Raw genomic sequence first — 144,179 nt, 5'->3', positions numbered from 1 at the left:
ATACTAAGATGAGATTTTGTGTGATGTTTTACCCATGAAGGTGGGCAGCATTATCCTCGGCCGCCCTTGGCTGTATGATAATGACGTGCATCTTTATGGGAGGAGCAATACCTGCTCATTCATTCATCAGGGCAAGAAGATTACGTGGCATCCTTACTCTCACACCCCGCAGAGGTCGATGCCAAGATCCACGTCCTTAGGCCTATGCATTCTCGATGGGTGCCGACCTCCAAAAGAAATAGATAGTGAGATGTCTGTTTGTTTGAAAATGATTTCTAATCATTCTTCAGAAGATCTTACGTCCCCGCCACTAGACGTATCCCACCTAATAGCTGAATTTGACGACACCTTTCTTGAATATTTACACATTGAACTACCGCCTACGCGTCGAGTTCAGCAAGCAGTCGATTGTATTCTTGGGTTGTTCCTACCACATCTATTTCGATTTTTAGTTGGGTCGCGCTTCGCGCGCGGGGGTATTTGCCTACGCCTGACTGTGCGGCAACAACATCTAGTCTCAACCAGGGCCATTCAACGCCCGGAGCGCCCAGATCCCATTGTTCAGTGGGCCTCTCAACGCCCGTATTCGTCGAGCTTTGTCACGATCTGAATTTCCCGCAACCTCTTCACCCACTATAGTGCCGAGGTACGCCTGAACTCTTTGGTGTCGAAGTGTTCTCCGCTCAGTGTTTTCTCGAGAAGTTTCCACCGCCGTTAGAATTAGATTTGGTTTAGATTTTCTACTTCTTCTCCCTCCTTCTCGAGTGTTTCCTCGCGACGCGAATTCGGGTATTGATTTCGGTGCTTAGGCATCGTCGCAGTGGGGGGAGACAGTACTCCCACCCTCGATAAGAGTTGGAGCTGCACCACCAGATTTTCATCAGTTTTAAAGTCCAAGTCCGACCGTGTGAATTTCAGTGGACTGTTTTATCCCCCCCTACAAACCTGTCTATCACCCTTTACCCGTCATCAACCAATCCATCTCCTCAGTCGCCCTTTTTCTTAGTCGTCCATTCCTTATTCGTCCATTTCGTAGCCGTCCTATGTCATAAAGACTCACGGATTTTATCCACAAATGGAATATTAGGTGCCATGTTTGGACAAGGTCTAAGTATTCCATTAAATTGGATAGAATTAGATGCGAACGAAAAAAATGTTTTCTTCAAACACCACATGACGTGAAATATAAATTTTACATGTTAGAGGCGACATACACCTGTGATGGCGCGGCACCGTCCAAGACTGCAGGACCACCGCTCGAGGAGTCCGCATTGCCTTCGATCTCGCCACCAACTCGCATCCAGCCCGCACGACAAGCCAAAGCGACGACGCGTGCACCCGGATTCAGATATCCCGGATAACGACGTGCCCCCTTCGATCCCATCTATCTTTTTATTTTTATTCTTCTTGCGCTTCTTCTCTTTCATAGTTTTGTCATCTCATCTACGTTGTAGTGCGGGGAAGTTCCCATATAAGGATACCTTCCCCTCCTACCTAACTAGTGGGCCTAATAAGCCCCTTTTATTTTCTTTTCCCTTTGTAGTTTAAGGGGCCCATTAATCCTTCCTATAGAAGGGAGGGGTGGGCGCCCCCCCAGACGACTCTTGAATTTTCATTGAAAAAGTATAACGTTTAGAAGTCAAAGAGTCACTACGTGGAGGAGGAAGAAAGAAGGAAGAAGAAAGAAGGAAGAAGGAAGAAGAAGGAGGAAGAAGAAGAGGAGGAAGGGGAGGAGAAAGAGTAACCAACGCCGCCGCCGTCCCCCGCGCCGCCGCTGTCCCCGGCGCTCCGCCGTCCTGTGACCAGCCGCCGCCCTGCGTGCCATCGTCGTTTTGCGCATCAATGCCACCTCGCACGTTGCCGCCATCCCATGCGCCGCCGCCGAGCCTGAGCTGCTGCCAACCTACGCGCATCGCCTGCGCACTGTGCTGCCTGTGTACGACCGCTGCTACTCTCGCTCTCCAACCACGCCCCGTCTGGGCGTCGCCTGCTACTGCTGACACCCTGACCGCGCGCCGCTGTGCACCGTCCACGCTCCACGACCGCTCGCTGATCACGCTCGGCCCGCGTGCCGCACGCTTGCTGCCGCAGTCACACACGGCCGCGCACCGCCGTGCGCCGTCTATGTGTCGTCCCTCTCAGCGCGCTTAACGCCGCCCACGCCCCCCTCCGCGCGCTGTCCGTGCCTGGCCGTGCGCCACCGGTGCATCGTCTGGGTGCCGTCCGCGCGCGCTGCCGCCACCTCGCCCACTCGTGTGCCGACTATGCCCTGTCGCCACCCTGCATCCGTCCGCGTGACCCCACTCGCTACCTCGCCTCTAGTCGCGTGACGTCATCCCGTGCTGTCTTTCTGTTCACTGATGCCAGCCCTGATCACCGCGCCATCACCGCCCTCCAACAGCCCTTGGGTATTACTGAGATAGCTGTCGCCGGTTGCAACGAAGGTACCCCTCTTCACTGCCCTTTGTCTCTTACCTTTTTCAGTATACTTTTGAATTGCCTCCACCGCGCTCGGGTTAGACGTAGGAGAGTGAGACAGGTTGAGAAAATGACGATGAATTCTTTGAGAGTATTACCTGGCTGGTACAAGTCGGGCGAGCCCGACGAGTGTGAGCATCTAGGCGGGATATTCCCATTTGACGACATGGTCGTCCTCGACCCTCTCGGGCGAGGTTCGGGTGGTCTGGTTGGCCACACCCTAGGCGACCCGGTCGGATCTCTGGAACGGCACAACCACACATCGGCACTTGCACGTACTACAGTAGGACTTTTCGCATTAGCGTCATTATTCATATCTGTCCATCCGCACTATCGGACGATACTTACTATCGTCGTGCGATAGAGATCCTTATTCGATACCAAGCCGCTACCCTCGGTGTCAACCAGACAACGTATTGACGACGTCCGCCATCAAATTGCTATCAGAGCCCGGCTGTGGTCGCCCACAGCACGCCTCCAACTTTGCATTCGCATCTAGTCGCATCTGCATCGTATCTTCTTTTTGGAAATTTATATAGGAACCCTAGGAATGGCCGTAGAGATGCGATCGACACGGATGGCACAACGCGGAGGTTCTACCTTCCCGTGACGTTCAGAACCGTTGCAAGACGAGAGGGGAATGATACTACCCTCTTGGGACCCAACCCGCGACACAGTTAGCCAGTCCCGTACTACAACATGTCGAGAACATGCGGACCACACCCTACAGCACGGGTGCTCCCGAGACATCGGGCCCACCGGAACTCCCCGGCACGTCCTGCGAACCACAACACTCTCCACGCGGCTCACCGCGACTCCTCGATGACGCCTCACCTAGTGATTACGAGTATAGGGCAACCGTAGGTCGACGACCCCACGGGAAATCTCCCGTTATTGAGTACACCCCCGAGCGACCCCCACACGGGGTCGAGGATGAGGTCAGGGAGGAATACCCCGCCAGTACCCGCTTCGAGACGAGCTACCGGATGATCAGGGAGCCTACTTCCGTGCCATGACCGCTAGGTCGGAACGCATGGAGCGTATGTTCGCCAACCAACGGACGTCCAAGCATGGAGCTGAAGTGGGTCTGGTCGCCACAGGGCAACCACGCAACCCGTTATGGGTTGCTCGACAAGGACCCCAAGGGAGACGCCACCACAACCTCGACGATGATTATGAGGGATTTGAATATCGACCAGACGACGGCCCACCGCAGGGGCGCTTGATCAGAGACCCCGCACAAGATCCCTAGGATGTTCGTGCTTGGGATATGCAGCACTCACGAGATGACCCTGCCCGCATGTACGATGCGGACAGACCGGTCCGCCCGGACCCTTATGTCCGACGATATGATCGCAAAATGGACGCCGAATATCCAGTCCGTCGATACGACCCAGTCCAGCCCCGTGATCCTAGGCAGATGGCTGATCTACCATCACGCCGTGATGACTACTTCCGGCCGCCCCCGCCACGACACTACGGGGTTGACGATGTCCCCTTACACCCACACCATGCGATGCCCATCGATCGCACACCTCGTGAGGGTCCTCCCCACCTTTGGGATGACCGTGGCCACGAGCCGATCCCACCCCATCGCCACATGGAGCCGCGACGCAGAGACTACCCCGTGCCCAAGCGGCACTTGGACGACGATGAACATCAGCATGAGAAACACTGCGCACGCATCCAGAGAAGTGTGCGCGCCGACGTTGCCATCTTTGAGGGCTCTCGGTAGCCAAAAGAGTTCATCAACTAGGATTCGAACATGAACTCTTATTTATGGTGGTACCGTATGGATGACGACCTATGTGCCGAATACGCAGAGACGAGACTTGGCGGACAGGCCAAGATCTTTTGGGAGAACATGCGTGTCGCCGCCGAGTGATAATTCAGATTTTGGGGTAATTAGTGATGAGTTAACTTCATTAATTAGTGTCGTTGGTTTATCCGAATTAAAACAACAAAAAATTATAATAACCTTACTAGCGTAGGGAGAGTAAGGGTCGATCCATAGGGAGCAAGGGTTTTTTTCTTAGGAATTTGTGCTTTAGTTATGTATTTTTTAATAATTTTAGAGGTAGGTTTACTACATATGAAGATAAATAACTAATGAAATAAAAATATATAACAAAGAAAAATAAAATATTATTATAATATTATAATAATATTAATAGGCAGAAAATAATTTTTTGGTATTTTTTAGGAGTATTTTAAAGCTAAAACAAAATAGGAAATGAAACAGTTTGGCGCTCTGGACTTAGTCAAAATTTGGCCAAGTCCGGATGCCAAATGGGGAAGGTGCCTTGGTGGAGGAGAGAGAAACAAATTGGACTGTACTAAAATCACTCTAGAATGAGTTCTAGAACGAATTTTAGAGCGTGGTTGGATGCACTGGAACCGCCTGGATATTGGCTAGCTGATCCAAGACTAACAAAAAGACAAAAGACGAACAGAAGAGAATGAAAAGGTAGAAATAAGAAGGTAACCTCTTTGTCACACCCGCTAAGGTCCAAGGGACTTCTTCTTCTCCTTTCCACCAGCTTCTTCAGCCCTGGATGCTTCCTGCTCAGCCTGGAACTCATTGAGGTGAATGGATCTATGACTCAATTGCACTTAGGCCACCAAACATTACTTTGGATTGAATCACAAGATGAATTTTACAATAGGGTGAAGGGGTTTATATAGGGAGAGAGAGCAAAGGAGAGCCATTGGATTTTTAATACAATGGATGGCCAGATCTTCTTTTCAGGGTCATGATCCACGTCCATTATGGTCCTCCAATCTGCATTGAGACCTTTGAAATACCCCCTGGACGTTCAAGGCTTCTTTCCTTAATTAGCATTAAAGGTGCTATCTTTAAGTCTCCACCCTTGGATGTTTTGTGGATTGAATGGCTGGATCTTCTTCTCTGGCTTGGATCCACGTCCAAGGTTGTCCTCCAATCATCATTTAAGCCCCTGAAATATTCATAAATAATCATGAGTGGACCTTCCCCTTGCCCTCCTTTCTTTGGCCCAACATGCCTCTCATAGTGGGCTTAGTGGAGCTTCCTTAGTGGGCCTTTAGACTAGAGCCAATTGTCTTGCTTTGGGCCTTCTTTCTTGGCCCAGGGTTGTGGCTGAGCCTGCTCCTCTGGTCCAAATAGCTTCCTCTTCATTTAATTATCCCCTTTATTCATGAAAGTTTCACCTAATTCCTGCATCTTCCACATAAACTAAGAAGAGAGTGAGATTCATTCCACTTAACTCATTGAGTTAAGTGGGGTTAGTCCCACAAATGATAATAATTAATTCCAAATTAGAAAAAGGTAATTTTGTTTCATGATGTTTCACAACTTAACATAAATGTTGATAATATATCCAGATAAAGATAAAGAAGTACATAAATTAGCTGAAATTGCACATATATATTACTATCATTTTGGATTTATCAAATACCCCCCAACTTAGATCATTGCTAGTCCCTTAGCAATGCCCTTCGATTTTCTTTGGACTTCCCTTCTCGCCTTTACACTAAGAAGGTATCTGCATGAAGCGTTAAGTTTATCAATCACATATCTAGATGAGCATTTTCCTTCGACAATCTAGGTCAAAACCTTTGCAGGAATACATGAACTTTTTTCTCATGGTCTGAGCAGAACTGGTGGTCATAATAGGGCAGCTTACTTCTCTCTAGGCTCAACACCATAAAAAAAAGATTTCCTCACTTCACACATTGAACTGGGCCTCACCCCTCTTGGTTCACTCGTTCACAAGAGAAAGGGCTACCTAAGTGGTGATGTCCCTAAAAGCTTCATCAGACCTGAAATAGAGAGTATGCACTCTTCGCCTCTTATTATGAGCACAAGGTAAGAAGGCGTGTTAAGAAATGGCTTCCTATCTACTCTAAGCTTCAAGAGAGATGAGAAGAAAGGTTTAAGGAGAATGGGCAAAGTCTGAGTTAAGAAAGTCGGAGTAAGATTTCTTATATAGCCTACTCCCAAGATTCAAGAAGAAATGTGGAAGGTAGAAGAAGGTAAAGATGATCCTCATAAGTTATTCTTCTAGGTAGAGAATGCATTCATTATGGAATGATAGGCAGTTCATAGGAAACAAATAAGAAGAAGAAGAAGAAACAAGCCCCATAGTAATTTTTCCTTTCTTTTTTCATAATATTGTAAAATGTATTCTTCATAGTAATTTTTCTGTATTTCCTGTTTTTTTTTTTTTTTTTTTGGGGGCGGCAAATAGAAGAAGAGAATAAGAAAGGATGTATGAACTACCGTAATCAAATAAATTTTCTTGAATGAATGTCAATCACAGATTTCATGCAATCACTCTACCCTCGAAGAGGATTTTTTTTTTTTTTTTTTTTTAACTTTGAGGATCAGAAAGAGGAAATAGATTGAGAAGATGTAGAGTGAATATCAATGGAAAAGATTTAAAATCAGATGAAAAATATCAATATGATATTGTTTTTAAAGATAAGAGAGATAGAACGACTTGGGAGTAAGGCATTTCATAAGCAAGGAGGTGGGGTCGTATATAGGTACGGTGAGGTAAAGGTGGTAAAGGGTCAGTAAGCATAGATGGATGAAGATGGCAAATGAAGAATTGTGGGATGAAGATTTTATAAGAGGTATGAAATGGAGGGGTAATGTGATCAAGACTTGAAGAAGTGCATCTCACTATCCAGCATATGATTAGGCTGATAGGTAGTCATTCACATAGATAGGTTCGGTTAAATCAAAATATGGGTGTAGTGGGGATGTCACACTTTCACTCAACACTCAAATCCTTATCTATGGGGTATACACCTTTTGATTTTCAGATCTGTCCTTCACCCTACCATGTACTCTCGCCATTTGGGGATAAGATCATGTACTACCTAGAAATCAACATTGATGCCCCTATAATATGATCATGATGCGCTCAGTGAGCCTAGCTTCCCCACATTTTCTTCTAGGGTAAAAAGATAAAAGGGGCTGTCCAAAGTTTGGTTATGGCATGATGTTGAATTCAAGAATCTTTTATACCCCCCATCTTATTTAAAAAAAACATTGAGACATCATAGAAAATATAAAACTTTTAAGGCGGATTGAATCTCCCCCCACATAGTAGTTGCATAGTCCTCAATGCATAGGAAAATATAAAAAGGAGTTTAGAGGACGCAAACAGTGGGTTGAGCGCTTTCATGTAGGTTCCTTCACGTCCATTTCTTGTATTGGTGGTAGGCATTTTCTGAAACCAAAGAAAAGAAAAGAAAATAAAAACAAAGAAACAAAAGAAAATAATAAAGGTAAAAAATAGAAATAAAAGCTTTAATGCAGCTCTATGGATGTTACTAACCTGCAGATTTTTCCAATATCATACTAAGGGGTTGATGAGGAGCATCATCATGTAAGTAAGGCTTCAGCCTTTGCCCATTCACTGTGAATTGTTTATGGGTTCTAGGATCCGAAATTAAAATGGCCCCATTTTCATATGATTCTACTACCAAATAAGGTCCATTCCATCTACTTTTTAGCTTACCAGGAAAGAGTTTTAATCTTGAATTGTAAAGCCATACCTTTTGATCTTTGACAAAGGTCCTTCTTCTGATGTTTTTGTCATGGAAGGCCTTCATCTTGGCTTTGTATATCTTGGAATTTTCATAAGCCTCATTCCTAATTTCTTCAAGTTCTTGGAGCTAGAGCAACCTGCATTTTCCTGCTTCATCTAAAGAAAGATTTAGCTTTTTAATTGCCCATGAAGCTTTATGTTCCAACTCCAATGGTAGATGACATGGTTTTCCAAATATCAACCTGAATGGGGACATTCCTAAGGGTGTTTTATAGGCTGTTCTATAGGCCCATAATGCTTCATTTAGTTTGTATGGCCAATCTTTCCCATTGGGCTTCACAATTTTTTGAAGGATTTTCTTAATTTCTCTGTTACATAATTCAACCTGCCCATTAGCTTAGGGTGATATTGGGTAGTTACTCTATGTTGTACACCATATTTTTTCAAAAGCTGTCTAAAATTAAAGTTTACAAAATGTGACCCCCCATCACTAATTATAGCCCTAGGACATCCATATCTGCAAAAGATGTAAGTCTCCACAAAATCAGTGACAACTTTACTGGTATTGGTCCTAGTGGCTATGGCTTCTACCCACTTTGAGACATAGTCTACAGCCATTAAAATATACTCATATCCACTCGAATTAGGAAATGGTCCCATGAAATCAATGCCCCATAAATCGAAGATTTCTACTTCTAAAATGGGTTTTAGAGGCATATGATTTTTTCTATCAATATTTATAGATGCTTGACATGCTAAACATTTTAAATAAAAATCATGTGCATCTTTAAATAAAGTTGGCCAATAAAACCCACTTTCCATTACCTTATGGGCTGTTACCTTAGCTGAATAGTGACCTCCTCCTGGGTTGGAATGGCAGAATTTAAGGATGTTGTTCTGTTCTTCTTCGGGTACGCATCTTCTAAGAATTTGATCAGCTCCTTGATGGAATAGCTCTGGTTCTTCCCAAAAATAATCTCGCATGTCCTTGAAGAACTTCTTTCTCTCATTGTAGCTCCATCCTGAAGGGACTCTTCCTGTCACCAAAAAATTGACAATGTTTGCAAACCATGGAACATTTCCTGTCTGGATGGCCAGAATTTGCTCATCCGAAAATGCTTCATGGATAAGTGAGGACTCATTTACTTTCATCCTAGAAAGATGATCAGCAACATTATTTTCACAGCACTTTTTATCTTTAATTTCTATGTCAAATTCCTGTAATAATAAAATCCATCTGATAAGCCTAGATTTAGCTTCCTTTATAGATAAAAGATATTTTAATGCCGCATGATCAGTGTAAACTATTATTTTACTACAAAACAAGTAAGGTCGAAGTTATTCTAATGCAAAAATTACAGCTAGTAGTTCTTTTTCTGTGGTAGAGTAATTGAGTTGTGCATGAATTAAAGTCCTGCTAGCATAATATATGGCCATAGGTTTCTTCTCTTTCCTCTGACCTAAGACTGCCCCTACAGCAAAATCCAAGGCATCACACATGATTTCAAATGGCAAGCTCCAATCTGGAGCTTGCAAAATAGGTGCATGTGTGAGAGCCTTCTTCAGCTCTTCAAAAGCAGAAATAGCACTTTTATCCAAAGTGATTTCATTAGTTTTACTAGAAAAGAAATTAGTAAGAGGTTTGGAAATTTTAGCAAAGTTTTGAATGAACCTCCTATAGAAACCTGCATGGCCGAGGAACCCTCTAAGGGCTTTTAGATTTGTGGGGAGTGGAAGGCCCTGGATGACTTCTATTTTGGCCTTGTCCACTTCCAGTCCACGATTGCTGACCTTGTGCCCCAATACCACTCCCTCCTGTACCATAAAATGAGATTTTTCCCAACTTAGCACAAGGTTACTTTCAATGCATCTTTGATGAACTTTAGTAAGATTTAGAAGGCAATTTTCAAAAGAATCTCCAAATACAGAAAAATCATCCATAAAAATTTCTAAACAATCACCTACTAAATCAGAGAATAAAGAGTTCATGCATCTTTGGAAGGTGGCTGGAGCATTACATAGGCCAAAAGGCATGCGCCTGAAGGCATATGTACCTACAGGGCTAGTAAAAGTTGTTTTCTCTTGATCATCATGATGAATGTTAACTTGATTATATCCTGAATAACCATCAAGAAAACAAAAGAAATTCTGTCCTGATAGTTTTTCTAAAATTTGATCAATGAAAGGAAGGGGATAATGGTCTTTCTTTGTAGCCTTATTTAATTTTCTATAGTCAATACATACCCTCCATCCAGTTATCAGCCTCTTTTGGATTTCTTCTCCCTTTTCATTGATCTCTACTGTTACTCCAGATTTCTTTGGCACCATTTGAACAGGGCTGACCCATTCACTATCAGAAATGGCATAAATAATACCTGCATCTAGCCATTTTAATATTTCATTATCTAATACTTCCCTCATATGTGGGTTCAGCCTACGTTGGTGCTCCCTAGAAGGTTTAGAATCTTCTTCTAAAAATATTCTGTGTTCACAAATTGATGAAGGGATTCCTCTAATATCTTCAAATGTCCATCCTAATGCTCCTTTATGCTCTCTCAATACCTTAAGCAAATCATTTTCTTGTGAAGGAGTAAGGGACGAGGAAATAATCACAGGTAAGGAATTTCTAGAATCTAAAAATGCATATTTTAAAGATGATGGGAGAGGTTTAAGCTCTAAGTTCAAATCTAGGGAGAGTGTAGGAGGCTCAGGTTCTACTCTTTCCTCGTTGACATCATCTACTCTCAATAAAAACCCTCGAATAGCATCGACATCATCCTCCTCTTCATCACAAAATTTTAACTCTTCGTTACTCCCTTTAGGACATTTTATCATCTTGGATATGTCTAATATAACTCTTTCCTCTCCAACCTTAAATTCAACAGTCCCTTTTTCCCAATCCATGATTGTTCTAGCTGTCACCAAGAAGGGTCTTCCTAGAATGATAGGCGCTAAACTTAGATCTCCCTTTACCTTTACCTCAGTTACAATAAAATCGACGGGGATCTCACAATTTTCAACGTTTATCATCACATCAGATAACCTACCCTCTGGTTGTCTAATTGTTCCATCAGCTAGCAATAGATCCATGCAGATTTCCTCTAATTCCCCAAAACCGTATTCCTCATATAAAACTTTTGGAATAATACTAATACTAGCTCCTGTATCTAATAATACTCTAGTAAAAATCTTTCCTCCAATTTCACATGTAATAAAAGGAGCTCCTGGATCTTTCTTTTTAATGGGAACAGAGTTTAAGATACTAGAGGCATTTTCAGAAAGCTTAACTATCTCCTTGGTTTTCCTCGATGTGCATGAATCCTTTAAATATTTCTTTAAAGAAGGTGCACATTTAATCATATCCTCTACGGCTATTGACATAGTGGCTTTCTTGAAATTCTCTAGGAGTCTATACTCATAATCAGGAGAAGACTTAAGGGGTTTTAAGGCCGAAGGATAAGGAATGGGAGGGGTGTAGGTTGAAGGTAGGGGTTCCACACTAGGTGATGGAGCCTTTCCTTCTCTTAGGTTATTTTCCTCCAATTTTGTTTTTTCCTTGCCTCGGTGAGGATCTTGAAGTTCCTTGCCATTTCTCAATTTTGAAATGGCTTGAATTTCTTCAAGATCTTCCTCATTGTCATGATATAGGGTTTCCTCTTGTAAATGACATAAATTTTTGGGATTAATGGAAGGTTGAATTGGAAATCGACCTGAGTGGGAGTTGGATTCAACTCCCTTACCTCCATGGTCAGCTGTTCTTTGCTTCAAGCTCTCCAATAGCTGTCTGGTCTGCTCTTGCGCATCCATCATCATTTTTGTCTGTGTTTCCATCATGGCTTGCATGCAAATCTCCATTTCTTCCCGTAGCCTTCGATTCTGCTGCTCTATCATGTGAGAGATTACAGGTGTTAGAGTGGACAAATCTTGTACCTGGTTTTGTGGAGCTGCTTGATAAGACTGCTGTGGTGGGGTCTGAATTGGACTCGTTGCTGGAAAGGGCCTTGGTTCCTTGGGAGTAGATTCCTTGGTTGTTGTAGATGGTCCTCTTTGGTCCTCCCCAAGGCTGTTGGTTGTGGTTCAACAAATGGACCTCCTCCTCTCCAAGTTGGCATGCTCCATCCTCATGATCTCTGCTTGAACATATAGAACAAATCTGTGCTTTCACAAGGGGTGAGTTAGGGAGAAAAGCATTCTTTAGAGTGGAAGTCAATTCTTCAAGTTTCTTGTTGGTTTCTCTTATCCGTGCATGAAGATCAGCTTCCTTTGAAGTTACTTGCAGCACTCCTCGTTTTGGGTTGGCATTTCTTCCATTTTGACTTGCTCCTATTTCCTGTAGGTCAGTTTCAGCCACCCTTTCCAAAAGATCAAAGACTTCATCCTCATAAGCCATATAGAACGAGCCACCAGCTATTTGATTCACTTTACTTTTAAAAATATCAGGAAGTGATTCATAAAAAATTTCAGCTAGCTGACATTTTTCTATTCCATGGTGAGGGCATTTTTGGATTAATTCATTGAACCTTTCCCATGATTCACTAAATGCTTCATGATCATGGGGATAAAATTTCTGAATTTCTTTTCTATAAAAATTAGTTTTGGAAAGGGGATAAAATTTATGTAGAAATTTGTTCTGCATTTCTTCCCATGAGTTAAATGTTATGCCTAAATTTCTATACCATGCGAAAGCCTTATCTTTCAAAGTAAGCGGAAAATATTTCATTTTTAAAGCTTCAGTAGTTAAACCAGGAATATTTTGAGAGGAACATCGAATATGAAAATCATCAAGAAATTCTAAGGGGTTTTGAGAAGAATGACCAGTAAATTCAGGGAGAGAGTTCAGTAGGGCATTGTCATACCTAAACATAACCCCCTCACCTACATTGATGTTGATGCCGGTTTGCCTTAGACTTCCTGACGGAGTAGATCTATCTAGCATCGTCCTTCTCCTCCCTTGTTGTGGCTGACCATCTTCTGCCATATCGATTTCTTCTTTGTCTTGAGCTGTAAGTGTTGCTGGAAGAGCAGGATATTGAGTATCTAGATATTCCTCAGCGCTAGTCCCAGCCTTAGACCTTGTTAAGACCATCAATCTCCAAAAAATAAGTTAGAAATACCGTTTGTTGAGGGTTAGCTGCCCTCAACTTTGGCAAAAGAGAAAAAAATATAAATTCACTAAAAACAATCACCGTGCTCCCCGGTAGCGGCGCCAGTTGATAATTCAGATTTTGGGGTAATTAGTGATGAGTTAACTTCATTAATTAGTGTCGTTGGTTTATCCGAATTAAAACAACAAAAAATTATAATAACCTTACTAGCGTAGGGAGAGTAAGGGTCGATCCATAGGGAGCAAGGGTTTTTTTCTTAGGAATTTGTGCTTTAGTTATGTATTTTTTAATAATTTTAGAGGTAGGTTTACTACATATGAAGATAAATAACTAATGAAATAAAAATATATAACAAAGAAAAATAAAATATTATTATAATATTATAATAATATTAATAGGCAGAAAATAATTTTTTGGTATTTTTTAGGAGTATTTTAAAGCTAAAACAAAATAGGAAATGAAACAGTTTGGCGCTCTGGACTTAGTCAAAATTTGGCCAAGTCCGGATGCCAAATGGGGAAGGTGCCTTGGTGGAGGAGAGAGAAACAAATTGGACTGTACTAAAATCACTCTAGAATGAGTTCTAGAACGAATTTTAGAGCGTGGTTGGATGCACTGGAACCGCCTGGATATTGGCTAGCTGATCCAAGACTAACAAAAAGACAAAAGACGAACAGAAGAGAATGAAAAAGGAGAAATAAGAAGGTAACCTCTTTGTCACACCCGCTAAGGTCCAAGGGACTTCTTCTTCTCCTTTCCACCAGCTTCTTCAGCCCTGGATGCTTCCTGCTCAGCCTGGAACTCATTGAGGTGAATGGATCTATGACTCAATTGCACTTAGGCCACCAAACATTACTTTGGATTGAATCACAAGATGAATTTTACAATAGGGTGAAGGGGTTTATATAGGGAGAGAGAGCAAAGGAGAGCCATTGGATTTTTAATACAATGGATGGCCAGATCTTCTTTTCAGGGTCATGATCCACGTCCATTATGGTCCTCCAATCTGCATTGAGACCTTTGAAATACCCCCTGGACGTTCAAGGCTTCTTTCCTTAATTAGCATTAAAGGTGCTATCTTTAAGTCTCCACCCTTGGATGTTTTGTGGATTGAATGGCTGGATCTTCTTCTCTGGCTTGGATCCACGTCCAAGGTTGTCCTCCAATCATCATTTAAGCCCCTGAAATATTCATAAATAATCATGAGTGGACCTTCCCCTTGCCCTCCTTTCTTTGGCCCAACATGCCTCTCATAGTGGGCTTAGTGGAGCTTCCTTAGTGGGCCTTTAGACTAGAGCCAATTGTCTTGCTTTGGGCCTTCTTTCTTGGCCCAGGGTTGTGGCTGAGCCTGCTCCTCTGGTCCAAATAGCTTCCTCTTCATTTAATTATCCCCTTTATTCATGAAAGTTTCACCTAATTCCTGCATCTTCCACATAAACTAAGAAGAGAGTGAGATTCATTCCACTTAACTCATTGAGTTAAGTGGGGTTAGTCCCACAAATGATAATAATTAATTCCAAATTAGAAAAAGGTAATTTTGTTTCATGATGTTTCACAACTTAACATAAATGTTGATAATATATCCAGATAAAGATAAAGAAGTACATAAATTAGCTGAAATTGCACATATATATTACTATCATTTTGGATTTATCAATGGTCCTCCATCATATATACTCTATACTCTTCTTCGTCAATAGGCTGCTCATCTAGAGTAGGGCTCGGGAAGGGCATTGAGAGGCTCTATGACCACCTCCCTAACACTTAAAGCAAGTCATGCCAGACTAAGCAATTTGTGCTGGATTGGATTGAGGCGAAGGTCTTGTGTTGGAGTCAAGGGAAGAAGAGGTAAGGGCGTTAGGATTGGTCGGAGTGGTGGGTTGTGGTGTCGGAACTGGTGGACGGTGTTCGGTTGAAGTGCGAGTGGGAGTAGGAACTGGTGCCGGGAGAGCTAGAGGTGGGTTACGCAGAGCTAAATGATTCGAACATGAGGAATGAACACGATCGGTAAGGGGGGGATGGCCATTAATGACGTGAGTGTTATATAAGGTTTGGCAGAGTTCAAGATCTTCTACTATCTGAGAGGCCTACTCAAGTGTAGCAGCCTTGCGAATGAGTAATTCTGTCTCTAAGTATGGGTTAAGTCCAGTTCTAAATCGAGATATGACAACCTGGGGATTCTCCTCAACTCGACATCTCATATAAAATTCCACAAATTGAGTGATGTAATCGGAGAGGGTAGGGACATCTTGACACATCCGGGATGTGACGCCTTGGACGTGACGGGACAGATGACGAGTCATGACGGATGGTGACGTGATGAACTGTTCGTCATGTCACCGACACGTCACTCGTTCTAGGATTTTCAAAAAAATCATCACCGACCCATCACTCATCCGCAACCCCTCATCACCGTAATGTCAGCGTCACGGTGATGGCATCACCGTCACCGTGACGGAAAAAATTTCCATTTTTATAGGTTATGTATTTTTATTCTTATGGACCATATGTTATTGTTATGTCACCCGATCCCCTTACGATTCTCCCTCTCTCTCTCAACTCCGCTGATTCTCCCTCTCCTTGTCCCCTTACGATTCTCCCTCTCTCTCTCAACTCCTCCGATTCTCCCTCTCCTTGTCCCCTTACGATCTCTTTCCCTCTATCTATCTCTCGCTGGGTCGCTCCCTTAGTCCCTCTTCCTCTTCTCTCTAGTTCGCTCCGTCTCTTTCGCCCTCTTCTTCTCCCTCTCCCTTTGTGGATCTCTCCGTCGGTCCCTCTCCCCGTCTCTAGTTGGAGCATTGCCACTCCTTCGGTTCTCCCTCTCTATCTGTGGAAGAATTTTTTCTTCTCTCGTGCAGACGGGGTATAATCAGGTAATTTTTTTCTTCTCTTCGCCGTTTGTGTGTTTTTGCTTGAAAATGAGATTGAAAGTAGAATAAATTATTGCTCGGTTCTTGTCATGCAGGTTGGAAAGCTAGTAAACAAGACCACATACTTTCGTAGTTCGCACATAGGTTATTCAGAGCAATTCTAAATAGGTATATAAATAGGTTGAGAAGTTTAAACTGTAGTTTTTGGAAATATTTTATTAATACATTTTAATCCATACATCTCATTAAAATTAATAATAAATTAAATTAATATTAAATTACAACTACATGAAAAATTCCATCACGGACGTCATTGATAAGCTCAAATTATGGGTATTTTTACTGGTTATTGACTGGTCAATCGTGTGAGGATTTGAGCTTATGCAACAATATTTTTTAACCTCACAGCCTTAGGGCGAGTAAGGTGTCAATCCACAGGGAGGAGATAAAACAACAGTAGTTCCTTTTCAATGCAGTTTAATTTATCAGATTTCTGTATCAATCCTAACAATCAGAGAAATTATCTTCAGTAGAATTCAGGGAATTTCTTCAGGAGAGATATGTAAAGTAATTTCTCAGTAGACTAATGAACTCTGTTTCAGCATTGGCTTAAGGGAGCTAACACCTAAAGGGTGTTTCTTCCTTCACAGGCTTAAGCCTGTGGTTTTGGCAAACTACCAAACACCCTGCGCGCGTGCACACGGGGTCAACCTGCGCGCGGCGTTGGCGGCGCGCGGGCGTGGCCTGCGCGCGGCAAATGCTGCGCGCGGTGTTGGCCTGTGCGCAGAAATTGCTGCGCGCGGTGTTGGCCTGCGCGCGGCAATTGCTGCGCTCTTGTGCTGCGCGCTGCGCGCTGCGCGCTGCTGTGCTGCGCCCGGCCTGGTTGCGCGCGCCTTTGGCTGCGCGCGCCTTTGGCAACGTGCGGCCTTGTTGCGCGGCTTGGCTGGGCGCGGCGTTGCTGCACACGGCTGTGCGGTGTGCACCTAGGCTGCACGAAGCTTCGGTTGAAGGGGCGAAACTTGAACTGGGTGTGATGAATGGATAGTCGATTTGAAGAGAAACGAAGAGAGAATGGAATTGAACAAACTATAAACTTGAAATCAAACCAAAACGAGGAACAATTTCAGTTGGAATTGTTGGAAGATCACTGGTGAGAATCTTCCAACCCAACCTAGATTGTCTAATAGAGAGAGAATTACACAGTTTGTGAAACTTGGGAAATCGCTCCAACCTTGTGTCACGATCCTTGCGGCGAGGTGGAGGTCGTCTAGCCCAAGCTACTCCTCAGCTTGCTCCTTCTCTCCAGCTCCAATGCTCATCAGCTCTTGGAGGGTGCAGAACTCTTCTTCTCCAAGCCCTAGCCTGTTCAGGTGGAAATTCTGGACAACCTCAAAATGAACTCTCAAGAGAGTATTTATAGGTTTCTCTTAACACATGCCCCGGGAGCATTTTTGGAATTTTCTTCTTCTTGAATTTTCGTCAACTCTTGATTCTTGTCGTCCTCCTTTGGTTGTCTTAACCTGTTTCTGAACTTACTAACCAAAAAATGTCAAATATAATCCACTTGATTTGAAGAATCAAGTGGGGTTAGTAATTTTATAAAATAATGCATATGTATGACAACTCACATGAATTAACTAAATATTCGTGATGCTTTGATACTTAAAAGTCTAAATATTTGATGACTTATTGAGAGTCATCAGTCATCCGTGATGCCCGTCACTCATCCGGATCACCTCGTCACCGTCACCGTCACCGTCACGGGAAATCCGTCACCGTCACCGTCACCATCACGAACCCTGTGAAACGTCACCGTCACCGTCACGTCATCCGTCACGTGACTGTCACCATGACGCGTGACGTGACGGATGACGAATGCCGATCCCTTGGATAGGGGGCGCCTACCCTGTTGTAACTTATGCCATTGATATAGGAGATTATCTAAATAAGCAAGAGGGACATATTTCTCACGTAATTTTTCTTTCATTTCGGGCCAAGTGTCTATGGGTGTCTCTCGTCGATTATTGATCGAAAATTCAAGATTCTCCCAAAAGATTTTGGCTTGACCCCCTAGTTTCATCTCAGCATACTGAACTTTCTGCCACTCGAGCATGTTGTACCATTTAAAATAACTGTTAAGCTTAGACTCCCAATCCAGATATTCCTTAGGGTCCCTAGATCCCTCATAATGCGGTACATTAACTTTGACACTTCTTTGAATCTGCTGCTAATGATTGTCGTAATCCAAATGTTGGTGATCGCGAGGTGGTGTCCGATCCTCGGGTGGACAGGGATTGTCAAGTTCAGGATGATTCCCATTCCAACCTGAGCACCTATCGCCAGGCAGATAGAAATCATTTCACGAGGGATGGTTCCTATCACAATCTGGGATCCTCTCCTCCAGGAGATAGTAATCATCACGGGGTTGACAATTTCCATTCTGTATCGGGTTTCTATCCGCAGGTGGATAGGGATCGTTCCACGGGGGACGATTCCTATCATGGAACAGGGTTCTAGGCTATGGCGGATAGCAATCGTCTCGATGATTCCTATCGTGGACTGGCATTCTATTCTCGGGAGGAATAGGATCATCTCGTTCAGGACGATTCTGATTGCGTCCTCCGGATCTAACATCAGGTTGATAGAGATCATCCAGGACGTGATGACTCCTATCGTGTTCCCGATATCTAGGTTCAGACGGGTCTGAGTCGTCGCGATCAAGGCGATGCCTATCACAAGCTCGATTCTCGAATTGAAAGGTTTGCTCGCTAACCGCATCGATAGAACTGGATAGACGGTTGTCCGTGTTTGTTAATCGTGTATTAACATCATGAAAACCATTCTGGACAGCGTCTAACACGCGGTCGACATCCCCACGAGAGGAGGATGGTGGAGGGGGTGTAGACGAATCTTGGATAGGGACAAACACCTCACTATTATCTAGGGATGGTTCATTCATTGGCACAGAGAAGCATTTGCCTGAACTCAGATGCATGCAAATATAAGGATGAACGGATGAAATCTATGATTGCAGAATAGGTAGGCTAACACACGTTAGGCTTTGATACCAATTTGATGCAGGACAACTAATGCAGGAGATGATGGATTAGGATGACTGTGATGACGGAAAAGGGGTGATGGAAAGGCCAAATATTGGGCTGGTTTAGAGAGAGGGATGGATAAAACATACTGCAATTCACACGATCGGTTTTGAAAGACTTAAATCCGATGAAATAGTAGTGGTGCAGCCCCTTTCCTCGTTGAGGGCGCGAGTACTGTCTTCAACCACCGGGATGATGCCAAGCACCAAAATCAATACAATCGAATTCAGGCTCACGGGAAAACTAAAGAAAAACCTAATTTACCAGTCGTTGAAAATTCCAGAAAATTCAAACAAATCCGATGGCGGTGGAAGAACTTCTCGCGGAACACCGGACGAAGAACACGGACACCAAAGAGTTTGAGGGGTACCACTGCACCAGGGGTGTGTTACGAGGATGCGGGGATTTCGGATCATATCGTTGATGAGCGAGGAGCATGATCGTTGATAAGCTCGAAAATGTGTGTATATATGTCGTTATTTAGGGGTTTCTTGAACTTAATTACTAAAAGTTTTATATCCCTTAATGCTTGAGTAAGCGATCGAACCCTAGGGAGGCGATTGGTAAATTCAGTTTTCTCAAATTAGGGATGAGCACTATAAGTTTTAATAGCTATGATGTTTTAACTTTTAATAGATTTTATCATTACTTAGCAATCCTTCATAAGAATTACTAACTAATATTCTACTAAATTGTTTAAGTATCCATGGCTTAGCAAAAATCTAGATCAACAATTCTCTTGATGAGTGTTTTACTTGTTAATTTTACCTGAATACCTAATTCAGCTTGAATAGTTTTTATTCCTCTTATTTTTTATTTTGTATTCACTGAGAAATTCTTTAGAGAACAAAGTTTATCCAAATCATTATCACTAATATTTTTATAAGGGTTGATCTAATTTTCCTATGACTAGAGACCCTAAGGTAATGCTTTCAAACGTTTTAGGATTTCTTTTATTATTTTACGGATTTAAGAGTGTCAAAAGTTTTTTTATCATATTTTTATTTTATCCAAATTTGTTTGAAATTCTAAAAATAATCCAAATTAGCAAATCATGAATACAACTCCTGATTTGCTAATTCAAGATTTTAGAGATGAACCTGGATGATTTACTGAATGAATATAGTTTGAAATCACTAGCCCGCACTCTAGGAAGACTAAATGAATTAGAAACTAGATAAGATTTATGAATGACGCTGATTAAAATCGAAAATGAAAGAACAACGGCAAGCATAAACGGAATGCAAATTTGAGAAACTTCAGTACAGAATAAGGTGTGGAATCAATCCACATTGTGCCTAGAAGTACCCGAATCGATTTGTGACATGATTTAGGCAAATTCCGCACAATGAACACCATGATTCCAGTGAATTTTAGCTTGAATTTTCAGGAAGAATGCGACGACGGATCTACGAGATTGTGGTCCAACCTAAAGCTCCAAATTGTTCCAGGCGGTTCTTGAGACTTCGAGCAGGCTCGGCGACCACTCCTCGAGCTTAAAAATCAAGAAAAGCTTCTTATGCTTTGATCTTTCCTTCTTATTGCCACGGAATCGGAAGAACAACTTCTTCTGATTCCGGTACCAATTTTATCCATAGCGCTCTGTACGCCAATTGTGCGTTGCAAGCTGTTTGGTCCGCGTTGGGCGCTTGGGCATCGTGTGCACGGAGGTGCGTGTGTGCGGAACGCACGGAAGAAATGTCGCCAACTCATCTCGATCTGCATTTTTATTGGTCCACATCGTGTCGCACCGGTGCGAGTTGAGTTAGACGTGATTGGTCCACGTCATGCGGCATATGTTGCGCTCCGTGCTGCGTATGATGCGCAACACGCACGGTGCATGTCCATGCATGCCACACATTGAAGACGCCATGGCGCCAGCCAATCTGGTCTGAAATAAGAACACAGCCGTTCTCATATGACTCTATGACAACATATGGCCCATTCCATCGGGAACGGAGTTTTCCCGGGAAGAGCTTAAGGCGTGAATTATAGAGCCAGACCCTGTCATCAGCTAAAAATGATTTCTTTTGAATATGTCTATCATGAAAAATTTTAGTTTTAGACTTATATATTTGAGAGTTATCATATGCCTTGTTTCTTAACTCTTGGAGTTCATGGAGTTGGAGGATTCTTTGTCTTCCGGCATCGTCTAAAGAGAGATTGAACTGTCGTATTGCCCAATAGGCATGATGCTCTAACTCGACTGGAAGATGGCGTGTTTTTCCATAAATCAATCGGTAAGGGCTCATCCCGATTGGCGTCTTGAATGCTGTTCGATAAGCCCATAGTGCATCTGAATGTTTTGCAGCCCAATCTTTTCCGTCAGGTCGAATAATCTTCTTTAGAATATTTTTGATCTCCCTATTGCTAACTTTTACTTGACCATTCGCTTGAGGATGATAGGGGTGGTTACACGATGGTGAACACCATATTTCTTCAAGATGGCGCGGAATTGGGCATTGGTGAAATGAGAGCCGCCATCACTAATGATAGCTCTTGGACAACCAAATCTTGCAAGGATATTTCCAGTTATGAATTTAACGACAACTCTATGGTCATTAGTTTGCGTTGGGATTGCCTCTACCCATTTGGATACATAATCTACTGCCATGAGTATATACTCATTCCCCTCGGATGGAGGAAACGGTCCCATGAAGTCTATCCCCCATACATCAAAAATCTCTACTTCAAGTATATTTTGCAAGGGCATTTCATCATGTTTTGAAATGTTCAATGCCGCTTGGCATGTTAGGCAACCCTTGCAAAACTGATGAGCATCTTTAAAAAGAGTTGGTCAAAAGAATCCACTTTGAAGGACTTTATCTCCTGTTTTTCTTGCTGAAAAATGCCCTCCACATGTGGATACGTGACACATTTTCAAAATATCATAGTGTTCTTCCTCTGGTACACATCGTCGAAGGATTTGATCAACTCCTAAATTAAAAAGAAATGGCTCATCCCAAAAATAGTGTTTCACATCATGGAGAAATTTATTTTTTTGGTGGGAAGACCAGAAACTTGGGGTGGATCCAGTCACTAAATAGTTCACAATGTGTGCAAACCATGGTTCCTTCCTTCCTACCATAAGAAGATGTTCAGCCGGAAATGTTTCACAAATCTCACCCTTATTGCCATGTTGAAGGCAAGAAAGGTGATCAGCCACTAAATTTTCACTTCCTCTTTTATCCTTAATTTCAAGATCGTACTCTTGAAGGAGTAACACCCATCGTATGAGTCGAGGCTTTGCCTCTTTCTCGGAGAATAAGTATTTAAGTGCTGCATGGTCAGTATAGACAGTGATTTTGCTCCCTAATATATATGGTCTAAACTTTTCTAAGGCAAAGACAACAGCCAATAATTCCTTTTCCGTGCTGGTGTAGTTAACCTGGGCGTCGATCAATGTCTTACTAGCATAGCAGATAACGGTGGGTTTCTTCTCATATCGCTGTCCTAACACTGCACCTACTGCATAATCTGAGGCATCACACATTATCTCAAAAGGTATCTCCCAATTGGGGCTTTGGAGAATTGGTGCCTCGGTTAGTGCACGCATAAGAGTCTCAAATGCTTACTGTCCTTGTTTGTCAACAATAAACTCTTTCTCCTTGCTTAACAAGGAAGTCAATGGCTTTGAGATCTTTGCAAAATTCTCTATAAATCTCCGATAGAAACCTACATGACCTAAAAATCCTCTCAAATCCTTAAGGGAACCAGGTAGAGGTAATTTTAGAGTTATCTCTATCTTTGCCTTATCTACTTCGAGTCCCTTGCTGGAGACAATGTGCCCCAATACAACTCCCTCTTGCGCCATGAAATGGGATTTCTCCCTACTCAAGACTAGTTGTTTGTCCACATGTTAAGGATGTTAGTCAGGTGAGATATACAATTGTCAAAACCTTGACCAAAAACAGAAAAATCGTTCATAAAAATCTTGAGGCTCTCTCCTAAAAACTTGGAGAAAATTGCTTTCATACATCTTTGGAAGGTGGCTGGTGCATTACACAAGCCAAATGGCATTCGGCGGAGTGCAAATGTGCCAAAAGGGCATGTAAAGGTGGTCTTGTCTTGGTCCTCGAGATGAATAGCAACCTGATTATATCCCGAGTACCCGTCTAAAAAGCAGAAAAAATCTCAACCTGCCAATCTATCTAGGATCTCGTCAATGAATGGCAAAGGGAAGTGATGTTTTTTTGTTACAGAATTTAACTTTCTATAATCTATACAGACCCGCCACTTTGTGGGTAGACGCGTTTGGATCTCTTCTCCTTTGTCATTTGTGGTCAATGTAATCCCGAATTTCTTCAGAACCACATGTATGGGACTTACCCACTGGCTATCCGAAATAGGATAAATGATGCCCGCGTTCAGCCACCTGAGGATTTCTTCTTTCACTGCATCCCACACCTTCAGATTTAATCTCCTATGGGCCTCTCTAACAGGCCTTGAATCCTCTTCTAAGAATATTCGGTGTGTGCACAGCAAAGGAGACAATCCTTTAATATCAGCCAAGGTCCAGCCAATGGCTTCCTTGTTATCCCGCAGAACATCAAGTAATTTTTACTCTTGCGCCTCATCAAGATCAGATATGATAACTGGTTTAGAGTGATATTGAGTGAGGTAAGCATACTTTAATGATGTTGGTAGCGGCTTGAGCTCAACTGGGGGTTTGACTTCCGAATATGGATTAATTTGTTGTTCGTCAACATATATTTCTTCCGTGAAGGCCATAACTTCTTCTTCTTCTACACACTCCTCAATTTCAATGTCATCATAGATATCCAATGCACCTAAATTCTCGGACGATTGTGCAGGATATTTCATCTCACTTGTGGATGTTTATGTTCACACTATGTGTGCCCACCTTCAGCTCAATCTCACCCTTGCCCCAATCGGTGACAGCCCGTGCCGTGGCTAAAAATGGCCTCCCTAATATGATTGGGGCGTTGCTAAGGTTCTTTGTTGCCTTCATATCCACGACAAGGAAATCTACTGGGAAGTGGCAATGTTCTACCTTGACGATTACATTCATTACTATACCATGCGGTCTCCTCACTGAGCCATCAGCGAGACATAACTCAACTAGGTGAGGCTGCAACTCTCCTACTTTGTACTGGTCAAATACGGCTTTAGGGAGAATGTTTATGCTAGCCCCGGTATCGAGTAAGCATCGAGTGAATGTCATCAGTCCTATCTCACATGCAATCATTGGTGCTCTAGGATCTTCCTTCTTCAACGGAAGCTCGTCAAGCATGATTGAGCTAGCAGTCTCACTCAAGAAGATTCTCTTCGACTTCCGTTGAGGAGTGCACATTCCTTTGAGGAATTTGGCATATGCCGGAATGTGCTGGATGGCCTCAAGCAACGGAATCTGAATTGTGACCTTTTTGAGGGTGTCTAAAATGTGGTCCTCGGGTTCATTCACTCTCACTTTCTCTCTATTCAACGCTTGGGGGAAGGGCACAGGCGGTTTGTAGTGAGCTGGATTTGGATCTAAGTTAGTGAGTCTCTCTTGATGTAGATCTTCCTCACCAAAACTCTCTTCAGAACTCTCCTCACCATTGACTGCAGCCTTAGTTGGGTCTGCTGCCCCCATAACCTGATCATCGTGGCACACCAGATCTCCATACAGATCCGGTAATACCTTGCCACTTCTTAAACCCGATATAGCAAGAGCTTCGCCCTCTAGATCTGCTTCGACATCAATATGATTCACATTGTGGGATTTATTAGATGAAGATGGTCCTAAATTTCTTGGATTTGGAGTAGGTTGTAAGGGTAATTGATCGGAGAACTCTACCTTTTTACCCTTCATTTGCTCAATAAGTATTTGATCTTGACGTTCGGTCATCATTTCCATATTTGCGGAAACGGTGTTTAATTTATCCATCATTTATGCTAAAATGTTTGTTATTTGATCAGATGGTGTGCGGTGAGCGATTCAGGTGCAGGGAGTGCAGGTCATAAAGGAGCAGGAAGCACTGGAACGGAGGATGGTACGGGCAGACCCGACATGTATGCAGGCTGCCTAGTGACACTAGACGATGGAGTGTGATAGGGTTGCTCGTGGTTCCTCCTATATCCCCCCGGCTGTGGATACGGATTATTATAATAACCTTGGGAATTGTTATTATAATTTGTATTTGGGGGATTAGTTCTCCCTTGTTGGCCTTGTCTGCTATAGGTTGACGCACCTTGCTGATAACCACCCTGACCTTGGACTGTCATTACCGGGCAATCCATGTCGATATGCTCAAGACTAGAACAATGGGCACATGATGCTGCTGGTGCTAAACCCTCATTCCCCTTACGTATGCGTAATTGGTCTAAGATGAGATTTTGCACCTCAGTGATCTTTTCTACACTTTCCCATAATTTCTTGGTGTCATCCGTTTTAGCCTCTCCAGTACTATGGGGTTGTGCCCTAGTGATCCTTCCTCCCATTGATTTTGCCGCATTGCGTTGACTTCCCTGGACCACTTTCTCGATGAGTTCTAGGGCATCTCGCTCGTAATGGTTGAAAAAGGAACCAGCACTGGCTGCATCTTAAAGTCCTCTCTCAGCAGTGCCTAATCCATCATAAAAAATCTGAATGATCTCACGGTTAGGTACGCCGTGATCTGGACACTGTCGCTCAATGTCCTTTAACCTCTCCCATGCCTCATGAAATAGTTCCCTTGGAGCTTGCTTGAACTCCGGAATAGAATTCCGTACTGGAGTGATTTTTCGAGGTGAGAAATATTTCATCATGAAGGTATTCTCTATATCTGCCCATGATTCATAGGTTTGGGCAGATGCATTCCACCAGTCCTTAGCCCTATCCTTCAAGGTGAAGGGAAAAAATCTCATCTTAAATATCTCTATAGGGACATTCTGGAATTGGAAAAATTCGCAAGTCTGGGAGAATTCCTCGATATAACGATATGGATTCTCTGGAGGTAATCCGTTGAAGGAAGGGAGTAAGCTAAGTGTGCGGGGGTCAATGTCAAGTCTCGTCCATGGTCCTAAGGGCGCATTGACCCGTGTCATTGCCCTATTGTTTTGAGGTCGCTCGTCGTCACAGAGTCTCCTTTCACCCATACGATTTGGTTGGGCCATAATTGTTGCTTCTTCGGTACTCGAGGATGCTGCCCTGGCAGATACATGGAGAGCCTGGTCTTACGGATTCTCTATCGAAAAGATTTTCGTAGAGTGGATTTGCCCGCGTACTCCTTGTACGTCGACGGGGCATGTATGGAGACCTATTATCCCCACAAAGACTCGCTGGTCAACGAGCCCACTCGAGTGACTTCTATACCACTCACCTCCCTATTTAGAGTTCAAACAGTCCACTACAAGGAGGGTGGCTATGATCTAAATGTGCTTCCCTTTAAGTATTTATAAGAAGGGACACTGCTTATGTTGGTCAGTGTCTCTAACAGTCGCAAGATGTAGCTCGGCCTACGAGGGTTAAATCCACGAGCACACGAGGATCGCGCCCAACTAGAAACACTAAGCAACCATCATATTTGGTAAAATCAGAAAACATATCAGATCATTCGACCAAGGTCTCACCAAGGTACTTCGGATGAGCACGATCAACTTGCCACCGAGTGAGAACTCAAGGTGAAGGACAATGCTTGTGGAGAATCTTCGCTTGGCGGATCAAACTTGGGAGATCAATGACATGTTTCTGCAATGTTAACTCAACAAAAGAAAAGAATTCCCATCATATAAAAATCTGGAGAGACGAAATCTCAAATCAAATTCCAAAACAAACCAAAATCAAAAAAGATGGCTAAATCCCCGGCAACGGCGCCACTTGACAAACCATGAACGCATGGTCGTGTTGGTTGCTAATTAAGGTTAGTGCACGCGCTCATGTGTCAAAAAAAATTGTAATTCTGACTCACGAAAACTAAGATTTCAGTATAACGGTGAGTACGGGTCGAATCCTCAGGGAATTAGTGTCGAAATCAGAAAATCTCAGATATCGCTATCGAACTTCTATGAGATTAGAGAGAGCGAATAGGTGAGATGATTTTGAGGAATGTATATATATATATATATATATATATATAGAAAATAGAGGAAACGAACGTTCCAACGGGCCCAAGATTGCGTGAATCGGACTAGAATCGACGGAGAAATCGTGGAATGAAGAGAAGACGCGCGATCGATAATATTGATGAAGACTATGGTCCTAATCCTATCTAAAACAAGACATCAAATCTATCTAACGTGCTCCTGTCGGGTTTCTCGTCGATAACCCTCTGTCCAACAGATTCTTGACCCTATTCAACGCCGGATCAAGGCTGTAATCAAAGAAATCGCAAGGAGATAAGGCAAAGACAATTTGTCCAATGAAATACATGTACACGGGGTTTGTGTGACTCGTAGGAGGAGTTTTTCTTCTTCGATCATGTCACGAAGGCCCCAAGGATCACCGCCAAGAGATGGAATCACAGATCTCTCAAGAAGTCTCAAGATTCTCCAAGAACAAGCTCAAAAAACTGGATTGTCTCAACCAAAACGAGGAACATAGTGTTAAGGGAGGTCCCGAGGGTTATCTGCTGTCGGATCTCCCTTCTGAGGAGTGCGACGGCTTAGATATCGCCACATCAACCCTATTTTTTAAGGTTTAGGGGAGAAGATAAAAAACAAAGTAGAAAAGAGCGAGAGAGTCGCTGGATGAGCACGCCGTCGGATCTGCGATTAGCGCAGATCGGGAGAAGAGCTTGCCGTTGGATGGGCCATATCGGACAGTCACGCGCGAGTGCCGTCCATTATGGTGACTGGCGACTGCTATCAGCGCATCTCCTTGCGCCACATCACCCTATGCGGCACCACGCGTGCGCCACCTGCGCACCACTTCAGACGGGCTGCTTGTTGGCTCCTTTTTACGGTTATGCCCCCCTGGAATTTTGAATGTATCAGAAAAAGCCTTCAACCTTTAAAATATCATATCCCCTCAAATAGAAATGCGTTTTGAGTCAGATTTTTTTCGTTGGTTTCGAAACTTAATTTTCTCTATTTCTATGGCATTTAAAATTAATTTTAACAAAATAAAAAAAAAAAATTTACTTAAGATGCTTCCTAAGTCCTTAGATGCATGAACTCATTAAAAATTAAGAAAAACAGCCCTTTTAATGAAGTATTAGGAACTCAGGCCTAAATGCCATGATTTTCTTAAAATGACCACAAAACATTATAACGTGCATCGATTTCATGATAAGAATGCCTTAAAATGGTCAACTTAGGCCTGCATTTCGAAGTAAGAATGCAAGTTATTAGCGGGCCAAAGGGCGGCCCAGACGGGATGGCCTGGCGCTTGGATGGCTGGGTGCTGGGTGGCCGTGGCGTGGGCGGCCTGGTGCTTGGTCGATCTAGACAAAGGGTGGCAGGACATGAACGGGCATGGAGTGTGAGTGGCGGTCGACGGCACGGGGCGACGGCGTAGGGCAACGGCAACGGTCTGACGGGGAGAGGGCTAGGGCAAGTCCTCGAAGAAGAAAAATTCAATCCTTGAAATAAAATTTTCCAAATGTTTCTTGCAATATTGGCCTTCATATATGCCTTGGAGGAAAGAGAAAATATGACAAAATGACATAAAATAAAAGTTGAGTACATGTAATCGTGTCATGTCAAAGGGCAGTTCTGTGTTTGTCGTTGAATACGTGTCATGATGCGGGACGTCTCAAGAGGCAGTGGTGGCACGTTTGAAGATGGCGCGTTTGTCATCGGTGCACTGATTTGCTCGTCATCTTGGCGGTTCTTTAGTTGATGTCGATGGCAAGACTGCATGTGAGGTGTATCAGATGACGTTGGTGGCGCATCTGAGGTTGGTGCGGTGACGTCGTCACCACCATCTTGTACTCCGAAGTCTGGATCGTGCATGTGAGCCCTCACTCGACGAACTGGTTCGATGGTGTCTTTGAAGCTGATCGGTCCCCCATCATGGGCTTTATATGCCACTTCTTGTGCTAGCGCACCATTGAGACAATGTGAGCATCGAATTCATTGTAGGTTTATCTAGGACTCATTGCCCGCATGATCTAGGTTGTCATAGTCAGGTTCTCCAAGATGGCACACTTCATGCCTTGTTTGAAGACAGCAGATGGGTCCAAGGTAGCACGACTCTTCTTCGAAGAGATTGTCTGTCTACACGGGGTGCCCTAGTCTATTGTGCCTGATCGCGATGTGCGATTTACAAGTTACTTCAAGAAGACCCGATGGGTCTAGATGGGCACAAAGCTCGAATTCTCCATGGCCTACCATCCAATGATGGATGGGCAAACAGAACTGGTGAATCACATAGTGGGGAATTTTCTCCATACCATCGTGAGTTGTAACCTCAGTTCCTGAGATCACATGATCCTGTGAGCCGAGTTTGCTTTTAATTCATTAGAGAGTTGTACCACCGATCGTACTCCATTTGAGATTTAGATCATGACATTCATCTACGCATTGCATTGCAAAATGAAAAGTACAAAGTTTTTGCCAATATAGGTCATACGCCAGTTAGGTACATTGAGGGAGTTCTGGTTATGGTCAGGTTAAGAGGTACTCTTCGGGGGTTACTACGAAGCTTCATGGTCGTAGTGCCCGGGCCTTTCGCGATAGCCTGTTTGATTGGGAAGAATGGGAGATCTGTTCCACCTGAGTGGGAGATCTGTTCCACCTTCAATGTTAGCGATCTAGTCCGATACTTACCTATGCCAACCATCATCGAGCCTCACAGCCCTTCAAGCCTTGGTGCTAATGAGAGTGAGGGATACAACCCATCTCCCCCTATCCTAACCCCTTAGAGGCATGAGTGTATAGAGTCAGTATTGGAGAGGTAATTAATGATGCAAAGGAGCGGTGGGTTGACAAGCTGATGCAGGACAACTAGAGGGATGGATGCTGACGACTAAAGGAGACGGGATGGATGACAATGGATACGGGTGCAGGAATTGGTTGAGGGTAGGGGTGCATAAAACAGACCACAAACCCACATGATCGATTTCAAAAACTTAAATCCAATGAAATAATGGTGGTACAGCCCCATTCCTCATCGAGGGCGGGAGTACTGTCTTCAACCACCGCGACGATGCCGAAGCACCAAATCCAATACCTTTGAATTCGCGTTTGCGGGAAAACTCGTGAGAAGACCTAACCCACTAATTTGTTGAAATTCCAAGAAATCAAAAACAGATCTGACGGTGGTGGAGGAGTTCTAATGGAATATTGGACGAAGAACACATGACACCGAAGAGTTCAGGTGTACCTCAGCACCGGAGTGCGTGATGAGGCTGTGGGAAATTCTGGTCATAATTTGACTCGGCATTTCGGGCATTGTGCGGCCCACTGGATGAGATAGCTGGGCGTTTTAGGCGTTGAGCGGCCCTAGCAATGACTTGATCAGGCTAAGCCAGGCTGCTTGGTGACTAGGATGCTTGGGCGTGGCAGACAAACAGTGATGTCGTTGTCAGAGATTCAGGCGTAGGCAATTTCCTACGTGCGCGGATGATGCGTAGGGTGCGCGGAACGCATGGAGCGCGTGGGGGCGCTGAGCACGCGTAGCGCGTGGAGAGCATGGAGGGCTTGCAGCACACACGGAGCGCACAGAGCGCACACGAAGGGCTCAATGCTTTGGACGACAGTGTTGATGATAACCGGTGTTGGCGACATGGGCGTGCGCGGGCTCTAGCGAGCGTTGGCGTGCGCTGGCACCAGCGCGCACTGGCGTGCACGGTCGTTGGTGGGCGTTGGCGTGTGCGGCGCCTAGGGCGCTGGCGTCTGCGAGGGCCGGTGGGTGCTAACGTGCGCTAGCGCTGACCGATGCTGGCGGGCATCGGCTGCTTGCGCGGGCGTAGCCCTGGCTTGGGCAGCCGACTGGCTGTTTGCGTGGGCATAGCCCTAGCGTGGGCGGCCGGCTGGCTGCCTGCGCGAGCAGCCTAAGTGCGGATGGCCAGGGATGGCAGATTTCACTCGCAGTCTTACCAGGGTGGCCTGGTGATAAACTCAATTTTAGGTGATACTTTTTACTGGTTATTTAACAGTCAAGTGTGTGAGGATTGAGCTTAAGCAACAAAATTTAGAACCTCACAACCTTAGGGTAAGTGGGGTGTCGATCCACAGAGAGCAGGTAAAATGCAGTAATTTCTTTTCAATTCAATCAGTACTTTTAAATCTCAATATTCAAGCATAAAGCTCTGCTAAATGATCTTCAGTAAAAACACACTACAGAGCTCTCTTTGGAAGTTTTGATTCAACCAATCTCCAATAAAGATTTCCTTTACTGAAGATCTGCACCTGCCTTTGGAGGCAATTTCACAAACACCCAACAGGTGTTTGTGTATGCGCGTGTGCTTGCGTAGGAACACGGCTGTGCACTACTGCTGGCGCACGCAGGTTGCAGCCTGCGCGCGGCAACCTTCACGTGCGAGCAGCACGACGCCTGCGCAAGGTGGCTGCTAGCGCGCGGGTTGTCTGCGCATTACGATGCTGCCAGCAGCGTTTGCGCACGGCAGCAGCTGCGCGCGGGCACCCCTGTGTGCTACGTAGCCGCGGGCAATCGATTGCCGCCTGCTGCGCACTACGTGAGCACGCACAGCGGAGCTCTGCGCGCTCTGTGCGTGCGCACAGAGGAATCCCGCGCTCTGTTTGCTGCGCGGGGCTTCTGCGCGTGGTTGTTGCGCGCGAGATCCCTGCGCGCGCAGCTCGGCAGTGCGCAGGCTATGCCTGCGTGCTGCTTGGCAATGCGCAAGGAACCTCTGCACACGATTTGCCCTGCTGAGCTTGCTTCTTGGTGGTCGATTTGGATTCTGAAGATTTGAATAAAGAGACAGGAAAGGAACACACACAATCCTGAACGACTGGAAATTTTAAACTACTTAAAATGATGAACGATTCCGATTGGAACTGTGGAGAAGTTTGGCAATACTTCCCCACCCAACTTCAATCATCTTTGGAGGAGGATTACACAAGACTGAAACTGCACAATCTCACATACCCCGTGTCACGATCCTTCCGGCGAGAATGCGATCTTCTTGCTCAGCTAGTCCTCAGCTTGCTTCTCCTCCCCAACTCCAATGCTCATCAGCTCTTGGAGGGTGCAGAAATCCTACTTCTCCCAAGCCCTTGTCTCTTCGGAGAGAAATTCTGGACAACCTAGAATGAGCCCTTGTGAGGCTATTTATAGGTTTCTCTTAATATGGCTTCTTTGAGATTTTAGGGCTTTTTCTTCTTCCTGATTTTCACCAGCTCCTCTTGATCAATTTCATCTTTCTTTGGATGCTTAATCCACATCTGAACTCATTAATCAAATACATGAGATCTAATACACCTGATTCAAAGAATCAATTGGGGTTAGTATGTTGGAAAAATAATGCATATGAATGATAACAAATATAGATTAAATGAATGCAATGGATACTTAATGCTCAAGAAACTCATTAATAATTGATGACATATTGAGAGTCATCACCTGGGCGGCGGTCTGCAGGGCTATGAGGGTGGTCTTTGCGCGCGGCCGGAAGGGCGACTTGCACATGAAAGGAGGGCGACGAAGGGGATGAAGGAGAGGATCGGCGGCACCGGCGATGACAATCCGGCAAGAAGGGGCGAGGGCAAGTCCTTCAAGAATAGAAAATTCAATTCTTGAATATAACTTTGCCTAAACATTTCTTGGAACATTGGCCTATAATTATAGGCCTTGGAGGAAAGAGGAAAATAGAGTTATTAAAATAAAAACAAAGACGGGCGACGTGGTTTCGTGTCACGTCAAGGGGCAGTTCTTGATCTGTCATTGGAGACATGTCAACACGCGTGGCGAGGCGTGCTTAGGTGGAGACGTGCTTGATGTTGGCGCGTTGACTTGGTCACGTAATGGTGGCAGCGTGTCCTCAGTAGCAATGTTGACATCGGATGATGGTGGTGGCGCATCCGATGTCGATGCGTTGATGTCATCGCCACCACAATCTCCTTGTATTAATGAGAGTGAGGAACTCATCGCAGTCGAGTTCCTCTCGCCCCGAGAGGATGATGGACAACCATTGGAAGACATAAGTCAGATTTGCTAACAGCCGCATCGTAGAGCCCGAGCCGACTCAAAGCACCTGATCGTCAAGTACACGGCGGGTTTAGGGTTTAGGGTTTAGTTAACCAGGTCTGACCATTCTTTTACTTTAGCCTTCTGTCATTATGAACTGTTATGGTGCCTTATTCTTTGGGCTCCGTTATCTTCTTGTTTTTATATGTTTATGCTGTGTTTGTTATATTTGGGCCATCAAGGGAATGGTCATATTTGGAAAATTCCCCTAATGGGCCCATTAGAGCAACCACCCCTATCTAATAGGGTGGCCTACCCTAATGGAATTTGGATTTTTTGGTTTTTGAAATGGAAAGTTTCCTTTCACATTGAGGTCCCCTTTCCCTAACCATGGAGAACCATGATTTGTGTTCTTAGATCCATTTCCAGGATTTGATCAAGGGACAGGTTGCCGCCACTGTTGTCGGTTCTCTGTTGCAAACAATATCACAACTAGAAGGATCTCTATCACTGCCAAAAGTTGACATCATGACTCATTTTGAGTTGACCATCCCTCGTCGATATATTGTGCCACAACCAACGATCTGCGTACTCCTTTACACCTGGTCGGGATGTATTATGTCATTATATTGTGTCACTACATTGTTCTACGATCTCTTCATTCACGTACTATTCTGCAGCCTGTGGATGAATCATCCCAGCATCATACCCAATCACTCTTCCCACGTGTGAATAGTGAATCGGACTAAGATTCACAACTGTTGGTTTCCTTCCACTGGTGTTCAACCGCCTCTATCATGACGTGAGTTCACGCGACCGCTGTTGAGATTGCTGTCAACCACCGTGTCCACCCTGACCAAAGCCATCTAGGTTGAACCTGATCAGTATTCCCTGATTGATCCATTAGCCATTTACCCTTGGGATCCCATCGGTTAGGTTGTGTTTGAGCAAACATGGCCACATATGGTCACACTGAATCTCCGCTCTCTCGACGGTGGGAAATTCTAGTTATTCAACAACAAATGGTGTTGAGCGCATATGGAGGCACCAAGAGATATGAACCCGGCTATCTTCCAGAGCCCACATCAATGACCCTTGTCTGTGAAACGTCGACGACATCCAGCCCTTGAGGACATCCATCAGCTACACTAGATTGGGAACACATTAGTGATCACATGGAGGGTATAAACATTGCCAACAACATCAAACTTCCACGTGTTGCTCCATATAACCGGGCCAACGAGTTGCCGGTCTCATCCTATTAATCACCCTTTATTTTCAGCTTAATTACCTTTATCGGTGTGGACTCATCACCCTTGCCAGTCAGTTATTTCATAGACGTAGCCATTTTCATCTCTGAAGTAAGAACCTTCATTCTTGGTGTCAGATTAGATTGGTTGTTGGTGAAGGATGGAACATTTTTAGGCAGTGATTTCCTTTCCCTCCTTGTTGGTGTTCGTGCAGATCTATCGAGTCATTTGGACTCTGCTTGGACCCTAGAACTCTCGTGTCATTTCTCTGTCCATCGATCTAGACAGCAACAATTCAACTACCTTTTGTTGCTTTAAAAAAATTGTATCATTCATTCACGACATCACATCTGTCTACTGTCTTTGGTGTAATCCAATCCAAAGATTCCGGAAAAATTTATTGCATCATAAATAAAAATAGATATGATTGTGCACAAAATAATAAGAGGGACTTGTTGAACACCACAAGAGTAGGGACAACTAATCAGAAGAGTACGGAAGCTGCATGGGCAATAATTGGGGGGGTACGCTTTGGCTATGGCTTGCTAAAGGAAACAAAGATAGGCGTTGGAGGCATAGAGCAACAGCTGTTCTGCCTGCGGTGGCATGTATTATGCGGCAGTGAACTGGGTGCGCCATGCCGTCCGACAAACGTCTCCCTTGAAGATACTCTAGGAGTTCGTAGCGGTGGGCAAAGGACAGCAAAATAGCGCATATGCACGTGGCATTTGAAAGGGGTATGCATTGGACTTCAGTGATGACAATGTCAATCATCGCTATGATGACAGCTGTAAAGCTAGGTATCAATGAACGGAGGTAGGCAATCGGTGGCGATAGCGGTGGCTGTTCTTCCTACAGCGACATGTACTTTACAGTGGTGAACAGGTGACGGTGGGTAGTCTAGCGATCTCTCCCTCGTAACTAATCTAGAGAACACTAGGTGCGGCTATGTGCGTATGTGGCGTGGGTAAGCACGGCAACAGCAGCGTAGGTGATAACTTGCAAATTATAATGTTAAATTGATTAATATTACATTACATATATATGATTTATTGGCCATATTTGCATGTTATCATACATAAATAAACATAAATAACTTGCACTTTGATTTAAATTTTATTTTAATATTTTTTATTTCGTATATGATATTTAACCTCTGTTCATCGAAGAATCATTTTTTGCAGGGTATAAATACTTGACTAGAGATTGGTAAGGGTTTTACAAAACTTTCTGGAATTTTTTCGTATTTGTTTATAATTTTCTGACCACTATTCAACCAAGAAATAATTTTTAGAAATTAAAAAATATATTTTTTATTGATTTGGCATTTTTAAAAGTAATATATATATAAATCATGTGGGATCCACGTCATTCACCCAAAATTCGGGCGAATTTTGGCTCATTCTATATTGGCTCATTCTGGCATCACAGTCCGCGATCCCATGTGAATAAATCATTAGCCTAGAAATAATATGGCATGGACGGCGAGGAGAAAGGTAAGCTGAATTTTTTATTTTGATCTGGCTTTTCCGTGCAATAAATGCATGCCGAGAATCGATATCCGCATGCATTTATGAAACCAGAAGAATACACAGGGAATCAATTAGCCATGCGCATTGATTGCACGCAACAATCGATTTTGTATGCATTTATTTTAAAGAAAAGAAAAAATGTGGCATTTTGTATTGATTTTTTTTATAGCAAAGCGGAAGAGCGACGTGGCACTTTCTCAACTAATTAAAATCTATTCTATTATTATTTTTATTGCACAAATCTTGGTGCAATGTTTTCAGCCCAAGACTGCAGCACGCGATCTAAAGGTTGAGAAAATAAAGATATTGTTCTAGAGGGTCAAAATAAGATATTTTTGCTTAGCTGGCAACCATGTGGAGGAGAGATAAAACGATCAAATGGTTGAGAATAATCGCCAATAAAAGGTGATATCTCGGGATCTAGCTGTCCAATTGGGCAAAAAATATTGCGGGTAGGTTTGCCTTTTTGCCGTTTACAATCTAGACAGTTGGATTTTTATATGGAGATTGGGAGAAGGTAAATTTTACTTTTAAAAGCACTCCCCAATTATGGCAAGGAAGTACACATGTGATGCCTTGGAAGTGGACACATCTTGGTTCATCATTCAAAGTTGTAAGTTTGTACATTGCTTTTTACATGATTCTAAAATGCCATGCATTGGGCAAAATGTACATGCCCTTGAAGTTGATTTCAATGGCGTTAGCTTTGCATTTTGTTTTTGATTCAATATCTGACTCTTAATCCTTAGTTCTTCATTGATTTTCATCTGATTCAACATCTTAGATCTCTAGATTAAGGTAAAATTTCAACTTTAATACATTTTCCTCCAAATTCTTCCACTTTCTGTCTCGAGGTTATTTAATGTACCTGCCCTTAAAAAATTCAACTAAATATATAAAAACCTAAATCCAAAACTTCATCCATCTTTAAGTCCAACTTTAAAAGCCTTTTCTTGATTATTAATTCCCTAATTTAATACATAAAAATTGTCTTCAAACGTTATCTTGATTGGAATATTGGTTATCTGAATTCATATTATATAAGAATAAAAAATATCCTATCTAGAGTGCATTGATTGAAATTATTAAGATCAAAGTTAAGGCTTCGCTTAATTTTGATTAATTGAAAACACAATTAAACACAATTATGGCCTATTAAATGCATAATTCATTTATTCTGGAATTAATTAATTTGAGATCGGATAAAAATTCTTGGACAGTGCCTCCCAGTGGTTAGACCCCTTGCTTGCTCTATACATAGTATTTAGTGATTAAAGGTTATGATAAATTTTATTGCACATCTAAAAGAGAAAATAACGACATATTTTATACACCAAATTTAGGCTTATTACTATGTATGCTTGGCGATGCGGGTAAGCATGATGTGGCAGGTAGGTGTGGCACAGGTAGGCGTGGTAGCACGGTTGGGCTTAGTGAGGAGTGTAGGTGCAATACAAGTAGGTGCATCGACGGGTTTGGTGGCAAGCGCGATGGCAAGGATGGAGGCAAGCGCAGGTAGGCGGCGGTGCAGGTAGGCGGCTAAGCGGGGACAGAGATGGGAAATGGCAATTGCTGTGGCTGCGGCTGCGGCTTCAGCTGCACCTGCATCTGTGGCCTCTACAACTACGATTGTGGCGGTGGTTGTTGCGACTACTGCTCCTGCTACTGCTGTGGCTACAACAGTGGCTGCGAGTGTAGCTGCAGATGTGTCTATAGTTGTTCTTAATGTGGTGGCGATTGCGGCGACGCCAGCATCTGTAGTGGTGGCTATGGTTGTGGCTGCAATTGCGGTGATGGCAGTAGCTGTAACATCGGCTATGGTAATGACTGTAGTCGTGGTGGCAGTTGCACTACGACTACAGAGGCAGGTGCAACTATGGCTGTAGTGGTGGCTTTCGCCTGGTATTGGAGGCGGTTGGTGGTGGACAATGACCGCGGCTATTGTTGGCGCGGTGATAGCTTCCAGCGGCGGACGTTGGCCTAGCAGCTTTGGCGATCGTTGCCGACAGTCGACCGTGGATGGGGATTGCAGTCGTAGCTTTTGTTGGCGAGGACATATCTTTTGGTGCTCGGCCATGAATGGTGGCAGCTACAACCACGATCGGGTGTGGCATCAATTGTCATTTGTGTGGCTTGCTGTTGGGGCGCGACTGGCTACGACACTTATTGTCGTGGTTGAGGCCACGACAGGCCGTGGCTTGTGGCTGGGGTTACGAGTGGCTGCGGCTACCACAGTCTTAGCTGGCTGCAGATGCGAGTGTCGTAGCCGTAGCTTGTGGCTGCGGTCGCGGGTTATGGCTACGCCCGCGAGTCTTGGCTGCGGTAGTGATCGGTTGTGGCTACGGCTTGCAACAGCTGCAACCATAGTACACCCCCAACACCACCACAATATTACCATGGGGCGCTTTCCGCACCCTCCACACAACCACAAGCGACTCACACGCTACTACCAACATAGATGTTGGCGGCAACCTACACGCCCGCGCCGACCTATGCGCCGCGAGACCCATACACCATCCCAGCGCCAGTCGCTGCCCCGCCAACTGCATTTACAGCTATGGCGCCATACATACCCCGACATAGTACGACCTATATACTTAGCCAACGTGGCCAGTGCCAAGACCGGTAGACATGCCGCTTAGACTACCGGCCCATAGGATTACTACTCTGCCCCTTCCACCCTAGCTCTAGCACCGACACCAAAACCGAGAGACCTCAATGATCCCTAGGACGTCTGGCGACATCAGCCAGCCCATCATCACTATGATGAGGATGATAGAGATTGTATACAAGAGGCACACTGTGCCATGGTTTGGAAGAGCATCCGAATTGAGGTTCCCGTCTTTGAGGACATGCAGAATCCAAAGGATTATATGGACTAGGAGTATGACTTTGAGAGTTACAATGGTATGGTATGTACGATGATCTGTGCGTCTCATGCACTAAGCCTAGACTTGGAGGTCAGTCCAAGATGTTCTGGAAGAACGAGAAGGATTCCGCAAGGCGACGAGGGAATCCACCGATCACTTGGGAAGATATGTCTACAAAGCTTAAAGATACATATATCCCTAAGCTCCATATGACACCACTCCTCCTAAAGTGGATGGATTTCAAGCAGGGCAAGCGCAGTGTAGGTGATTACACTTGGGATTTTGACAAACACCGCACGCACTGCCGCTTCCAAATGGGGGACCATCGCGATAGCACGACGGCCACCACCAGCAGCCACACCGAGCCGCTCGAGCCGATGCCCGCGACGCCGCGTTCAAGTATTCTAAATAGAGTCCGACGCTGCACGCGTATTTTCTTCTTTATTTTATTGTTTCCATGTGTAATTTCATCCGTGGATTATGGACCAGGCCGTTCATGTTTTGGCCTCGTCCATCTCGCTTATTTTCTTTTCTTTCTTTTGAAACGGAGAAAACTGCTCGTGTTGAGACGGTTTTCTCAAGTTATGCCGAATGGGGATGCCCGTACCCCTATATAAGGATGCATGCCCAAGAGGATGTTTAGACTCTTGGTTGAGAAGAAATCCCGTATTGTTGTTTCTTTCTTTTATTAGCCTTCGATTCAGGAATTAGTTTCATTAGAGCTTGATTTGTCGAGATCGTGGGAGCAAAGTTCTCTCCACATACCATCATCGTGGGAAACCCACATTTTTTCCAAGAAGACTGGTTTCGTTCTTGCAAGAATTCCTTTCACCGGCAGTTACGACTCAAGAACTCTCAGAAATTAGCTATTGTGTTATCTTTGTAGCACCGACACTCTTCTTCACCGATGGAATCGTCGCCGTCAGAAAATCTTCGCCACTGCACCATGCGTTACCCCTGCGTGATGACGCGCAAGCCGCGCCTGCGCGCATTCCGGCCTTGGCTCCTTGGCGATATCGCATCACCCTTCCCCTTGTGCACCTTGCCTCGAACACGTTCACCGCACGACTGCGCCAGACAACCGCACCGCGCGCAGCATCCCCGCCAGGCACGCTTCTGTGGTGCGTTGTTTACGTCCGTGCTCCATCCTCTACGCTCCCGTCTGCGGACTTCCTGTGCGCCAAGTCTCTGTGAACGCGTCTCCTGTTCTCCATATGACACGGACCACTCCGGCACCCTTGGTAGTTTTGGTACCCCGACGCGCCTAGACTGCAACCACAGAATCTTCAAGCATTGTGTCCTCAGGCGCGCCTACGCTCGAAGCTCACGCCTACCATACACCTGAAGGACACGCCTGCGGCCTGTTCGTGGATCCCCACTCTGGGGTCAACCAGTCAACGCCGTCGGCCATCGCACCTCTTGGGTCAACTTGCCAGGTTCATAGGCTTACATACCCTCCGTTAGCAGATCATTATTCTCTTTCAGTATTGTCTCGTGTTGTTCTATGCCTCGAGAGATAGAACCCCAAAATCCCCGTCTAAAACCTTAGCGAGAGTAAATAGGTTATACCATTCTAGTGGTAGTTCATTAGTTCCTTTGGGGAACGTTGGACACTCACGGATAGTTTGATCTATCCCTCATTTCACGCGTTCGTACTTGGTCCAAAGGGATGTTGGGAAGTCGATTGTGCCGCATCAAACTTCGCCAACTTAACTAGTTATTGTACTTGTTCTGCACGTTAATTTTACTTGTCGTTGATTTCTCAGATTTTCATCTCCATAGTTCATTTCATCTAGCATTTTCTTAGTTCTCATTTGTGGTGTAACACTGGCCGGCGATCCTCGGCGAACCGTGTTACATCACTTCCTCCATAGCCCAAGATTCAGATTGCACTTTTCGTGCATCACCTTTGTCCCAAATGAGGCGCTTAAGTATTAGAGCAGAACCCAACGACACTAGACCAGGCCTATAGCATAGTGGAATGTATACAGATTACTCTCGATGTTCCGACACCCGTCTCACTCATAGAGAACTTTTGTTTTCAGCGTGGCGCTGCCTACCTTGACATCCCTAGAGTTCAGCATCCTGCCCCATTCACGGCACCCATCAGGACCTTGACTGTCTCCATCCCATCAGCCCATGGCAGCACCGGGGGTTGCGTCATCACGAACTCCTACCCTTGCTGTCAGACTACCACCCCCCAGAGCACCATTAGCACCCACACCACCCCACCTTGTGCACTACACCGTGATCTTCTACTTGTATGTCAAGATCGAGGGGCGCACATCCATGCTCCTCATAGACAGCGGGAGTTGCATCAATGCAGTCCCTAAAGACATCACAGCCAAACTCGACCTTACTCACGCCACATCCGGCCGCACACAACGTATAGTGGATTGATGCTTCTACTATTTTGGACGATCATAGTGCCACATACCACTGATGATGAGCACCTATGATGAGCACTTGCTATGTGACGTCCTACCCATGTAGAGTGGCATCATCATAGTGGGACGACCATGGCTGTATGATTATGACGTCCCAATTTCAGGACTGTGGAACCCGCGCTCATTCATGTATAGAGAGTGCCGATTGATTTGGTATCCAGTTGTACGAGTGCTTACTCTGCCTGTGCTAACCTTCCTGACCCTGGGCCCCCCCCCCCTGAAAGCCCCATTGGTCACCAACGACTGTATATCCTAACAAGAGCTTAACCTGGAGTGTGACGACCTACGCGTATGCTTCGCTCTCACTTGAGATGTTCCTTCGAAGGAACTGCCATGGGCACCCGACGTGCCCGATGTGCCTGAGTTGGATGAACTCATGGCCAGCTTCAAGAGTGTCACCTAACAAGCTTCCCGACGAGCTCCCACTCATGCGTAGTATTTAGCACGCAACTAACCTCGTACCTAGAGCTTTGCTCTTGAACTTGGCGCATTACTAGATAGATCGAGTAAAATACAAGGAGATGTATTGCCAGGTGAAGGAACTCTTGGACAAGGGCATTATACGAGAAAGTCACAGCCTGTCACCATTCTCGCATTATCCGCGACGAAGAAAGATGGGACATGGCCTATGTGTTGCGACTCATGTGCCATCAACAAGATTATAGCGAAGTACCATTTTCCCGTACTTTGTGTGCAGTACTTATTCCATCAGACAGCCTGTGCAAACATGTTCTCAAAGATAGACTTACGTAGCCAACACCACCAAGTCCACATCCGGCCAAGAGATGGGTAGAAGATGGCCTGTTTGAATGGAACGTTGTGCTATTTGGGCTCTCTAGCGCCCCGAGTACGTTTCAGAGATTGAGGCAAAATGTCCTACACTCGTTCATTGGCAGATTTGTCATCGTCTACTTTGAAGGTATCCTCATCTTTATTAGTTCCCGCATACATCGTCTACGGCACCTACGAGAGGTGTGTACAGCATTACAATGGGAGAAGCTCTATGCTTATCTAAAGAAGTGAAGTTTCTTCATAGCCGAGGTCTCCTTACTCAGCTTCATCATATCCGCTCATAGAGTCTCTATCCACCTGGCCAAGATCAAAGCCATCACGTCATGGCCACAGCCCAAGGACGTTCGAGTGGAAGAACGCAGCCGCTAAGGCCTTTGAGGAGATAAAGCATTGCATGATCGAGGCTCTCGTGCTACAACTGCCTGACTTCAACAAAGTGCTTGAAGTTGCCTGTGATGCCTCAAGCATAGAAATTGGTGGCATCCTCAGCCAGGACAAGCACCCAGTAGAATATCTTAGTGAGAAGCTAAATCACATGAGGTGACGATACAACAATTATGATCGTCAATTCTATGCCCTGATGTAGTCCCTCTACCATTGAGGCCACTGTCTCTTGCCCAAGGAGTTCGTCCTCTTTTCCCATCATAGTGCACTACGACACTTGCATGACCAAAAGAAGGTCAACGACCGGCACACTCGTTAAATGACGTATCGATAGGACTTCATATTCATCATCTGGGGCAAGAAAAGAAAGGATAACACCATCGTAGATGCTCTTAGTCGGAGACCAATTGTCCTCAACCTGATGAGGACTTGAGTTTGGGGATCGAACAACTCCTTTAGCATTACACTGACTGTCCCGACTTTGAGAAGATTACATTGTTATTCGTGATGGCCCGAAGGCCGAGTATTGAGAATATTACCTCTCTAATGGCTACCTCTTTTACGGAAAGAGGTTACGCATACCTCGAAACTTGTTGCACGACTTTCTTATCTGGGAGACGCATGCACACGGTCTGAGTGGACACTTTGTTGTCAAAAAGGATCATCGTATCTTTCGAACACCAATTTTACTGGCAATCATTGAAGAGAGACGTCAGCAAGATCATCTCCTAGTGCTTGACCTGCTTTAAGGCCAAGATAATGAAGCAGAATGCAGGGCTCTATACACCCCTACCCATACCGACATGCCCGTGGGATGACATTAGCCTTGATTTCATGCTTGGTCTTCTAAAGATTGCCAACAGCATGCCTCCGTCATGGTAGTAGTTGACAGCTTTTCCAATATGGCTCATTTTACACCCTATTCAAAGACGTCTAATGCCTCACAAGTGGCACTCCTCTTTTTCCGATGAGATTTTTTGCATGCTTAGAGTATCGGAGTCAATTGTGTCAGATCAAGACATACGTTTCACTAGGTATTTATGGAAAACCTTATGCGTACTCATGGGAACGAAATTTAAATTCTCTACAGCATATCACTCGCAGACGGACACGCAGATAGAGGTATTGAACCAAAGTTTTGGAAATCTGCTCTACTCTATTGTGAGTGAAAACTAGAGTTTAAGATCATGTCCTTTCTCGCGCAGAGTTCGCCTTCCACTCCTACATGAACTGCACCACCGGCCGCACACCGTTCGAGATCATATATGGCCAGGTACCTTGTAAGCCCTTAGACCTCATTCCGGTAGAATTGCATTCTAGAATGTCCTAAGATAGCATTGCATTTGCACGACATATAAGGGGAATGTATCATGACATTTATACCGTCATCGCCATATAAAACAAGAGAGTACAAGGTCACCGCTGATGTGGGTTGTAGCTCAGTTAGCTACATTGAGAGTGATCTAGTCATGGTCAGGTTGAGGCCTAGGAGATATTCTCCTGGGGTCACTACGAAGCTTTAGGCTTGTAATGTTGAGCCTTTCCAAATAGTCCGTGTGGTCCGCAAGAATGCCTACGTTGTGGATATCTCGATAGATAGGGGATTTGTCCCACCTTCAATATTAGCGATCTGGTCCGATACCATCCTATGCCACCCATTGTCGAGCCTCACAGCGCCTTGAGCCTTTGTAGCGACCTAAAGAACCCGATCTTTCACTGCCAGGGTTCAACGCCGCATCCGCGTCATGTTGTTTTATCTCGTGTTCGTCTTGTTTTTATGCTTTTACAAAGGTCCTTCATGGTTCGTCTTGTCTTCGTCACATTGTTTGTTTTATTATATCATCCTTGACTATGTGAGGAAGCCCCACCTGGATGTGTACGGCCCTATCCCACATGTGAGTTTGTGTTTTTATGCTTTGTTTTTTGTTACACCTTTGAGGGAGGGGAGGCCATGTGTGGCTTCCTCCCCCTTGGAAACTCTTTATGGAGGGCACTAGGCTTCTACCCCTAAAGAAGGCCCATTAGGCCACCCCCCTTCCATCAACTATAAAAGAAAGGGGGGAGGCACCACCCTAGACAGACTTGTTGTTTTTTGAATGAAGAAGACTTGTTTTTTAATTTGAAAAAAATGAGAGCCTCCTACCTTGACTCCTACCTCTTGGGGGAGAGCGTTCTGGCTTTGTGTAGTGCTCCTCCAACCCAAGGCATTGGCAAATCCCCTAGTGACAGCCAACACATTCCCACCCAGCACTAGAAGCATCTTGCCTGATACCTCACTCTTTTTAAGTTGCACCGGCAGGTGCCACTTTTGCTGACTTCTGTGTACACGTTGCTGACTTCCACTATCACTCCAGGATTTTGTTGGTCCTCTTTCCCTCTAGTTTTCACTCACCAGACTGCAGTACTTGAGATCCTTTCTCCCTGGTCATCGCAGTTGGCAGGATTACTCTCCACCATCGAAGATTCAGAGAAGTCCCCCGCCATGGCCAACCTCCTTTCGACCCTCATTTCCATGACTGCTCTAGTCAACTGAGAAACCACATCAACCGAACACGGCCTGCACATTCAGAATGCCTCTCTTCTCACCCCCCCACCCAAAGTCAGGAGGCTGTAGCAGCTCTGACTACATAACTGCCATAGGTGATGCAACACGCTCAGCCGGAATTGACGGCTCGCGTTGCAACACACGGTGAAGGAACAAACGACACGGGTTAATTCGATTCAACAATGATGATAGATAATGCAGTTAAGAAATAACGAGAAGCACAACCCACGACTGAGTAAGACGAGGGCCTGGCCAGCGATCCGTACGTGCCACGTACAATTCAACTCCCAATGACTCGATAGATCACGAAGAACACCGTTGGTGCGGATATCCCTGATCGGACCGGCTATCCCAGTGGAATGATTGTAGGGAATAGGGTGAAGGTAGTCGCTCATCAATCCCGCGGGTAAGGTAAGTAAGGGCGATTAATCTTCGGCGATGAAGCACACGAGAATATATGGAAAGAAATAATAATACTCAAGGGGCAGCGAATTAACCTGCGGACCGAGGTCCGGTAGATCGTAGTGAACTGAAGTTGGAAGTGTTCAGGAGTTGCACCGAGACGAGAGGTTGCAGGAAGCGTCGGCCGGCAGCACTCGGGAAGGCGTCGGGGCAATTCGATAGATGGCAGACGGTGCGGGCTAAGTGTGGCAACGCGCAGACCCAGCGGCGACAGTGCACCGTGGAGGACGCTCGAGTGGGGTGGGTGCCCAGGCGCGAGCAGCAGTGACTGAGGGGCGCGCGTCAGCGTGCCGTCGCGCGGACTAGGCGGCAGCGGCAACTTGCGGCGGCATTGAGGGGCGAGCACCCTGGTGCGTGCGGCCGTAGCTGAGGGGCGCGGGATTGGCGTGGCTACGCAAAACTCCATCCGCAGCAGCAACCGAAGGTCGGCACTCGAGGCGAGGTAGCATTCACGCGACAGCGACGGCGGCTAAGGGGCACGTGTCAGCGTGACGTCGCACGGACCAGGCAGTAGTGGCGGCTTGTATCGGCGTCGAGGGGCGAGCACCTTGGCGCGTGCGGCAGCGGCTGGGGGGGGGGCGCAGAAGGGGTGTGGCTACGCGCAACTCCGTCGGCAGCGGCGCCCGAAGACAGGCACTCGTGGCATGCGGGCGTTCAGGTGAGGGTGGCAGCAGCTGAGGGTCACTGTTCAGCACACCGTCGCGTGGACTAGGCGGCAACGGCGACTTGTGGTGGGCGACTGGGCTGCCGGCAGTCTATGTGTGCAGTCCCGGTTGAGGGCTGCGGGGTCAGTGCGACGGGGCGCTGGATTCCCGTAGCTGTAGTCGGAACCTGCCTTTAGAGCGGAGGCGACCGGGGCGGGGCACCCGCCCATGGCAGTGCGTGGGATCAGACGGCGGCGGGCGAACTATGGAAGGGAGCAGGTCTGCCGGACGGGCCTGATCAGGCAGCGACGGGCGTCTCGGGACGAGCGTCCTGGGCAGCGCAGCTGAGGAATTGGGCAGCGAGCAGTTCCGGTGTCGTCGGAGGTGGTAGGGCAGTGAACCCGACGATGACGGGAGTGGTGGGTGACTCTTAGACGGTCTTTGGCGGCTCCTTCTTCTCCCCTTTCGCTGGAGTAGTTTCCCTTAGGCGGAGACTTCTCCTTCACGATCTGCAAGGGGCTCACGTCATTTTGTACCAAGAACACGATTAACAAGAAAATTCCTTCTTCTCTTCCTCTAGGGCACCCCTTTTCCCTGTATAGGAGGGGAGTGGAAAACCCTAGGGGTTGGCTCGTAATTAGGGGAGAAATCCCCTAAATGAGGCGTAAAACTAACACGGTTTGAAATGGGACGGAGGGGCGAAAACACAGAGGCCCTCCCAAAATATGATAATGAAAATCCAAAAGACTAAAGGAAATGATCTGGGAAACTCCCTCCTCACGCGCTGTATTGGAACTCCGCGTCCTTCGCGTCGGCTCGGGCTCCACGATGTGGTTGCTCGCGGGTCGCGACGGGTTGGTCTTGTGCTTCGGATGGCGGACGGTCCCCTATCATCCTCCCCGGGTGGAAGGAACTCGGCTTCGACGAGTGTGACCCTACGATATCGTCCAAGGGTCGGATGAGCTCTGGGCGCAGCTGCCGTAAGTCTGCATCTGAAATCCACGCATCCTCACTCGCCGGTTGGCCCTACCAATGAACAAGGAACTTGCGATCCACCTCATCCCCTGCAGCGTTAATTACTTCTTGCAATACAGACTCGACATGCTCATGCCTCGGTGGAGGTGGGACGGAAGGGGGTAAAATTGGGGGTGGAGGATGGGGTCCCTCACTCGCATCACTTGACAAGGCAGTGGAGGTGTAAGGCTCTAGGTCTCTCAGACTCTCTGGCATAGGGCGGCACAGGGCTAGGTTGCTTACATTAAAGGTGGAACTGATCCCCCAGTCAGAGGGAATACCCACAACGTAAGCATTCTCATTAATCGTATGGGTTATCGGGAAAGGTCCGACACTACGAGTGTGAAGCTTCGTAGGGACCCCACGAGAATATCTCTTGGACCTCAATCGGACCATGACGAGGTCACCCTCAGAAAAACTCACATGACGTCGACCTACATCAGCGGCGGTTTTGTACTTCTCATTTTGCGAAATGATGCGAGAATGAATGTCATGATGCATGTCCCTCATGTAACGAGCAGATGAGATGCTATGCTCTGAGGCCCTAGTATGAAGATCTACGGGGGCGAGGTCTAGCGGTCGCCGTGGTATCTGGCCATAGACAATCTCAAACGGTGCGCGACCCGTAGTACGGCTCACTGAAGAATTGTAGGCAAACTTGGCGTGTGGGAGTATGCAGTCCCACGATGTAAGGTTGTCCCCAACGAGGGAGTGCAATAAATTTCCTAGGCTACGGTTGACAACCTTCGTCTGTCCGTCTATCTGAGGGTGATACGCGGAGGAGAACTACAGCTTCGTGCCCATAAGTATCCATAGTGTCTTCCAGAAATAGCTCGTAAACCTCACATCTCGATCGTACACAAGCGACCGGGGCAGGCCGTGGAGCCTCATGATCTCGTCAAAGAACAAGGTCGCTACACGCGAAGCGTCGATGATTTTCGAACACGGCACAAAGTGTGCCATCTTCGAGAACCAATCGATGACGACTAAGATGGAGTCGTGTTGGCGGGCGGTCTGAGGGAGACCGAGAACAAAGTCTAAGCTAACATCGTCCCAAGGGTGCATCGGCACCGGCAGAGGCTTGTAGAGGCCAGCATTCTGCTTGGTCATCTTGGCTCGGGAGCACGTCAAGCATCGGGAGACAATATTGCCGACATCCCTCTTTAAGGAGGGCCAATAGAACTGATATTCCAGCGCAAGTATGGTCTTGTTGACTCCCGGGTGCCCGCTGAGGCCACCTGCGTGTGCTTCCCAGATAAGGAAATCTCGTACGAAGGTGCGGGGAATGCACGACCTCTTCCCCCGGAAGAGGTACCCTTCCGAGAGGCAGTATTCACTATGCTCAGTCGTCGGACCATCACTAACGGCGTGAAAGATCCTCCCAAAGTCAGGGCAGTCTGCATAGGCCTCCATCATCCGCTCGAACCCCGTGACGTGTACCCGCATAGTGTTGAGGACATATGGACAATGGCTCAAGGTATCGGTGACCACATTGTCCTTCCCTTTCTTGTGTCGGATGACAAACGTGTAGTCTTGCAGATATTCTATCCAACGTGAGTGCCGATCGCTGACCTTTTTCTGATTGTGTAGGTGCCTCAACGCACTGTGATTAGAGTAAAGGACGAACTCTTTTGGGAGGAGGTAGTGGCACCTGTGTCTCAAGGATTGGACGATGGCGTAGAATTCATGGTCATAATTTGCATACCAGCGCTTTGTGTTGTCCAACTTCTCACTGAAAAATTCAACAGGATGCCCTTCTTGGCTAAGGACTCCTCCCACGCCCATGGCCGAGGCCTCACACGCAACTTTGAAAACCCTTTCAAAGTTGGGCAGTCGTAATACGGGGGCCATGGTCATAAGTTGTTTAAGCTCCTCGAAGCCCTTCTCGGCAGCCTTCGTCCACTCGAACCTCTCAAGACGGATCAAATCTATGATGGGCGCAGCAACTCCACTGAAATTTGGCACGAAGCGGTGATAGAAGGTGGCTAGCCCGATGAAACTCTGGACATCGTGGACGTCCTTCGGCTGCGGCCACATAGAGATGACTTCGACCTTGGCGAGGTCGGCAGACACACCATGCTCCGACACGATGAAGCCTAAGAATGCAACCTCTGTGGCGAAGAAACTACACTTTTTTGGGTGAGCATAGAGCTTCTCCAGGTGTAGTGCGGAACACACCTCGCATAGGTGTTGGAGATGGTCAGATCGGGACCGGCTATAGACTAGGATGTCGTGAAATAAACGACGACGGATCTTCCGATGAACGGGTGCAGGACCTTGTTCATCAAGCGCTGGAACGTGCTGGGGGCCTTCGAGAGCCCGAAGGGCATCACATTCCACTCGAAGAGTCCATCCTTAATCTTGAAAGCTGTCTTCCACTCATCCCCTGGTCGAATGCAAACCTAGTGGTATCTGCTACGGAGATCAATCTTCAAGAAGATAGTCGCTCCGGCCATCTGGTCGAACAGGTCTTGTACGCGGGGAATCGGGAATCGGTATTTCACAGTGATTCTGTTGATGGCCCTCGAGTCGCAGCACATGCGCCAAGTCCCGTCCTTCTTTGGCGCCAATAGTGCTGGGACTGCACACGGACTGAGACTCTCACGGATGAGGCCCTTCGATAGGAGCTCCTTCACCTGTCGATACAGCTCCTCATACTTCACCGGGTCCATCCGGTAGTGGGGTAAGTTTGGGAGCAACGCGCCCGGTACGAGGTCAATGGCGTGCTGGATACTGCGTACGGGCGGGAGCGTGTCGGGGAGCTCATCTGGGAACACCTCGTCGTACTCCGACATGAGCTCTGCTAACTTTGAGGCATCTGAAGTGGCCGATGGGTCATCCGAAGGGACATCGAAGGCGAGCGCGTAGCAGACAGGTAGGTCATCAGGTTGCTATTCAAGTCCTCGTCAAAATATGCACTGATTCATGACAATCGGGTACTTCGACTCTCGTGGGAGCTTCTTCTTACGGTCGGTTGCGACCTCGAGGGCGTCAGTCCTCGTGGTGGGAGGCGCAACCGACGTCGGTGCCCGTACTGACGGATACCATAATAGCTGGCGTCCCCAGAACATGAACGACACTTTATTTGCCCGGCCGTCTAGCCGGACATTGTGGTCAAACAGCCATGATTGTCCAAGAATGATACCACCAATCCTCATGGGTAAGACATCATAGATAACAGTGTCAACGTACGTGCTCATCTTAAGTGGGATGGCACATTGATACTTCACCGGGAGGGTGGAAGCATCTATCCATGATACGTGATATGGAGCCGGGTGGGGTACTAGGGCCAGGCTGAGCTTGGCCACGACATTTTCGGAGACTGCATTAATGCAGCTCCCGCTATCCACTATCAACTTGCACGATCGATCTCCGATCTTGAGATAGACATAAAAGATCGAAGAACGTTCCGCGAGATCGCCAACGGCCACGGTCGGCGCGGCCGATGGCGACGGATGTGTAGTCGTAGTATCTGGATTGTACGTAGGGGATTGGGTACCCTAGGGCACTTGGACTGGCAGTGTAGTCAGGGTTGAGGCTCTAGTGGGCGCGAGGAACAGCTTAACCGTCGTAGCGCCGGAAGCCCGGGAGGGTCGGTCGGCGGCTATAGGCCGGCGTTGACCAGGGGTCGATGGGGAGCGTGGGTGCTCATGGGAATGGAGGCGGGCGTGATCATAATGACCCCAACGGGCACCTCACACTCATCCTCATCGTCAGGGCATTCGCCTTGGTAGACGTCAATCTCGGGATCCTCCTCCAGAGGTGGGTCAATTGTGTTCCCCTTGAAATCCACAAAGTTCGAGGAAGGCCATCCTCCTCCGATGGCCGAACCCCTTGCACTTGAAACACTGCACGCTGTTGGTAGTTGGAACGGGAGCCCTAGCGGTAGAGTCCACTGAGGAGGAAGGCAGGGCGGAGCTGGCTGATGTCGTCGTCGTCGGGCCGGGGACCTTCGCAGCTGAGGGGGTAGCCCTCCTCCATCCCGTGCTCGTGGCCGCTCTAGTGGTCTGAGCGGTGGAGGTCGTAGCCTTGGCGGTGGTGGTCATCGCTGACATGGTGTTCTCCGAGATGTACTCACTGTCTTCTACTATTTTTTAGGCTAAGTTGACGATTGCTGGATTCTGCTCTAGAACCTTCGCTCCAAGCTCGGGCCTTAGGCCACGAACGAAATAGGCGATCTGCTGCTCGGGCCAATCGACCGTCGTGCACCGCATGCGACACTACTCAAAGTCGGTGATGTACTCACGTGCCTTCCGTCGACCCTATTTAAGGTCGAGCCACCTCAAGAGGATGTGGGTCATGTGGTGGGTTGGGACATACTTGTCCCTCAACCATCGCATCATGTCGGCCCACGTCATGGGGGGTTCACGGCGTCTTGCCGCGGCTTCCACTTCGTTCAACCAAAAGATCTTGGCCTCCTTTCCCAGCCGTGTTTCGGCGAAAGCGACGCAGAGGTCATCATCCATATCGTACCACTTGAAGTAGCTCTTCAGCTCGTGCTCCCAGTCCTCGTAATCCTTCGGGTCTCGGCTGCCCTCAAAAGGGGGAACATCCATACGTACGCTCTGCTGGATCTGATGGCGATGTTCTTCGCGTTGTCATGCTCGATCGTCGTCGCGGTCGTCATCGTACGGTCGTGGAGGGGCTCGGGGTCGAGGCCGGTCCCTGGGGTCGTATCGGTCCCCATATCGATCATCCCGATAGTGATCGTTGGGATAGCGGTCCTCTAAATACCGTCGGGGGTGGACGGGATAGTGATCGTCATATAAAAGATCACTCTACCGGAGGGGACGGTCATCGAGGTAACGGTCGTCTGGGTGGGGATTACCACGGTACCGATCACATGGTCGGCGAAGACGGTCTTCTGGCTAGCGATCGCCCAGGTGCCGGCCGCCGGGATAGAGATCACCCAGGCGACGGGGGCAATCCTCTAGATAAGGGCTTTCCGGGTAACGATCATCGTGGTGGTGGTCTTCCCGTCGCCCGACGCGATCATCTTCATGATGAACGTCCAGGTAATAATCTATTGGCTCCCGGAAGTGGTCGTCCCTGTGGTGTCAGCCTGGGAGTCGATCTCCCCGCCTCAGGTAAGGTACGTTTGGGTGAAAGTTGTTCCCGGGGTAATAGTCATCCTGTGGCTCGGGGTAATCACGGGGATGAGAATATGGATCTTTGTGGGGCCTAGGGCGATCAGTCTGCCACGTGTAGTGCTCACCGGAGGGGCGGTCGTCAGGTCGACGAGGACCATCATCCTGCTGGCGTTCGTTGGGAGGTCGGTACCGGTCAATCGGTGGCCCCGAGTAGGGCCGTCGGTCGTACGGGGGAGGTGGGGACGTCATGCGACCCTACGGGACTCTAGGCGCCAGTCGCGGTGGGGAATGTTGTCTCTGGAGCTGCTATTGGCGGAGGCATTCCTGCGGAGTGTCCTGGCGTGGCGGGCGCGTAGCCGACTGCACTGGCTCCGGTCGGTCGTCTCGCTTTGGGTGGGGTGGGGTTTCATCCACTCGTTCCTTGCCAGACCGTCGAGTGTTCATTCCGGGTGCATCCTGCGGCTCAGGAGCGACGGATCTCCACTCGAGGACGGGAGGGCAGGTGGCGACTGGAGGCAACCTGCGGGGCATGGTAGAGACACTAGACCGTAGGTCTCCTCCGGAAATCGGAGGAGACCGGTGTTCATCACACACGGGTTCGGCGAGCTCCAAGTCACGTTGGTGATCTCGTTCGCTGTGTTCATCCTCTAGGGTGGCCTGAACTTGGCCGCGTGTTTGGACCATGTCTCTAGCTAGATACTATGTTTTCAAAGTTTCTACGGATATGATATCTTAATGCGTGCAAATGCAATATGCTATGAATTTCGAGATATGTTATGTCATGAAAATGCGAGAAAGAGGAACGGGGCCGATGGTGCTAAACTCGGAGGTTTAGCACGGCCGGGATCTGATACCAATATGATGCAACACGCTCAGCCGGGATCGGCGGCTCGCGTTGCAACACGGCGAAGGAACGAACGACATGGGTTAATTCGATTTAACGATGATGATAGATAATGCAGTTAAGAAATAACGAGAAGCACAACCCACAACTGAGTAAGACGAGGGCCTGGCCAACGATCCGTACGTGCCATGTACGATTTGACTCCGGATGACCCGATAGATCACAAAGAACACCGCTAGTACGGATATCATTGATCAGACCGTCTATCCCGGTGGAAGGATTGTAGGGAATAGGGTGAAGGTAGTCGCTCACCAATCCCGCGGGTAAGGTAAGTAAGGGCGATTAATCTTCGGCGATGAAGCACACAAGAATATATTGAAAGAAAAAATAATACTCAAGGGGAAGCAAATTAACCTGCGGACCGAGGTCTGATAGATCGCAGTGAACCAAAGCCGGAAGTGTTCAGGAGTGGCACCAAGATGGGAGGTTGCAGGAAGCGTCGGCCGGCGGCGCTCGAGACGGCGTCGAGGCAATTCGACAGGTGGCGGAGGGTAAGGGCTGAGTGCGGCAACGTGCAGACCCAATGGCGATAGTGCACCGTGGAGGGCGCTCGAGGTGGGCGGGTGCCCAGGTGCGAGCGGCGGTGACTGAGGGGCACGCATCACTGTGGCGTCGCGCGGACTAGGCGGCAGCGGCAACTCGCGGTGGCGTCGACGGGCGAGCACCCTGGTGCGTGCGGCCGCAGCTGAGGGGCGCGGGATTGGAGTGACTACGCACAACTCTGTCGGCAGCGGTGGCCGAAGGCAGGCACTCGAGGCGAGCGGGCGTTCACGCGATGGCGGCGGCGGCTAAGGGGCACGTGTCAGCGCGACGTCACACGGACCAGGCAGCAGCGGCGGCTTGTAACGACGTCGAGGGGCGAGCACCCTGGCGCGTGCGGCATCGACTGGGGGGGGCGCGAAAGGGGCGTGGCTACGCGCAACTCCGTCGGCAGCGGCGCCCGAAGGCAGGCACTCGTAGCGTGCGGGCATTCAGGTGAGGGTGGCGGCGGCTGAGGGCACTGTTCAGCACACCGTCGCGTGGACCAGGTGGCAGCGGTGACTTGTGGTGGGCGACTAGGCTGGTGGCAGCCTACGTGTGCGATCGCGGTTGAGGGCCGCGGGGTCAGCGCAACACGGAGTTGGATTCCCGCTGCTGCAGTCGGAACCTGCCTTTAGAGCGGAGGCGACTGGGGCGGGGCACCTGCCTGGGGCAGTGCGTGGGATCGGACGGCGGCGGGCAAACTATGGAAGGGAGCAGGTCTGCCGGACAGGCCCTGATCAGGCGGCGACGGGCGTCCCGAGACAAGCAGTTCTGGTGTCGTCGGAGGTGGGAGGGCGGTGGACCCGACGATGACGGGAGTGGTGGGCGACTCTTAGACGTTCTCTGGCGGCTCCTTCTTCTCCCCTTTTGCTGGACCAGCTTCCCCTAGGCGGAGACTTCTCCTTCACGATCTGCAAAGGGCTCACGTCATTTCGTACCAAGAACACGATTAACAAGAAAATTCCTTCTTCTCTTCCTCTAGGGCACCCCTTCTCCCTTTATAGGAGGGAGTGGAAAACCCTAGGGGTTGGCTCATAATTAGGGGAGAAATCCCCTAAATGAGGCGTAAAACTAACACGGGTCGGTCTTGTGCTTTGGATGGCGGATGGTCCCCCATCAATAGGCCAAGTCTTCATGGCTGTTCGACCCGCAGCTCCCCTATAAAGGTATCAAGCATTGACGCTGGATACTTCTGGAGAAATCTGGAAATATCCAGAAAGGACACAGACTTACAGAAGCAACATGAAGTTTCTGGAAATATCTCTCTCTCATAGAATCTTTCTAGAGAATCTCAATGATTTCGAGAAGCATCCTGATGTAGACGGATCGCAGATGTGGCCCAGAGAGAGATAGAGAGGCTTAAAAAGGAGAGAAAGAGAGGGAGAGTCATAGCAAGAGAAATAGCGCTAGCGAGAGGGGAAGAAAGAAGGCGTTAATGAGAGATAAGTAATGTGAAAGAGTGAGGGAGAGGAAAGATGTTTGAGAAAGAGAGTAAGAACAAACACCTGATCAAGAAACAGACGGAGAGAATTCGATGGATCTGGAGAGCGATCGAGTTTGTTGGAACAAGCCTCGATGAGGGAGATAATGTTGGCTGTGGGAAGCTGAGTGTTTCTCAAGAACCTACTAATTCAGGCAAAGAATGTAGAGGAAAAAAGAAGAAGAAGACTCGTGATAAAAAAAAATCACCGTATCATTTCATCAAACACATACTGTCCTTTAAAGGAGGTTTTACACGTGGAGAGAGAAAGAAAAGCGTTAACTAACTCCACGGCTTAGTTGGCATCTGTCTGACGTGGCCAAATCCTGGCCGTAATAACTCGTTCAAGTGGGTGGTCGAGATTAGTCTGTAACAAGCTCCGTAACAACCTGGAACAGAAAGAGTTACCAGAAGAGGAAAACCCCGACATTCTAGAAACGGGATTCGACGGTCCTCCGGGCGAGCTTGAGCAATACCCATCAGATAATGGGAGAAAATAGAGAAGATATAAAGAGAGAAAAAGAAAAGAGAGTGTGAATGGTAGGCGCGTGGTCGAGGGAAGAATTAGGTGACAGAAGGAGAGGGAGCAGGCGGGGACAGAGAGAAAAAGGGGTGCGTGAGAGAGAGATAGCGTCAAGGAGGAGCTCGCGGAGAGAGAGAGAGAGCTACAGAGAACTAGAAAGAGAGTTGACCGAGAGGAATAACTGGGGAGAGAGCTACGATGAAGAGAGAGAGTCCGATAGAGAGAAAGAACGATGGAGAGAGGGACAGAGATTGTCGATAGAGAAAGAAGAGATAAGTAGCACAGCCGAGAGGGAGTGAGAGCGTTGATGAGAAAGAAAATAGAAGGAAACAGATATAGGGGGAGTAAATAGGGCAATAGAGAAAGGAAAGACGAGCGCGGTAGAGATATTGAAATAAAGAAGGGAGAAATCTAACGAGAGAGTATTGTAAGGAAGAAGGGGGACAACGGTAAGGAGAGAGAGAATGCTGTTCAATAACTGAACGTATAGGAGAAGTGGCAAGTGACAGAGAAAGAGGGAGAAGGCCGAACAGAATGTGATGGAGAGAGGGGTAGCGAGAGAGTGAGAGAGATAAACGAGTTAATGACAGAGAGAGGGCGCACGCAAGAATCAGCGAAAGACGGGATCTAGAACGGGATGCGACTGAGAGAGATATCGGGAAAGGGAGAGCGATTGGGAAATAACCAGAAAAAGAGATGATTGAGAGAGAGAGACGGGAAAAGAGAGAGTGATTGAGAGAGAGAACGGGAAAAGAGAGAGAGCGGTCTATGGAAAAAAGAAAGAACGGTCCGATAGAGAGAACGATCGATGGGGACGGCAGCAGGAGAGCCTCCCCTCAGCGGCAGCGGTGGCGGCCCTTCTGGCGGCGACGACGACAGTGTTTGAGGAGAAACCGATGGGCGAGATGTATCAAAGAGATATTTTCTTCAAATTAAAATCGCCCCTGAAAACAATGAAGTTTTGGGATATTATAGATCCATGGAGTGGAAGAAGAAGGTGGGAAAGGTGGGGAAAGAAGGTGGCGGCGGTTGCTACTCCAACGGCCACAAACGTGGGTTGGCTCGTTGTGCAATCTCCACCACATCCATTGGTACCAATATAAGTGATGTAATACGATTCCACCGGGATTGACGATTCATATTACAATATAGTAAAAAAAAGAAAGTAATGGATAGATTTCGATAATTTTGTTAAATGAAATGAATGTCGATAAGAAAACCCCAATCAGCAATAAGAGACATCTACGTGCTAGGGTGAACGGTGGATGGATTTCACTAAGAGAGATATTGATCAAGTTAGACTCCCAATGACCCTTAAGACCAAATTAGATGATTACGGCGTAAGGGGCGTCTGACGGCCCTGAGTTGTTTCAAGTATAAAGATCAACGAGTAGTCCTTCCACCACAATGAAACTTTAACTCTCGACAAGTGGCTATCTGATGGCGCGTCACCACCGGTCGTCATCGAGCCAGCAGCAGAGGAGCAGCAGGACGTCCCCGACTCAGCACCCGAGGAGCCGGCACTACCCAGCTCGCCACCGAGACGAGTCCAGCCACCACGACGAGCCGCCGCAACAACACGGGATCCCACATTCCGTTACTCGGCATGACGCGGACGCCGACCACCGGAGCACACCGTTACAGTCAGTTACTTTATCTTATAGTTTTTTCCCTTTATTCGTATTGTCGTGTAGCGGGGGAAGGGCCCATATGAGGAACCCTTTCCCCCCCTTTTTTTATGTTGGGCCTGACAAGCCCGTTTCCTATTTTTCTTGCTTATTTTCCTTCCTTTTCTTTTGTGTTATTGGACTTAAGGAAGGGCCCATCTTCACCCATATATAAGGGGAAGAGGTGGGCGCTTCCCTCACCTTTGACCTCATTTTGAAGAATTGCACTTTGAGAAAGAAGGGTCAGGTCGTGGAGAAGAAGAGAAGAAAGAAGAAGAAGAGAAGAAAGAAGAAGAAGAAGAAGGAAGAAGAGAAGGAGAAGAGAAGGGGAAGGGAAGGAGACCACCGCTGCACCGCCCTCGCTCGAGTCTCGTCGCCGCCGAGTCCGCGCGACCGCCGCCCGCGTCCGCGCCGAGAAGGCCACCGCGGCGCCGCTCCTCTGCCCGACGCCGCGAAGCTCGCGCGCCGCCCACCGCGTCGCGCCGCTACCGAGCCGCGCCGCTTTGAGCCTGCGCGTTCGCTGCCGCGCGCCGACCGCCCTGCTGTCGAGTCCGCGCGGCCGCCTCGCGCCCGCGCCGCCAGGGCCGCTGCCGCACCGCCCGCTGCTCGAGCAGCGCCGCCGCCGCGCAACCGCCTTCGGCGCCGCGCCGCTAGGCCGCCGCCGCTGCTCGGCCGCTGCGCTGACGCCGTGCCGCGCAGCCGCCAGTCGCGCCCGCGCCGCAGCCGATCAGCCGCGCCGCCTCCGCCGCATCGCGCCGACGCTGGCGCTGCCAGACCAGAGCCACCAGCTGCGCGACCTGGTCGTGCCGCCGCCGTGTGCCCGCCCGATCGCCGCCGCCGAGCCGCGCCGCGTGTGCTGCCGCCATTCCTGCTGTCGCGCGAGCGCCGTGCGTGCTGCCACACTGCCGCGCCGAGCCGACCGTGAGTGCGACCTGCTCGACCGGCGCGCCGCAAGCACAACTGCCGGGTCCGCCGTGAGCTTGCACCGTGAGTCCGCATCGATCGTCATCGCCGAGCTGCGCCGCGCGCGCCACCCCCGCTCTTGCTGCTGCACTGCTGCTGCTGCGCCCGGTCGCCTCCCCTTGTCACGTGCTCCTGATTGGCATACTCCCTCACCAGTGGCTCTTCTCGTGGAAGCTCCTACTCGAGTCAACCGTCGCCCCGCGACGTAGGTACTTTGCTATCCTCGCTTCTTCGGTCCTTATTTCTTACAGTACTCTTTCGTATTGCCTCCACCGCGCTCGGGGTAGATAGGTGAGTGAGACAGATTGAGAGAACGATGAAACAAAGACAAGCATCTTACCTGTCCGGTACGAGTCAGGACGCCCCGACGCATGTGAGCATTCCAGTGGGAGTTATCCCATTCGACGGCGTGCGCGCCCTCGACCCGCCTCGGACGACTTGGAGGGCTGGTTCGACCCAGCTTGGCGACCCCGTCCCCGCTCTGGGTTGGCTCTCATAGCTTGTTGGCGCATTGCACGTACCAAAGTAGGACCATGATCCTCGTTATCGTCATACATTCATTCCTGTCCTCCGCATATCCATCGGTTGACGTCACGGACGTGAACCGATTAGTTAGTGATACGACACCGAGTTCCTACCCTCGGTGACGGTCGGACGCCGTTGAGACGACGTCCGGCATCACTATCCTATAGCAATGGGCGTCTTCGCCAAGGTAGCGGAATCGATAGCAGAAGACTGCACTGCACTAAGTAATAATACTGAAATATAATGGGGGGAAAGACAAGAAGATACCTGATTGGTGAAGTCCACGGCGAAATATCCACGTATGGTGAAATCGAGGAGGACGATGAAGCACCAAAGATGGCGAGTCGCCAATGGAGAGGATCGGGAGTGCGAGATGGATGACTAGGGGCATTAGGGCAGCGGAGGGCTGGATGCATGTGCGGCGGACAGGCGCGAATGCGGCGGTAGCCAGGGGCACGTGGGAGTATGGAGGAGTAGGTGCACAGGGTGCGCACAGGAGCGCAGGGCCGCGAGTGCGCAGGTGCCAGCGTGTAGATGCGTGGGCTTGGGCGTGCTGTGTGCGGCACGCGGCCACGGTGCTGGGGCACACTGACGTGGAATGCAGGGTGGTGCATGTGGGCACGCGCGCGGGTGGGGCGTGCAGCGGAGGGCCGGCACGAGGGCAGAGTGCGGCTGCGAGATGGTGGCCTGGGGCGTGTGGCGGAGGGCCGAGAGGCAGGCGTAGGGCGACCGCGAGATGGCGGGCCGGTCGTGGAGGTGGGGCGGAGGGCCTGCAAGTGACAGGGGTGCGCATCGCGGAGGGCGCCACACGGTTTTCATCTTGATCTTTAGCGCAAGAACTCAAATAACGTGGTGGAGCATTCTTGCTCCTTAGATATTCTTGTTTGCAAGAACGAAGAAATCTTGATGGTGGAGTTATTGATGGCGGGATGTGACGACGACACATTCCCAGAATTATCTCGACGAGGAAGCATAGTCAGCAACAACACCCAAAAGCTGCAAATCTTGGATCTTCAAGAAGCGTCCTCGGAGTGATCTTGACGAGGGGGGGGGCGACAACACCCAAGAATTCCAAAGCTTGAATCTTTAAGAAATGGCCTCGGAGTGATCTCGACGAGATCGTGTGGCGGCGGTCCACGGAGTGGTCTCGACATGAGAAAGGGAGCAAGCACGTTCCCCACTACTCTCTCTAAATTCTATCTAAATCTCTCTAACACTAAGGTAGAAAGAAAACACAGATTTCAATACATCAAAAGCCGATCTCACTTTGGGCATGATATCCCCTTATATAGGGAGGATAGGTGCCAAGTGACGTCATTAGAGGAGGAACCGTCGTGAGATGTGATTTGTCCTGTATTCAATGGTTACAAAAGAAATAAAAAATAACATGGACAAGGCCCAAACATCGGCCCAGTCCATAATGTCTATAAATGAAAATACACCCAAACAAAATAAAGCGTGAAATGAGATGGTACTTATGCGGAGTACTTGAACCCCTAGTGGCGAGCGTCGACGCGAGCAGCCCAGTGTGGTTGGACTCGTCCCCTCCCGGCAACGTCCGGATGGTCCCCCATCAATAAGCACCATAGAAGCCCCTCATTTGTGAGAAGTGAAAGCACAATCCAGTGTGTGTGCACGATAAGGAGCAAGAGCAAGGAGTGAGTGAAGGTCTCAAGTGAGTTGTGAACAGCTTTGTACTTCATCTTCTGTATTTTACTTTGCGCCGTGAAAGCTCTTCTTCAACAAGTTCCAAGCCTCCATTGCGTACATTTTGTATCAGAGCGAGTCTGATCCAAGGGAGTTGCTACCATGCCAAAGAAGGGAGAGATGGCATCGTAAGCTAGTGGAGCTTCCTTGAGTGATAGGGAGTTTGTTGTTGCCATTTCCAGATCAAGAAAGGGTCTGGGTGATCTAGGTACTTCGAGTCCTCTCTAGGTATTCTCTAAAACAAACTTCCCGATATGGGCCATGGAGATGCAAGTGCATCTTGAAGGGCATGGTTTATGGGAGGCGATTGAGTCAGATACTGTGTCGAGGAAGAAGGATCGTCAGGCCTTGTCCATAATCTTTGGAGCTTTGTCTGAAGACATCCTGGCATAGCTGGATATTTTGAAGACTGCCAAGCAAACATGGGAGTTCTTAAAGAAAAGGCATGTGGGAGCCTCTCGCGTGATCAAGGCAAGAGTTCAAGCTCTTAGACGTGAGTTTGAGACCATGGTCATGGGAGAAGAAGAGCTAGTAGTGGATTTTGCTAGAAATCTTTCAAAAGTCACTACACAACTAAGAAGTCTTGGGGAGACTGTTGAAGAGAGTTATTTGGTAGCCAAGTTTCTTCGCTCAGCACCTGCCAAGTTTGATGCCATTACTTCAGCCATTGAACAATATAGAGACATGGACTCAATCACACTTGAAGAGATGGTTGGCTCATTGAAGATCCATGAGGATAAATTTCGTGATCGACAAGCTCGAAAGGAGGAGCAACTTCTGCCATCAAAATCTCTCGAGAAGAGTAAGAAAAATGATGGCAAAGGATACAATGGACAAGGTCATGAGTGTGGCGAAAGAGGAGGAAGAGGAAGAAGAGGAAGAGGAAGATCAAGTGAAAATGCCTTTGAAGAACAACCTTGAGACAAGCTGAAGGTAAAACGTTATAATTGTGGGAAACTTGGACACTTTGCCTATGAGTGCTACAAAGGAAAGAAGGATGAGAATGTCCAAGTTGCAGAAGTTGAGGAGAAGCAACAACCTACCCTGTTTATCGCGACTACGGAGGTTCCCGGAGAGCTTCTACTCCAAGGGGTCACTGAGAAAAGACAAAATGAAGGTATGTGGTACCTACATAATGGTGCTAGCAATTATATGACAGGTGATCAAAATTTATTTAAAGGGCTGAATGAAATATCGCACAGAACCGTAAGATTTGGGGATGGATCAACTACAAAGAGTGGCGGTCGAGGGTGGATCCTACTATGCTGTCAAGATGGAGGCCTATTGAGAATAGACAACGTCTTCTATGTTCCCATGTTAGAATCTAATATTCTGAGTTTGGGTCAATTCGACGAGCAAGGGCGTCAAATACTGATGGAAGGTGGGTTCTTAACCATATATGATAAACAAGGGAAACTCTTGGTAAAGGTGAAGCAAAGTGCTAGCAGGTTATATCTATTGAAGTTGAACCCAGTGTTGAATAGCCTCACTGCAGAAGATACTCCAGTTTCAAGTTGGTGATGGCACAGGAGGTATGGACACTTAAACTTTCAATCTTTAAAAATGTTATCCTCGAAGCAAATGGTAAAGGGACTTCCTCAAATAGAGGACCCTAAGGAACTCTGTCGGGACTCTGTTCCAAGTAAGCAACATAGAAGTCCATTACACTCTGTTGCCTCATATAGAGCAAGTAGGACTCTGGAGATGATCCATGGAGACATATATGGACCTATTTCCTCAGCCAAATTCAGAGAGAGTAAGTATTTCTTGCAACTAGTGGACGATTTCTCTAGACTCATGTGGGTGGCAATGTTGAAACAAAAGAGTGAAGCCCTCCAGGCTTTTGTCAAGTTCAAGAATTTGGCTGAAACAGAGAAGGGAGTAAAAGTAGGATGCTTGAGAACTGACCAAGGAGGAGAGTTCACGACATCAGAGTTTTCAAAATTCTGTACTGAGCATGGAATCAAGCGACAGTTCTCTGCACCTTACTCTGCTCAACAAAATGGAGTAGTTGAGAGGAGGAATAGGAGTACCATGTATATGGTAAGGAGTATGTTAGAATATAAGAATCTTCCACAGGAGCTTTGGGGAGAAGCTGTTAGTACGAGTGTGTATAATTTGAACAGAGCTCCTACTCGAAGCTTGGATGGAGCCACACCATATGAGGCATGCACAGGAGTAAAGCTGAATGTGGAGCACTTAAGAGTCTTTGGATCTTTGGTGCACGTGAAGGCCTTGGAGGGAAGATTACAGAAGCTACAAGACAGAAGCAAGACAACGGTGTTTATTGGGTATGAAGTTGGCACGAAGGGCTATAAGTGTTATTGATGGCGTAGCCCTCAAGTTAGCTAGTTATTTTTTTTTTTTTGTTTTTCTAAGTCTAGGTTAAAATTTCCTGTTTTCGCTTAGGGTTTTTCCTTTGTAACCCAAGGGGCCTATATATAGGACCCCTAAGGTAAGAGTAAGAACAAGTCTAATTTTGAATTATTGGAAAGAAAGATCCTGCTCCTCGCTTTGAGAGAAGAGAGTAACAGAGTGAAGGGCGGACGGACGGGCCGACTTTGGCCACCCGCCCCGCTCCGCCTCTCCCGCCTGTCAGACAGGCCGACGGAACCCCAGGCGGCGCCGCCGGTCCCAGGTCGGTGGAGCGCCGCCGATCGCGGAGCCGCCGCCCGAGTAGGGCCGCCGCGAGTAGCGGCCGCAGCTGCCGAGCGCCGCCGCAGCATCGCAGCCGCCGCAACGCCGCAGCCGCCGGCGCGCCGCCGACGCGGCCGCAGCGGCCGCAGCCGCGCGCCGCGCGCGCAGCGGCCGCAGCTGCCGCAGCCGCAGCGCCGCAGCCGCGGCTGCGCGCAGCCGCCGCAGCTGCCGCCGCGGCGCCGCAGCTGCCGCAGCGCCGCAGCTGCCGCAGCGCCGCAGCCGCCGCAGCGCCGCGCAGCGCCGCAGCCGCCGCAGCCGCCAGAAGCGCCGCAGCGCCGCGGCCGCGCAGCGCCGCAGCGCCGCAGGCCGCAGCCGCCGCGCAGCCGCCGCGCAGCTGCCGCAGCCGCAGCGCCGCCGCCGCCAGCCGCCGCCGCCGCCGCCGCAGCCGGACACCGCCGCCGCGAGTACCGCCGCGCCGCCGAGCGCCGCGCTCGCAGCGCGGCCCGCACCGCCGGCCGCTGGCGGCCGCAGAGCCCGCAGCTGCCGCAGCCGCCGCAGCCGCCGCAGCCGCCGCAGTAGCAGCCGCAGCCACCGAGCGTTACCGCTGACAGCGCGGCCGTGCAGCGCCGCAGCGCCGCAGCTGCCGCAGCGACCGCCATCGCCGCTTCGCCGCGCCGCCGCTCAGGGCCGCAGCCGCCGACACCGCCGCCGCCATGCGAGTACGCCGCAGCCGCGGCCGCCGCCGCAGCAGCGCGGGCGGCCGCAATCGCCCGCAGCCGCCGGGTCGGCCGCAGCAGCGCCGCAGCCGCCAGAAGCGCCAGCCGCAGCCGCGCGGTAGCGCCGCAGCCACCGAGCGCACCGCTGACAGGCGCCGCAGCGCCGCAGCGCCGCAGCCGCCTTGCGCCGCAGCCGCCGACGCGCCGCAGCCGCCGCCGCAGCCGCCGACGCGCCGCAGCCGCGCAGCGACCGCCATCGCTCAGCGGCCGCCGCCGCGCTTAGCCGCGGCGCCGACACCGCCGCCGCCGCCGCAGCCGCCGAGCGGCCGGCGCCCGCAGCAGCCCGCGGCGCCGCAACCGCCGCCAGGTCGGCCGCAGGCCGCCGCGCCCGCCGTGCCGGAGCGCCGCAGCAGGCCGCACCGCTGGAGCGCCCGCAGCGCCGAGCGCCGCAGCAGCCGCCAGCGCGCCGCGGCGCCGCGCCAGCGCGCGCCGCCGCCGGATCGCCGCGTAGCACAGCGCCGCAGCGCCGCAGCCGCCGCCCACACCCGCAACCGCCGGAACCACGACGCTGCCGCTGCACCGAGTCGCAGGCGCCGCGACGGCCGCGCCGCGCCGCGCCCCACACCGTCAGTCTCGCCGCGCCGACTCCACCCATTCGGCCGAGCATTATGGGTCGGTGCCTCTATTCCGGTCCAAGGCCCACTTGATGAACCGGCTCTCGCGGCCGCATCTCGCGCCTCAAAGCGCTGCCGCCGCCTCCGAATCCCCGCGAAGTCCAGCCGCCAGCCTTCGCGCCAAACCACTCTCGGAAGCCCAATCGCCATGCACGATCTCGAGGATGCCACGACAGCTCTATGCCCGCTACGGCCTAACCTAATGGACCGCCACCATCTCGGTGGTCTGTTACCCGGCGAGGCCCACTACCGCGGCTCAATATCCCGGCAATCTCGCCGCCGCCGCCGCATCCGCTGCCGCCGCCGCCATCTTGGCCGCTGCCCACCTTCGTCATCGACATCTCCGCGGTCGCCGCCACCATCTTCGGCTGCCGCCGCCACTGTTGCTGACCATCGCCGCTCGCCACACGACGTCGCCTATGGCCGTCTTATGTAGCGGCTAGTTCGCCGCCGTCCTCACCATCCGGCCGGCTGAACACCCCCCCTTCCACCGGTAGTCGGGCCCACCAACGCCCTAACGACTACCTGTGGAGCGCAGACCACGTGGAGATAGAGTCTACTTCGGCCCTCCAACGAATTGAGGACCCCAGGACAAGATCTTTCAGGGACACCCACCAACAAGGCGGGCGTGCCGCCCAAGATGAACGTCCCCGAGAGGGACGAACGGACTGCACGCTCCCGCCGCACGACGTCGACAATGTCCGTCCTGCATCAGTTATGACCCACAGTTAGGTCGGGTGCATGTTAGTCGAGATGTGATCTTTGAATAAAATGGGTGATGGAATTGAAGCAGTCAAAATACACAACATGAAGGTACATTTTACTCTCCGAGTTCCTTAACCTTCACAAGTGATGATAGGAATCAAGTAGATCAAGTCCCTCTACCTCACGATCATTCAGATTATGGAGATGCTCGAGAGGAAGAAGCAGAAGGCGGGGACGAAGATAATTCAACTACTGAAGAGAGAGCCCCTAGAAGATTTTTAAGTCTTGATCAAGTTTACCAGGGGATAGAAGAAATAAGTCTAGCAATAAACACTTCATATCGAGAGGCATCAACGGAACCTTTTTGGGTAAATGCAATGGAAGAGGAGCTAGATGCAATAAACAAGAATGGGACTTGGGAAATGGTAACTCCTCCACCTGGATGGAAGCCCATAGGCCTCTCAGTTTTCGCAGGATGGAAGAGGAGCTAGATGCAATAAACAAGTATTTGAGATCTCTCAGTTTTTGCAGAAGTACTCAAAAGCATGCACTCTAATTTAAAGGATCAGGTACCTCACACTTGATAATTGGAATATACGTTGATGACCTAATCATGATAGGGTCAGAGTATCCGCTTATCAAAGAGTTCAAGACCCAGATGAAAGTCACGTTTGAGATGAGTGACCTTGGTCTACTCACCTCATACCTCGGAATCAAAGTCGTACAAGAGCACAAACAAATCATGTTGAGTCAAAAGAACTATGCATTGAAGATATTAGAATAAAATGGGATGTCAGAGTGCAATACAACACAAACGCCTCTAGAGGTTCGATGCAAGTTTGGTAAGGGAAAAGGGTCATCAGTGAATCCTGCAAGTTATCGGAGATTAATGGGGAGCTTGATGTACTTAACTCTCACTAGACCAGATCTTATGTTCGCAGTCGGCTTTCTCAGCAGATATATGGATAATCCAACTATTAAACATATAGCCGCTGCCAAGAGAATTTTGAGATATGTAAAGGGCACATTGGACCTTGGTCTAGTCTACAAGGGATGAACACAAGGAATCAAACTTATCGGTTATAGTGAGCGACTATGCAAGAGATCTAGATGATAGGAAGAGCACAAGTGGGATGGTTTTTTTCTTGGGATCCAACATCATATGCTGGTCTACTCAAAAGCAGAAGATAGTTCTACTTTCATCATGCAAGGGTGAATACATAGCAGCGAGCATGGCAATTTGTCAAGGATTATGGTTGGCCAGACTGATTGGTGAGATAATGCAAGTGGAGCGATATCGATGACAATTTTTGATGGGGGACCATCCAGCTGACGCCGGGATGGGACGAGTCCAACCACACCGGGCTGCTCGCGCTTATGCTCACCATCAGGGGTTTAAGTACTTTCATCATGCATCTTCTATTTTTGTATTTTATTTTGTTGTAATTTTCGTTCTCGGATCTTACAGACTGGGCCGGTGTTTTGGGCCTCGTCCATGTTATGTTTTCCTTTTGCTTGTAACCGTTGAATAGAGGTCAAACCACGTCTCGTGACGGTTCTTCCTATACACGACATCACTTTGCACCTATCCTCATTATATAAGGGGATAGCATGCCCAAGTGAAGGCAGGCTTTGTTGAAATCGAAATTTGTGTGTTCTTTCCTACCTTAGTTCTTAGAGAGATAGAGATAGATAGGAATTAGAGTGCAGAGAGAGAAAGTGGCTGCTCTCGCCCCACGTCCAGAATCTCAATGCCCCTTATGCTGGCGTCCTTCTTTATTTATAGGGTGGTTATCCCCTAATGTAGTTGGGCTGACGTGGCATGACAAGAGTGATTGCTCCTTCTCCTCTTATAAGTTCTTGGAAAGAACTTATCAATGGGCAGCCCTTCCATGAGACCAGACGACAACAATCTCCTCACGCTGGAAACAGAGCTATTAGGATGCGCACTTTTCAAAACTCTTCGATTCATAACAACCTTTGGCATAAAACAGTTTCCTTTCTTTGAATTTCCAGGTGTGCTGTCTTACAAATGGGTCCTCAGCTTTACTTTCGCATTCTTTGATACGTTTTTTGTCATCGAAAATCATCTAATAGGGATCAATAGGTAAAATCTCCTTTGAAAGAGAGCCGTTCATTTAATCGTGTGGCCTGAGTAGATAGAAATAACAAATCATGAATTCAACAGTCGTTTCCAATACTTGCAAGACGTAAATAGGAAGTTTCACAGCACAGAATCACCGATCGAAAAGTAAGCAGCCCATACAAAGTTGTCACTAAAAAGTAGAAGAGAATCATCCTTCAGATGTGAAAAGAGGGACCCAGTTGTCTAAGAAAGTAGTAAAGAAAGTAAAACGGAAACAAAAATAATCGACATTCATGAGCCAAAAACAAGAATCGCGAGTTCTAGGAATCCGCTGGTGACTTTGGTAAGTTTCGAGTTTTATCCCCGATCAAATCGTCCCAGGAGTCTGAGCAAGATCTGGCTAATGCGATTGCTCAAACTATTTGATTTGACCGCCATCTAGATCGTTCGATCGCTCGAATCTGCGAATTCGATTTGATCTGATCGTCGAACCGCTGAGGGTCCAACACCTGATTAAATAGGAGTGGAACGAATGAACAATTATGAAAGTAAAACCACAACTGATTTTTCCTGTGCTTTATGAAAGTGAAATCCTCTTATGAAAGTAAGGAAGAAACTAGGATTACAAACAAGACAATGAAACGAATAAACAATCTTCGGCGACCTTAAACAAGGATCCATCGGAAGATCGAACAAGCTTCGTTTCAAGGCAGGCTTCATTCTAGACTACAGGGGCTGCTCCAAGGACGAGAAATTTCTCTGCAAGTGGAAGAGTTTGAGAGTTCTGGGAGGGTTTTGTTCTTCTAGAAGTGATGCCTGGAATTGGTAGGAAAACTCAGTTTCAAGGACAGTAGTATGGAGTAACAAACCTCGGAATCTACGAGAGTCATCTTTTATATCAGCATATATTTCGGATAATTAGTGAGAAAATTATTAAAACTAGGGTAGATGTAAAATTATAGAATGTCGGCTTTCGGATAATGTTTTACCAAAACCTGCAAAAACAACATAAACTGAGACACCAGGCGGATTTGATATAATAGTGCTGGATTTTCATTATTATTTATTAGCTCAGCATTCCTAAACCCTACACGTGTCTTGTGCAGGTTCACTTACTGAACGTGCATGCAGAAAAGAAATAGCTTCAATGACATACGTGCAGAGAGATTAATAGCGGGTTCATTTCTTTCTCCGTTGGGATTATAATCCATTTTCTTCTCGGTATTCTTCCCTTCAACGATGTCTCTTCGGCTATTGGAGGGGAGTTTCTGTTAAGGAGTTCAACTCGCCATAGTCAGAGGCCAGCTCGCGAGGGACTTAACCAAGATTAGTTAGTAATAAATCAATTAAATACTATATACTCGATAGAGATTTCGGGAATAAGATTCAATGTAAGTTCAAAGATAGAATAGGATTAAATATAGAAGGTTAAGGTTACATCGCTGATAGAAGGTCCATCATACCGATTCAACGGTTGAGATCAGTGCACTTACATTCGTTATAACATCAAAAGATCAAATGTATCTGTTATAACAGATGAGACCACGATATCAATCAACGGCTGAGATCAGTGCACACACACTTATTATGGGAGAGGCTAAGCATCTTGGAACCCATGTTATCAAGCATGTAACTAGTAGCTCGCTTCTTGGACATTCATGTTAGTCCTATCTTCAAATGTTAACCTCTGCTGATAAATCAAAAACGTATGAGATAAACCAGCATCAGGAAAATATATATGCAGCAGAAAAAATTATAGAGTATTTAAAAAAACAAGCTCTGGTATAATCTCAAATAAGACACCATCTTACACTAAGATAGAAACTTTAAGTGAACATAATCAAAGACATGACATTCTAAATGCTGAAAGGTACCAAAAAGAAACCACACTCAGTAGATATTGAAAAAGGAAAAACTTTGTAACTAATAAAAAACAATAAATAAAATCCACAATAATTTATGGATTGAAGGAAGATAGACAAATATCTATCTAACCATACAAAAATGCGTGCACCCAAGGCAGGTGTGCCTAACAGATGACAAGCCTCTTATCAGAGTACTATCTCCACAAACGAACCTGCCCAAATAAATAAAACAAGATTCTTGAGAACAATATGCAACACCTAGCATAAAGAAGTTTCTTTAAACGAAAAATTTTAGCATGTGACGGAAGCAAAACACGAGATAGTGACAAGATACCAACGTGATAAAACACACCTCGTAAATTACATCACAAGTTCATATATATGACCCTGTCTTGCTAGTAAGCACAATGTCCAAAAACCTTTCTTATGCTCAATAGGCGAAAAGGAACAACATCGCCATTCATAAATCGTAAGATAATGTTAACAAGGTATACCTACATATATAAAGAGTACCTATGTCTCTCTGGTTGGTCCTTCGTCTAAGTCTTATCTTCAAATGTAAACCTATGCCAAAAAATAAAAAATGTATGAGATAAAGCAGCATCGGGAAAATAAGATACAACGGTTCAAATAATAGATGAATTAAAAAAGGTCACATATAAAATCAAATTAAACAACATCTTTCACGAAGATAAAAACATAAATGCACATAATCAAAAAGAAATATCGCAAGTGCTAGAAGATACAAAAAACACTAACACTAGAGACACATGGAAAAGGAAAAAAAATAGTAATAATAACAAAGAGGAAATTATACACACAAGAACTCTAAGGTTAGAACCAATATAGACAAATGTATATCTAACCATATAAAGATGCATGAAACTGAACACAGCTGTGTGGTAAAGTTTACTCTATCTCCTATTGACATACGACCTCCATAAAAAACATGAGAAAATGAATAAAATAAGTTTCACAGAAACCACATACAACACGTGGTATAAAAAAGTTAATTTGGAAAACAAATTATGCATATGAAGAAAACAAAACACAAGATTACAACAAGATAGCAACTTGATAAGACATACCTCATAGATCACATTTCAAGTTCATATGCAAGACTCCGTCTTGCTAACAATCATAATGTTTATACAACTTTCTACACTCAAGAGAGGAAACAGAAAAAAAAAGCCTAACAAAAGGGAGCATAGAAAGAGCACCATGAATAAATAATAATAAAAAAGTAACAAACTATACCAGCATATTTTGATGATCTTTTGTTTTATTCTTGTGTCTATATGTGAACCTACAAAAATAAATAAATGATGTATTGTATAAATTAGATCATATAAAGAGCATACACCAACAATAAATACAAAAAGTTCTTTAATAAAAAATAAATTAAAGAGCATCTTAAACAAAGATAGAAACTCGAAGTAATATATACAGACTTTGCCTTTTGTGTTCTCTGTCTCAACGTATGGGGCTAAATATATCTATGCCAATAAACAAAAAGGTATAAGATAAATCACATTTAGAGAAACAAATTAAACAAATAAACATACCTACCCAACCTCCACACAAAAAAATTCAACAAAATAGGTAGCAATATAAATAAAAATTAGAAAGCACTAAATGTCATGGGGGAAAGCGAGATGAACAAATCTATCTCAACGGATATCACGGTGCATCCAACAGAAGACAGTTTCCATAAAACACCATATGTTACCCTTCTTGGTCCTCTATTTTTAGTATCAGGGTAAAGGTACCTTTGAAAGTAAAGAAAGAATGCATCAGATCAATTATTATCTTCAAAAGAAGATAAAACAACTAAACAAGAGAAAAAACTCTAAACTAAGCATGGTATACAAATTAAAATTATCAACCAATTGGAAAAAAGGTAAAAACACAAAACCACAAAAGAAAAAACATAAAATCGTAAGCGCGGAGACATAACTAAAAATACCAACCTAGCCTGCACACAAACAGAGCAAAAAAATAATTAGACATAGCAAGGAAAAAGCATAAAGAACTATATATCAAGGTGGAAAGATAGATGATCAAATCCATATCCGATATATGAAGATGCATCCAGGATAAGACAGTGACCTTGAAACACATTGTATTACCCTTCTTGGTCCTATCATGGTTAAGGTACCTATAAAAGTAAAGAAAGAATGTATCATATGAAACATATTCATGATGAGAAGATGAAACAACTAAACGAAATAAAATTTTCTAGACCCAAAGTGGAGAACAAAAAAAAAATCATAAAGTTGGAATAAGGATAAAATTATAAAACCACATAATAGAAATATAATATCTTAAGTGCAAAGAGATCTAAAAATACCCACCCAATCTGCACCGAAGAAAGAGCACTAAATAATTAGTGGAAGGAAATTAAAAAAGCACTATATGTAAAAAGGGGAAAATAGATGAACAAATCTACACCAAACAAGTCAAAATGTATCCAACAGAAGACTGTTGGTGTGAAACCCATGTTTTGTCCTTAATGGTACATCAATTTACTGTTGGGTTCTATAGGCCTTGACTTGGATGAACAAATCAAAACGATGCGCAGCGGACGACTTTTTGCGAATCAAACGGCATCGACAAAAACATTGAAACGAAGTACCTTTGCACGAATCTCATTCGTGATTTCTTCGATCCCGGAGCGGGACGAGTCGAGCTGCTCAAGTGTGCAGCCTCTAGATGTATCCATGATAAGCCGAAAATAGGGGTAAAAACTATGCAATTTTTAGACCTTGTCGTTGTGGATTTTGGCTTATGCAATAAAATTTATAAGAACTCCACTTAAGACGTATAGTGATAAGTATGAGTGTCATCCAAGGGAAGCTAGTAAGGAATTTGATTTGGTGATTATATGGGTCGTTTCACTTTGATTAAACTGAATTTGATCCTCAATGAGGATTAAGTCACCCTAATTAGACGAGAATTTTGAAAGGGGGGTAGAAGAGTTGAGATGAATAGAAGAAATATGGAGCTCTAAATTGGCTTCTTTGATCCTAATAAAAGGATCCAAGAGGTCAATTAGAGAGGTTAAATGGGAATTTTTAATTTGAGTTTGGTTTGTTTTTTACAAATTTGATAATTCCGAACTGAAATGGAGGTAATTTAATCTCCTCAGAATTAAAACTAAATTTTTTTAGAGTTTTTCTTTGGAATGCAGTTGAATCCCTCAAATTCTCCTCTCAATCCTAATCAGGGCTTGTACATGCTGCTCAAGCCAAGCGATTTAGAATTTCAGATCAAAACCAAGAAGAAGAAACAAGAAATTGAACTAATCTCATTCAAAATGCACAAATCCAAATACAATCAAGGAAAAAGTACCAGATAACTTGATCCAGGGTGGGACTCCTCTCTGTCTTGCAGCTGTGATAGAGAACCATCAAGAATGACCCCCTCCTTCTCGAAATTCAGCTTTTATACTTAGATTATACGGTAAAAATCACCATTTTACCCCCATTTAGTACTTAATGTTTATCTATAAATATAGGCTGGATCTGAATAATCCAACTTTACAGATAGAAAGAGGGGATCAAGACGAACAAATCCATAAAAAATCATCTCAATCGGACTTCAGGATCAAAAGTTATTAATAAATCAATTTTAAACCAATTTAATCCATTGGATTTAAAATTGATTTATTTATTAATTTCATTTTTAAACACGCAATGACGTGTCGCTCTCTCATTGGCTGCCGCATTTTGAATCCTCCTTTTTGCATAAAAGTCCTTAAAAAGCCTGGAATTACTTTTGGACGCCGCCCAAAAGTAACTGCGTATATGCCCCTGGCGTACTCTTTCTCCTCCGATTTCTCCTAAAAATATTAAAAATATATATTAAAAATTGTAATAAAACCCTGTAAAATTTTAAATTGGATCTTTACGCCTGCAGTGGCGACCGAGAGCTGTTTTCAGGGTCTTTTGCAACGAAAGTTTGCAAAAAGGGCCTTGAAAGTTTGAAAATAATAAAAATACTTCTTTTTCTTTTATAAATATACTTTTTTTCCTTGAAATAAATACATTTCCTCTTCAAATAAATCTCAGAAAATTCCTAAAAATTCGTAAAAAATTCTAGAAAATTCACTGATTCATTCCCATGCTGATAAATGTCGAAATAAAATATTAAATATACCATTTTCATTCAAAAATAATTATTTCAAGCTTCAATAAATCCTTTAAAATTCATAGAATTAACAGAAAATTAGGGAAAAATCAGAAATCACTAGAAAACACTATTTTCATGTAAATATATGATAACATCCCCATTTTAAGCTCTTTAAATGCATAAAATCTTGCTAGTAACATGAAATAAAGACATAAATTAGGGTGTTATCAATCCACGCGGTCCTCGGCACGTCGGATCTCCTCCTTCTCGTAGACGAGCCCCGTTCTATCTCCATCGGCATCGTTACGTCATCTCGATCACATCAGGGATGGAGAGGGGGTGTAGGGAGAGTCGAAATGAAGGGGAAAGGCCCCTGAACAATTCTGGCCTCCGTGAATTTCGTTTAGCGCCTTCCCCTATTTAAACTAAGTGAGTATTTTTCATAAAAAGCCTCGAAACTTAAGTATATCTTCCAACGTCCAAAAGACCATTTGCGTGTGACCCTCTAGGCCCATGTATCAGTCTAGTTAACGACTCCAACGGCCCAATAACCTTTATTGGCCTTACAAATTAATTAACTATATCATCATATAGATTTATTAACGTCGGATCAATTTAACCCAATCGATAGGTCGAGACTCTGACACGTGGGGTGCCAAGCTACACCTCATGTCCTAGAAGATACAAAGGAGTGTGTATCGACTCACTCATGGAACCTATTCATCATCGGTTACCGTGTATGCATAATCCCTCATCCACTTGACGGTCCTTGGACGACTTAGGGTATGGTCAAGTGTCAAACCCCAATCGATCATCTGAGTTAGTACTAATGCATTCGGAAATCATCGGAGAACTCTTCTTTGATATTTCACTGCCTTGGCCAAGGACTTCGTGGCATCATCTTCCTTGAGCTGTCACCTCTTATACTGGGGGTGGACGATCTCATCTTGACCACTCAATCGCCTTCGTGTACTTCTTGATGCACCCAAACTAAGACCGTTTAGAATCCCATGATTAGAGACCTGTTGGCCATAGCCAAAGTACTACTGTCCATCCACAAGACGTCTTTGGTGTCTCAGGTCTAAGGACCACTTACACAACCGTGACGTGAATCAACCTGATTAACAGTTCGGTATAATACCACTCAGGGATTTGTACGGATCAATTCAGTGAACTCTTTCCACTAAAGAGCACTCACTATCTATCCTTAGTGTCGCCACACTAATGGCTACGGGACCGGCCATACTCATCATATGAGTGAGGCTAGATAGTGCTATTCTATCTGGATACTTCGATGTCCTTCTCGCATATCCTTTGAATAAGAATGTTTAGAACACATGCTTAAAGATTAGTGATCTCCGTATTATGATCTCATCATAATTCACTAAGTCCGATCATGTATTCATGGACTTCATTATACACATCACACGTGCACTATAATGAATATGCTCTATTAATGAACATGGAACGAGATGTGGAATGTGTGATTGGCATGCCGGCCACATATATTTCCATTATTTACAGTATCAAGGTACAGGTACCCACGAAAGTCAATGAAGAATGCATGAAAATAATTATATTCATCAAAGCAAGATGAAAGAGCAAAAACAGGAGAAACATTTCCAAACAAGCGAGGTATACAAAGCAAATCTATTTTCCAATTTAAATAATGATAAAACCACATAATGAAAAATATTACATTGTGATTGCAAGTACATATCTAAAAATACCATCCCAACTTGCATAGAAGAAGAGCAACTAAATAATTAGCGACATCAAAAAGAAAAACTATGAACCACTATATGTTAAGGGTGAAGAGATATTAATAAATCAATGTCCCACGATATCAAGATGCATCCGGCAGAAGACCATTGCCTAAAATGCATTGCATCGCCTATTACAGTAAAGGTGAATATGAAACTAAATAAAAATGTATGAGATTAATTGTATTCATAATAAGCAGACGAAATGACTCAAAAAAATCGTGGTATACAAAATATAACCATAAAGCAATTGGAACTAAGACAGAAGGATAAAGTCATATAATAGGAAACATAACATCATATGTGCAAAGCGATATCTAAAAATACCAACCCAAACTATACACGAAAAGTGAAATGAACAAAAATGAATTGTAAAAAGAATGTATTGACGTTGTTGGTTCTGTTTTCTACAATATCCGCAAAATGAACCTATGCAATTTAAAAATAATGTATAAGATAAACTACATATGAAGAAAGAAGAAATATGAGAAAATTTTTAAAAATATTTTAAATTGGAGGGTGATATATAAAATCAAATTATATAGGATCTTGCATGAAAAGAAAAACATAAAACAACTTAATCGAACTCAAAACATCATTTGGGCTGAACGATATTTCCAAATACCCACACAACCTGCTCATGGAAACAACAAAGACATTTACCAACAGCAAAGGAAACATAGATAGCACTATTATCCAACGATGGAAGAGAGGTGAAGAAATCTATATCCAAGCATATCAAGATGCGAGCAGCAGAAGAGATCTAAAATAGAAGAAGGTTAGATATAAGTTTCTAGAATTTACAATTTATAATGTTGAAAAGAATGTTCATATCCTCAATAGGAAAAAGTATCTCCCCTCTTGGTCTGTACTTTTTAAGCAGCTGCATAAATGAATCTTAGAAAGTAAATAAGAATGTATCTCATGAATTAGATTTCTAAAAACATTAACGGCAAGTAGATAAAGTTTCATTCAGAAAGTAATCAAATTTGAAGGTAGATACAATACCACATTATAGGAAGATAGAAAACTGATAACACATGATTAACGTACCAAATGAATAACATTATAAGTTTGGGTCTAAGCTTATAGTTTTCTATGGACAATTAATGTTTGAGGCAAGCATTATAAGCATTATCATCAAAAGGGGTGGGAAAGCTAAAGAAATTCTTTCGAAAAGTCCGGTTCTCTTTGTCTTCGAGCTTTCATTCCTCAATCCACTTATTCGATCTTTCATATACCTCCCCACCAAAAGATAGAGACAAATAGGAATAACCAAACTACGTCTACAAAATGCCAGTACCATGCTGCTGCTTCAAAGCCAACGTGATGCTCCTTGGTTAGATGACCAAGATATTGGCAAATACCACATATGATCAAGAAAAGAGTACCTATAATCACATGAAAACTGTGAAAGCTAGTTGCTTGGCAATAAATACTATTCGAAATAATGGAGGGTGCTTGGCAATATTCCATTCCTTGAAAGCCAGTGGATACTAGAGCCAGTGAAACGGTAGCTACTAAAGCGTAAACAGCTCGTTTTTCCTTCCCCGCAAGTATAGCATGATGAGCACAAGTTACGGCAGATCCGGATGAAGGGAGAATAGGGTATTAAGAAAAGGGATTTCCCGACGATCTAAAACCCCAATCCCTCTTGGAGCCAAATACCTCCGATCTCTACCGTAGGTGCCAAAGAAGAATGAGAGGAAGCCCGAAAAAGAGCAAAAAGGAACATAACCTCCGATACTATAAAAAGAATAAAACCATAACAAAGTCCTAATTGTACAGCTTTTGTATGATGTCCTTCCAACGTGGATTCACGTAGAACATCACGCCACCATACGAACATGGTATAAAGTATAAATATTAGACCCAAACTAAGAAGTGTTGCACCCCCTTGAAATGGGTGCATGTACATCACACCTCCTACGGTGGCTGCAAAAGCTCCAAGTGAACTCAAAATAGGCTGTGGAAAAGTGGGTCAGGTGTTCTCAATCGGCGAAGCCTCCTTGGACTGAGCTAAGGAGTTCTCAATCGGCGAAGCCTCCAAGTACTGAGCTTAGGATTTCTCAATCGGCGAAGCCTCACAGCCAATCCTTGCTCTCTCATTTATAATTTAAACTTTTATGATATAATATATTTAAACTTATTGCCTGTAACTCTAACTCCTATACTCGATTATTGCTAATTTCATCGTAAAATTGCTGATTTTATACAGCCGTTATCACTATGTCCAAAATCCTGGTTGTAAGGGCTTTTTTGTTCTTAGAGAACCTGTCCTGTCTATATATGATACGTGGGGGTACCTGGGCATATAACACACTTAATCTCTGTTCTCACAATTTTTCTATATCTATTAGAACTCTATTAAGTGTATTTTCTATCCCATTAACATCTGATTATATTGAAGATTTATTTAATACCATTTCACCACCTAAAGATAAAAATAAATGGAGCATAGTAGTATCACACTTTATTAAGTGTTACAAGAACTATGTTGATTCTGTGTGCAGTAACTAAGTGATTGATTCTGATGAACACTATAATGCTGTGAAGTGGAATCAATTTAAGAAACTTTTAGAGAATAGAAGTAACAATTACAGCGTGCATTACTAAAAGGAAGAGAGGCTACAGAGTTATAGATGTATTTCTTGGCTCTCGTTTTCTTCGATTCATAAAAGAAAAGGTAGGAGGAGGACCTTGTGGTCATGCCACCCTGGATGTACTCTACTCTCATTAGTCTTTAGTTGAAGATTTAGGCGAAGCGGGTTAACAAAAGTCATGATTGGTAGGTTGAAAATCCAGATGCTGGTGCACGCTGGTTCCAGGTTGAAATATGATACGAAATATGTAGATTGAAAACACCTCAACCAAAAAGGCAATGGAGGCGTCACCGATTGAGAACACATAGATGCATCGCCGATTAAGATCACCTCAGGCTTTAGAGGCTTCACCGATAGACGACACCGTGTTTACCGTGGTTAAGCAAAACTTTTACAAGGGCAAGTTTTCTAAATAACAGACATCATACAAAGCGTATAATACCATAATAAAAGGTCGAAACTTAGCCTTGGAAAAAAAAGAAATTAGAAAAAGGGAAAAAGTACACAGCGCTACAAATGCATCATAGAATGTAACATGGGATAAGAAAAGTGGAGAAATGTAAGGAAGACTAAAAATAAACCAATTGGAATTTGAGTTAATTGAGAAGCCGTATTTCAATTAAAATATTCGAAGCACTAAAATTGAAAAGGTACATGGTTCTGTCTCTATCTCTCTTCACCGATGTTTTACCCGATTCTCTCGATCACCCTCTCTCTCTCCCTCTTTCTCTCTATCTGTTTCCCTTCTCTTCTCTCGATCACTTTCTCTTTCTCCTATCTCTCTCCCTCTCTTTCTATTCTCTCAATCACACTCTTTCTTTCCTTTCTCGTTCTCTCCATCTACCTCTTTCTCTTCTCTTGATCACCCTTTCTCTCCTTTCTCACTCTCTCTGGCGCCTTTTTTTCTCTCACAATCAGTTGTCTGTAGATGCTCGTTCATTTCTCCCGTGAAAAAGTCATCGCTTCTACAGACATTCCATCGAAGCTTGAATTTCAAGTGCATGAGAGACAAGAAGGTTCCAGCTTTGGAGGGAGAAAAGAAAGATTCCCAAAAGTGGAGCTTAGTAAGACTGGATGGATTAGAATAGCTGGGTGGTGCAAGCACCTTTGTAGGAAGCTAGATTGGGTGCAACAAAGACAAGGATTTAGTGGGGAATGAGAGGGGAGGGAGTAGAGAGAAGGAAGAAGAGAGTAGAGAGGGAGTAGAGATTGCGAGGATTTGAACAAAGAGAGGTGTTTGAATGAAATGGAGAGAGAGCGAGATCAAAGAAACAGATTGGAATGTGATTTTATTAAGAAGCCCCATTTTATGAACATATTTCATTAAAAAATGTACGTTTATTTCCATCTATCTCTTCTCTCAATAACCCTCTTTCTCCTCCCCAGCATCAGCGTCCCTCTTGTAAGGCCACCGCATCAGAGTGCACTCTCTCGGCGCATTTGACTGGTCCTACTCCACACTATGCAATGATTTTTCAAATTTTTGTTAACTGACATCTTATTAGGTTGGCCACACAAAAGGCACAATGCAACATTCATGATCAAACTTGTAAATTGTCATCCTTCAATGTAATTCACCATCATGTATGTGGTGGACAATGTGGAGGGTCATGTGAGCATAATCGCTGGTACCCGACGAGGGAACGAGACATAAAAGAAGGCATGAAGGCTTTTGTTTTGTTTTCCATTTCGAGTCATGACTTGTGCCAAATGACTGCACGGGATGAAACCTCTTCGAGCCTCACCTACGTCGGGGTAAAGGCACGAAGGCTTTCATTCTGTTGTAGTACTGATTTTCGATGACGGATGATTGATGACGCTAAGGGATATTATAGATGAGCCTTAATTGATGTTTCAGAGGTGGTCTATGCTGGTAGATGTGGTGTTGACCGAAGTTTGGAGACGGTTGATGTTGTTGTCGTCATCGTCGAACGTCAGTCAACGTTGCCATCAGGCTGAAGATTGAAGGAATTACCTTGGCGATGTGATCAAGGGTCAAAGCATCGGGAAATATAGCCGTTGTGAGCCTGATGTCAACAAACCCAAAGCTTCCCTGCAAGGCGAAGCACTGGATGAGCTTGCCGAAGCTTGGCTGCAGCATCTTCTGCGCGTTTCTGTTGACTGCCGCCCGTCCTCTTATCAACCACCATATGCTATCCCCCCCATAGGCCTCCGAGGAGTGGTGAAGGACCACGGCGCCGCCCCCTCCAGCGCGTAGTCAACCCTTCCCAGCCCATCAACCTCATGCTTCACCAATTCCTTCAGCACCACCTCCCTAATGTATCCCCTCATCTCCTCCAGCTCGACGACGTCCCTCTCCTCATAATTCTCGAAACCCAAAAGGAGCTCCCTAATCTCCTCCTTTGAAGTCAATCCGTCTTGGTTAATACTAGTGAGAGAGTTCTCCCGGGTTTGAGTGCGCCATTCCAGCTTCTTCAATTCAACCTGAACGAAAAAAATGGAAGAAGCTCGGTCATGGTCCTTTTTCAAACCCTTGTAGTGTACCGAATGAAACTATGCAGTGGGATGAAAGGGGAAGTCTCACCGCACTCCATCAAGGGCAGAATCTCCCCTTGACACAAAATATGCCTCTCAAGACACGACAAGTCTGCTATTGATGGGCTTGTTTGTCTTTGGCCGATTAATGTATCGATGGGTCGATCACTCCAACGGGACAGCACATATGCTATTCGACACTCAAAATTTTGAAGAACGACTCGACAAGCTCAAATCCTCTCTCATGAAGACGACGAAGATGATTCAAATTCAGGTTCTCTCTATTAGCCCCTTGCATGTGTTTTTACGGAGGCTTTCAGAATCGCGGCTGACTCTCTGATCAAGAACTTCAATCAGACTTTGAATCATCTTTGTCATCTTCACGAGAGAGGATTTGAGCTCGGCAAGTCATTCTTCGAGATCTGGAGGGGGGAACGGCATCTGTGTTGCCCCAATGGAGTGATCGGCCCATTGATAGATCAATCGGCCAAAGATGGACAAGCCAAGCAATAACATAAAGTTTGTCGTGAGAGCCATCACCACGCTCAACCAAGCAGGCTTGTCGCGTCTCAAGAGGGATTTTCTGTGTCGAGGGGAGATTCTGCCCTTGATGGAGTGCGGTGAAACTTCCCCTTTCAACCCACTGTGCAGTTTCCTTCGATACATGACCAGGGTGTGAGGAACTGCCGTAATGGAGCTTTTCCCATTTTGAACGGCATCAAGAACAGCTCCCTCAGTCGCTTCCACGACTTGCCTCCACCGCGGTTCCAATCGCGAGTTGGAATCCACCGGTGATCATGTTTCATTCGAGGCCATGAAGACACACCTCACCTGTTTTCATACCAGCAAAGACAAAATTCAGCATTTCTTCAAGATTTCTGGAAGAAGGAGAAGAACACAATCCCAAAAAATAAAAATCCGAAAGAACTATCCACATTCTGCAGTTCGGACAATGAACAAACACAAATCGATGTAACAAACCAATTTAGAAACTAAACCAGATGGGGATGGACATTAAACACGCCGCGATAACCAGAAAAACCAGCAAAAACCTTAAAAACGCGCCGACAATAGTTTGATTTGAAGAAGAACAAAACTAAGAACTATACCGCGACTACACGAACACAGGATCAGAAACAACAAGGACAAAATTGAGATTCAAACCAGACGACGCAACAACAACAACATAAAATTCAAACCTGCCACGATTGAAACTCACCTCACCTGTTTTCACAATGGCATAGACAAAATTTAGTACTTCATTCAAGATTTCTAGGAGGAGAACAAAATCCAGAGCAATAAAAATCCCAAAGAACTATCCACATTCTGCAGTTTGGACGATGAGCAGAGACAAATCGATGCTACGAACCAACTCAGAAACTAAACCAGATGGGGAAGAACAATAAACACGCCCTGATAACCAGAAAAACCGGCCAAAACCCTAAAAACGCGACAACAAGAGTTCATTTTGAAGAATAAAAAACCAAGAACTCGACTGCAAGTGCACGAAAACAGGATCAAAAATGACAAATCAAAATCTAGGTTTGAACCAGACGACAACGACTACGAAAATGACATAAAATTTGAACTTTCTGCAATCGAAACTCACCAAGATGATTCTAATTCAAACCACACGCGAAGACAAGCAACTCACCCTGCTCCAACTCGGCTGTAAAGTCGCAAAGAGAGGATATAAAATTACTTCCCACCATAATATTTAATAAAAATAATCCAAATATTTAACTTGTTTATCTATCTGAGTCGAGGCCCATTAAAGCCCATAAAGGCCCGGTCCAGGAAGTTGACAAGGTCTGCTAAAACACTCCCATCACCTGGCCCACCAATTACCTCGCTGTAGGTGAGAACCCCAAAGTCAACACCATACACATCCCAGACAAAATTTCAACTACTTGACCTAGCTGTCTACTTCTTAGCCAGCCCTTTGACAGCCCCATGATAAACTCCACAATGGTCAAATATAAATCGCTCCAACCAGGCTCAAAGTCAACCCCTCTGGTCTTTGGTTAGGCTATTTTGTAGTATACGAGGGCTGAGCAATGGGACCTAGTCAAATTACGGCTTGAAAGCCTCTTCTCTTGATCTCTATTCTCTTGATCAAAGGGGTGGAATAGACTATCAAATGACTATCATGATTTCTCATCCCGCCAAACAAACTCTGCTTAGCTGATTTTTCAGAGATTCTTGCCACTCAATGATATCTCAAACAAACTCGATCTAAGTGAAACATATGTACTATCATTGACTTATATGTACTTCTCAAACAGTTTAACGACAGCACACTTTTCTTTTTTCATTCCTGCATCCCATAACCTGATTAACTCATTTTTACAACATAAGTTAAGGGACTTGCTCACAACTCACCCCTTGAACAAAATCAATAGTTAATTTGGACAGTATATTTTCCTCTTTACACGCGAAGGCCTCCATTGGAATAATATTTATGTACTACAGTTGACTTTCCTACACCCTTGGATCATTGTTTACTGGGTATCATGCTTTTCTTTTTTATTCCTCCAACCCCAAAGGTGTTTAAATGATTGTAATACACATCCCCGGGTGTATTACAATGTGGGGGGGGGTAAGGGACGGCTCCTGTTGCTAGTGTGCACACCATTGATGGGTCCAACCAAAGACATAACAGTAGAAATTTTATCCCTCAAAACATTAATCATATCTACACCTCTAGGCCATGGAGACGTGCTGGGGAGGTACTGAAAGGAATAATGAACGCGTAAATGGGGAGAGGTGTGATCATACCGGATTAGTTGCGACCTTTGTTGTCCATGTCAGTGATAACATGCATGGCATGCACCGACAACATGTGTGTCATGAGCTGAGTTGGCAGCGATGGTGCGGATGATGGAACCAGTATCAAAGCACAGTTAGTACAGTGGAAATGACCAGCCATGACGGTGGCATGGCAAGGTGGTGGTTTGCGTGGCGGTGATGCAGGCGCAGCCGTGGCATGCACGGCACGATATTGGCTCCCATGCGGTCAATAAGGGAGTGGCGCTGACAGGGCGACAATGGTGCGATTGACAGTAGAGTAGGCAAGCAACGCAAGGATGGTGCAGCAGTGCAGAGGTAGCACATCCAAGTTGGGCAGCACGGCAGCCCAGAGAAGATGCGGCAACGTGGGGCACTTAGGCCGTGGGTCGATGAGGTGTGGGACGAAGTAGTGTAGTGACATGAGAGGGTGGTGCGTCAGCGGCATCAATGATGATGAATAAGACTGTTCCAAAGGATGCCCAAATTCAAAGTGACAATACTGTAAATAGGTTGAAAATTGAAAGTAAGAACGAAATTCAAAGTAAAAATACTTTTTCTTACTTTTTCTCTCTTACTTGTTGGGAGGTACCCCCATATATAGGGGTACTAATGGCTCCCTAGAAGGCCTACACTTCTGGTCCAACTTCAAAGTGATGACACAGAGCATGCGCCTGAACACGTAGGACTGCAAGACGGGAAAACACTCTAAAAATGCAAAACAGAAAAATGTCAACCTCCGGGCCCGTGGACTAGGGTGAATACTTGAATGCCAAGTTTCACCTTTTCATTGGCTCCTCCCACAGGTTGAGACTGGGTCTTCGGAGCTAGGTTGTCTTCATCAGAACCTCCCTCACATGAAGAAGAACTAGATTTTGAAGACAACATAAATCATGCAGAAAATAGTAGGCTTGGTGATGGGCCATAGCTAAGGAGCTAACAATGTTTCGCTAGGGGGTACTTGATGAACCAAAAATAAGACATGAATTCATACCTATTTTAAAATCCTTTTTAGCATTAGTTTGTTGATATTATCATCGTTCTTATATGGCTCATCCTTTCCTGCATTACAAGGAACATTGGGTAAGAATAATGCTTTTCAATATAATGTGTAGCACAATTAACCAACCCACTACTTGCCATTTAAAATATGCTACTTCTCTCATTGAAAATACACTACTTCTCTCAGCTCTTTAAAAGGTGATTTTAAAGGCCCTATGAAGGCCTATGTTCTCCCATCGTGTCAATCTGGCACGATGATCTTTCAATGACCCATAAGCACAGTCAAAACTGGAAACACGCAACTAAGCATCCCCATATTTGATTTTTATCCTTGGTACTGGTTTAACACGACGGTCGGGATCTAGCGGCTTGTGCTATACCATGGGGGAGTGAACACAAAATACAATGCAATGAGGTAAAATGATAGGTACGTTTGAAAATGAGCAAGAAAGTACGTTGGGATCCCGGGTGATCTGAGACGTAATCAGATGGCAACACATGGCATTGTCATGGTGCGACCAAGCTGCCAATGATCCGCGAGATCAACTAATGAACCGATAGAGTGGGAGACATCTTTTGTCCAAGAGCGTGTGCACCATCAACGTGATCGAGCAGGTTCAATACTACCAAAGAAATTATACTAACCTAAGAAGGTAGCTAGTTCTATCACGCGTTTAATTTTTACTCGGGGAAAAGAAGCAGCCAATGGCCGGTACTGAGGGGAGATAATATTGATAAAAGAAGATGAGGGAAGAAACCCTGACATGCAACTTCATTCCGTGCATGCAATAGTAGGCTGGTGCGACGCCGGAATAAGCAGACTTCTACGGCTTGGAGTCCGGGCACTCGTGTTCAACTAGAGAGATGCCTAAGGGCCGAAGGCAGTTGAAGGGGCCCTGGCACTGGCCCTCACGACCTAGGGAAGGGACTGTCAGTGATTCAAAGTTGGGCCCTCCATGCGTTCGATAGGGTGACACCTTGGGTGTTGTTGACCATTGATAGATCAGAGAGATGAACAGCGATGCAAGACGGTTCGCTGGAAGATCAGGGGACGTGGCGAGGGGGCTCATCAAATTGTTTTACAGAAGTCATGACAGTTTTGTGGGCGACTCCAGAAGTAGGAAGGTGCTGCCACTGTTCGGGTGCAACCTCCAACTGCCGGATTGTGACCAAGTAATCAACAATGACTACTTGCTCAGTGATGGCACAAGAACGTAGTTGTCGTCCAATATTCTTGGTGATGTAAAACAATTCGACGAGGTCCATCAGATGGGTTTGCGTAAAAGGAAATGTTCGTGTGCAATGCCAGAGAAGGATGATGCAATGTTTTAAAATAACGAATAGTATTCAATTGCCGTTGAAAAAGAAAATAGGACTGGAAAGATACACAAGAAAATCCTTGTAATTGAAACGCTCCCAATGACCCTCAGAATGTCTGAAACACTACAAGAGTGAGAAAAGCAATCACTGCCCATATATGTTCCAACCCCCCGGAAGCAATACTAAACTGAAACCAAGAATGGAGAAAGCTCTACTTCCAGATACAGATGACTACTTATGATACTCTTTGTGGTAAAGGAACAATGTCATCGACACTAAATGAAATAATTAAGCCGTAAATTTTAAGGGGCGACAGAGGGGAATGAGATGACCAATTGGCAACGGCTCGAACCGTATACAGATGTTCACTGATTTTAGGAGAATGCTTCATTTTGATTGAAAACCATCCGTTGAGGGAATATATCCTCCAGAAGATGCACGACCAAGGTCGGGAGCTCTGGAGACATTTCCAGCAGTATAGCATCCAAGAATTGAAGAAACAAACAGTTCAATGAAGGCGATGACGCGATGAATAGAAGGCACAGAAAACGATCCTGGACAGAGTACCAGGAAGAAGGAGAATCGGGACAATGTCGATCGTTCCTGACCAACTAGCGTATCCACAATCTGTTATGGATGAAACTAAAATCAAAATCAAAGTCTTCACATGACTTGATGATAGCTCGACGATACAGATAGAGATGACTGATTAATCGGCCACACCAAACTGTAGGGATAGCTTGGGTCATCGATCCATCATTGTGAGGGTGTCGAGCCCCGAATCCACAACCTAGATCTTGTTTCGAAAGCGGCTATCAACGGTTATCATTCAATCCGTGCAAGGGAAGTATCCAGAAGGAAAGAGGGGTTGTCATAGTGACGAATAACCCTTCGTTTATAGTTCCGGATCGTCCTGCACATGGACGAAGGATGAGATGGGACAGATTTTCGTCCCATCCTACATCTGATGTTAGCTCATGGACGAAGGAAGGGACGGTTTTTCGTCCACCGGCAAGAAAACCGTCCCGTCCAATAATCTTGGGACAATTTTTCGTCCCATCCAGTCCTCTCAGAATGATTTTTTGTCCCCACATTTGTCTCGGATGAAAAAACACATTTTATATTTTTAATATATTATTGTAGATTATAATATATAATAAATTTCCTAATGAGGCCAAGTGGCAACATCTCAACCGTCGGATGTGAGTCCGACAGTTTTTCGTCCACATTCATCCGGCCATCATTAGGAGACCTCCGAATGGATAATTTTTTCATCCCATGGGACAAAAACCGTCACATCTGCTAGTCCCAAGCACAAATTTTCATCCCAAACTTCGTCCTTACCCATGGACAAGACGATTTTTTTGTCCGCGTCCCTACACTATAATTACACGAGAAAGTCTGCCATGCATTAGGGCCTACCAATACTTTTTTAGGTAAGATGGTTGCCCTAATTGGCCAAAAAAAAGAAGAAAAAGCGAAAAAAAAAAAGCAAGATACAGACCCAAAAGGTGGTCCATGAACTGTTCATAAACATAAAGAAATGTGTAATTAAAATAAGACTCAATTGATCATCAAGCTGTGTACTTGAAGGTCGGGTCCTTTGCATCTGCTCGGGCGTCACGTTGTAGTTGCTGGTAAGCCTCAGTAGGAGCTTTGTGATGGTCCTCCATCATCCTCCAAGGGTGGGCGGAACTCAACTCTGATGAGTTAGAGCCGAAGATATCGTCTAGAGGTTGGATGAGCTCTGGTCGTAGTCGAGGAAGATCCGCTTCTGACAAAGCAAGGGGTGGTCAGAACTAGACTCGATACGCTCATTCCTCAAAGGGGTTAGGATTAGGGAAAGACACGGTCTGACCAAAATTTGGTCAGACCGAACCGTACCATAGTGTTCACCCATCCTGATATCGGTACCAGATGCTGATATTGAGACGGAGGCTGTATTGGATACCGGAAATGAATTTTCTGGTATTCAGTTTTTTCGATATCCTGTTATCGGATATCGGTATCAGATATCAGTTGCTACGGTGCCGATATCCGATACCAATATCCATCCCAATGTCGGTATCCGTCTCCGTCTCTGTCTCAAGGGGATAGATGACAGTACCGGATATTGGATGTGGATATCGAAAACCGATATCCAAACTTTTGAATAAAAAATACACCGTTAGACCTCAGAGGCTCAGACGAAGCACTACTTTTGGGGGCGGTGGACTACAGAGGCGGACGGCGGCGGTAGAGGGTGGCGGCGGAGCGCGCACGTTGGACGGTGGTGGCTACAGTGGTATATCTTCTGCATATCTCTATTATTCTTCAATCTCCCTCTTAAGTCTCAAATTTTCAAAATCGTACTCTCTTCTAATCTCTTATTCAATCTCTTTTCTCTCTAACCCTCTTCTCTGATTCTCAATTTCTCTTCTCCCATTCTCTTAAATTCTCCATCTATCACTCTCTTAAATTCTCCAATTCTCTTTAATTATCCACAATTCATTCTCTCCTCTCCCATTCTGCCAAAATCTCTAATTCTCACTCTCTCAGTCTCTCTTCTCCCAAGTTTTTTTAATTCTTGACATTTCATTCTCCCCTCTCCCATTCTCCCAAAATCTATAATTCTCACTAACTCTCTTCTCATCTCTTAATTCAGTCTCTTTTTTTCTCTAACTCTCTTCTCCAATTCTGACTCTCTCTTCTCCTAATATGTTAAATTCTCCATCTCTGACTCTCTTAAATTCTCCATATCTTAAATTCTCTCACTCGCTTGATTCCCAATTTCGTAAATTCTCCATCTCCATTCTCTTAAATTCTCCAATTCTTTTAAATTGTCCAGAAGTCATTCTCTCCTCTCCCATTCTCCCGAAATCTCTAATTCTCACTAACTCTCTTCTCATCTCTGAATTCAATCTCCTTTTCTCTCTAACTCTCTTCTCCAATTCTAACTCTCTCTTCTCCCAATCTGTTAAATTCTCCATCTCTGACTCTCTTAAGTTATCCATCTCTTAAATTCTCTCACTCTCTTAATTCCCAATCTCTTAAATTCTCCATCTCTCACTCTCTTAAATTCTTCAATTCTCTTTAATTCTCCACAATTCATTCTCTCCTCTCCCATTCTCCCGAAATCTCTAATTCTCACTAACTCTCTTCTCATCTCTGAATTCAAGCTCTTTTTCTCTCTAACTCTCTTCTCCAATTCTGACTCTCTCTTCTCCTAATATGTTAAATTCTCCATCTGTGACTCTCTTAAGTTATCCATCTCTTAAATTCTCTCACTCTCTTAATTCCCAATCTCTTAAATTCTCCATCTCTCACTCTCTTAAATTCTTCAATTCTCTTTAATTCTCCACAATTCATTCTCTCCTCTCCCATTCTCCCAAAATCTCTAATTCTCACTAACTCTCTTCTCATCTCTGAATTCAAGCTCTTTTTCTCTCTAACTCTCTTCTCCAATTCTGACTCTCTCTTCTCCTAATATGTTAAATTCTCCATCTGTGACTCTCTTAAGTTATCCATCTCTTAAATTCTCTCACTCTCTTAATTCCCAATCTCTTAAATTCTCCATCTCTCACTCTCTTAAATTCTTCAATTCTCTTTAATTCTCCACAATTCATTCTCTCCTCTCCCATTCTCCCAAAATCTCTAATTCTCACTAACTCTCTTCTCATCTCTGAATTCAAGCTCTTTTTCTCTCTAACTCTCTTCTCCAATTCTGACTCTCTCTTCTCCCAATATGTTAAATTCTCCATCTATGACTCTCTTAAGTTCTCCCAATTCACTTTAATTCTCCGCATTTCATTCTCTCCTCTCCCATCCTCCCAAAATCTCTAATTCTCACTAACTCTCTTCTCATCTCTGAATTCAAGCTCTTTTTCTCTCTTACTCTCTTCTCCAATTCTAACTCTCTCTTCTCCCAATATGTTAAATTCTCCATCTCTGATTCTCTTAAGTTCTCCCAATTCTCTTTAAATCTCTACATCTCATTCTCTCCTCTCCCATCCTCCCAAAATCTCTTATTCTCACTAACTCTCTTCGCATCTCTGAATTCAAACTCTTTTGCTCTCTTACTCTCTTCTCCAATTCTAACTCTCTCTTCTCCCAATATGTTAAATTCTCCATCTCTGATTCTCTTAAGTTCTCCCAATTCTCTTTAATTCTCTACATCTCATTCTCTCCTCTCCCATCCTCCCAAAATCTCTAATTCTCACTAACTCTCTTCTCATCTCTGAATTCAATCTCTTTTGCTCTCTAACTCTCTTCTCCAATTCTTAGTCTCTCAACTCCCAATCACTCACTCTCTTTAATTCTCCATCTCTTAAAATCTCCAAATTTCATTCTCTCCTCTCCCATCCCCCCAAAATCTCTAATTCTCACTATGTCTCTTTTCTCATCTCTCAATTCAATCGCATTTTCTCTCCAACGCTCTTCTCCTATTCTCATTCTCTCCTCTCCCATTCTCCAAAATTTTCCAACGCTCACTATCTCTTCGTCTCTCATCTCTCTACCTCTTTTATGACATTATCTTGAATTGCTTGGTTGGTTTGTCACGTTATCTTTATTATGACCATTACTTTATTTCAACTTCTATGTGTAGATCATTATCATGCGTTGACGTTATCTTCATTGTGTCCATTACTTTATCATGCGTAGATCATCATGCGTTGAGATTATCTTAATTGTGGCCATTACTTTATCATGCATAGATCATTATCATTACTTTATTTAGACTTCAATGTGTCCATTGCTTAACAAATTATGAACCATCCCAAGACATGCGTAGATCATTATCATGCGTTGATGTTATCTTCATTGTGTACATATCTTTATCACGTGTAGAACCATGAACCCTCCCGGAGGCAGTACCCCATCCAAAGACAGACCTGGATCAAGAGGTATCGGTTCAGAATGTACGGAGACTGGAACTTCCCATGCCAGACAAAGTCACCCTCATTTGAACCGATCAGTCATGATTGACTACTTCGAACATATTGGTGGCGGATATTACGCATGCTTATTGTGCGAGGACATTAGCCCACACAATAAGAGAAAAGCGATAAAGCGGCAGGCAGACAAAAGCACCAACTTCTTCTGGAGACATTTCAAGGCATGCCATCCTTCGCGTCACACGGAGCTTAAGGGAAAGGTGTTGTCGGACTCTGATCCTCATATCTCTGAGAAATTGCAAAGCAAAAAACACGGAGAGCCAAGCCGACGAGGGCCGGTGAGAGGGCATACAATAGAGGAGACAAAGAATGTCATTGCACAATTTATATGCATGTATGGTTCACCATGGAGCATAGTCCAGAATGTCACCTTCAAGGAGATGTGGTGCTACGTGACACTTCTCGACTTAGATCCCCCCAATGTGAAGGTCATTAAGCAATGGACCATCCAAATGCATGGCCGCATGCAACAAGGAGTGAAGAAGCTATGGGAGAATGTGGACCGAGTGTCCCTCGTCGTACACGTGTGGACTGTCGAGAACGGTACTGGACTGTTAGGCATCACCATCCATTGGGTGGATAATAAATGGGTGTACTGAGAGCGGGTACTCGCCATTCGAGAAATCATCGACAAACTGATGGGGATACATGGCGTCCATCGTTCCCCAAGCTCTTGAAGAATTCTGTCTACGGCCGAAGGTCAGCATTCAGCGTCAAGCTTATCATATTAGTTAACCATGTGACTTTACACATGGCCGGTTTTTATGCAGGTGTACGCCGTGACTATTGACGACGCATCGACGAATAAATAGGTGCTAGCGTTGATGGCGAGGAAGATGAAAAGCGTGAACCCAACATTTAGTGCCCGATGGCACGTCCCATGCGTTGCCCACATCCTGAACATTAGCGTGCAAGCTGCGATAAAAAGCTTCGGCATTCCTTCGGCCCAAGCTGTGGAGCCTAAAGAAGGCGACGTAACGAGAACAGCATACCAGTATGACAGTGACGAGGAGAACGAACTTGGAGATGTATTCTCACTGTCCAATGAGAATGACGGAGCACGCCAGCTGTTATGTTTGGGAGATGTAGTTGCAAAGATGCGGACACTAGTTCGCAGTATCCGAAGCTCTACACAGTGGAGAGAACATTACGCAAAGGCGTGTGAAGATGACCCCAAAGTCGAGGACTCTAACATGGTCGTCTTAGACTGTCCGACGCGATGGAGCAGCACTTACAATATGTTGGCCACCGCAGTGAAGAAGGGTGATGTTATTGATGAAGTGTCGAAGGCTTTTGGCCGAAAGGGGAAGGCGACAAAGATGTCAAAGGATGAGTGGGAGTTGGTAAAAGAATTCTGTCGCATCCTCGGACTGTTTGCTATTTCCACATATCATGTTTGCAAGACGCCGGCGATATGTGATGTACTATATCTCATAGACGACCTGAAAGAACACATGGAGGAAGTGGTTCAGCAAATCGAAGATGGCACTTTCTTCACATGCGTACGCCGATTGCACGAAGGAGATCATTCGAACATGGCGCAAGCGTGTAAGGCGATGCATAAAAAGCTTGTACAATATGCAGAGATATTGTGGGCAAATGAGGCAATCACAACCACGACATTTATGAATCCATTTCACAAAGGATCAATGCTCCGTCCGGGCATCCGGGCTGCAACCATCGCATACGTTTGCTCCTTGTTACCTTGTGACCCGCTGAGCCATGGACCGACGGGGCACGCAGAAGAGGGGCACTCAAGAGGTAAAGAGTTGGACTCTTGGCTATAGAACATTTTGCAGAAAGTCCAACTCGCACCTTCGTCAACAAGAACGGCGTGGGACGAGTTCAACCAGTACCTTACCGAGGTCATGCCTAATGAGGGAGTGTTCACTCCACTATCTTGGTGGGCCACCACAAGGGCGAAGCGCTTCCCCTTGCTTTCAGCCATTACAAGGGAGTTGTTGTCTGTATGCACGACAAACGCTCCTGCTGAGCGCATGTTCTCAGTGGGCAACGCTATTGTCACGTACAGGAGATCACGCCTTTCACCAATAAACACCAAAACACTTATCACTGTGAAGTGTTGGCTCCGTGCGGACAACAAACGATGGTATGCCGATGTTGAGCTGGAATCGGACGACAAGGATGGACAAGATGGGGTACTCTCATATGCTCGAGGTACAGATCATTTACATTGATTATATTTTTTGCACTTTTATGTAAACATGGATATATATTCCTCATCTATCGCTATGCAGGTGATGACCAAGTAAGCACTAACCTCTGACGTGCTCGAGGTACACATCAGAAGAGATGAAGGATCACAATTGCTGCCCTCTTTCGTCTCCTCCGCTCCCCTCTCAAAGAGATGTAATATTTGGCTCCTTTAGGACTATCCTAAACATACTCTATATATTTGCAAAAAAATTAATGATGGGTAAATCCAAACCAGCAAACTATTTAATAATATAAATAATAATTGATAAAACTGTTTAAACACCAAAACATTGGGGTCAATTATTTAACAATATTGAAATGTTTAATCAAGATATAAATATTAGTTATATTAAGTTGTTAAAATCCAATAGTGGGGCATAAATCATTTAAATATTTATCAACAAACTTAGACTGAACCAGACAAAAAATTAATTTTTATATTTTTATTTTATTTAAAAATTATTAGTTGATTAAATAAACTGGTTAAAGCACCTAGTAGTGGGGTAGAAGTTATATAATTTATTTTCAACCGAAATAAGAAAATTTGTTCACTATCTGAAAATAGGTGAATTAGGCAAGAAAACAAACTTAGACTGAACCAGACAAAAAATTAATTTTATATTTTTTAAAAAAATTAGTGATTGGTTAAATAAACTGGTTAAAGCACCAAGAAGTGGGGGAGAAGTTATATAATTTATTTTCAACTAAAATAAAAAAAATGTTCACTTTCTAAAATATTTATTTGCATTCATACAAACGTATACGGACCTCTGAGTTACCACAAATAATTTTGTATCAATTGTTCCCTTATAAATCCTTCAAACATGGTTCAACTTTTCAAGAGAGAGACATTGTGGATGCGCGACTTAAGTTATATATATATATTTATATATATATTATATATATATATATTGCGTCAGCCAACTTTATACCCAATAAGGTTTTAGAAATCTCTGGTATGAGATTGTGTTAGAATCAAAAGAAAATCTGGATATCGGTTTTCGATATCCGGATATCGAAAACCAATATCCGGATATCAAAAACCGATATCCAGCATCCGGTATGCGTCTCGCCCATACACATTTGGTATCCGATACCGACATCTGTCTAACCCCTTATAGACAGATATCAACGGATATCCGATATCCGGCACCATCCCATTTTGTCCCTGATATCGGATATTGGTTGTCAGATACCGGATGTCGGACGGATACCAGTTGAGTGAACACTACCGCACTGGACCATCGGTCAGCCTTTTTAGGTCTGACCAAACCTTCCAGTCCAGGTCCAGTTCCCACGTCGAAGCGGACCGAAGACCCCGCCCCCCCCTCTCACCCTCTATCCCTCTCTCGATCTTTTTTTCTCACCCTCACTCACCTTCTTCCTCATTCCTTCTCATTTTCTCTCTCTTGTTATCGCTCCCTCTCTCCCTCTCGTTCTCTCTCTCTCTCATCCTCTCTCCCCTCTCCTGCTTGTTCTCTCTCTCTCCCCCGGTCGATCTCTCCCCCTCTCTCTTTCTCATTCTCTCTGTCTCTCACCCCCTCTCTCTTTCTCGTTCTCTCTCTCCCCCCTCTATCTTTCTCATTCTCTCTCTGTCTCTCCCCCTCTCTCTTTCTTGTTCTATTTATCTCTCGTCCCCTGTCTGCCCCTCTCTCTTTCTCATTCTCTCTCTTCCCCCTCTCTCTCTTCCTTAGTTCTAGTCTCGTTCCCCCTCTTCTTCCATCCACCTCCCTCCCTCTTGCCCTCTCCCCCCCTCTCTCTCTCTCTTTCTCCCTCTCTCTCTCTCTCCCCCTCTCTCTCTCTCTCCCTCTTGCCCTCTCTTTCACCCTCTCTCCCCCTTTCACTCTCCTATCTTCCTCTTGTTCTGTGCTCGCTCGCCCTCCTTCTCTCTCACTCTCTCCCTCTCTCACTCTCTTGCTCTCCCTCACTTCCCCTCTCTTGCTCTCTCTCTCTCACACTCTCTCCCTCTCTCCCTCTCTCAATCTCTTGCCCTCCCTCTCTCCCTCTCTCACTCTTTTCTTCTATCCCTCTCTCACTCTCTTGCTCTCTCCCTCTTGTACTCTCCTTAACTACTCCCTCTCTCCCTCCATAACTCTCTTATTCTCTCACACTCTCTCTCAGTCTCGGCCTCTCACTCTCTCGCTGACTTACTCTCTCCCTTTGGTATTCTCTCTGTCTTGCACTGTCTCATTCTCACTCGCACTCTCTCACTCTAACTCTCTAATTATGGTCCTCTCCCTCTCTGTCTCATTATCCAATATTGCTTCGGCTCCAGAGGCGACATTAGACGCAGCGGCAAAGTTAACTTAACATGGACCTGCACATTGACTAGTCAACTTGACCGACCGAAGACCGGACCAAGACCGAGACTGGACTGAACTTCGGGTCTGGGTTTAGGTTTTTGGTAAAACCGGCCTGAAACCGGACCGGGTCCTTCCCTAGTTAGGATAGGGGAATATGGGCAGTTTCCTTCACTCTCATCACAACCAAGGCTCGAGGGGTTGTGAGGCTCGGTGGTGGGTGGCATAGGTCGGTATGAGACTAGATCGGTAACATTAAAGGTGGAAAAGATCCCCCATTCAAAGGGAATCTCCGTGATGTAGGCGTTCTCGCCGCTCACACGGGCTATTGGGAAAGGCCCAACACTATGAGCATGGAGCTTCATAGCGACCCCTAGAAAGTACCTCTCAGGCCTCAATCTGAACATAACTAGATCTCCCTCGATGTACCTGACTGGCCTACGACCTATATCGGCGATAACTTTCTACTTTTCATTTTGCGATGCAAAGTGTGAATGAATGTCACGATGCAAATCTCTAACATGTCAGGCGAATGCAAGGCCATCCTCGGAGGTTCAAGTATGGGGTTCTACTAGATTGAGGACTAAAGGCCTACAAGGTATCTGGCCATAAATGATTTTGAACAGAGTATGTCCAGTGGAATAGAGCAAACTCGGCTTTGTTCAGTGCCAAGTTAAAAGCAAAATCGGCTGGCAGGATCACATGATCCCACGATCTGAGGTTTTCCCCCACGATGGAATAGAGCAAATTCCCCAAGTTGTGGTTCACCACATCCATTTGCCTATCTATTTGTGGATGATAGGCCATGGAGAAGTTTAGCTTCGTGCCCATCAAGACCCATAAGGTCTTCCATAAGTAGCTCGTAAATTGAACATTATGATCGGACATGATAGATTAGGGCGACCCATATAGGCGGAGAATTTCATTGAAGAAGAGGCATGCTATCTTCGATGCATCTGCTGGCTTCGAACAAGGCACAAAGTGTGCCATCTTGGAGAACTGATCTTTGACGACCATAATAGACTCATGCTGACGATGAGTCCTAGGAAAACCTAGGATGAAGTCAATGCTGACACCATCCCAAGGGCGCATCGACACTAGAAGGGGCGTATAAAGTTCAACATTCTGCTTGGTCATCTTTGCCTTGGAGCATGTCAAACACCGGGAAATGATCATGCCTACATTTAGCTTTATTGAAGGCCAATAAAACTGATTTTCTAATGCCAAGATGGTCTTGTTGGCACCAAAATGTTGACTAAGACCACCTGCATGAGTCTCCCATATGAGAAAATAGTGCAACAATGTGCGAGGTATACATAACCTCTTCCCATGGAAGAGGTAGTCGTCTAAAAGGTAATAATCCCAAAGTTTGAACTTTGGTCCATCTTGGGGAGCATTAACAATCTTTCCAAAATCAGGGCAATCCACATAGTTGCGCAGAAGCTGATCAAACCCTAGAACTTGCGTCCTCATCACATTGAAGACAAGTGGTCTTCGACTATGGGCATCCGCTGATAACATGCAAATAAGAGCTGATAATGTTAGTTTTATCATATTTTTGGGCTTTTAAAGCCTCAAAACATTTATTTTCAATGTATGTTATCATAATTTTAGGTTAAAACAATTATTTCCTTAAATTTAAAGTTAAATAATACATTTGATAAATAATTACTCAATATATACATTTTATAAATGAATTTTAAAATACATTAAATGTTTAACTGACATATTTCTATAAATAAAAATAAAGTAAACAATAAAACGTATTTTAGAAATGAATAAATTAGTTTTTTTATTGAAATTGTCCCTTATTAGGCCAGTTTAAGCGCTAATGGTTGTAAAGTGCGCAGGGAAACGCACCGAGCGGTGCGCTGGCAAATCAGAAGCCAGAACAAAGCTTCAGTTCATGACACACACGCACGCAAAGCCGTGCATGCCACATCCAGCATGACGTGCAGCACACGTTGCGCTATGTGGACCAATCATGCTTGGCATAACTCCATCACGTACAATTTGCGACGTGGACCAATAGAAAGACAGATCGAGATGATGCTTTTGAAGTGTCTCCATGAATTTCACATGCAAGCACCACTGTGCACAAGATGCTTGACGCTCCACCGCACGACATGACATGGACCAATTGGCTTGCTCCGTGCAACCTGGGTGAAAAGCGAAAAAGACAAAGTTAATAACATATTCGGAAGAACTTGTTCTTCTGATTTTGCGGCGATATAACAGGAACACCGAAAATTGATCCTCTCATTCTTAATTTTAATCCTCTCATATCATGAATTTATGAGCAGAAGCGACAGAGCGGTTATCCAATTTTCTTCAGAATTTTAGGTTTTTATTGGATAATGGGAAGTTTCAAATTTCTTGATTTATTTGAAATATTTAATAAGCTGAATCATCAGGAAAATTATTTATTTCCTTGAAGACTCAGGATTCAACCAAGAACAATTTGGAGCTCGACCGGGGCAAGAATTTTGCAGATCCGTCGCCACATTTTTCAGCAAATTCAAGCAAAATTCATGGAAAATTTTGGGGGTTCATTGCTCGAGATTTGATCAGATGGACTCTCTAAAAATTCCTGGTACTTCTAGGTTTATTTGAATGCATTTTCTATTGAATTGGTGTTCAATATTCCCAATGTCATAGTTACGTTTATGTTCATCATTTTTTCCTGAATTTTGATTTAATTCTCTTAATTCTAAAAGTTAGCTTGTTTTTGAATTGATTAAGGTTTAGTAGAATTAGTTAGATAGCTTTGAATTGAATTTGACTGTTAATTCACCCCCATTTGAGTTCGAATACTGTAATTGGAAACTCGTGTTCACGCTTTGCCAATTATACGTTGGCTTCTAATTTCAAAAAGAAAAAAGTAAGAGTCGAATCTGTTAAAATTAGCATTTACCTGGTGCACTACAATTGAGTTAAGCTCAATTGGTGCACCCTTGCGCCAGCCTTAACCATGATTTGTGAGCTCTGGATATGTATCAAATTTCAAACTAACTAGGTAAAATAAAGAATTGGCAATTAAGCATTACATTTTGATTTTATATCCATGACAACAGTGACTGATTTTGGCAAAATAGTTTCAATAAGTAAATTGGAAAGTTACTAAAATTGCCTCAATCACCCCCAATTCATTAGCAAACCCAAAAACTTAATTCATCTGAATTAAGTTTTGGGTAAAAATTCTGAGAATTTAAGATCAATTCAACACATAGTCAATCAACTCAGGAGATTATTTAGCAATTCTTAGCAAGAAGTGCCAACTAATCATACATTTCATTCTCATTGATAAACATTTTAGAAATTAATATATGTGATTGGGATGAACTGAATTTGAAAGATAATTTACAAACGTTATGTTCACTTGGATAAAAAGATGTCATCAGTCCAAGTAAGAGTTCTTAAACCTACATTAATAGAAATTGAATTTTCATGTCTCCTCCCTAGGATTCGACCTCTTGAGCATCAAGGGACAAACAAATTTTAGTGATCAAGTTCAGAAAACCCTTCAAATAATGAAATATAAACACATATTTGTGAACTTATCATCTGCTATGGCATTATCTTTGCCCTTCTTGTGCCGAATGACAAAAGTGTAATCCTCTAAGTGATCAAGCGAGTGTGGCAATCAACGCCCTTCTTTTGGTCATGTTAGTGCCGAAGGGAAACTCCATCTAGAGGAGGTAATGTCACTAGTGTCGAATCGAATAGACCAGGGCATAGAATTTGCGATCATAGTTATCATATCGACATCTCGTATTGTTCATCTTTTCACTGAAATACTTGACGGGGTGTCTATCCTAGTTAAGGAAACCGCTGATACCAACGTTGGATGCATCACACGCGACTTGAAAGACATTCTTAAAGTCGAGCAATCCTAGTACTGGAGACTCGGTCAGGAGTTAACCACTTCAAATGCCTAATCGGCTGCCTTTGTCCATTCGAATTTCTCAAGCCCAATTAGGTTTGTCAGAAGTGTGATGGGCACCACTAAATCCTAGGACGATGATAAGCTCAATTTTACTGTGTTTTTTACTGGTTATTTATCAGTAACATGTGTGAGGATTAAGCTTATTCAACGAATTTATAAACCTCACAAGTTAGGGCGAGTGAGGGTCGATCCACAGGGAGCAAAAGAAAACAGCAGGAAATTCCTTTTCAGTACGTTAAAGTGCAACTTAATCAAGCCGTCTACAGAGAATTTCTTCAGACAGATCCTTGCCCTTTGGGGCAAAGGATCGAACACTTTGCGTGCAGGGACAACCTGCGCGCGCAAGGTGTTGCGTGCTTGGCGGCCTCCTGCGCGCTGACTATGCAGCGCGCGGCGGCTGCCTATGCACGGAATGCCTGCACGCAACAGCGTGCTGCGCGCGGCTGCGTGCTGCGCGCGGCTGCGTGCTGCGCGCGGCTGCGTGCTGCGCGCGGCTGCGTGCTGCACGCGGTTGCGTGCGCGTCGGCTGGCGCGCAGGCGCGCTGCGTGCTGCGCGCGCTGCGCGCGTGCTGCACGCGCGCGCTGCTGCGCGCGGCTGTGCGCGCTGTGCTGCGCGCTGCTGCACGCGCCGCGCGCTGGCTGCGGCTGCACGCGCACGCTGCCGCGCTGCGCGCGTGCGCGCGCGGCTTTGCTGCACACGGCGTGGAGATGCGGAGGAGTTCTGTTCTTTTGGAAGATTTGGGAAGACGATTTGAACAACAAAGGAACAAAGTTTAAACTGAAATCAAATCTAAACGAAACAATCCTCAGTTGGGAAACATTGGAAGATCTTGTGACTCTTCCAACCCAACCAAAATTGTCTGAGAAGAGAGGGATTACAGGGCTGAAGCTTGCGATTTCCCCACGTCGGGTGTCACGTCCTTGCGGCGAGGCGTGGTTCTTCAATCCAAGCTATCTTCAGTCTGTTCTTCCTCTCCAACTCCAAAACCTCATCAGCTCCTGGAGGGTGCAGAAATCCTCTTCTCCAAGCCCTAGTTTCCTTAGAGAAAATTCTGAACACCTAAACTCCTCTCTCAAGAGAGTATTTATAGGTTTTCTCTTAAGTCATGCCCAGGGGCATTTTCGTAATTTTTGCCACTTCGAATTTTTGCCACTTCGAATTTTTGCCCACTTCTGTTGATCCTCCTCTCTTCCTTGATCTTCTTAACCTGTTTCTGAATGTTCACTAGCCATAAAACGTTAAATATATTCCACTTGATTCAAAGAATCAAGTGGGGTTAGTGATTTCATAAAACAATACATATGCATGAACTTAGCATGAATTCACAAGATAATTGTAATGAATTTAAACTTGAGAACTTGATTATTTGATGACATATTTTAGAGTCATCAAACACCCCCCAACTTAGATCATTACTAGTCCCTTAGTAATGACATGCAGGTGAGAATAAAAGATGATCTCAAGGTGAGTTTTGACTTCCGATAACTTTGATTCATGCTCTTCTCAAGGAGTATTTTCAGCAATTAAAATTGACCAGCGTAGAAGAAATTTAGGATCTATCTCAGCCTTAAACCTGAACTAAGTGCACATGATCTATGGAGTACATTTAGTAAGTACATAGTATATGGAATAAGATCGAGTTAACACCCCAAGCGCACTACTGAACGAGGCGTAGAGAGTGGCATTAATGCTAGCTCAATACTATGGCTATAGTAGCATCGGCTCAAACACACGGGAGACAGCTTTTCCACCTTTATTTTATTTGGCATTTGCTGCTTGTTGGTCATTTTTGATGACAATCAACTTTAGTACTATGATGCAAGCTTTTGCTTGTTTATGCGCAGTGCAGCTTTCACTTGATAGTTTGGTGGCGCTTATCCACTACCCATGTGCCGTCCTTAGTAGACCGGTAGCTTATTCCCCCGACGAAGTTATGTATCCTTCATGGGTCAGGGAGCTTCACTCACGTCATAATAATACTGCCAATGAGCTAACACTAACCCTACTCTCCACTAAAGCTAAAAATTTTCGTGCATGTAAGTGCTAACTCAACCCGAGGTGGATGGTGAGGTGAGAGAAGTATAATGGTAATAGATACGACTGTCGTGGTATGGATCGTAGTGCACCTAGCTAGGCTTACTTCACCTAGGATTCCCTAGCTGGCCACTCTTGCATTTCTACCCTTTTGAAAATAATCGAATTATCATGCATATCATTGGACAATCATCTCCTAAGATCATCAAATATCCATGGTTTGTGAATGCAAAAACGAAAAATTTCATGGATAATGCATGTAAATGTACTCTCCCCTCAATAAAAGGCATGTTCCTACATGACAAATCATAAATGAGAGAAAGGAGAAAGGAATACCAAACCATGGAAGGAAGGGCAGCGATCAGCATGCGTGTTGTCCAGTGACGTGTTAGGTGGGCGTGGATCGGAGTGGCTGCACACGAGAACAGAAACAAAAACGCAGAAACAAAAACAAAACAAGGAAAGTAATCAAGCAGAGAGAATATGAAATGTAGTAAAACAAAACTAATCGGATCATGAGCTATCATGCGATGTCTTTTCTAACGTAATATGCATTGTTCTGTGAAGATCGTCTTCTTCTAAGTAGGGTTTGAGCCGTTGCCCGTTCACAGTGAATCGCCTTTGAGACGTAGGATCTAAAATTGTAACGGCTCCATTCTCAAAACCTGTTGAACAAGGAAGGGACCATCCCATCGCGTTTTCAATCTACGTGGAAAGAGTTTTAGTCTAGAGTTGTAAAGCCATACTTGTTGATTCTCCACGAAAATTCTACTCCGCAAGCACTTCTCATGAAACATCTTCATCTTGGCTTTATAAATCTTTGAATTCTCATAAGCCTCATTTCTTAACTCTTCCACCTCATTCAATTGAAGAAGTCTATGCTTGCCGGCTCTTTGCAAATCTAGGTTGAGTTTTCTAATAGCCCAAGGGGCCTTGTGTTCTAAGTCAAGTGGTAGGTGACAAGCTTTGCCAAAGATAAGGCGGAAGGAGACATGCCGAGAGGGGTTTTGTAAGCTGTCCTATAAGCCCATAACGCCTCGCCTAGCTTCCTGGACCAATCTTTCCCATCTGGACGCACTATTTTCCTCAAAATTTTCTTCACCTCTCTATTGCACAATTCAACTTGTCCATTGGCTTGAGGATGATATGGGGTAGTGACTGATGATGAACACCAAACTTTTGAGGAGATTCCTAAAGTTGTAATTTGTGAAGTGTGAACCTCCATCACTAATGATCGTCGTGGGCATCCATATCCATACAAAATGTGTTTTTCAATAAAATTGGTCACTACCTTACTGTCATTGGTTTTGGAGGGAATGGCTTCTACCCATTTGGAGACGTAGTCAACAGCCATCAAGATGTATTCATAACCGTTAGAACTAGGAAATGGACCCATAAAATCAATTCCCCATAAATCAAATATTTCCACTTCTAAGATGGGTTGTAGGGGCATTATATCTTTCCTATTGATATTGATGGATGCTTGGCATGCTAAACAACTGTTATAAAATTTCTGCGCGTCATGAAATAATGTAGGCCAAAAGAAACCCGATTCAACAATCTTATGAGCTGTTACCTTGGCCGAGTAGTGTCCCGCCCATGGTATTGCGTGGCAGAATTCTAGGATGCTTCGTTGCTCGCTCTCGGGGACGCATCGTCGGAGAATTTGATCTTGTCCTTGGTGAAACAGCTCCGGATCTTCCCAAAAATAAAATCGCGCATCCTTGAGTAGCTTTTTTCTCTCGTGGGAAGTCCAACCTGTAGGAATTTGTCCTGAAACTAAAAAGTTGACAATATGTGCATACCAAGGAACGAATGTTCCTTGTGCAGTTAGGACAAATTCATCAGGAAATGCATCATTAATTTGTTCAGGTGGCGCCTATGATTCGTGAGAGATGGTCGGCTACTACATTTTCACACCCTTTCTTGTCTTTAATTTCCAAATCAAATTCCTGTAATAAAAGCACCCATCTAATCAATCTCGGTTTAGCCTCTTTCTTCGTTAACAAGTATCTAATAGCTGCATGATCAGAATAAACAGTTATTTTACTACCTAGTAAATAAGACCTAAACTTTTCTAAAGCGAAAATAATGGCCAGCAGCTCCTTTTCGGTGGTGGTGTAATTCAGTTGTGCACCCACTAAGGTCCTGCTGGCGAGTAGATCACCACGGGTTTCTTATCAATTCTTTGGCCTAACACTGCACCTACTGCAAAATCAGAAGCGTCGCACATTAGTTCAAAAGGAAGGGTCCAATCGGGCCCTTGCAGGATAGGCGCATTAACCAAAGCTTCTTTCAATTTATAAAATGCATCTTTAGCCTCTAGTGTTAGTTCAAAATCATTATTTTTAGACGATAAAAGGTTTGTAAGAGGTTTAGAAATTTTAGCAAAATCAAGGATAAAACGTCTATAGAAACTCCATGGCCGAGGAAACCCTAAGGGTTTTTAGGTTGGTTGGAGGTGGAAGGCCCTGGATGATTTCGATTTTGGCCTTGTCCACTTCCAATCCACGGTTGCTGACCGTGTGTCCCAGCACTACTCCCTCCTGCACCATGAAATGAGATTTTTCCCAACTTAGGACAAGGTTGGACTCAATGCACCTCTTCAATACTTTGGTGAGGCTTAGGAGGCAGTTCTCAAAGGTAGATCCAAATACTGAAAAATCATCCATAAATATTTCTAAACATTCGCCTACTAAATCAGAAAATAGGGCATTCATACATCGCTGAAATGTGGCGGGGGCATTGCATAACCCGAAGGGCATACGCCTGAAGGCATATGTCCCTACGGGACTCGTAAATGTTGTCTTCTCTTGATCATCAGGATGGATGTTTACTTGGTTGTATCCTGAATAACCATCAAGAAAACAAAAATATTGCTGCCCTGACAGTTTTTCTAGTATTTGATCTATGAAGGGTAGTGGGTAGTGATCCTTCTTTGTCGCCTTATTTAATTTCCTGTAATCAATGCACACCCTCCACCCTGTGGTCAATCTTTTCTACACCTCTTCCCCTTTTTCGTTCACTTCTACGGTAATTCCAGATTTCTTTGGTACCATGTGTACAGGACTCACCCATCTACTGTCGGATATAGCATAAATTATTCCTGCATTCAACCACTTAATCACTTCTTTCTCAAGAACTTCTCTCATGTAAGGGTTGAGTCTCCTTTGATGCTCTCTACAAGGTTTTGCTTCCTCTTCTAAAAATATCCGATGTTCACAGATCAAAGATGGAATTCCTCTAATATCATCAAAGGTCCAACCTATGGCATTTCTATGCTCCCTAAGTACCTCTAGCAAGTCCTTTTCCTGTTCAGAGGATAGTGATGAAGATATGATTACAGTAGGATTTTCTGCTCATCTAGATATGCATATTTGAGGGATGAGGGCAAAGGTTTCAATTCTGGCCCTACCTCTACCGAAGGGGGTCTATGATCTCTCCTCTAGCTCTCTACCCTCTACTTGTGACAAGTATTCTTTAACCACATCCTCTCCTTCATCTTCTGCACACAATTTTAACTCCTCATTGCTTCCTACAGGACACTTCATCATTTTCGATATATCCAGTTGAACTCTCTCCTTTCCAATTTTAAACTCAACCGTCCCTTCTCCCAATCCATAATCGTTTTGCCGTAACCAAGAATGGTCTACCTAAGATGATAGGAGCTAAACTAATGTCTCCGATATCTTTACATCTGTCACTATAAAGTCTACAGGGATTTCACAATTCTCTACAGTGATCATGACATCGGTTAACCTTCCCTCGGGTTGCCTAACAGTGCCGTCAGCTAAGAGTAGGTCCATATGAATTTCCTCCAACTCTCCAAACCCACTCTCCTCATATAATGCGGTCGGAATGATACTTATGCTTGCTCCGTATCTAATAAAACTTTAGAGAAGGTGTTTCCTCCTATTTCGCATGTAATGAAAGGGCTCGGGTCTCTCATTTTGATAGGGATGGCATTAAGAATGCTAGAGGCATTTTCAGATAATTTAACCACTTCCTAGGCTTCTTAATGGTGCAAGAGTCCTTAAGGTACTTCTTTAGGAAGGTGCACACCTAAGCATATCTTCGACAGTAACAGTCATGGTGGCTTTTCTAAAATTCTCTAGCAGTCGGTTTTCATAATCAAATATCGGTTTTTCTATTTAAAGCGGAAGGGTAGGGAACATGCTGCCCACTCGTAGAAGGTAGAGGCTCCTACACGTAGGGGGGGTCCTCTCCTTCTCAATCTTGTGGTTCGGTTCACTTCTTAGAATTCTCTATAGAAGTCCGATAGGGATCCTGAAGTTCTTTCCCATTTCTCAATTTTGAGATGGCTAGAACCTCAGGATCATCTCTATTCGTCTCATCATGAATGGAATGCTGCACATGATGCAAGTTGCATGGATTGATGGACGGTTTCGTGGGAAGTTTATAAGATGTGCAAGGAGAATCTAACGGTATACCTTGGTGTTCAGATTGGACAGGTCTGAGGCTTTCTAGCATCTTCCTCATCTGCTCTTGAGCATCCAGCATTTGCTTCGTTTGAAACTCCATCATCACTTGCATCCGCATCTCCATTTCCGCCCGCAACTTTTGATTTTCCTTTTCGATCATATCTGAAATGACGGGAGTTAATGTGGAGAAATCAGGTTGAGTTTGCGATGAAACCTGATACTGTTGTGGAGGCCTGTGCTGGAATTGTTGTCTCTGCTGGAACGGGGGTTGAGCTGCCGGCTTGTTTCCTTGGTGGAAGGCCTCTCCGTTTTGGAAATTTGACCGCTTTTGACCCGCCCACGGTTGTTGCGGCTGGTTGAAAGCCTTCACCTCTTCTTCCATGGCTTGGCAAGCTCCATCTTCATGTTCCTGCTAAAACAGAGAGAGCAGATCTTAGCTTTAATGATGGGAGAGTTACCTAGGAAGACATTCTTCAAGGTAGAGGTGAGCTCCTCCAATTTCTGGTTGGTCTCCCTTAGGCCCGCTTGTAGCTCTCCCTCCTTGGCGTTGACCTGCAGAACTCCTGCTCTCTTGGGCTGCACATTCCTCCCATTCTGATTGGCTCCAATCTCCTGCAAATCAGTTTCTGCAACTCTCTCCAAAATATCAAAGACTTCATCCTCATATGCAGTATAAAACGTTCCACCCGTGGCGAGGTTTACCTTGTTTTTCATAAAATCAGAGAGAGACTCATAAAATATCTGAGCTAGTTGACATTGTTCAATTCCATGGTGAGGGCACTTCCTCAACAGATCATTGAACCTCTCCCATGATTCACTAAACGCCTCACCATCATGAGGATGGAAGTTGTGAATTTCCTTCTATAAAAGTTAGTTTTGGAGAGAGGTAAAATTTCTGCACAAACTTTCGCTGCATCTCACCCCATGAATTAAAAGTGATTCCTAAATTGCGGTACCAGGAAAATGCTTTATCTTTTAAGGTTAGAGGAAAATATTTCATTTTTAAAATTTCTGTAGATATCCCTGGAACGTTTTGAGATGAACACCTAATGTGGAAATCATCAAGGAATTCTAATGGGTTTTGATCAGGCAGTCCATTAAATTCAGGTAAAGAATGAATTAATGCATTGTCATATCGAAAGGAAATACCGTCACTGATGTTCAGATTTACATCGGTTTGACGCAAGCTTCCCGACGGTGTGGACCTATCCAGCATAGTCCTCCTCCTCTCATTCTGCTGGTGCATCTCTTCAGCCATATTTCTCTCCTGAATTTCTGGTTCTGTCACTATAGAATCCGGAGTGGCGTCTCTAATGTCTTTCTCTGCAGACTTTTCACCAGCTCCTGAGCGTGTTACTACCATAAATCTACAGCAAACGGTTAGAATAACAATGAGCTGAGGATTGTCAAGTCCTGCAGCTCTAGAAAAATCAACAAAAATGACTGTAGATTTAGAGAAATGACAGTAGATTCACAAAAATGACTGTAGATTCACCAAAATGACTGTAGGTTTAGAGAGATAACTATAGATTCAGAGAAAATAAAATTTTCTACTGTAATACCGTGCTCCCCGGCAACGGGGCCAGTTGATAAACTCAATTTTAGGGTGTTTTTTACTGGTTATTTAGCAGTTCAGACGTGTGAGGTTCAGAGCTTATGCAACAAATTTATAAACCTCACGGCGTAAGGCGAGTGAGGGTCGATCCACAGGGAGCAAAAGAAAACAGCAGGAAATTCCTTTTCAGTACGTTAAAGTGCAACTTAATCAAGCCGTCTACAGAGAATTTCTCTGTAGACAGATCCTTTGCCCTTTGGGGCAAAGGATCGAACACTTTGCGTGCAGGGACAACTGCGCGCAAGGTGTTGCGTGCTTGGCGGCCTCCTGCGCGCTGACTATGCAGCGCGCGGCGGCTGCCTATGCACGGAATGCCTGCACGCAACAGCGTGCTGCGCGCGGCTGCGTGCTGCGCGCGGCTGCGTGTTGCGCGCTGCTGCCGCGCGGCTGCACGCGTGCTGCGCGTGCTGCGCAGCGGCGCGTGCGCGCAGCTGCGCGCTGCACGCGCCGCGCGTGCTGCGTGCGGCTGTGCGCAGCTGTGCTGTGCGCGGCTGCACGCGATCGCGCGGCTGGGCGGGTTACACGCGCTGCGCGCGGCTGCGCCGCGCTGTCTTGCGGCGCGTTGTGTGCTGTGCAGCCGCGCGCGGTGCTGCGCGTGCGGCTGCGTGCTGCGTATGCGCGGTGTGCACGGCTGAGCGGCTTTGCTACACACGGCGTGGTGCAGATGCGGAGTTCTGTTCTTTTGGAAGATTTGGGAAGACGATTTGAACAACAAAGGAACAAAGTTTAAACTGAAATCAAATCTAAACGAAACAATCCTCAGGTGGGAAACATTGGAAGATCTTGTGACTCTTCCAACCCAACCAAAATTGTCTGAGAAGAGAGGGATTACAAGGCTGAAGCTTGCGATTTCCCCACGTCGGGTGTCACGTCCTTGCGGCGAGGCGTGGTTCTTCAATCCAAGCTATCTTCAGTCTGTTCTTCCTCTCCAACTCCAAAACCTCATCAGCTCCTGGAGGGTGCAGAAATCCTCTTCTCCAAGCCCTAGTTTCCTTAGAGAAAATTATGAACACCTAAACTCCTCTCTCAAGAGAGTATTTATAGGTTTTCTCTTAAGTCATGCCCAGGGGCATTTTCGTAATTTTTGCCACTTCGAATTTTTGCCACTTCGAATTTTTGCCCACTTCTGTTGATCCTCCTCTCTTCCTTGATCTTCTTAACCTGTTTCTGAATGTTCACTAGCCATAAAACGTTAAATATATTCCACTTGATTCAAAGAATCAAGTGGGGTTAGTGATTTCATAAAACAATACATATGCATGAACTTAGCATGAATTCACAAGATAATTGTAATGAATTTAAACTTGAGAACTTGATTATTTGATGACATATTTTAGAGTCATCAGACGATGAGTCGATAGAAGGTTGCTAATCCATGAAGCTTTGAACATCATGGACGTCCTTGGGCTTTGGGCAAGATGTAATGGCCTTGATTTTGGACGGTTTGGCTGAGACTCCGTGAGCCGATAAAATTAATCTCAGGAAAGAGACCTCGACGATAAAAAAGCTGCACTGCATCAGGTGCAGATAAAGCTTCTCTCGCTGAAATGCCATGCACACTTCTCACAAATGCTATAAGTGATCCGTACGTGAACGGCGAAAGATCAAGATATAAATTCAAGTAGACAATGAAAAGTCTATCAATGAGTGGGCTTAAGACCTCGTTCATCAATGGCTGGAATGTACTGGGGGCATTAGAAAGCCAAAAAAGGCATCACAATCCACTCAAACAAGCCATCCTTGATCTTGAAAGTCATCTTTCATTCATCACCAGATCAGATGCGATCGTGATGGTACCTACTGCGTAGATTAAACTTGGAGAAGATCCTCACACCTGACGTTTGAACAAACAGATCTTATGCGCAAGGAATCAGGAAATGGTACTTTATTGTTATTTTATTTGTGGTGCGGGAATCACAACATATATGCCAAGTTCTGTCCCTCTTTATGGCTAGGAGCGCCGAGATGGCGCAAGGACTAAGGCTCTGTGATGGGGGACCATCCAGCTTCAAAGACACCATCAACTAGGTCGTCAAGTGAGGGCTCACGTGCGAGACCGGGCCTTTGGAGTACGTGGCCTTGTCAATAGGCCACAAAGGTTTGATATTATATTTCCTTATATTTTCTTTGTTTAGTAGGCATTGTATGTCGGCTGCGTATGTGTTTATTTTTTTTTATTCGCATGTGTTTTGACCTTTTCTATGGACCTACACGTTTGCGTGTGTGTTCAGGCATGTGTAGGCGTGTTCATGTGCCTCTCTCTCCTATAAGGGGGCCCTAATTACTATTAATTAGGCCTTCTCCCCATTTATTTCTAAGGGAGAAGCCCATATTTGCCCCTATAAAAGGTGGGGCCCGCCCATATGAATATAGGAGAAGAAAGATTGGAAAAATATGATTTTTGAATGTTTTTTCCTGATTTTTTAGTGTTTTTTAGTTTTCAACGTATTCTAGGGAAATGCCATTGCGAACTTAGGAGAGAGAAAAAACCCTAGAGTTTGGCAAAAATTGCAATCGACATTGCAGGCAACTGGCCCCACCACCGCTTTTGTTGGAACTCTGCCTGACGCTCCTAGCTGCCTAGCGCCACCCACAATCATTCAGTGCCGCTAGCAACCACCCAACGCTGCTAGAGCCACCAGTAGCTGCCCAAGCCACTCGTGGCCGCCCCAAGCCACTCCTGGTCGCTCGAGGCCACCCCAAGCCACCTAGGTTCACTCGGGCCACCCACGGCTGCCTGGGACTACCCCCGGCTGCCCTTGCTATCGCAGGCACACGCGGCTGCCGTTTCAGCCACGAACAACCGCCGCAACATTTGCCTATGGCCGCTAGCCACCAACGGCAATCACCCAGCAAGCGGCTGCTTAAACCGGCCGCGATCGCCAACTGCCTGCCATCTTCGCCATTGTGTTGTCCCATCGCCGACATGACCACCAGTCATTTGCTACCACCGTCGTGCTCTGCCATCGCCACTACAACCGCTAGCTGCCTGTCGTAGTCATGTAGTGCCATCTCCGATGAGGCGGCCAGCCGTCTACCATGGCACCCTATCGCCGCTGTCATGTCCTGCCATCATCGATGTGTGTAGCTGTTGCCACGCCCATCACTGCACCCAAACCACACTTCGCCACCGTGCTCGTGGCTTCAGCCATCGCTGCGCCTCACGGCCGCGCTTATCACCGTAGTGCCTTGCCATCGCCCCCATCGCCGTGCCTAGTTGTCTACTTGCACCATCGCGCCTACTTGTGCTGTCGTGCGTACTTGCACCGCCATGCTTCCTTGTGCCATCACGCCTCCTTGCATTGTCGTACCTACTTAAGGCACCGCGTTTACATGCGCTGCCTCGCCTACTTACGCTGTCGTGCCAACTTGCGTCGCCCTGCCTACATGCATTGTCGCACCTACCTACGTCATCATCATGCCTATGGGTTGTGCGCCTTCCCCCGGTTGCCAAATCCGATACCTCCTGAGCCTACCACCCCTGGTACGCTCATCAACACCCTCTCGGCGTTAATATTATTATTTTCAGTGCCTCCGAACGATTTCTCCGCTGCTGGGTTAGGTTAATGATAGATAGGAATACATCATAGGGCTTAGGTTTCTATTGATATGATCTTGGTTGGCACTTTTCATGGTGCACAGACAAGCAGTAATAGTCGTACTAGCACAATCAGCCCTCAACCCGTCGTCCGGATCATCGGAACCAAGTGACATTCTTAAGTCACACTTACCATAGTGATGGCAAGGACGCCCAGGCGTCACCATCAGACGCCAACACATCACCACCGAAGCTTTGTCACGGTCAACCGAAGTCAACACGCCTGCTATGGACCCAACGGCAAAGTCAATCAAAATCAACACGCCATGGTCAACTGAAGTCAACACCAAAGTCAACACGCCGCAACTACCGTCAAGCACGTCTCCTCCCGCGCACGTCCCTATGCGCATCATGACAGGTCGCCAGAGGCAGATCTACAACTATCCTTTGGCGTGACATGACGCACGTCTTTAATTTCTCGTCTCTAATTTCTCGTCATTTTCTCTTTCCTCCAAGGCCTATATATAGGCCATTGTTTTCAAGAAATATTAGGCAGTCATAATTTAAAGAATTGAGTTTTGTTTAACTCTTCTTGGAGGACTGCCCAGCCTCCCCTATCCCTCCTAACCCTAGCCGTCGTCGCCGCCGCTGTGGCCTCCGCCGCCACCACCGTAGTGTCGCCGGCCACCACCTCTCCCCCTCCATCTTCTTCTCTTCCCTCTCTCTCTCCCACCCTCTCTCTTTCTCTCCCTCGACTGCCTAAGGCCCCCTTCCAAGGCCGCCCAAGGCAGCCTCCCAGGATGCCCAAGGCTGCCACCCAAGGCCGCCCGCCCGGGACATCCTTGGTTCGCCCACTCCACTTCCCCCGAGGCTACTTCTCGGCCTCTTGATCCCCCCCACGCCGTGCTGACACTCATTCGTTTCATTATCCACCAGGTCCATTCAACGCCCAGAACGTCCAGATCCCATCGTCCAATGGGCCTCACAATGCCCGGATTCATCTAGCCGCGTCACGATCAGAATTTCCCGCATCCTCTTCATGCACTACGGTGCAGAGGTATGCCTGAACTCTCTGGTGTCGAAGCGTTCTCCGTTCAGTATTTTCTTGAGAAGTTTCCACCGCCGTCAGACTTAGATTTGGTTTGGATTTTCTACCTCTTTTCTCTCCTTCTTGAGTGTTTCTTCGTGACGCGAATTTGTCATATTGATTTCGGTGCTTGGCATCGTCATAGTGGGGGAAGACAGTACTCCCGCCCTCGATAAGGGTCGTAGCTGCACCACCAGATTTTCATCGGTTTTAAAGTGCGAATCCGACCATCTAATTTCTATGGCTGTTTTATCCCTCAAATATCCGCTCCATCCTTAGCCGTCCACCTTCTCGTAGTCAGCCCATCTATCCCGTCGTCCTGTCCTTCGTCATCTATCCCATAGTCGATCACTCCGTAGTCATCCTACGTCACATAGCCTATTGGTCTTTCATGTTCATCGTTGCATCATTGCATCATTGCATCATCACTTGCATTACATTCACACTAGTCGTCTCCACTACATGACATGACTGTCATCGCCCTCCCTATGGTGTAACACGGGCCGTTCAATCCCGATGTCCGTAGTGTTACATCACTTTCTTGTATGAGGCCTTTTGATAATATCTCCTTCACTTGTCGATATAGCTCATCATATTTTACCCAATCCATATGGTAATGAGGCAAGTTCGTGAGCAATGCACCCCGAATTAGATTGATGGCATGGTGTATGCCTTGCATGGGTGGGAGCTCATTAGGGAGTTATTTTGGAAATACATGGCCAAAGTCAGCCATGAGCTCAGTCAACTCAGGCGCAACATGATCACGAAGGGAATCCTTGATTGCATAGGTGCTTTACTTTTATATAAGCCATATAATAATATGATAAAGCAAGGAGCAAGGAGGTAATACAAAGTTTCATAGAATCAGCCCATAGCATTCTTTAGTGAAAAGTTGAACGACGCCAAGCTCAAATATTCCACCTATGACGAAGAATTTTATGCTATCGTCCAATCTTTATGTCACTGGCGTCACTATTTACTCTCCAAAGAATTCGTCCTCTCCTCTGATCATGAAGTGTTGAAATACCTCCACTCCCTACAGAAATTAAATTCTAGACATGTTAAATGGGTCGAATTCATCTAGTCGTATACCTTCGTCCTTAAACATAAGAGGCGAGTCGAAAACCAAATCGCCGATGCCCCTAGTAGACATGTCCACCTCTTGAACGTAATGAAGGTAGAAGTTATCGGATTTGAACAGATGAAGGATCTATATGCCAAGTGCCCGGACTTTGCTCCCATTCTCCAGACCATAGGCAATTACCCGAACCCTAAAACCCACGATTATATCATAGAAAATGGATTCTTATTTCATGACCTCCCCCTATACATTCCACAGTCTTTCCTTAGGGATTTTCTTGTATGGGAAACACATGCCGGAGGCCTCAGTGGTCATTTTGGGAGAGATAAAACCACCGCCATGGTAGAGCATAGGTTCATTTGGCCATCCCTCAAGCAAGACGTAGCTAATATTATTTCCCAATGTTGTGTATGTACTCTTGCCAAGCAGGTTAAACAGAACACTGGCCTATATACCCCCCTACCGGTCCCTCAGAAACCTTGGGATGATGCGAGCATTGACTGTGTTAGGGCTTCCGAGAACGATCAAGCATTATGATTCTATCATGGTGGTTGTAGATCATTTTTTAAAGATGGCCCATTTCATTCCTTATTTTCAAACTTCCGATGCTTCTCATGTCGCTTAACTTTATTTTAATGAAGTTGTTCGTCTCCATGGGCTTCCCAAAAGTATAGTATCGGACAGAGATGTCAGATTTATTAGCTACTTTTGGAAAACCCTATGGCTTTTGGGAACAAAGCTTAAATTCTCCACGGCTTTTCATCCCTAGACGGATGGACAGACTGTGTTTGTTAATAGAAGCCTCGGCAATCTATTACGATCATTGGTTGGGGATAACCTTATATCATGGGATTTCATCATTCCGTGTGCCAAGTTTGCCTATAATGCGTCGATCAATCATACCACTAGAATGAGTCCTTTTGAAAAATGAGGATATTCATAAATGGATCATGAGTAGCAACACTGCATATAAAGAGACTGCAGATTTACGCCGTCGTTTTTGCAAATTTAAAGAAGGTGACATGGTGATGGTGAGGGTTAGGCCGGAGAGATTCTCTTCCAAGCGGGCTACTAAGCTTCATGCTCGTAGTGTCGGGCCGTTTCCAATCCTCAAATGAGTAGGGGAAGACGCCAATGCCGTCGACATACCCTACACGTGGGGGATAAGCACCACTTTCAATATTTTGGATTTAGTCGCGTTTAAAGCCCCACCTCTTAGATCTAATCACCCTTTTCTGCCCTCGAACTTTCCGGTGAGCGAGTTTGACTTGTCCACCCCTCCCTCGCTACCCTCTGATTGGCAAGAGAACGTCAAGGCTATACTGGACGAAGTAATCACCTTCACCAAAGGTGGGATGGTGTGGAAGTTTCTTGTTCGTTGGCAGGGCAAATCGTCAATGGAGGACACGTGGATCACGAAAGAGGACCTCGCTCGCCTGCGCCCTGACTCGATGACCCCGTTGGAGTCTTCTGATGCTTACTCGACGGAGTCGAGTTCTTTGCACCCCGGGGGAATTGGTGGCAACAACGTCAACGCATCGACACTGGACGCGTCACCACCATCATATGAAGTCAACATGACCATTGAAGACATTCCACCATCGTCACCGGATCAAGTCAACATGCCAGCATCAGCCATGTCTCGCCCCACACACGCCCCTTCACGCGTCCTAACACGTCGCCAAAGGCGGATCCAGAACTGTCCCTTGACGTGACACGAGACTACGGTGCTCGTCACGTCGCTCGTCTTTATTTTTATTTCTTTTAACTGTAATTTCTCTTTCCTCCAAGGCCTATATGTATAGGTCAATGTTTCAAGAAACAGTTAGCCAGTCATTATTCAAGAATTGAGTTTGTTTTAACTCTTCTTGGAGGATTGCCCAGCCTCCCTAATAGACCTATTATATGTCATGTATTTATACATATTTTAAGGGCATTTTGGGATAAATTCTTGTATATTTCATGAAATATTGCATGTCATGCACTAAATAGAACAAATGATGAAAATTATGCATTTTAATATCAATTTTATGCACGTTATACAACTTAAATATTTTTTAGTTGAAATATACATTTAGGACCTATTTAATTTTCTAATGTTCAGTTTAGCATCTTGTCTATGAAATCGCAGGGAGAAAAATCTGTCTTTAATTTGCAGAAAGAGAAGGAACTCTTATTGAAAAACAAAAAAATATATATGCATGAAAGATAATAAGAAGGGGGGCTTTAATGGGCTGGCTAAGATGCTCGATCCGGTCAAGCCGCCGGCAAGGCCCATCACGAGGAGAGCAGGCCCATAGTGATGGGCTGCTCAAGTCCAAGCCAGTTACACGGGGAGGTAAAGGTTTCATTTCAATAATCAAATACCAAAAGCAAATATATACCAATAAAAAAATTAGAAACTGTCAATATGGGATTGAAAAGAGCCTATTTTGATACCGCATCGGCCCGGGCCGTCGGGGAGAAATGATCGCAGCCCAACGGGCCGTGATCTTAAGGAACACAGAGAAGAAATAGATATTGGGCTTCGAGCCAACCCAGCCCGAAGCCCGTATCATTTCGGGCTTTCTTAAGTAAACGGACGAGATCTTAGTCGTCCGATCTTTTTTAAGAAGATCGAACGGCGGGATCTGTCCCGTTTATATATAACACATGTTTTCTATGTTTTTTTCAGGCTGACGGGGATGCGGGGCTTGGCGCAGACAATTAAGAAGAAGGAGTGATGATGGAGCAGCTGACGTGGCTCGGTGACAAGGCAACGATCGGGGTACACCATAAGAGTGGGTCTACGGCTGCGATTTAATCACAGCCGTTGGAAATCTCTAAGGAAGATGGGACGACCAGGGGCATTTACGTCCTCTTGCCCTTGGCTGTCGACTCCGCCGGCCGGAGGCTGTTCTCGGCCGGCGAGGGGGGACCAGCAGCGATCCTACGGCCCGGGAGGATTCTCAGGGCCATCCTCCTCCATCAGACGGCCCTTGGGACCCCTCCCAGGCGTGTAAAAGGAGCCAAGAGCCCTCCAATTTCGCATCTCTCGTCGCATTAACGGAACAGAAGGCGGAGGTCCCTTTTGAGCTTGGAAGCAAGACGACGGCGTCGTGACAGCGATAGTAGCGGTGGAAGGCTCTGGAAGGCTTCGGAGAAGGTCAAAGATTGCTTGATTCTATGCCAGCAAGGGAGAGAAGAAAAAGGGAAAATGCATACCAAAGCTAGGCGGTTGCGATCGGCGCCGCCATCCCTGTTCTTTGATCCAAGGCAGGATCTGGTAAGTCTGATTCCTTCTCAGTTGACAATTGGATATTCTGATACTTTAAATTGATTTAAGTTTGGTTCAGATTGAAATTTAGGCACGTTGCTGTGAAGATTTATACCGCATTTTTTGTCTGGCATTTCATCGAACACTTCACGTGTTCGATGAATATGTCTTGATTACCTAAGTTTTATCCCTCAAAACTTTATAAAAATATAAAAAACTAAATAATATATATATATATCGTCTTATTTTGGGCACTCTGTCGAACACCTTCCAGGCGTTCGACAGAATCCACCCTCTCATCATCGTTTTATCAATATTCGAAGTCTTTCGGGAATTCTGTCAAACACTTTTATGGCGTTCGATAGAATCACCCTGCTAACCTTCGATTTCCTCTACAAAGGCTATGTAAAATACTTAAGAAAAATCATATTATAAGTAATTACTATATATATCTCTCTTTCTTTGATCTCTTAACATGCATTTGGTCGAACACCTGTCAGGTGTTCGACTGAATCGTCCCTTTTCTTTCTTGACTCTTATAGTCTATAAGTCTATTAGTACTCTATAAGTCTCGCCTATTATATCGTTATATGAACCTTTCTTAACTTCTAGTAGTATCCTCCATATCTTCCTAATATCTCTTTACACTGCTTATGTTCTTACTTAGCATATTAAAGTTAGATACTATTAGATACCTACTTCTTCATCAATCTCAGTAATATATATATCTTGCTCTCTTCCCTCTAACCTCTCTCAGTTTATATACATATATATATTGATCTACATAACTCCTCTTCATTCTTCTATCCTCTTACTACTAATTAATCTTATTAAGTACTCTATATCTCTTCACTAAATACCTAGTATCTTAATTCCTTATTACTCATAGTAACTATAAAAGATATAACCATATACTTTCTCTTCTCCCATATTCTTATTAAACTAATATTCTCTATACTCTCTAATTACTTATCTCGTCTTATTCTTATTATCTTTAGTATTATTACTACATTTTAGTAAAGATAACTCAATTATTGGACTTAATCCTCAAGGCCAGTCCCTGTGGAGATGACCTTACTCACACTATACATGAGTAAGTTTCTATACATTATATAAGTTTATTTGATTGTAGGCAAATTAAAATCACAACAACCATTAAAATTAACACCCTAAATTGCCTTCATCACTCCCCTATCCCGTATCCACCCCACCGCTGCCGGCGTCGGCGTCGTCGTCATCACCGGCAACCTTCCCACTCTTCCTTCTTCTTCCATCATCCTCTCTTTCCCTCTTTTTTTTCCTCCATTCTGCCTCTCTTCGTCGAGATCTGTCTGATGGGGGACCATCCAGGAGACGCCACGATGGGACGACGTCAGCCTCGCCGAGCTGCTCGCGCCGATGCTCGCCACCCGGGGTTTAATCCAACTCTTGTCTCCACCTATCGTAGAGAGTAGAGCGTAGAGAGGTTTGGCTAACCTCACCCATGTCAAGATCACTCCGTGGAGAGAGCCCGCGCTGTCACGTCGAGATCACTCCGTGAAAACGTGTCCAATCGTTTCATCCAGATCACTCCGGAACGAGTAAAGATTCAAGAAATCGACGCCGCATGGGGCTGAAGGGTCCTTCGTCGAGAACACTCCGAAGGTGCCAGTGGTTCGCAAATCATCGCCGACACCCTCCTTCCACGGGATACCCAGAATCCCACCAAGGGAGCCTCCAAGAACGTTCAAGAAATCCATCTTCTTGAAGGTTTCTTGGGCGGTTACAGTTCAAGAAATCCATTCTTGGCCCGCGCGAGGTCTCAGCTCTGCTCGCCCTACTCACGCCGTCCACGGGCCCCTTGTCCGTTCATCCAGACCCACTACCGCCTCTAGTCCATTACTCGATATTGATTTGAACGCGTCTTACGCAGTGGACTATCGCCAAAGCCAGGTACCTATTCGTCTCCCCTCCTTCAATTCCCAGTATTATTACCTGTTATAGTCTCGTCCTCTGCTATCTCGTCCTCTGCCCATCTTCATCGACTTATTGATAGGATAGCCACCTCGTCGAGCAGTAGGTTTCTTCTTGTGGTAGAAGGTTAGACGTTGATTCTAGACGCTGAACACTCTTGGGCCGTAAAATGCCACTCATTCCTTAGACGTCTAGTTGGACCGAAGGGTCATTGGGAGTTTAATTCAGGATCAATATCTCTTTACTGATTGACGTGATTTCATTCCTTTGTCGTGACCGTCGCTTATTGCTCATTAGGGAATTTCGGCTCTCAGCATTCATCCATACTAATTATGAACCCGTTCATCATTTCCTGTGACGTAATACGAGCCGATCGATCCCGGCCGACATTGTATTTTATCACTGTCTGCCACCATCCGGCGCCAGGGCTGCCCACCCTTGGTGGCCTAGCGCCGGCCGCCTGCGCAGACAGCCCACGCGGCCGCCCCGCGCTGGCGCTAGCCCCGCTCGCGCAGGCAGGCCTCGCGGCCGCTTGCATAGACGCAAGCCCCGCTCACGCAGGCAGCCATCGCAGATGCCTCCGCAAGCGCAAGCCCCGCCCGCGCAGGAACCCTTGCGGCCGCCCGCACAGGCCGCCAACGCGGTCGCCCCGTGCAAGCGCAAGTCCAACCCGCGCAAGCAACCCTCGCGGCCGCGTGCGCAGGTGCAAGCCCTGCCAGCGTAGGCAGCCAACGCGGCTGCCCACACAGGCGCAAGCCCTGCCCTCGATGGCCACCCACGCGGCCGCCCGCGCAGGCAACAGCTGTGCCCGCGCAAGCCACCAACGTGGCCGCCCACGCAGGTGCAGCCTTGCCCGTGCAAGCAGCCGACATAACCGCCTGCACAGGAGGCTGCCCCACCCACGCTGGCAACCAACGCGGTCGTCCACGCCAATGATGCCCCGGCCGCGCCCATCTGTCTGCATTCCTCACTCGTCCGTCACGCTCCTTGTTAGGGCCGCTCAATGCCCAGAACGCCCAGATCTCTCGTCTAGTGGGCCATAAAACGTCCAGAACGTCCAGTTACATCACGACCATAATTTCCTGCATCCTCTACATGCACTACGGTACTAAGGTATGCCTAAACTCCTTCAGTATTGTGTGCTCTTCGTCCAGTGTTCCACAAGGATTCTTCCACCGCCATCACATTTGATTTGAATTTTCTCTATCCTTTAACTATAATTCTTCCTCTCGTGAGATTTGCCACGACGTGAATTTAAGTATTGGATTTGGTGCTTCGACATCGTCGCGGTGGTTGAAGACAGTACTCCCGCCCTCGATGAGGAACGGGGCTGCACCAACATCATTTCATTGGTTTTAGGTTTTAGAATTCGATCGTGTGAACTTTGGGGCCTGTTTTATTCCTCTACCCAAACCCGTGTAGCATCCTCCACCGTCATTGTCATTCCCATCTCCCTTAGTCGTCCTGCATCATAGAAACACAAAGTAATAACCACATACTTGCCTTTTGTGTTCTCTATCTCAACGTATCGGGCTAAATATACCTATGTAAATAAACAAAAATGTATCAGATAAATCACATTCAGAGAAAAAAGGAAACCAATAAACATACCTACCCAACCTCCACACAAAAAAGTTCAAGAAAATAGTTAGCAATGCAAATAAAAATTAGAAAGAACCAAATGTCATGGGGGAAAGCAAGATGAACAAATCTATCTCAAAGGAGATCACGATGCATCCAACAGAAGACAGTTTCCATAAAACACCATATGTTACTGATAAGCCAAAAATAGGGGTAAATTTTATGCAATTTTAAACCCTTGTCGTCATCAATTTTAGCTTATACAATAAAATTTATAAAAACTCTACTTTTTTTTTCTTTTTTTTTTTAGCAAAAATCACGGTGACAGGTACGGCCAACCCTAGGGTTGTGCCCGTAGTCCGATCCAGCCGTGCCCTAGATGCCACCCAAGATGATTTTATTTATAAAGTGTAGTGTTTTTCAATGTTTGTGGGCGTGGATCGAGTATATATATCCCAATTACACGCGGATCCCACTTGTCCACGCCCATAGTTAGGGAAAAGAAAAGATACATGGGTGGTACCTCACGGACGCTCGGGGAAGAGTGTACGTCGGCGTCTCTCTAGGGCAGCTGCACGAGGTCGTTGTAGCGCTTGGCGGCGCTCTAGTGGGGGTGGGTCTTTGCCGTCGTCATGTGGACTGGAAGTAGTGCGCAGTGACGCTCTAGTCGGGGCAGGCGCGGTCCATGCCTCGTACGCCAGCGCTCCAGGCAATCCTCCAATCTCGCGGGCCTGTCCTCACGCAGAGGCGGCGTGTGCGGAGGGAGGGCAGGCCAAGACGATCGAGCCTAAGGCATCCTCGGGCCATGGGTGGAAGCTCCTGCCAAGAATAGAAAAGTGAAGTGATGACGAAAGCACGCGATACGCGAGCGGTACCGCATGATGTCTCTCCACGCTCGATGTAGTCGCCACTGAGAGCATGTGCCTGTACGAAACATATCAACTAATAGTTGTGAGTCCAATTCTACGACGATATTATGAAGGTTCCGTTCCTCACAGAGGAGGAGACCGTCACGTATCGCCATAGCCTCGGCTACCGTATTAGTTTGTACACCATAAAAGGAAGAGAAGGCAAAAAGGAAACTCCCTGTGTGATCTCGGAGGATGCCTCTGCCTCCGGCGGGCCTCGGGTTCCCTTTTGCCGCACCATCTACATTTAGATTGAGGTAGCCTATGGATGGTGGACGCCAATGGATAACTCGATACTGGATGCGGGTCACAGCGGGGGTCACCGAGATCCCAATGGAGTGGAGGAGCCTACACGCGAACTCTGATTGGCCGACTCGGGGGGGCAAAAGAGGATGAATCCGCCGAAGCCACAACTGAACTCGTCTCATGATGTCCGCTGCACGCATGGGTGTACCTGCAAAACGAGAGGAATTTTGCCGTTTCCAAATCTCCCATAGCAGGTAAGCTATGGTGATGGGGGAGGATGGGGCTCCGTACAGAGTGAGTTGGCGAGAGGATAAACTTGCCAAAACACTCAGACGGGGTAAGAGGTCGAAGGCGATCGGTAATGAGATGTCAGCATGCCACTGCTGTCTCACTGTGGAAGAAGAGGTGGTCAACCGTCTCCGCGTGAGGGTGGGTGGGACAGCAATGGCACTGTGAACCAACTATTAAAAAAAAAAAAACTCTACTTAAGATGTGTAGTGATAAGTACGAGTGTCGTCCAAGGGAAGCTAGTAAGGAATTCAATTTGATGGTTTTCTTGGTAATTCAACCCTAATTAGATGAGAAATTTAGAAAGGGGGGTAGAAGAGATGGGATGAATAGAAGAAATAGGGAGCTCTAAATTGGCTTCTTTGATCCAAAGAAAAGGGTCCAAGGGGTCAATTAGAGAGGTTGAGAGGGAAATTTTGATTTGAGTTGGTTGGTTTTGTAGGTCTTATAATTCAGAAATAACTACACAATTAGATAATACAAAGGGAAATTTACTCTCCTAGAAATTGAAGTTTTTTATAGTTTTTTAATGTGCACTTGGAATAGCTAGGTAAATCTCTCATTCTCTCCTCTCAATCTCAGTAAGGGCTTGTACCTTCCGCTCAAGCCTAGCGATTTAGAAGTTCAGACCAAGATGAAGAAGAATGAAGAAGAAATTTCATTAAAATATCATCCAAAATACACTAAAAGTTAAAATACAAACAAGAAAAAGGTACAAGATAGGTTGATCCAAGCTAGAGCTCCTCACTGTCTTGCAGTTGTGATAGAGCACCATCAACAATAACCCCCTCCTCTCGAAATTCGGCTTTTATACTATGTAAAATGGAATAAATTACCATTTTACCCCTAATTAGTAATTAATTTATATCTATCAATACAGGCTTGCTCTCAATGATCCAACCATACAGATAGAAAGAGGGGATCAATATGAGCAAATCCATAAAAAATCATCTCAATCGGACTTTTGGATCAAAAGTTATGAATAAATGAATATAAACCAATATTAGCCATTGGATTAATTCATTTATTTATTTTTTTCTTCTCCTAACCGCACGCTGAGGTGTCGTCATTTCATTGGCGGCGCCGTTTCAACTTCTTCAGCCGGGTGCTTCCTCGTTGCACCATGTACGCCCTGGCGAAAAAAATAAAATAGAAAGAGAAAGGTGAAACGAATAGGTGCGTAAATGGAGCACGCACGTGGCACCTGCGTTTCTCGCTGCGCAGACGAATCCGCAGGCGCCATGTCACCGCCCGTGCGTGCCCGTTGTGCGCGCCGCGCGGGCGGTGAACTTACCTCCCGTCGCTGATGTCTCCTCAAGCACCGTCGGATTCTTATCCGACGGCCACAATGATGCCACGTCGACGCGCGAAAAGCTCTTCGTAGCTTTTTTGCGGAAAAACCTGCTGAAAACTCGCAACTACGAATGGATGCCGTCCAAAAATATTCGTGTATATCCCCTTTGCGCCTTCTCTTTCCTCCTGTTTTTTTCTAAAATATTAAAACCAATATTAAATCATTTGCAATAAAACCCTGGAACATTTTAAATCACATCTTTACGCCTGCAATCACGACCGACATCTATTTTGAGGGTCTTTTTGCAACGAAACTTTGCAAAAAGGCCCTTCAAAGTTCAAAAATGATGTCAATACTTTTTTTCTCTTGTAAATATATCTTTTTTCTTATAATAAAACCATTTCCTCTTCAAATAAATCTCAGAAAAATCCTAAAAATTCGTAAAAAATCTATAAAATTCTAGAAAATTCACTGATTGATCCCCATACTTCTTTTTCTCTTATAAATATATCTTTTTTTCTCGGAATAAAAACATTTCCTCTTCAAATAAATCTCAGAAAAATCCTAAAAATTTCTAGAAAATTCTAGAAAATCTCAAAATTAAATATTAAACTTGCCATTTTCATTCAAAAATAGTTATTTTGAGCTCCAATAAATCCTATAAAATTCATAGAATTAACATAAAATTAGGAAAAAATGAGAAATAACTTGAAAACAGTATTTTCATGTAAATGGATGATAACAACCAAATTTTAAGCTCTTTGAATGCGTGAAATTGTACTAATAGCATGAAATAAATACCGAATTTAGGTTGTTATCATATACCCTTCTTGGTCTTATCACGGTAAAGGTACCTATAAAAGTAAAGAAAGAATGTATCAGATGAAACATATTCATGATGAGAAGAAGAAACAACTAAACGAAATAAAATTTTCTAGACCCAGAGTGGCGAACAAAAACAAATTATCATAAATTTGGAATAAGGATAAAATTATAAAACCACATAATACAAACATATTATCTTAAGGGCAAAGAGATCTAAAAATACCCACCCAATCTGCACAGAAAAAGAGCACTAAATAATTAGTGGAAGGAAAATTTAAAAAGCACTATGTGTAAAGAGGGGAAAATAGATGAACAAATCTACACCAAGTCAAAATGCATCCAGCAGAACACTGTTGGTCTGAAACCCGTGTTTTGTCCTTAATGGTACGTCAATTTACAGTATCAGGGTATAGGTAACCAAGAAAGTCAATGAAGAATGCATGAAAATAATTATATTCATCAAAGCAAGATGAAAGAGCAAAAACAAGAGAAACATTTCCAAACAAGCGAGGTATACAAAACAAATCTATTTTGCAATCTAAACAATGATAAAACCGCATAATGAAAAATGTAACATTATGATTGCAAGTACATATCTTAAAATACCAACCCAGCTTGCATAGAAGATGAGCAACTAAATAATTAGCGACATTAAAAAGAAAAACTATGAACCACTATATGTTAATGGTGAAGATATATTATTAAATCAATGTCCCACGATATCAAGATGCATCCGGGAGAAGACAGTTGCCTAAAATGAATCGTATAGTCTATTACAGTAAAGGTGAATATGAAACTAAATAAAAATGTATGAGATTAATTGTATTCATAATAAGCAGATGAAATGACTTGAACAAGAGAACAGTTTCCAAAACAATCGTGGTATACAAAATATAATTATAAAGCAATTGGAATAAAGACAGAAGCATGAAGTCATATAACAGAAAACATAACATCATATGTGCAAAGCGATATCTAAAAATACCAACGCAAACTATACACGAAAAGTGAAATAAAAGAGAAAATGCACTATTTATCAAGGGGGGAAGAGAGATCTACAGATCCAGCAAAAGACGGTTGCCATAAAACGCTATGTATTGCCCTTTTTGGACCTCTTTTTTTATGTATCATGGTACTGGTACCTATGAGAGTAAAGAAGGAATGTATCATATCAATCTATTCATCCAAAGAAGATGAAAACTAAAACAAGAGGAACCTTTCTAAACCAAGTGTGGTGTAAAAATTAAAATTATCAAGCAATTTAAACAATGCTAAAGGCATAAAACCACATAATAAGAAAATTAATCATAAGTGAAAAGAGAAATGTAAAAATATCTAACCAAACTGCACACAAAAAGAGCAACAAAATAGTTAAGGATAACGAAAGAAATAATAGAAGGGACTACATGTAAAGGAGGAAGAGAGATGAATACAGCTATAGTGAAGCATATTAAGAAATGTCCAGCAGAAGAAAGTGACCCTGCAACACCAAGTATTGACGTTGTTGGTTCTGTTTTCCACAATATCCGCAAAAATGAACCTATGGAAATTAAAAAGAATGTATATTATAAACTACATATAAAGAAAGAAGAGAAATGAGCAAAATTTTAAAAAATATTTTACATTGGAGGGTGGTATATAAAATGGAATTATAAAAGATCTTGCATGAAAAGAAAAACACAAAACAACTTAATCGAAATCAAAACATCTTATGGGCTGAACGATATTTCAAAATATCCACACAACCTGCTCATGGAAACAACAAAAAAATTTAGTGATGGCAAAGGAAAAATAGATAACACTATTATCCAACGATGGAAGAGAGGTGAAGAAATCTATACCCAAGCATATCAAGATGCGAGCAGCAGAAGATATCTAAAATAGAAGAAGGTTAGATATAAGTTTCTAGCATTTACAATTTATAATGTTGAAAAAAATGTTCATATCCTCGATAGGAAATAGTATCTCCCCTCTTGGTCTGTTTTTTTTAAGCAGCTGCATAAATGAATCTTAGAAAGTAAATAAGAATGTATCGCATGAATTAGATTTCTAAAACAATTAACGGCAAGTAGATAAAGTTTCATTCGGAAAGTAATAGAATTTGAAGGTAGATACAATACCACATTATAGGAAGATAGAAAACTGATAAAACATGATTAAAAGACCAAATGAATAACATCAAAAGTTTGGGTCTAAGCTTATATCTTTTCTATGGACAATTAATGTTCAAGAAAAGCATTATAAGGTTGATTGGAAAAAAAATTAGAAAAGAGAAAAAGTACAAAGCGCTGCAAATGCATCATAGAATGTAAAATGGATGAACAAAGTGGAGATATATAAGGAAGACTAAAAATAAACCAGTTGGAATTTGAGTTTATTGAGAAGCCCTCTTTCAATTAAAATATTCGAAGCACTAAAATTGAAAAGGTACGTGGTTCTGTCGCTATCTCTCTTCACCGATGTCTTACCCAATCTCTTCTCTCCATCACCCTCTCTCTCGCCCTCTTTCTCTCTATCTGTCTCCCTTCTCTTCTCTCGATCACTTTCTCTTTCTCCTCTCTCTCTCCCTCTCTTTCTTTCCTTTCTCGCTCTCTCTATCTCCCTCTTTCTCTTCTCTTGATCACCCTTTCTCTCCTTTCTCACTCTCTCTGGCGCCTTTTTTTTCTCTCACAATCAGTTGTCTGTAGATGCTCATTCATTTCTCCCTTGAAAAAGTCATCGCTTCTACAGACATTCCATCGAAGCTTGAATTTCAATTGCACGAGAAACAAGAAAGTTCCAGCTTTGGAGGAGAAAAGAAAGATTCCCAAAAGTGGAGCTTACTAAGAGGGGATGGATTAGAATAGTAGGGTGGTGCAAGCACCTTTGTAGGAAGCTAGATTGGGAGCAACAGAGACAAGGCTTTAGTGGGGAATGAGAGGGGAGGGAGTAGAGAGAAGGAAGAAGAGAGTAGAGAGGGAGTAGAGATTGGTAGGATTTGAACAAAGAGAGGTGTTTGAATTAAATGGAGAGAGATCGAGATCAAAGAAACAAATTGGAATGTGATTTTATTAAGAAGCCCCATTTTATGAACATATTTGATTAAACAATGTACGTTTATTTACATCTATCTCTTCTCTCAATAACCCTCTTTCTCCTCCCCAGCATCAGCGGCCCTCTTGTCAGGCCACCCCATCAGAGTGCACTCTCTTGACGCATTTCACCGGTCGTACTCCATGCTCTGCAACGATTTCCAAATTGTTTTTTAACTGACATCTTATTAGGCTGGCCAAACAAAAGGCACAATGCAACATTCATGATCAAACTTGTAAATTGTTATCCGTCAATGTAATTCACCATCATGTAGGTGGTGGACAATGTGGAGGGTCATGTGAGCATAATCGGTGGCACCCGACGAGTGAATGGGACGTAATCGAAGGCGTGAAGACTTTTGTTTTGTTTTCTGTTTCAAGTCATGACTTGTGCCAAATGACTGCAAGGGATGAAACCTCTTCGAGGCTCACCTACGTCGGGGTAAAGGCACAAAGGCTTTCATTCTGTTACAGTTCTGATTTTCGATGACAAATGCTTGATGACACTAAGGGACATAATGGATGAGCCTTAGTTGATGTTTCCGAGGTGGTCTATGCTGGCAGATGTGTTGATGAATAATGTTTGGACACGGCTGATGTTGTCCTCATCATCATTCAGCGTCAGTCAACATTGCCATCAGGCTGAAGAATGAAGGAATTATCTTGGCGATATGTTCAAGGGTCAAATCATTGGGAATTATAGCCATTCTGAGCCTGATATCAACAAACCCAGAGCTTCCCTGCAAGGCGAAGCACTAGCTGGGCTCGCCGAAGCTCGGTTGCAGCATCTTCTGCGCACTTCTGTTAATTGTCGTCCATCATCCTATCGACCACCATACGCTCTCCCCCCCATAGGCCTCTGAGGAGTGACGAAGGATGACGACGCCGCCCGCCGCCAGCGCGTAGTCAACCCTCCCCAACCCATCAGCCTCATGCTTCACCAATTCCTTCAGCACCACCTCCCTAATGTATCCCCTCATCCCCTACAACTTGATGATGTCCCTCTCTTCATCACTCTTGAAGCCTGAAAAGAGCTCCTCAAACTGCTCGTTTGAAGTCAATCTGTCTTCGTTCATACTAGTGAGAGAGTTCTCCAGGGTTTGACTGCACCATTCCAGCTTCTTCAATTCAACCTGAACGACAAAAATGAGAAAAGCTCAATCGTGGCCATTCCTCAAACCCTTGTCGTGTACCAAAGGAAACTGTGACGTGGGATGAAAGGGGAAGTCTCACCGCACTCCATCAAGGGAAGAATCTCCCCTTGACGCAAAATATCCCTCTTGAGACGCGACAAGCCTGCTTGGTTGACCGCGCTGAGGATTTTCACGATGAACTGTCTGTTATTAATGGGCTTGTTCGTCTTTGGTCGATTAATGTCTCGATGGATCGATCACTCCAACGGGACAGCACAGATGCTGTTTGACACTCAAGATTTTGAAGAACGACTCGACAAGCTCAAATCCTCTCTCATGAAGACGACGAAGATGATTCAAATTCAGGTTCTATCTATGAGCCTTTTGGATGCCTTTTCACGGAGGCTTTCGCACTCACGGTTGACTCTCTGATCAAGAACTTCAATCAGACTTTGAATCATCTTCGTCGTCTTCACAAGAGAGGATTTGAGCTCGGCGAGTCGTTCTTCGAGATCTAGAGTGGCGAAGAGCATCTGTGTTGCCCCAATGGAGTGATCGACCCATTGATAGATCAATCGACCAAAGACGGACAAGCCACACAATAACAGATAGTTTGTCATGAGAGCCATCACCACGGTCAACCAAGCAGGCTTGTCGCGTCTCAAGAGGGATTTTCTGCGTCTATGGGAGATTCTGCCCTTGATGGAGTGCGATGAGACTTCCCCTTTCATCCCACTGTGCAGTTCCCTTCGATACATGACAAGGGTGTGAGGAACGGCCGTAATGGAGCTTTTCCCATTTTGAACGACATCAAGAACAGCTCCCTCAATTGCTTCCACGACTTGTCTCCACCGCGGTTCCAATCGCGAGTCAGAATCCACCGGCGATGATGTATCGTTCGCGGCCATGAAGACACACCTCACCTCTTTTCCTACCAGCATAGACAAAATTCAGCACTTCAACATTTCTGGAAGAAGGAGAAGAACACAATCCCAAACAATAAAAATCCGAAAGAACTATCCACATTCCGCAGTTCGGACAATGAACAAACACAAATCGCCGCAACAAACCAATTTAGAAACTAAACCAGATGGGGATGGACATTAAACACGCCGCGATAACCAGAAAAACCGGCAAAAACCCTAAAAACGCGCCAACAAGAGTTTGATTTGAAGAAGAAAAAACCAAGAACTCGACCGCAACTACACGAAGACAGGATCAAAAACAACAAAGACAAAATTGAGATTCAAACCAGACAACACAACCACAAAGACATAAAATTCAAACCTGCCGCGATCGAAACTCACCTCACCTGTTTTCATAATGGCACAGACAAATTTAGCACTTCTTTCAAGATTTTTGGAAGAAGGAGAACAAAATCCCGAGCAATAAAAATCCCAAAGAACTATCCACATTCCGCAGTTCAGACGATGAACAGAGACGAATCGATGCGACGAACCAACTCAGAAACTAAACCAGATGGGGAAGAACAATAAACACGCCCCGAAAACCCTAAAAACGCACCGATAAGAGTTCATTTCAAAGAAGAAAAAACCTAGAACTCGACTGTAAATACATGAAAACAGGATAAAAAATGACAAATCAAAATTGTTCCAACCAGGCTCAAAGTCAACCCTTCAGGTCTTTGGTTAGGATATTTTGTCGTGTACAAGGGCTGCACAATGGGACCCAGTCAAATTGCGGCTTGAAAGCCTCTTCTCTTGATCTCTCTTCTGTCGATCAGAGGGGTGCAAGAGAATAGGAAGAGGGTGGTTTGAACGAAGGAGGGGATTTAAATCAAGAGAGAGAGATCATAGAAATCCATTGGAATTTGAATATGTCAAAAAATCCTCTATTCAAAGCATGAAAGCTAAAAGGTACATAGTTCTGTCTCTACCTCTTTTCACCCATGTCATTGCCTCCCTCGTCTCTATCTCCCTCTCCCTTTATCTCATCTCGGGCTCACCCTCTTTCTCTTCTGTTGATCACCCTCTCTCTCCCTCTCTCTGTTTGCTCAATCACCCTCTATCTCATACAACAGCAAAAATAGAAAAGAATTTAAAAAACAACGCTTGATGAAAAAGCAAACCAAAAACCATCTTATACGAAGATAAAAGCATAAATAAGTATAATAAAAAAATAGCCTCCCATGTGCTCAAAAATAACAAAATATTTCTAGAACTTGACCTTACTGAACCTCAACAGATTCCAAAAGCAGATTACCCAAAGAATAAAACTATATATGCATTAATCGACTTCAATACACTAGAGAGAAATTACTCCTAGTACAAAACTTATTACCCAACATCCAAAGATTTTTTTAAATCCATTGCAGAGAAATTCAACACAATACAAAAATTTATTATCCAGCATCCAAAGAATTTTAAATTGATTACTAAAAAATTCAACGTAATACGGAAACTGATTACCCAGCATCCAAAGAGTTTAAATTGATTGCTTAGAAAGTCCACGTGATACAACACTTACTACCCAACATTCAAAGAGGGCCACATTTTAAAGAAAGGTCATGGATTTTATTTTCGAGCAGTAACAAATGACTATCATGATTTGTCATCCCGCCGACCAAACTCTGCTTAGCTGATTTTTCAGAGATTCTTACCACTCAACGATCAGATATCTCAAACAAAGTTGATCTCAGAAAAATATATGTACTATCATTGACTTATATGTACTTCTCAAACAATTTAATGGCATCAAATTTTTCTTTTTTCATTCCTGCATCCCATAACCTGATTAACTCATTTTTACTACATAAGTTAAGGGACTTCCTCACACCTCACCCTTTCAAAATCAATAGTTAATTTGGATAGTATATTTTCCTCTTTACACGCGAAGGCCTCCATTGGAATAATATTTATGTACTACAGTTGACTTTCCTACACTCTTGGATCATTATTTACTGGGTATCATGCTTTTCTTTTTTATTCCTGCAACCTCAGAGGTGTTTAAATGATTGTAATACACATCCCCTTGTGAAATACCATGGTGGGGGGGGGGGGAGAGTAAGGGGGGCTCTTGGGTATCCAACTATGCTCCCAATGCCCCGACATCTGGTTGACTACGAATGGTGTGAGCACGGCTCTTGCCACTAGTGTGCACACCATTGATGGTTCCGACCAAAGAAGTAACAGTAGAAATTTTATCCCTCAAAAAATTAATCCTATCTACCCCTCTAGGCCATGGAGATGTGTCGTTGATTTGGCGTTTAGACTTATAAAATAAAATTTGTAATTTCCCTTAATGACTAAATATAGAATATAGAGCAAACAAGGGGTCGAACCAAAGGGAGGCGACAAATAAGAATTTTTATCCAAATTCAATGAATTATTTCAAAGATGAATTTATTTTTCAATTAGTAAATCTTAATTATGGTTAATAATATTTTTAATTAATCAAAATCAAGTAAGACTTAATTTGGATTTTAAATATTTCGGTCAGAAAGCTCAGGACAGAAATATTTCAATTTTAAGATCAGATTAATTCCGATTATTAATTTCCCAATTATTATAAAATTGTAAGATAATTTTTATGAATAAGAATTGGGAATTAAATAATCAAGAAAGGAATTTTTCAATTGGACTTCAAGATGGATGAATTTTCAAATCAAATTTTATTTTTAGGTTTTTTATATATTAGATTAAATTCCTCAACAATAAAAATCAAAATCTAGAGAGATAAACTAGACAAATTAACCTAGAGAGAGAAAGTGAAGAATTTGGGGAAAAGGTGAAATCCGACCCTAAATTAAAAATCTAATGATGTAGAAATAGTCTAACTTGATGTAGAGTTAAAGATCCAAAGTCATATCCTGAATCAGAATCAAAATGCAGTGCTAATTTCATTCAAAACCAACTTCTGGGGCAGGTACATTTCACCCATGACTTGGCATTTTAGAATCGTTCAAGAAGAATATTGAAATACAAATCAGAAACTTACAACTTTGATTGCAGAATCAAGAATTGTTGACTTCCAAAGCATCCCTTCTGTCTTTCCTGGCCAAATCCTTGGAGAGAGCTTAAAAAGGTGATTTTCGCCATTTCTATACCTCTATTTAAAGATCCAACCATCTTGATTGTAGAGAGAGAAAGGACAAACCTACCCTCAAAATTTCAGCCCAATTGGACATCCTAGATCTCTAGCGATCGTCATTTTACCGTTGATAAATCTAGACCATCGGATTCAATTTATCTCTCCTCCAACAAGTTCGGAAACAGCATCTCCTGCTTGGCTGCCACATTATTTCTTCGTTTTCCCACGTCTTGGATTGTGATATGACACATGGTTGTCCGCGTCCGCCACCACAATCATTGGAGATTATTCTTTCTTTTTAAACGACCAGGAAAAAGCCACGTCGGCTTCTTTTATTTTTTTTTCTAAAAACAAAAGCACAAAAGGACAAGGTAAGCTGCAATATCTGACTTTTTCAACCCACGTGTGTGTTGATTGCCGTGTGCATTGAATGCACGCGGCGAATCAACGCCGCATGCGACCTTAACCACATGTGCTGGTTAGCGCATGCATTAAATGCACGCGGCTAACCGATTCACGTGCAAATTAAAGCACGTGTGTTGGTTGCCACGTGCATTTAATGCACGCGGCTAACTGAAGTGGTAGATATAAAAAAAACAAAAAATCAAAACGTACCTTTTTTTATTTCCGCTGACACGCCGATTTTTCTGAGTTTTCTACCCAATAATATTGTCATTATGGCATCACAATTTGTAATGCCATGATGAGCTAATAATGCTCTTTCTTCGTATATATATAAAAAATACATCCACGTCTTTGCCTGAATTTCGGGGGAATGACGTGGATGCCCCCCTTCATATTTTATTATATATATAACAAATACAAAATAAATAGAATATATATTATTTAAATAAATAAAAAATCATTTCTTGGCTATATAATGGTCAGAAAAATATATAAAAATATAGAAAAACTCTAGAACAATTAGGAAAGCCCTTACCAACCTTTTGCCAAGTATTTAAGGCCTTGTAAAAAATATTTCTACACTGAAATGAGGTTAAATTCCATGTAAAAAATGATAAAAAATAAAAACAATAGTAAAATCAAAGTGTAAGTGATTTATCTTCAATTTAATATGATAACATGCAACTAAAAAGTCATTAAAAAAAATAAATATAATGTATAATTCATTAATTAATCATGTTAATTTGCAATTTATCAGTTAATACAAGTGAGAGAGTTCTCCACGGGTTGATTGTGCCATTCCAGCTTCTTCAATTCAACCTCAACGACAAAAATGGGAAAAGCTTGGTTGTGACCGTTCCTTAATCCCTTGTCGTGTACCGAATGAAACTGTGCAGAGGGATGAAAGGGGAAGTGATGCAGGACAACTAGGGGAAAAGACGACGGTGGGGATGGATGGGACAACGATGGGTGGAGGATACATGACGAGTTTGGATGGATGGATAAAACAGACCACAGAACCTGCACGATCGAATTCGAAACTTAAAACCGATGAGATGATGGTGGTGCTGCCCCGTTCCTCGTCAAGGGTGAGAGTACTGTCTTCAACCACTGCCACAATGCAAAGCACCAAATCCAATACTCGAATTCACGTCCACGGGGAAATCTCACAAAGATAATATTTTTTGTGGAAGTTCCAAAATCAAATCAAATCTGTCGGCGGTGGATGAACTCTCACGGAGCACTGGATGAAGAACACGTCGACACCAAAGAGTTCAAGCGTACCTGGGCACTAGAGTGCATGAAGAGGCTAAGGGGAATTCTGGTCGTGATGAGACTGGGCGATCCGGGCGTTGTATGGCCCACTGGACGAGAAGATCTGGATGTTCTGGGCGTTGAGCGGCCCTCGCAAAGAGACGTTCCATGCTTTAGTGGCCGAAGTTCTTGGGCATGCGGCGTCATTGGCAGGACGATTGATGTGCGCTTCGACAAGGTGTCACAGATCCAATTGTGTGGTCAGTTGGCGGGGGGTCATGGGGGGAGTCGGCCCATTGCAGGATTCAGGGCAGTGCCCCGAAACCTAAACGGTATGCGCCATAGTAAGAAGTTTTGTGGGCGTCCAGACGCGCGGGTGACGGGCATGCAGAGTGCGTGGGTGGCCTTGGGGCGGATGGCCTAGGGTGGTTCTAGGCGGGCGGCTTGGGGCGGCATTGGGCGGACCTAGGTGAGCGGCCTTTGGAGGCCCTGCGCAGGTGGCCTGGGGCGGCCTTGGGCGTCCCTGGGCGTGCGGCCTTCAGCGGCCTTGGGCGGGCGGCCTGGGTCGCCTAGGGCGACCGTGGGCGGCCAGCCTGGGCGGCCCTAGGTGAGTGGCCTGGGCGGCCCTAGGCGAGCGTCCTGGGGGTGGCCTTGGGCGGCCCCAGGGGGGCAGCCTGGGGCGGCCTGGGGCGGCCTTGGGTGCCCCTAGGGGGGCGGCCCTAGACAGGCGGCCTTAGGCTATCCTGGGAGAACGCTGACGGTGATACGGAGCGGAGGTAGCTGGCGACGCGAGGCAGCGATGATGGCGGCAGCGATGGAGATTGGAGATAGCGAGAAGGAGGCTAGGGTTGGGGCAAGCACTCCAAGAAGAGAAAGATAACTCAATTCTTGACATAAACTTGCCTGACTGTTTCTTGAAACAATGGCCAATACATTTAGGCCTTGGAGGAAAGAGAAACTACGGTTAAAAAAGAATAAAATAAAGAGAGGGGACGTGGCGAGCGACGTGGTTTCTCGTCACGTCAGGGGGCAGTTCTGGATCTGCCTTTGGCGACATGTCAGGACGCGTGAGGGGGCGTGCGTGGGTGGAGATGTGCCTGGTGTTGGCGTGTTAACTTGATTCGACGACAATGGTGGCATGTCTTCAGCAGTCGTGTTGACTTCGGACGATGGTGGTGACTCATCCAGTGTCAATGCGCGGACGTCGTCGCCACCAATTACCCCCGGGTGCAAAGAACTCAACTCTGTCGAGTAAGTGTCAAAAGGCTCCAACGGGGTCACCAAGCCAAGGCGCAGGCGAGCCAGGTCCTCTTCCCAGATCCACGTGTCGTCCATCGACGATTTACCCTGCCAACGAATAAGAAACTTCCGCACCGTCCCACCTTTGGTGAAGGTGATTACTTCGTCCAGTATAGCCTCAATGTTCTCTTGCCAATCAGAAGGAAGTGAGGTGGGAGTGGACAAGTCAAACTCACTCACCGAGAAGTCCGAGGGCAGAAAAGGGTCATTAGATGAAAGAGGTGGGGATTTAAATGCGACTGAATCTGAAATATTGAAAGTGGTGCTTATCCCCCACGTGGAGGGTATGTCGACGGCATAGGCATTTTCCCCTACTCGTTTGAGGATTGGGAACGGCCTGGCACTACGAGCATGAAGCTTAATAGCCTGCTTAGAAGAGAATCTCTCTGGCCTAACCCTCACCATCACCATGTCACCTTCTTTAAATTCGCGAAAACGACGGTGTAAATCTGTGGTCTGTTTATATGAGGAGTTGCTATTTATGATGCGTGTATGAATTTCCTCATGCAGACTTCTAATATGACTGGCGAACTCATGACCATCATCTGAGACTTTAGCATGCGGTAACATGGGTACAAGGTCAGTGGGTTTTTGAGGTGGATGACCATGTACTATCTCAAATGAACTCATGCCAGTGGTACGGTTGACTGACGCGTTGTAGGCAAATTTGGCACGCGGAATGACAGAATCCCAAGACTTAAGGTTGTCCCCAACCAACGATCGTAATAGATTGCCAAGGCTTCTATTAACGACCTAAGTCTGTCCATTAGTCTGGGGATGTAAAGCCGTGGAAAATTTAAGCTTTGTTCCCAATAGATGCCATAGGGTTTTCCAAAAGTACCTAGTGAACCTGACATCTCTGTCCGATACTGTGCTTTTTGGAAGCCCATGGAGACGGACAACGTCATTGAAATAAAGCTGAGCGACATGAGAGGCATCGGAAGTTTTAAAACAAGGAATGAAATGGGCCATCTTTGAAAAACGATCTACAACCACAATGACAGAATCATGATGCTTGTTCGTTCTCGGAAGCCCTAACACAAAGTCGATGCTCACATCATCCCAAGGTTTCTGAGGGACCGATAGAAGGGTATATAGACCAGTGTTCTGTTTAACCTGCTTGGCGAGAGCACATACACGACATTGGGAAACAATATTAGCTACGTCTCGCTTGAGGGATGGCCAAAAGAACCTATGCTCTACCATAGCGATGGTTTTATCTCTCCCAAAATGACCATTAAGGCCTCCGGCATGCGTTTCCCACACAAGGAAGTCTCTAAGGGAAGACTATGGAATATATAGGCGTCGATCATAAAATAAAAATCTATTTTCTAAGATATAATCTTGGTTTTCAGGATTCGGGTAATTGCCTACGGTCTAGAGAACAGGAGAAAAGTCTGGGCAATCGGGGTATAGATCCTTCATATGTTCAAATCTGACAACTTATACCTTCATTACGTTCAAGAGGTGGACATGTCTACTAAGGGCATCGACCACTCGGTTTTCGACTCCCCTCTTGTGTTTAAGGACAAAGGTATATGACTGGATGAATTCAACCCATTTAACATGTCTAGAATTTAATTTCTGCTGAGAATGGAGATACTTCAAAGCTTCATGATCAGAGTAGAGAAAGAATTCCCTAGAAAGCAATTAGTGACGCCAATGACGCAAGGATTGAACCATTGTGTAGAACTCTTTGTCATAGGTGGAATATTTGAGCTTAGCGTCGTTCAACTTTTCACTAAAGGCAGCTATGAGATGGTTCTCTTGACTGAAGACTCCGCCAATTCCTAATCCCGAAGCATCACAAGCGACCTCAAACACTTTATCGAAATCAGGTAAACAGAGGATGGGAGCATGTGTCATCTTAAGCTTAATATCATCAAAGGATTTCTGTGCTAAATCAGTCCATTAGAAATGATTTCCCTTTAAACACTCGGTCATGGGTGCCATTATAGTACTAAAATTTTAGATGAATCGCGTATAGAAAGTGGCTAGGCCGTGGAAGCTACGCACATTGTGGACGTTCCTAGGAGTCGGCCATTGGGTAATGGCCTCTATTTTGGTCAGATCAAAAGAAACTCCTCATGCTGACATGATAAAACCTAGCAAGGATACATGGTCAAAAAGAAACGAACACTTTTTGGGATGTGCATATAACTGTTCGTTCTTCAAGACCTCACATACTAGACGTAGGTGATGGATATGATCCAGTTTTGATTTGCTGTAGATAAGAATATTGTCAAAATAAATTACGACAAAGTTTCCTATGAATGGCCTAAGAACGTGGTTCATCAACCGCTGGAAAGTACTGGGTGTGTTCGATAAACCAAAGGGCATGACCTTCGATTCATATAATCCATCCTTGATTTTGAAGGCAGCTTTCCACTCATCTCCCAGACGGATACGGACTTGGTGATAACCACTTTTAAGATTGGTTTTGGAGAAAATCCTTGAACCAGCCATCATATCAAACATATCATTAATGCGAGGAATGAGAAACCTCTATTTGACGGTAATCTTATTGATGGCTCTACTATCAATGCACATGCGCCATCTCACGTCTTTTTTGGGAGCTAGTAATACGGGGACAGTGCATGGGCTGAGGCTCTTGTGAATGAATCCCTTGTCCAAGAGCTCTTTGACTTGGTGCTGAAGCTCATTGTACTGCATGGGTTCCATACGATAATGGGGAAGGTTCGGCAAGGAGGATCTGGGAACGAAATCAATGGCATGCTGGATTTGTCGCATAGGCGGTAATTCATTGGATAAGTCCTCAGGGAAGACACTCTCAAATTCAGCTAGTAATTTGGAAACCTCCGGTGGTGGTGATGTGGAATCCTCAGAGGAATGATCCGGAATCATGGCTAAGCAAATAGAAATTTCACCAGCTATCTCCTTCTAAAATTGGCGACCGCTAAGAGTACACAGACCTAAGGAAGGAGATTTTGGTGAGGACCTCTGCAGGATATGAGTGTAAGGGTGCCATGTAAGCTTCTTGCCCTGATGGGTGAACGAGCAGGTATTGCTCCCACCATAGAGGTGTACATCATTATCATACAACCAAGGGCGACCAAGGATAATGCTGCCCACCTTTATGGGTAAGACGTCACACAATATCTTTTCTTCGTATGATTGAACCTTCAAAGGAAGACGACATTGATTCTTCATGGGGATTGAAGTAGCATCGATCCAAGATACAAAATATGGGTGAGGATGATCAATCAAAGGTAATCCTAAATGTGAAGTCATGACATCAGAGACGCCATTGATACAACTACCGCTGTCTACGATCGTCTTACACATCTTATCACCAATCTTAAAATATGTATAAAATATGGATGTCCTCAATGTGGCATTATCGGTAGAGGGTTTGGTAAGAGTACATCGAACGACTCCCCTAACAGATGTGGACGGATCCCAACAAAGAAGGGATGGTGGGCAATCGGTGATGCCAATGAAACCCACCAAATCTTCTTCGTGCACGAATTCATCCTCGACATAACTATCTACTCTATACTCTTCCTCGTCGACACGCTGATCATCTATGATAGGGATGTTATTGGAGGGCTCCTGACCTATATGTAGGGCTTGCGATGGGCATTGGGAAGCTCTATGACCAGGACCCTGGCATTTAAAACAGGTCAAGCCAGAGGGACCAATTTGTGCGGGATTTGGTTAAGGAGGGGCTCTAGCGGTGGAATCGAGGGAAGATGAAGTACGGGCGTTGGGCGTAGTGAAGGACGGTGTCGGAGCTGGAGAACGGAGCTCGGTGGGAGTGCGAGTAGGAGTGGGAGCTGGTGGTGGTGCTGGGAGAGCTAACGGGGTATTACGTTGGGCCACACGGTTGGGGTAAGAGGGATTGGAGGAATGAGACCGATCAGTAAGGGTAGGATGATGGTAGACGGGGGTATGGTATAGATTCTGACATAGCTCTAGGTCTTCTACAATCTGATAGACCTGCTCTAGTGTGGTGGCCTTGCGGACAAGCAACTCTGTCTCTAAATAAGGGTGAAGACCGGTTCTAAATCAGGAAATAACAACTCGGGAATTCTCCTCAACTCGGCACCTCATATAGAATTCCTTGAATTGAGTAATATATTCGAAGACGGGACGTCTACCCTGCTGTATTTTATGCCACTGGTCAAGAAGGTTATCTAAATAGCAAGTGGGACGTATTTCTTACGGAGTTTGTCCTTCATTTGGGGCCAAGTATCTATGGGTGCCTCACGACGGTTGGAAATCAAAAATTCTAGATTTTCCCAAAGATTTTCACTTGCCCTCCTAGCCTCATCTCGCCGTATTGGACTTTCTGCCACTCAAGCATATTATACCATTTGAAATACCTATTCAGTTTAGACTCCCAATTGAGATATTCTTTAGGGTCCCTAGATCCCTCATAGGACGGAACATCGACTTTGATACTACGTTGGATCTATTGCCACTGATTGTTGTGATCTGCACGACGATGATCGCGAGGGGGTGCCACCTCCTCGGGTGGATAAGGATCGTTCTTGTCCGGACGATTCCCGTTCCACCCTCGGTATCTATCGTTAGGCGGACAAGGATCATTCTGAGGGGGATGATTCCTATCACGCTCTGGGATCCTCTCGTCCGTTGGATGGTAATCGTCTCGAATAAGACGATTTCCTTCGTGTACAGGGTCTCTATCCACAGGTGGATAGGGATCATTCTGTGTGGGACGATTCCTATCCTGGCCTAGGGTTCTAGGCTCAGGCAAATAGTTATCATCTCGACGATTCCTATGACATACTGGAGTTTGAATCTCCTGAGGAATCAGATCGTCTCATTCGAGAGGACTCTGATTTCGACTCTTGGATCTATTCTCGGGTCGTATAGGATCATCGAGGTCATGATGAGTCCTATCACGATCCCAAGGTCGGGGTTCGGGTGGGTAGTGATCTTTGTGATCACGTTAGTTTCAATCACAACCTCGATTTTTGAGTTGGTAACCGCATTGATCGAGCTTGTTAAATGGTTGTCCAAGTTGGTAATTCGTGTATTCACATCACGAAAACCATTTTGTACAACGTCTAACCCGCGATCGATGTCCCCACAAGAGAAGGTCGGTGGGATGGACGAGGACAACTAATGGATGGGGAGAGACAGCTCACGACCATCTTTGGGTTGTTCTGTCATTGGAGCGGAGACTCGTTTGCCTGAACGCAGATGCATGATGACTCTAAAATATGTCATCAAACAATCAAGTTCTTAAGTTTAAATTCATTACAATTATCTTGTGAATTCATGCTAAGTTCATGCATATGTATTGTTTTATGAAATCACTAACCCCACTTGATTCTTTGAATCAAGTGGAATATATTTAACATTTTATGGCTAGTGAACATTCAGAAACAGGTTAAGAAGATCAAGGAAGAGAGGAGGATCAAGAGAAGTGGGCAAAAATTCGAAGTGGCAAAAATTACGAAAATGCCCCTGGGCATGACTTAAGAGAAAACCTATAAATACTCTCTTGAGAGAGGAGTTTAAGTGTTCAGAATTTTCTCTAAGGAAACAAGGGCTTGGAGAAGAGGATTTCTGCACCCTCCAAGAGCTGCTGAGCATTGGAGTTGGGAGGAGAAACAAGCTGAAGATTAACTGAAGATCGAAGACCTCCACCTCGCCGCAAGGAAGTAACCTTGGTTGGAGTGAGTTCTTCAGTTCAGTGGTGTACTCTTCCCATTTCAGACAATCTCAGTTGGGGCTGGAGAATCATCAAAGGTTCTTCAGCATTTCCCAATCTGTGTTGTTGCTTTGTGTTAGTTTGAATATCAGTTCATAGTTTTTGTGTTTGTTTGTGTTTGTTTGTGTTTGTTTATTCCTTTGTTCAAGCTCCTATCAATCTAATCCACCTATCAGAAACCTATCTGCATAAACGAAAGTTTGCTTGAGCTCCTGTCTAGCGCAAGGGGCAGGCACCTGTGCGCGCACGCCACAGCACTGGCGCGCCACAAGACAAAGCTGCAACCGCTGGTCGCGACGGGCTTGTGCGCTGCGCCGCAAGTGTTGCCGCACACAGCGGGACGTGCAACACGCTTGTTCGAGCGTGTTGCAGGCGGGTGGCGCTTTTGAGGCCGTGGCGCGAGCTTGTGTCGCATGCCACGAGCCCACTCGTGTGCACGCAGCTGCTTGCACCGCAGCAGTTGTGAGCTCGCAGCTTCCCCCTGCGAGCTGCAGGTTCTGGTCGTGCATAATCAAACACCTGTTAGGTGTTTGATGAATTGACTAGACCGTAGTTGCAGCCCATTTCATTATTTAATTGAAACTATAGGATTCTGCTTGTGGTTAAACTCAGATTGTAATCTTGCGGAGTAATCCTGAGTGGTACAAGCTACTGGAAGAATTATCGAATTGGACTGTAGATATTTCTTTCCATTGCTGAAATTCAACATTCTGATCTGATAATTCAAAGTGAACCGAAGACATTTTCTGCTGTTTCTCTGCTCCATGAGGATCGACCCTCACTCTCCCTAAGCCGTGAGGTTATAAATTTTGTTGTATAAGCTCTCAACCTCACACGATTATCTTGCTAAATAACCAGTAAAAATCACAGTAAAATTGAGCTTATCAATGCATGCAATGGTACTCATGAATGAAGACATCTACGAGGGCAGAAACAACTAGGGTGGCACAGGTTAGGGTCTAATACCGATTTGATGCAGGACTACTAGGGGAAAAGACGATGGTGGGGATGGATGGGACAACGACGGGTGGAGGATACATGACGGGTTTGGATGGATGGATAAAACAGACCACAGAACCTGCACGATCGAATTCGAAACTTAAAACTGATGAGATGATGGTGGTGCTGCCCCGTTCCTCGTCAAGGGTGAGAGTACTGTCTTCAACCACTGCCACAATGCAAAGCACCAAATCCAATACTCGAATTCACGTCCACGGGGAAATCTCACAAAGATAATATTTTTTGTGGAAGTTCCAAAATCAAATCAAATCTGTCGGCGGTGGATGAACTCTCACGGAGCACTGGATGAAGAACACGTCGACACCAAAGAGTTCAAGCGTACCTGGGCACTAGAGTGCATGAAGAGGCTACGGGGAATTCTGGTCGTGATGAGACTGGGCGATCCGGGCGTTGTATGGCCCACTGGACGAGAAGATCTGGATGTTCTGGGCGTTGAGCAGCCCTCGCAAAGAGACGTTCCATGCTTTAGTGGCCGAAGTTCTTGGGCGTGCGGCGTCATTGGCAGGACGATTGATGTGCGCTTCGACAAGGTGTCGCGGATCCAATTGTGTGGTCAGTTGGCGGGGGGTCAAGGGGGGAGTTGGCCCCTTGCGGGGTTCGGGGCAACGCCCCAAAACCTAAATAGTATGCGCCGCAGAAAGAAGTTTCGGGGGCATCCAGAAGCGCAGGTGACGGGCATGTGGAGTGCCCGGGCGGCCTTAGGGCGGATGGCCTAGGGCGGTTCTGGGCGGCCGGCCTGGAGTGGCCTTGGGCGGCCCTGAGCGGGCAGCCTGGGGCGGCCTGGGCGGCCTTAGGCGAGCGGGCTGGGGGTGGCCTTGGGCGACCCTGGGCAGGCGGCCTTGGGCGGCCCTGGACAGGCGGCCTTAGGCTGTCCTGGGGGAGCCGACGGCGATAAGGAGTAGAGGTAGCCGGTGACGCAAGGCACCGATGACGGCGGCGGCGGTGGAGATCGGAGATAGCAAGAAGGAGGCTAGGGTTGCGCCAAGCACTCCAAGAAGAGGAAGATAACTCAATTCTTGATATAAACTTGCCTAACTGTTTCTTGAAATAATAACCTATAGATAAGTGATGTGACGAGCTATGTGGTTTCGCGTAAGGACACGTGAGGGGGCGTGCGTTGGTGGAGACGTGCCTGGTGCCGCCGTGTTGACTTGATCTGGTGACAATGGCGGCATATCTTCAGCGCTCATGTTGACTTCGGACGACAGTGGTGACGCGTTTGGTGTCGATGCGCGGATGTCGTCGCCAGCAGGAAGTCTCACCGCACTCTAACAAGGGCAGAATCCCCCCTTGACAGAAAATAGCCCTCTCGAGACGCGACAACCCTGCTTGGTTGACCGCGCTAAGGGTTTACCCGATGAATTGTCAGCTAATGATGAGCTTGTTCATCTTTGGCCGTTTGATGTATCGATGGGTCGATCACTGCAACGGGACAGCACAGATGCTGTTCGACACCCACGATTTTGATGCAAGACTTGACAAGCTCAAATCCGCTCTCATGAAGACGACGAAGATGATTCAAAGTCAAGTTGATGGCGAGGATGCCAACACATCACCGTCAAACGCGTCGCCACGGCCAACCAGAGTCAACATGCCTGCTATGGACCCAACGGAGAAGTCAATAGAAGTCAACCAAAGTCAACCCGCCACGGTCAATCGAAGTCAACACCAAAGTCAACACGCCGCAGCCGTCGACAGGCACATCTCCACCCGCGCACGTCCCTACGCGCGTCATGACACCACGCCAGAGGCAGATCCACAACTGCCCTTTGGCATGACACGACGCACGTCTTTACTTTCTCGTCTCTAATTTCTCGTCATTATCTCTTTCCTCCAAGGCCTATATATAGACCATTGTTTTCAAGAAACATTAGGCAGTCATAATTTTAAGAATTGAGTTTTCAGTTAAACTCTTCTTGGAGGACTGCCAAGCCTCCCTCTACCTTCAAACCCTAGCCGTCGCCGCCACCACCGCTGCCACGCAGTCGCCATCGCGTCGCCAGCCACCACCTCTCCCCATCCATCTTCTTCTCTTCCACCTCTCTCCTCCACCCTCTCTCTTTCTCTCTCTCATCTACCTCAGGCACCCTTCCAAGGCCGCCCAAGGTGCCATAACCAAGCCGCCCAGGCTCCGCCCAAGGCTGCCCCTAACAGGGCCGCCTAGGCCGCCCCAGCAAGGGCCGCCCAAGGCTGCCCAGGCCGCCCCAATCAGGCCGCCAGGCCCCGCCCAAGGCCGCCCCTTGCCACGGCCGCCCAAGGCTGCCCAGGCCGCCCCACCCAGGCCGCCCAGGCCCGCTTAGGGCCGCCCTTGCTAGGGCCACCCAAGGCCGCCAAGGCCGCCCCGGCCAGGGCCACCCAACACCGCCCAGGCTGCCCCTGCCAGGGCCTCTCTCGAGCAGCCCTAGGCTGCCCCAACAGGGCCGCCCAAGGCCGCGCTGAGGCCGCCCCAGCCAGGCCACGCCCTAGGCCTCCCTAGCTAGGGCCGCCCAAGGCCACCCAGGCTGCCCCTGCTAGGGCCGCCCACGAGCAGCCCATGCGCCCCTACCTGGCAGCCTAAGGCCACGCCTAGAGTGCCAGGCCGCTGGTCATCGGTGACGCCGTCCGACACTTCGAGCCACGTGCGCGCCGGCGCTCCGCGCGCTCAACGCCTGCACGCGCTGCTCCGCGCACTCCGTGCGCTCCGCGCACCCTACGTGCGCTTCGCGCGCACAGGTAGTCGCCAACGCCTGACTCTGCGACAACGACATCTACTCACTACCAGGGCCGTTCAATGCCCGGAATGCCCAGAATCTTCCTCGTCCCGTGGGCCACCCAACGCCCAGATTTGCCCAGCCTCGTCACGATCTGAATTCCCCGCAACCTCTTCACGCACTACGGTGCCGAGGTACACTTGAACTCATTGGTGTCAAAAGTGTTCTCTGTCTAGTATTTTCTCGAGAAGTAGATTTGGTTTGGATTTCCCACTTCCTCTCTCTTTTGAGTGCTTCTTCGTGACGCGAATTTGCATATTGATTTCGGTGCTTAGGCATCATCGCGGTGGGTGAAGACAGTACTCCCACCCTCCACTAGAGTTGGAGCTGCACCACCAGTTTTCCATCAGTTTTAAAGTCCGAATCCGATCGCCTGTATTTCTGTAGCTGTTTTATCCCGCCCTACAAACCTGTCGTCCTACATCACAAGTTCTCTCTATGAGCCTTCTTTATGTCTTTTCACGGAGGCCTTCGGACTCGCGGTTGACTCTTTGATCGATGAGACTAAGGGACTTAATGGATGAGCCTTAACTGATGTTTTTGGGGTGGTGTGTGATGGCAGATGTGTTTTTGACCAAAGTTTGGAGATGGTTATTGTCATCATTGTCAACCGTTTGTCAACGTTGCCACCATGCTCAAGATTGAGGGAATTACCTTGGCGATGTGATCAAGGGTCGAAGCATCGGGAATTATAGCCGTTATGAGCCTGCTATCAACAAACCCACAACTCCTG

At 45.4% G+C, this 144,179-nt stretch overlaps 3 protein-coding genes, 1 long non-coding RNA gene and 1 pseudogene across 10 annotated transcripts; 2 read left to right on the top strand and 3 right to left on the bottom strand.

Moving 5' to 3' along the window:
• Positions 1–12,499: 12,499 nt before the first annotated feature.
• On the top strand, positions 12,500–12,593 carry LOC144714696 (small nucleolar RNA R71; annotated as a pseudogene).
• Positions 12,594–23,919: 11,326 nt separating this feature from the next.
• On the bottom strand, positions 23,920–24,954 carry LOC144714654 (uncharacterized). Its single transcript, XM_078589437.1, has one exon. It carries the CDS (start codon positions 24,952–24,954, stop codon positions 23,920–23,922), a length of 1,035 nt encoding a protein of 344 aa, XP_078445563.1.
• Positions 24,955–79,135: 54,181 nt separating this feature from the next.
• Positions 79,136–86,159, bottom strand: LOC144714624 (SUN domain-containing protein 2-like). Of its 7 annotated transcripts, none has more exons than XR_013584412.1 (8): positions 84,350–86,159; positions 83,887–83,954; positions 83,676–83,760; positions 83,471–83,600; positions 82,884–83,394; positions 81,715–81,774; positions 80,155–80,936; positions 79,136–80,054 (listed from the first exon to the last, which is right to left on the bottom strand). XR_013584412.1 is itself a non-coding variant. In XM_078589409.1 (7 exons), the coding sequence occupies exons 5-7, from the start codon at positions 82,932–82,934 to the stop codon at positions 79,749–79,751; spliced, it is 372 nt and encodes a 123-aa protein (XP_078445535.1). In that variant the 5' UTR covers positions 82,935–83,358; positions 83,457–83,600; positions 83,676–83,760; positions 83,887–83,954; positions 84,350–86,122; the 3' UTR covers positions 79,136–79,748. The 7 variants fall into 7 exon arrangements, 1 of the variants encoding a protein (XP_078445535.1); XR_013584413.1 differs by having other exon boundaries at positions 82,884–83,358; positions 83,457–83,580; positions 84,350–86,157; XR_013584409.1 differs by having other exon boundaries at positions 82,884–83,358; positions 83,457–83,600; positions 84,350–86,155.
• A 4,813-nt stretch (positions 86,160–90,972) lies between these two features.
• On the top strand, positions 90,973–115,511 carry LOC144714653 (putative transcriptional regulator tpeD). Its single transcript, XM_078589436.1, has 3 exons — positions 90,973–91,836; positions 91,948–92,326; positions 115,237–115,511. Exons 1-3 carry the CDS (start codon positions 90,973–90,975, stop codon positions 115,509–115,511), a joined length of 1,518 nt encoding a protein of 505 aa, XP_078445562.1.
• A 10,270-nt stretch (positions 115,512–125,781) lies between these two features.
• On the bottom strand, positions 125,782–128,576 carry LOC144714480 (uncharacterized). The gene is made up of 2 exons (XR_013584363.1): positions 128,277–128,576; positions 125,782–127,895 (listed from the first exon to the last, which is right to left on the bottom strand). It is a non-coding gene; the product is annotated as an uncharacterized LOC144714480 (long non-coding RNA).
• Positions 128,577–144,179: the final 15,603 nt, after the last annotated feature.

Source organism: Wolffia australiana, chromosome 17 (genome assembly GCF_029677425.1).
Source record: "Wolffia australiana isolate 7733 chromosome 17, ASM2967742v1".
NCBI classification, from domain to species: domain Eukaryota; kingdom Viridiplantae; phylum Streptophyta; class Magnoliopsida; order Alismatales; family Araceae; genus Wolffia; species Wolffia australiana.
This window is presented reverse-complemented; position numbering and strand designations above follow the sequence as displayed.

Excerpts from the sequence above, each read along its gene's own strand:
- LOC144714654 (XM_078589437.1), bottom strand. The coding sequence starts at position 24,954 with ATGGAAATGATGACCGAACGTCAAGATCAAATACTTATTGAGCAAATG.
- LOC144714624 (XM_078589409.1), bottom strand. The coding sequence starts at position 82,934 with ATGCCATGCATGTTATCACTGACATGGACAACAAAGGTCGCAACTAAT.
- LOC144714653 (XM_078589436.1), top strand. The coding sequence starts at position 90,973 with ATGGCGAGGAAGATGAAAAGCGTGAACCCAACATTTAGTGCCCGATGG. Across the intron at positions 91,837-91,947 it reads GGGCTGCAACCATCGCATAC|AAAGTCCAACTCGCACCTTC; the intron begins GTTTGCTCCTTG and ends AACATTTTGCAG. Across the intron at positions 92,327-115,236 it reads GGTACTCTCATATGCTCGAG|GAAGATGGGACGACCAGGGG; the intron begins GTACAGATCATT and ends GAAATCTCTAAG.